The sequence below is a fragment of the Hyperolius riggenbachi genome, chromosome 4 (assembly GCF_040937935.1).
Source record: "Hyperolius riggenbachi isolate aHypRig1 chromosome 4, aHypRig1.pri, whole genome shotgun sequence".
Lineage (NCBI taxonomy): Eukaryota > Metazoa > Chordata > Amphibia > Anura > Hyperoliidae > Hyperolius > Hyperolius riggenbachi.
In genome coordinates, this window is record NC_090649.1 from 24,032,809 (window position 1) to 24,147,951 (window position 115,143).

General features: G+C 47.4%; 2 protein-coding genes and 11 non-coding genes across 15 annotated transcripts; 8 read left to right on the forward strand and 5 right to left on the reverse strand.

Moving 5' to 3' along the window:
* The first annotated feature begins 6,756 nt into the window (after nucleotides 1-6,756).
* Nucleotides 6,757-6,828, forward strand: TRNAE-UUC (transfer RNA glutamic acid (anticodon UUC)). The gene has a single exon. It is a non-coding gene; the product is annotated as a tRNA-Glu (tRNA).
* A 495-nt stretch (nucleotides 6,829-7,323) lies between these two features.
* Nucleotides 7,324-7,413, forward strand: TRNAY-GUA (transfer RNA tyrosine (anticodon GUA)). Its single transcript is given in 2 exon segments — nucleotides 7,324-7,360; nucleotides 7,378-7,413. It is a non-coding gene; the product is annotated as a tRNA-Tyr (tRNA).
* Nucleotides 7,414-7,796: 383 nt separating this feature from the next.
* Nucleotides 7,797-7,868, forward strand: TRNAE-UUC (transfer RNA glutamic acid (anticodon UUC)). The gene has a single exon. It is a non-coding gene; the product is annotated as a tRNA-Glu (tRNA).
* Nucleotides 7,869-8,825: 957 nt separating this feature from the next.
* TRNAD-GUC (transfer RNA aspartic acid (anticodon GUC)) lies at nucleotides 8,826-8,897 on the reverse strand. The gene has a single exon. It is a non-coding gene; the product is annotated as a tRNA-Asp (tRNA).
* A 2,903-nt stretch (nucleotides 8,898-11,800) lies between these two features.
* TRNAD-GUC (transfer RNA aspartic acid (anticodon GUC)) lies at nucleotides 11,801-11,872 on the reverse strand. The gene has a single exon. It is a non-coding gene; the product is annotated as a tRNA-Asp (tRNA).
* Nucleotides 11,873-17,694: 5,822 nt separating this feature from the next.
* On the reverse strand, nucleotides 17,695-17,766 carry TRNAD-GUC (transfer RNA aspartic acid (anticodon GUC)). Its single transcript has one exon. It is a non-coding gene; the product is annotated as a tRNA-Asp (tRNA).
* A 3,614-nt stretch (nucleotides 17,767-21,380) lies between these two features.
* TRNAD-GUC (transfer RNA aspartic acid (anticodon GUC)) lies at nucleotides 21,381-21,452 on the reverse strand. The gene has a single exon. It is a non-coding gene; the product is annotated as a tRNA-Asp (tRNA).
* A 5,033-nt stretch (nucleotides 21,453-26,485) lies between these two features.
* Nucleotides 26,486-26,557, reverse strand: TRNAD-GUC (transfer RNA aspartic acid (anticodon GUC)). Its single transcript has one exon. It is a non-coding gene; the product is annotated as a tRNA-Asp (tRNA).
* Nucleotides 26,558-30,447: 3,890 nt separating this feature from the next.
* LOC137571137 (uncharacterized) lies at nucleotides 30,448-60,923 on the forward strand. 3 transcript variants are annotated; one of them, XM_068279869.1, is made up of 3 exons: nucleotides 30,448-30,575; nucleotides 39,496-40,095; nucleotides 57,412-60,923. In XM_068279869.1, the coding sequence occupies exons 1-3, from the start codon at nucleotides 30,453-30,455 to the stop codon at nucleotides 58,258-58,260; spliced, it is 1,572 nt and encodes a 523-aa protein (XP_068135970.1). In that variant the 5' UTR covers nucleotides 30,448-30,452; the 3' UTR covers nucleotides 58,261-60,923. The 3 variants fall into 3 exon arrangements, with proteins under 3 accessions (XP_068135970.1, XP_068135973.1, XP_068135972.1); XM_068279872.1 differs by having other exon boundaries at nucleotides 30,498-30,589; XM_068279871.1 differs by lacking the exon at nucleotides 30,448-30,575 and adding an exon at nucleotides 30,672-30,698.
* TRNAY-GUA (transfer RNA tyrosine (anticodon GUA)) lies at nucleotides 34,589-34,678 on the forward strand. Its single transcript is given in 2 exon segments — nucleotides 34,589-34,625; nucleotides 34,643-34,678. It is a non-coding gene; the product is annotated as a tRNA-Tyr (tRNA).
* Nucleotides 35,136-35,207, forward strand: TRNAE-UUC (transfer RNA glutamic acid (anticodon UUC)). The gene has a single exon. It is a non-coding gene; the product is annotated as a tRNA-Glu (tRNA).
* A 17,670-nt stretch (nucleotides 60,924-78,593) lies between the features above and the next one.
* On the forward strand, nucleotides 78,594-78,665 carry TRNAE-UUC (transfer RNA glutamic acid (anticodon UUC)). The gene has a single exon. It is a non-coding gene; the product is annotated as a tRNA-Glu (tRNA).
* Nucleotides 78,666-81,042: 2,377 nt separating this feature from the next.
* On the forward strand, nucleotides 81,043-92,822 carry LOC137570315 (uncharacterized). The gene is made up of 2 exons (XM_068278954.1): nucleotides 81,043-81,629; nucleotides 91,865-92,822. Exons 1-2 carry the CDS (start codon nucleotides 81,072-81,074, stop codon nucleotides 92,711-92,713), a joined length of 1,407 nt encoding a protein of 468 aa, XP_068135055.1. The 5' UTR covers nucleotides 81,043-81,071; the 3' UTR covers nucleotides 92,714-92,822.
* The last annotated feature ends 22,321 nt before the right edge of the window (nucleotides 92,823-115,143 follow it).

Genomic DNA, 115,143 nt, shown 5'->3' on the forward strand with positions numbered 1-115,143 from the left:
TTCTGATCACCTGCTCTGCAGGTGCATGTCTCAAAGTATTACTGTTACACCAAACACTCACATACCTATAGGTGTCCAGAGGTTAGCAATATATCTGTATTATCGGTGATTCTGCAGATCATCAATAATCAGGTATATATCTGCATTCTTGGTGATACTGCAGATCACCAATAATCAGATTCTCTCTGCGTGCTGACACCAATCGTTACAATTTGGTTTCTAGACTACTCCTCACGGTTTAGGGCCCCTAAAATGCCAGGGCAGTATAGGAACCCCACAAGTGACCCCATTTTAGAAAGAAGACACCCCAAGGTATTCCGTTAGGTGTATGGTGAGTTCATAGAAGATTTTATTTTTTGTCACAAGTTAGTGGAAAATGACACTTTGTGGGAAAAAAAAAAAAAGCAATAAAAACCAATTTCCGCTAACTTGACAAAAAATAAAATCTTCTATGAACTCATCATACATTTAACGGAATACCTTGGGGTGTCCTTCTAAAATGGCGTAACTTGTGGGGTTCCTATACTGCCCTGGCATTTTAGGGGCCCAAAACTGTGAGGAGTAGTCTGGAAAGCAATTTTGATGACAGGTGGTCTATTGAGGGGCTGAATTTTTTGGAACCGGTCATAAGCAGGGTGGCCTCTTAGATGGAAGGTTGTATTAGCACTGAAGTGCAGGATGTTCTCAAACAGTGACCTGGACATGGCAGCAGAGAACATGGGCATGTGATGTATTGGGTGCGTAGACCAATAAGACCGCAATAAATTCTTTTTGACTAGACCCATGTTAAGGAGAAGGCCCCAAAAAATGTTACGTTCGGAAACTTTGGCGTGGCTTCCACCGAAAAGGCTGGGCGTAGTAGCTTCTTGGATTGGTGGTTGCGTATTGTGTGGCATAACGGTTGGTCGCAGCCACAATTAAGTCGTACCAGCAGTGATCAGAAACAAAAAATTCTGTCATTACGGTGGGGCGGGTGAGGGTTTGGCCGGGTGATCAGAAGCCCGCAGGGGGCAGATTAGGGCCTGATCTGATGGATAGGAGTGCTAGGGGGTGACAGGTGGTGATTGATGGGTGTCTTAGGGGGTGATTAGAGGGAAGAATAAATGCAATCAATGCACTGGGGAGGTGATCGGAAGGGGCTCTGAGGGGGATCTGAGGGTTTGGCCGAGTGATCAGGAGGCCACACAGAGCAAATTAGGGCCTGATCTGATGGGTAGGTGTGCTAGGGGGTGACAGGTGGTGATTGATGGGTGTCTCAGGGTGTGAATAGAGGGGGGAATAGATGCAAGCAATGCACTGTGGAGGTGATGGGAGGGGGGGGGGGTGTTTGAGGGCGATCTGAGGGAGTGGGCGGGTCATTGGGTGCCCGCAAGGGGCAGATGAGGGTCTGATATGATGGGTATGATGGGTAGCAGTGAGAGGTGGTGACAGGGGGTGATTGATGGGTGATCAGCGGGTGATTACAGGGGAAAATATATGCAAGCAATGCACTGGCGAGTTGATCAAAGGGGGTCTGGGGGGCTATTTGAGGGTGTGGGCTGGTGATTGGGTGCCCACAATGCGCAGATTAGGGTCTGATCTGATGGGTAGCAGTGACAGGTGGTGACGGGGTAATTGATGGGTGATCACTGGTGATCACTGGTCTGCAGGCAATCTGAGGGTGTGGGCGGGTGATCAGGTGGCCACAAGGGGCAGGTTAGGGTCTAATTTGATGGGTGGCAGTGACAGGTGGTGACAGGGGTTGATAGATGGGTGATTGACAGGTGATCAGTGGGTGATTACAGGGAATAGATGTATACAGTGCACGGGGGGGGGGGGGGGGGGATCTGGGGAGGATCTGAGGGTGTGGGGGTGATCAGGACCCCCAGGGGGCAGTTTAGGACCTACTCTACAAAATAGTGTTGACAGATAGTGACAGGGAGTGATTGATGGGTGAGTAGGGAGGGGATTGGGTGAAAACAGGGGTCTGGGGGGTGGGCAGATCAGTGTGTTTGTGTGCTTACCAGGAGGGCTGCCTCCTGCCCTGGTGGTCCCTCGATCACTGGGACCACCAGGGCCGGAGGCAGCCTGTATAATACACTTTGTATACATTACAAAGCGTATTATACGCTTTACATGCGGTAGATCGGGGGTTAACAACCCGCCGACGCTTTCGAACGGCCGTCGGGTTGACATCACGGGTGGGCGGAGCCTATTGCCGGCGGATGCGCGCGCATCCCAGTGCGCGATCCCCGGCCAGCTAGTGTCCCAGGAGCCACTGCCAATAGGCATTACGCGATCCTGGGCGTGCCACTTTGCTATGGGCGGTCGGCAAGTGGTTAAGGTGTAAAGACCGTGGAACGAGAACCAGTTAATGTATACTGCTGTAGAAAAGCAGATATCCTGTAAACACTAATCTCCTGTATATGAAGAAACAGATGTGGCCACTCTTAGCAGAACTGCTTCACTCATGGGGATTTTAAAGCAAATGAAGAAGCATGAACAGGAAAAAGCCTTGTGGTCAGTGGATCAGATATCTGATTGTGTATATAGGGTATAATTTTAATCATGACAAGCAAGATAATAGAATTTGGGGTGTTTGAGAGCTGAGGCATTCAATTTTCTTTTATGTCAAAGTGAAAACAAAACTGTAAAAAAAAAAATGTATTTTTCAAAGTTATGGTGCCATTTCAGCAAAACTGCATGAGTACAAATGTTACAAAATATATATAGTGGAGTAGGCCTGGGTCTCTAGTTTTCAGAATGGTGACATTTATGGCTTTTCTTGACTGTTCATATGCTCCATGGGTTTTGCTAAGAATGACTGAATTACTTTTGGTGCAATAAATGCCAGCAGTAAAAAAGTCACCATGTGATAAATGTCAGAACGTAAAGCAGGGAGAGAAAAGCTTTAACAATGGGCAAACACTGACTAAATCATTTATACATAATTATTGTAAAAATGAAGCACTTTTTTTATTACATTATTTTCACTGGAGTTCCTCTTTAAGTATGGGGTGCTCCATGGCTCAATCCTTTCTCCCCTGCTTTTCACAATTTACATGTTACCGCTTGTAAAACTAATCCAAAAACACGGCCTGACATACCACTGCTATGCTAACGACACCCAACTATATCTTTCCTTCAAGCCTGGTGTGGAAGTCCCAACTCCAACTATAAAAGCCTGCTTAGGCAAACCACAGCAATGGATGAGTGACAACTGGCTGAGGCTAAATGCAAATAAAACGTAAGTCCTTCTGATCGGAGGGCAGCTCATGACAACAACTTAACTTGCAGTCTTCACCACTGGGAATAGGAGGCACCAATCTACACAGCTTTGAGCTGGTGTCTGGGAGTTCTAATTGATGGGGATTTAAATTTCAGAACTCACATCTCTGCTGTGGTGAAGTCATCCTATTTTCACCTGAAGAACATCCCAAAAATCAAGCACCTCAACCCCCAGAAGATCTGCCAACCTTAGTTCATGCCTTCATTACATCCCGACTGGACTACTACAATGCTCTACACTGGCCTTCCAAAAAAGGACTTGTACCGCCTACAGCTGATACAGAATACTGCTGCCAGACTGTTAACCAACCATGTCACTGCCACATAACTAGAGATGTCCCGAATGGTTCGCACGCAAACTTATTTGCACGAACGCGCGTCTGCATCACATCGCAAACCTTATGTAAGTTCGACCCGCCCCCTATACTACATCATTGGGCTAAACTTAGACCCTCTACATCACAGTCAGCAGACACATGGCAGCCAATTAGGCTGCACTCCCTCCTGGAGCCCCCCCTTATATAAAAGGCAGCAGCGTCGGCCATGTTCTCACTCTGTGTGCTGCTGTATTAGTGAGAGAAGGGAGAGAGGTTGCTGCAGAGATAGGGAAAGCTTAGTTAGGCTCTTGTTAGCTTGCTCCTTGCTGATATTTGTTGCTGAAAAGCACCACCAAAACAGCTCTTTTGAGAGTGAATGTTCTTGTGATGTTTTTTTTTTTTTATGGCCCACTGACACTGCATATACAGCCCTGTCTCTGTCTATCGCAGCTGGCCCTTGCTAATTGCTATACTGTGCCAGGCCCACCACATTCAGTGCCTAGTGTGACTGCTGCACATTGTATTATAATACCAGTCACTGCATCAGTGTGACCGCATGCTGTTTTATATAGCAGTCATTGCATACATTTCACTGCATCTGTGTGACCGCATGCTGTTTTATATACTAGTAGACAGTGCATCCATTTTCACTACACCTGTGTGACTGCACATTGTTATACCAGCAGTCAGTGTATACCTTTCACTGCACCTGTGTGACTGCACATTAGTCAAGTCAGTGAATACCTTTCACTTCATCCCCCCAATATGGACAAAACAACAGGCAGAGGCAAAGCCAGAGGCAGACCACCAGGCAGGTCTGTTCGAGGTCGTGCTGTCGTCATTTCATGCGGCCCTCGGCCAAAGTACAGTGTTCAGAAGAAGGCACGTGCCATCAACCCCCAATATTGTCAGGACGTAGTTGACTATTTAAAACAGAACACCTCATCTTCCTCACGGAAGCGTGACATATCTTCCTCGTCCTGCTCTGATGCTGGTACCCCACTTAACACTCCGTCGGCAGCCATTACCAAAGTGCCATCATCCCAGGGCTCAGCGGTGTGGAAATGTTTTTGTGTGTCTGCCTCAGATGAAAGCAATGCCATCTGTACTCTCTGCCACCAAAAATGGAGCCGTGGAAAGACCAAGACCCACGTAGGGACAACTACCTTACAAAAGGCACATGATGAAAAAGCACAAACTGCAATGGGATGACAACCTGAGGAAAAGCAGCACACAAAAGCAAAGCCACACACCGCAGTGGAAGATACCAGGCCGCATTTTTTGCACAAAAAAGGCGATACCCAAACTGTACCGTGATGTTGAAAGGCAAGTGGTGTCATCTCTGGCACACAGCGGTGGGTCAAGGGTCCATCTGACCACGGATGCCTAGTCTGCAAAGCACAGTCAGGCCTGCACCAAGACTAAGTCGGTCCTCACACAGCATCTCTGCCTGCAGGCCGCTTGACTGCCTTCTCCGCCACCAACAACAGGGTCCAGGACTTCAGGTGGATCCCTGAATTTTTAAGGCCGCTGCTAGCAGTGGCCGCTATAATAATTTTTATGGTGCGTGTACATGCCTGCCTAATTTTTCTGGCTGCACTGCGGCTGCAACAACAAAACAAAAAGGCATGTACATGTGTCAATTCCCCATTGCGATTGTTACCTTGCCGCGGTGAAGGGGCTTGCGTATCACAATGAAGCAATGACCGGCTATATGAGTGTGTTGGGGGGCACACCTGACCTAAGATAATAAGGTCGTTGCTTCATTGTGGACAGACCAAATTCGATCAGCATGACACTCAGTCACTGTTGTTCTGTCATTGAGCTACCTCAGCCTGACCATATGGGCTTGAAAACCACCATCGCCTGCACTCTCGCTATGGTGCGCACCAGTCCAGCACGGTCATCACTACTCAAACAGCTGCGTTACACAGTGAGGTTGGTCTGTCAGTGTGAAGTAGTACACTAATTACACTACCTGATTGATGAATACACACACACAGTTTTCAAGCACTTTAGGCCTCCAATTTAGGAATGCAATGTGCTTTCTGCCCTTTAGGCATTATAACCCTGCTCTGCGTCAAATCCGTAATTTTCCCCGGGACTTTTGGCGTGTATCCAACCCCGCCATGTGTTAGACCACTTGAAACATCTTTTCCATCACTTTTGTGGCCAGAATTAGTGCTTGTAGTTTTGAAAGTTCTCCTGCCCATTGAAGTCTATTGCAGTTCGCATGATTCGCAAACTTTTTTGCAAGTTGGCGTTCGCGGTTTGCAAACAAAAATCCATGCGTTAGCGACATCCCTACACAACACCAGCCCTGAACACCCTTCACTGGCTACCTATAAAATGAAGGGTCCTATTCAAGAACGGCCTACTGACATTTAAATCACTACATAATCTGGGCCCTGGATACATGAAAGAAATATTACAACTGCATAGCAATCCCTGCAAACTCAGATCCACTGGATCTAATAATCTAGTCATACCCAGAGTCCACCTGGAAACTTTTGGTCACAGAGCCTTCTGTCATGCTGCCCCTACATTATGGAAATCATTACCTCAGCAGATCAGGACAGCTCCATCTCAGGACATGTTTAAATGCAGACTGAAAACCCACCTGTTCAGTTTGGCATTTGCAGAAATATAACTTGTTGTGTGAATACTTCATCCTACTTCCAACTACTGAATCTGAGAGAGCCTAAGTGCTTTGAGTCAATGGGAGAAAAGCGCTATGGAAATGTTATTGTTAAATGGTCTACCACTTCCCAAGTGACAGTAGTACCTTTAAAAGGTGGTAAGTCAACTACAAAGTCCATGGAGAGATCTGTTCAATGCGTATTTGGAATTGGCAATTGTAAAATGACCCACTAGCTGCAGACCAGAGTACTGAGAGAGAACCTCCCCCATGCCAGGCTCAGAAGCATCAACCTCCATAACAAAGGAACTTTTGACATCAGGATGAATGAGAACAGGAGCTGAACAAAAGGCTTCCTTTCCAAACTCTGAAGGTCTGAGAAGCCTGTACATTCTGTGATGTTGATGGTGGAAGTCTATTGATTGCACTAGATAGCATCTGTTTCACACAATGACAATCTTCCAGTGTGTACATGATACTTCCACACATCTCCCTGTGACAATCGCCTCTAGACGTTTCTGCTGAACTCGTGTCTCCCATATGGTCTAGCGGTTAGGATTCCTGGTTTTCACCCAGGCGGCCCGGGTTCGACTCCCGGTATGGGAACAATTGCTTTTATTTTTACAAGACCATTTTATCATTAATATAACTGTTTATTATTATTATTACAACTACTTTATATGGCACAATAGGATGGTTATGTTGACTGAGTGACTTAAAGGGAGATGGATTGGCGGAGTACTTCTTGTCAAAATATTTTTTGTGTTTTGTTTTTTTTAACCATAGCCCTCTTACCAGCTCAGCCCTTTTTAGCCTTATACATTATGCACAAGTACAGGCCCGCAGGGCTCAAGAGTTAATTCCTCAGGTGACAGTCCAGGGCACAGCGCTGTTTAGACAGCATAATTAGGGGGGAGGGGGAGAGAGGAATGTTTGGCATCCAGTTGGTGGAGTAAGGAGCAGAAATATGTGCTGGGGGCAAGGTTCAGCTCCTAATAGCTGCATTTAACCCAGCATGTGTATAACTTTTACCAGGCACTCACAGTGCATCAGGCACTAAAGCAATCTAATTAGCTCACTGCAAACTTCACTTGCAGAAATCCTTCGATAGCTCAGATGGTAGAGCGGAGGACTGTAGAGGAACATCTAACAGAGATCCTTAGGTCACTGGTTCGATTCCGGTTCGAAGGATGTTTTTCCTCAATTCCTGAGTAATACTGCTGGGATTTGTTACTTGACATCCTGATTCAATTATTAGTATTATTTTTATTTTTTTTGTCCTCCTGTAATGGAAAGATGTGCTTAGCACTATTGCTATTTATTTTTGCAATATCAGCACATGCGCTTGAGTACTTTTAGGATAGCTCTGGTTATTCTACCATTGTTGGTAAAACAAGTGCAAGTTTGGCAGACCATGACCTGAGACTTTGTCCTCCTAGTCTTCACCCTGTATCTGCATACAGCTCCATGCTAGAGGAAGGCTCAGTTTTTCTGTGCCTGGTAATTATGGAGTGTTCGAATGTACATGTGCGTGTGACGTCTGGCTTGTGCCTTCTTTGATGCACACTCATGTCTCCCATATGGTCTAGCGGTTAGGATTCCTGGTTTTCACCCAGGCGGCCCGGGTTCGACTCCCGGTATGGGAATGACTCTCTTTTCTTAGAAATAACACCATACACAAGTTTATTTTACAGTAAACAAATCTTCAAAGCCTCCTTCATTGGCTGTGAATGTAAAAAGACTAAAAATAAGTGAAGTTCAGACTTTTTTTTTTTACACTCACATCTGTAAGTCAAAGTAATATTGCCATTAGTAATATTTTTCTTGTTCTGCAATTTGGTTTCTAAACTGTACAGTTAAGATTTAGGTACTTGTGTATTATGCCGTCTAGCAGAATGGCTCGACAGCTAGACAGGCTGAAAAAGTCTGCACTCTGTTACCTGATCAGCTGATTCACCACAGATCAGCTGATTCACCACAGATCAGCTGCTGCTCCCTTCCCCACAGCTTTCCTCAGGGAGCGGTGTTTTAGCCACTCCCGAAGTTACTGCCCAGCCATTCTGCTAGACGGGCTAATAACACAGCTTTCCTCATGACAGCGGGGCGGCCCGGGCGCTTTCATGTCTCCGTCGTTTGAGGGGGATTTGGCGTTTTGGTGTTCTCAGTTCTCAGTGTGGGGGGGAAAAAAAAGGATCAAAAAGCCATCTGACAGAAGAATGGTAATGTGGCAACATTGGGGCCCATTGTTTACTGAAGCCCATTGAGAGGAGGGAGGAGGACAGACTTCAGAGCCTTCGTGTCAAAGGAACTGCTTTCTCGCTAAGTGGCTAATTAAGATGTGATAGAAATTCACGGACACCCTCTACTTTCAGCTCCTTAAGTCATTAGGCGTGCAGAACAGAGCAGCTGATCTGTGATGAATCAGCTGCTAAAGAAACACAGTGCAGACTTTTTAACCCTGTCTAACGGATGAGCTGTCCTGCTAGACGGGATAATACACAAGTACCAAGATTTTATTTAAAATAATAATGCCCATATTACAGTCCACTCTGAAAACTAAAAAACAACTGTTCAGCATGAACTTTGAGAATAAAAGATAATCACTCCCCGTCGGGGAATTGAACCCCGGTCTCCCGCGTGACAGGCGGGGATACTCACCACTATACTAACGAGGAGTACACTGACTGCAGCTGCTATATACCCATCCACAGTGATACACTAGACCATACCAAATACTCAACATGATTGTAACAGAAATCATGCTGTACACACTGCAACATACAGTGCTAGCTGTGAAGAGCACAGCTCTAAACTCCCCTTGCAACGCATGGCTTTCATTCACAGACATGTTTATTCAAAATCTCATGCTCTGTCATTTACCTGCATGCAATATTTTTTTTTCCAAGATCACAAAGCTTTTCATACATGCGTAAGGCTACGTTTCAACTGTACTGTGAATTTTTTGCTTTCCAAGACCCCCCCCCCCCCCCCCCCCCAGTCAAAAAAAAAGGTACGCAATTAGGCGTTAGGCTATCGGGAAGGGGTTAAAACAAAGTATTTGCGATAATTCAGGTTGGAGTGAGCTCCAAGATGACTCCCAGTGCATCACTGCTGAATATATGCTAATTATCCATTGTTGTCCCTGAAAGCTAAACACGCCTCCAGATACGCTGGAATGCAATGATGTGTCAGCCCCTGTGGCTCTAATATTAACAAGCTGACACATCATTGCATTCCAGCGGATCTGGAGGTGTGTTTAGCTATCAGGGACAACAATGGTTAATTTGCATATATTCAGCAGCGATGCACTGGGAGACATCTCAGAGCTCACTCCAACCTGAATTATCGCAAATACTTTCTGTTTTAAAAGGACAACTGAAATGAGAGGTGCATGCAGGCTACCATATTTATTTCCTTTTAAAGCGGATCCGAGGCGAAAAACTATCTATAACAAATAACTTGTCTTTATTATTTCTTATCTAAAGTTTAGATGGTTTACGCAGTAAATCTAGCTACAAACAGCTTCAACAGTACATGATTATTTCTTCCCGAGATACAATGAGAGCACCATAATCTTTACACAGGTAATCAACTGTGCATCTCCACCCCTCAGCCTGTGAAAACTCCACTCCCTTCCCCTCTCCTCCGAAATCCCATGCATGCTCAGTGCGACTGTTCTCACATACTATGCAGTATAATCACACCTAATATCACAGCAGCTGACTGCAGCCAAATAGATCAGCAGGGCTGCCAGGCAAGTGGTATTGGTTAAAAGGAAATAAATATGGCAGCCTCCATACTCTTCTCACTTCAGTTTTAAGAAAGAAAGCTTTTGTTTCCCACAACAATCACCACCTTGACAACAAGCTTACATCACGGTGTAAACCTACATAAAGCTCCATCTCCCTCCCAAGCCTCAGACCACACATTTCTACAAAAAAAAGACAACCCCCTCCCCAAACCCAGGTAGCTCCATAATTTCAGCTATTTGCACATTGGTGGCCAGTTTTATATGTGCCCACTGACAGGTGGCCATATGTTCAACCTGTGTGGCTACAGTTTGAGCGTGAGGTAGAAGAAGCAGCCATTAATGTATTGACATCGCTCGACCAGCTCTGCAATCACCGGGAGAAGGAGACGGAAGGTAGCCAGAGACGCCTGCATTGCCGTCCCCACTCCCGTCACAAATCCACCATTGCTTTCTGCTTTACAGATCTCCCCGCGTCAGCGCTAACACACATGCATGAGCTTCATATGTGTCTTATGGCAGGTGTCCGTACAGTAACTGCTTAGAGCTGTATACCATCGCAGATACAATTCTGACATAGCTGTTAATCAATCAAGGAGTTATGCAGGCAAAAGTCAAACTTTACATGTACATATTTTGTTATACTGCCTCTGCTTGCCCTGAATCTGCTCTGAATCTGTCTATTAAGCTAGCCATACACTGGCCCGATTCGCCGCCGTTTCGACAGCAGATTCGATCACTGGGATCGAATCTGCTGCCAATCGTTCGCGCTACACGCCGAATTTCGATCCTGTCGATCGCTCCGTGTGGAAAATTAGCGTCGATCACCCGCGGGTAGGGAGCGCGTCGCTAGCGGCGTTCGAGTACCCGACGACCGACGCAATAGAGCCGCATACATTACCTGCTCCGCCGGCCCGACTGCCCCCGCTGTCACCGCTGCTTCTTCTCCGCTCTGGTCTCCGGCATGCTTCAGTTCCTCCTGCTTGGCAGGAAGTTTAAACAGTAGAGGGCGCTCTACTGTTTAAACATCCTGCCGGGCAGGAAGAAGTAAAGCATGCCGGGGCCGGAGACCAGAGCGGAGACGGAGCAGCGGTGACCTGGGGACTGGAGTCGCGCCGGCGGAGCAGGTAATGTATGCGGGCGGGGGGAGCGGCGGCAGCAGCACCACCACCACCACAACAGATTGTGAACGGTTTCAGGCTGAAATCTGTTCACAATCTGTTTGCCGTAAAGGTAGCCATACGATCCCTCTCTGATCAGATTTGTCAGTTGGTCGAATCTGATGGCAAATCGACCAGTGTATGGCTACCTTTCTTAACATTCTATTTAATAGCCTCAGAGTAGAAGAACTTCAAGAAACTTTATGAATTGACTCCTAGGTGAGCAAGAAAGACCTTCCACAATACATCACTGCTGACTATGCAAATCATCTCAGTATCCCTGACAAATCCAAACCCACCGGAGTGCACAGTGTTCCTGCACTGTGTATACATTTTACAGAGCTATACTGACCCAACACATACAAAGCTCTATCACCATCTGCTCCTCAGCCATGCAAAGCATAGATTCCCAGCAGATGGCACCTCTCCCCGGCCGCCATCTACAGTGTGTACAAGACTTTACACTATGAACCAAATATACACATTGCCTCCCCACAACAATACATTTCATGCACAGGTGATTCCCTCTCATAGGACAACACTGCTTCCCACTCAGCTCATTCTTCCCCTTGTTTTACACTTACTATATTGCGAAAAGGTTTTTTTTTTTCTCATTTTTTTTTTAAATCACAACTAAATGAAAATACGGGAAAAAAAAAAAAATAAAGACCTCCCCGTCGGGGAATTGAACCCCGGTCTCCCGCGTGACAGGCGGGGATACTCACCACTATACTAACGAGGACAAGCCTTCTGCTAACACACTATGGCATGAGGCCAAGGGCAATGTGGAGGAGTCATGCAAGCAAAGTGCAAACACCCCCTCTATACATTCACACAGAACAACCTGAAATAGAGTCTGAAGCGAGAATAAATCTCGCTTCAGACCTCAGATAGCAGGGGCATGTGTGCCCCTGCTAAAACGCCGCTATCCCGCAGCTTAACGGGGGTCCCCGATCCCCCAAATCCCCTCCGTACAGCCGGGGAGCGCTTCCGCATTGGGGCAGGGCTAACTGCCGCAGCCCTGAACCACGCGCGTCTGTCAGCGCGTACCTCCACCTCTCCCCCGCCCCTCTGTCTTCCTTCACTGAGAGGGGCGGGGGAGAGGCGGCGATGTGCCGCTGATAGACGCGACTGGAGGCAGGGCTGCAGCCGTTAGCCCTGCCTCCAGGAAGAAAAAAATTCACGACCAAGCTTGCGACCAAGGTTTGCGGGGGTGGGTTTGGGGGTGAAGGGACCCCCGTTTAGCGGTGAAACCAGCTACGGTAATGTATGCAGTAATAGCGCCGACAGGAAGTAAACAGGTCATTTCCTGTACAGGGTGGTGCTGTTGCTGGTAGCTACCGTAGCTGCTTTCACTGCAAGTCACTGCTAATCTGCGGTGTGCATTATTCCAGGCATAATCAACAGAGGGTTCCGGACTTTAAGGAGGGGGCCAGGAACGAGAGCAGGGAAAGTTAAAGGGAGCGGGCGGGGAGCAGGTCTGCTACTAGGTCTTATATTAGGGGGAGGTCTTATATTTCAAGCATAGTGTATGTAGGTAGATCCCCCTCTAGTTCCCCCCCCCCTTGCTGCCACTGGTACCAGCTTGGATTCCTGGTCCCCTCCTCCAGAAGGTCCTGATCCCCTTTGCCACCTTGATGTGCAGTGAGCTGCTGTGAAGAGGCAACTAGTGTTGCTCAATAACAGCGGGCCTGCAACAGGAAGTGACATTATTTCTAGCGGCCGCCCTTACTGGGCAAATCTCGCTGCCACTTCACAGCAGCTTATCGGAGGGCAATGCAGCAAGAGGGCATTGGGACTTACTAAAGGAGGGGGCCGGGAGCCGAGCAGGTACCAGTGGCAGCACTGGGAAGACCGCAGCTTTGATAATCACGCGATTGTCTTGCCGCAAATCGTGATTTCAGTTTAAAACCAATAAATTGTTCAGCCCTACCCCTGATCTTCAAGTACAACCGGCTAAATGCATGAGTACCAGGCAGGGAAGGGCCCTAAGCAATACAGTCCTGGCCAAAAGTTTTGAGACTGTCAAAAATATTAGTTTTCACAAAGTTTGCTGCTAAACTGCTTTTAGATCTTTGTTTCAGTTGTTTATGTGATGTACTGAAATATAATTGTAAGAACTTCATATGTTTCAAAAGCTTTTATTGACAATTACAGCCGTATTTACAGCTCAGGAGCCTATAGGCACAGAAGTTCTGGCGCCCTAAGCCCCTCCCACCTACACAGACCACACCCCAAGTCAAGCCCCCTTACATAAAGTAATATAGATATTGCCAGTGACATGCAGATTTTTACCAAACATTACCGACAACAAGCAGATAATACAAATCACAAGGAAGTAATACTAACAACACAAAAATTGTGAAAGGTAATTTCTAATTACAGGCAGGTACTAATAAGTAAATGTTTGTGATTTATAGATTCTAGTGACAGGAAGGTGGTGGTAGGCAATATGGATGGTGAGTTGATGCAAATTTGATTGCAATTAATCTGCAGGTTAAAAGTGAGCCCAATCAAAATCAGCTGCACTCTGATCAGACTCCATGGCCTGTATAGTGCCAGTATAGAGTGCTATAAAGCGCTCAGCCGGTGCAGTACAATATCCCCTCGATTCTAGCGTCAGGCCGGTAGTGATCGGTCGATTCTAGCGGCAGGCCGGTAGTGATCGGTCGATTCTAGCGGCAGGCCGGTAGTGATCGGTCGATTCTAGCGGCAGGCCGGTAGTGATCGGTCGATTCTAGCGGCAGGCCGGTAGTGATCGGTCGATTCTAGCGGCAGGCCGGTAGTGATCGGTCGATTCTAGCGTCAGGCCGGTAGTGATCGGTCGATTCTAGCGTCAGGCCGGTAGTGATCGGTCGATTCTAGCGTCAGGCCGGTAGTGATCGGTCGATTCTAGCGTCCGGCCGGTAGTGATCGGTCGATTCTAGTGTCCGGCCGGTAGTGATCGGTCGATTCTAGCGTCAGGCCGGTAGTGATCGGTCGATTCTAGCGTCAGGCCGGTAGTGATCGGTCGATTCTAGCGTCAGGCCGGTAGTGATCGGTCGATTCTAGCGTCAGGCCGGTAGTGATCGGTCGATTCTAGCGTCAGGCCGGTAGTGATCGGTCGATTCTAGCGTCAGGCCGGTAGTGATCGGTCGATTCTAGCGTCAGGCCGGTAGTGATCGGTCGATTCTAGCGTCCAGCCGGTAGTGATCGGTCGATTCTAGTGTCCGGCAGACAGTAATTGGTTGATTGTATTGACAGTCAGGAAGTACGCTGGTGCATTATTTCCCTCCTCCCAGCCAGTGGGAAGCTTCTTTATTGTGCATCCTCCCCACTCCATAGAAACAGCACACTGTTCAGGTATACCCAAGTGATGTTGCGCTAAGGATTAAAGGAATGAGCTTACAGATGCCTCATGAGTCCTTAAAGTGTACCTGATATATAAGAAAATAAAAGTTTTATACATACCTGGGTCTCCCTCCAGCCTGTCCACGCAGATCGCTCCCTCCGCCTCCTTGTTTGCTTGGTAGAAGCCTCATTCACTTGGCAAGTCAGGGCCAGGCGGCCCAGTGCAGCGGGAGCACAGTGGGGCGCACGCAGGCGGCTGGGCCACGCATATGCAGTATGCCCTGACTGACCAAGCTACCGGGGCTTTTACCGAGGAAATGAGGAGACAAAAGAAGATGGTGAGGGAGTGATCTGCGCAGAGGAACTGGAGGAAGACCCAGGTATGTATAAAACTCTTATTTTCTTACATCTCTGGTACACTTTAACCCTAACTGATCTCCCCACTTTTCTGAACCGTGTCCCTTGCTAAGGCAATCTTATTATGCTTCCCTTTAGTCTTTCAAATGGTTCCCCTCCCTATTTGACACCTATGACCTGGCTTCCATCAGTGTTTCCTAGGAGGACACTACAGCACTGACCATCTGTCACCTGACCTGATCAGAGCAGCAAATACATCTGATCAGGTCAGGTGACAGCTGGACAGAGCTGAGGTTTCACTCTACGGAGAAACTGGGCAGCATGACAGGATTGCCTGAACAGGGGACACAGTTGTGGGGGGGGGGGGGGGTATTATAGTCTCTGCTAGGAAAAGGAGGGGGGAGGATCAATTAGGGTCCCAAGTCTCTGCATTAGCAATGGTTCACTTACTTATCAATGTAGCTGGCTGCAGAGCTCTCTGTACAAGGCAACACTTCTGTGTAACTGAAAAGCTGGCTGTGAAAAGTACAATAAGTGGAGCATGGCCAGCACTGTCATCTACTAAATACCCGGACTCAGGCTGCACCAATAGGAGGGGGGCAGAGCTGTAGCCCACACGCTGTGCAGTGAAACTCCTGAGACTACCTGTCACAGCGTTATGTGCTTCCCCCTCATCGCCGCCTGTCACTGTACACTCTGCCCACTTTGAAAAGGGAGGGGGCTGACGGAGCTTCTTGTAGTTAACAAACTCCGCTCACTCCTCTGCCCCGCTGCCCTCCACAGCCTTTGAACTAACTCTCTCCCCTAAGATCCCCGCGGCCAGAGACAGCGCAATACTAAACAAAGCCAGGAGGACCGTTCACGCCGCTCCCCCATGCCTACCCTGCAGCAACCTGAAGGAAAGAACCTCCTGAAGACGTGCAGAGCAGCGTTATGACTCCCTACAGGCGGAAAGGAATACAGCGGTAGGCGGGGACAGTCTCTGAGCGGCTATCAATTGCAGGAGACAGGACAACCGGCATACGCTGCAGGTGGGCGCGCGGGCTGGTGATATCTCTGCCGCTCTTTTTAATCATGAATGGGAACAGTCTAGCCCCGCCCCTGTCCTATAATGCGCCTGTAGGCACGTGCCTATAGTGCCTTATGGCAAATCCGGCCCTGGGTTTATGCAAAGAGTCAGTATTTGCAGTGTTGGACCTTCTTTTTCAGAACCTCTGCAATTCGACTGGGCATTCTGTCAATCAACTTCTGGGGCAAATCCTGACTGATAGCAACCCATTCTTTCATAATCACTTCTTTGAGTTTCTCAGAATTAGTTGGTTTTTGTTTGTCCACCCGCCACTTGAGGAATGACCACAAGTTCTCAATGGGATTAAGATCTGAGGAGTTTCCAGGCCATGGACCCAAAATTTCAACATTTTGGTCCCCGAGCCACTTTTGCCTTTTGACACGGTGCTCCATCTGGCTGGAAAATACATGGTTCTTCACCAAACTGTTGCCGGCTTGTTGGAAGAAGTTGCTGTTGGAGGGTGTTTTGGTACCATTCTTTATTCATGGTTGTGTTTTTTGGCAAAATTGTGAGTGAGCCCACTCCCCCAGTCCTCAAGTAGTCCATTCACCATACTTTCTGCAGAAAATCAATCTGGCCCTGATGTTTTTTTGGGAGAGAAGTGGCTTCTTTGCTGTCCTTAACACCAGGCCATCTTCCAAAGGTCTTCGCCTCACTGTGCGTGCAGATGCGCTCACACCTACCTGCTGCCGCCATTCCTGAGCAACCTCTGCACTGGTTGCACTCCGATCCCGCAGCTGAATCCTCTTTAGGAGACGATCCTGGTGCTTGCTGGACTTTCTTGGATGCCCTGAAGCCTTCTTAACAAGAATTGAACCTCTTTCCTTGAAGTTCTTGATGATCCTATAAATTGTTGATTTAGGTGCAATCTTAGTAGCCACAATATCCTTGCCTGTGAAGCCATTTTTATGCAAAGCAATGATGGCTGCATGCATTTCTTTGCTGGTCACCATGGTTAACAAAAGGAAGATCAATAATTTCAAGAATCACCCTCCTTTTAACATGTCAAGTCTGCCATTCTAACCTAATCAGCCTGACATAAGGATCTCCAGCCTTGTGCTCGTCAACATTCTCACCTGAGTTAACAAGACGATTACTGAAATGATTTACTGAAATTACTGAAAGGGGTTTTTTTGGGATTCAGTTAATTTTCATGGCAAAGAAGGAATATGCAATTCATCTGAACGCTCTTCATAACATTCTGGAGTATATTCCAATTGCTATTATAAAAACTTAAGCACCAACTTTTCTCATTTCCAATATTTTTGACAGTCTCAAAACTTTTGGCCACGACGGTAGACCCTAGGCTACTGCCCAAGTTGCCCTGTGTATTATCCAGCAGACCAGGTCAACACAGCCTTTGGGTCTGACTTCCAGTTAGGCCTGACGCAAACTACATCACCAGACTAATAACATCCCCTGCACACTATCATCATATGGAAGAAGCTCATGGTGGGCAGGGCCCTGCTCTATGGGCGTGTCTTGTACTCTCCTCCCTAAAGGGGCCCTAATTCATGTTCAGAATCAGATTTATTTGCCAAGTTCAAAGGGGGTTGTACCTGGAATTGGTTGTGACCCGGCTGCCATCTACAGCGTGTACAAGGCACTAAAAAACAAATATACACATTGCCTCCCCACAGCAATAATACATTTCATGCACAGGTGATTACGTCTCATAGGATAACACTGCTTCCCATGCAGCTCATTCTTCCCCTTGCTTTACAAAAAACGTTGTTTTTTTGGGGGGGGGTTTTTTACCACAGCCAGTGAAAGTGCAGAAGTAAAAAAAAAAAAAAAATAATAAAGACCTCCCCGTCGGGGAATTGAACCCCGGTCTCCCGCGTGACAGGCGGGGATACTCACCACTATACTAACGAGGACAAGCCTTCTGCTAACACACTATGGCAGGAGGCCAAGGGCAATGTGGAGGAGTCATGCAACCAAAGAGCAAACTCCCCCTCTATACGCTCACACAGAACAACCTGAAGCAAGAGATATGGAGGCTGCCATATTTATTTCCTTTTAAACAATACTAGTTACCTGCAGGGCTGTGAAGTCAAAGTCGAGGAGTCGGAGTCAGAGCAATTTTGGGTACCTGGAGTCGGTGGTTTCAGAAACTGAGGAGTCGGATGATTTTTGTACCAACTTCACAGCCCTGGTTACCTGGCAGCCCTGCTGATATATTTGGCTGCAGTAGTGTCTGAATAACTCCAGAAGCAAGCATGCAGCTAATCTTGCCAGATCTGACAATGTCAGAAACGCCTGATCTGCTGCATGCTTGTTCAGGGTCTATGGCTAAAAGTATAAGACGCATAGGAACAGCAGGATAACCAGGCAACTGGTATTGCTTAAAGAGAACCCGAGGTGGGTTTGAAGAATATTATCTGCATACAGAGGCTGGATCTGCCAATACAGCCCAGCCTCTGTTGCTATCCCAAACCCCCCTAAGGTCCCCCTGCACTCTGCAATCCCTCATAAATCACAGCCACGCTGCTGATAAACAGCTTGTCAGAGCTGGCTGTGTTTATCTCTATAGTGTCAGTCTGCTGCTCTCCCCGCCTCCTGCAGAACTCCGGTCCCCGCCTGCATCCCTTCCCTCCCTGCTGATTGGAGGGAAGGGACGGGGGCAGGGACCGGAGCTATGCAGGAGGCGGGGGAGCAGCTGAGACTGACACTACAGATGTAAACACAGCCTCACAGCTCGGCTGTGATTTATGGGGGATTGCAGAGTGCAAGGGGACCTTAGTGGGGTTTGGGATAGCAACAGAGGCTGGGCTGTATAGGCAGATCCAGCCTCTGTATGCAGATAATATTCTTCAAACCCACCTCGGGTTCTCTTTAAAATAAATATGTCAGACTTCATATCCCTCTCGCTTCTGGTGTCCTGTAAACTTTGGTCCAGTTCACACTGGACAGACCAAACAATGATCTGTGTAAAAACTGGCATCAGATCTGTTCCGTTAGCCTGTGGCCAATGTGACCAGTCCGCCGCTCTGGATGCATCACAGCCCACCCAAACTTGCAGGATCCATTCTAACGGAGCAATGTGAATGGATCTCATCGATTAACATAGGATCTGTTCACCTCTGTCAGGATCCGGTCCGTTTAGCGGAACCAATGTGAACCGGGCCTTAGGCGATGCAGTAAATATTTTGTGTAGACAGCAAGACAATTTTTTTTTTTTTTAACAAACTCCACAGCCCTGGTTGCTGTCACTGAATATAGCAGAGGGGTAGAGCTGGAAATACTGCAGGAACGTATTGCTACTACAAGTCTATGAATGATATATGAAGATAGGCCCACCAAACTCACAATGTAAGCACTAATGTGCAGTCTGCAAAATGACAAAACAAATGAAGTCTGAATACAAATATCCAAAAATGAAGGCAAGACCCAAGAAATATACATAAAGCTTCAGTACAATATAGATTATGGAAAGAAGATTGCTCAACTCACAGACGTTGTCCCGGTATGATGACATCCCTCCTGGGTGACATCATAAGGGCTCCTGAGTGACGTCCACAGAGCCGCCATATTCTCCAGATGCCAGCAACCAGAAGAGAATAGATTCATTCAAAGCATCCCACGTAATTCACAACGTTCCAAGATTCTGGATTACCGGTCTGTAGGCATCAGAAACACTTGTCAAGCAGGGAAATCCAGGAGGAAAGTTATACAAATCAGCCATTATACTCAGAGGTGTTCAAACTACAGCCTGCAGGTGGGATGAGGACCACAGAGCCTTTATAGGAGTCCCCAGAGATCTCTTTTCACAATGTTACTGGCAGCCCACAGGCCAATACTACGCATTAGTGTTCAGCGGTGCCTGCAAACATGTACTATAGAGCAAGACTCATTGTCCTGGGCAGCAATAGCACCCATCCTCCCATGCACTTCATGCAATATCAAGTTTTTGGAGAGGCACACCTTGCCGTGTATGTTCGGGTGCACAGCCTAGATGCAAAAAGCCACGCCAATCCAGTTACAAAGATCTATGTTTGGCTGGCACACCGATGCAAATAGTCAAAGATGTTTTATTCCATCATCATATGCACAAAAATATGACAAATGTTTCGGGGCCATGGAGGATCCCCTTCATCAGATATAGTGCAGATATAGATCTGCACTATATCTGGTGAAGGGGACCCTCCGAGACCCCGAAACAATTGTCATATTTTTGTGCATATGATGATGGAATAAAACATCTTTGACTATTTGCCCTTGCACTTCATGGTCTGATCTATGTGAAGATGATGATGGGTGATGCTGCTGGTCCTGTATCCACCTGCCAGCACAGGTCCAAGGCGTATTGGTACGGGGCTGGCTGTATCACCCCTGATCTTCATGTAGAACCAGCTAAATGCATGCGTACCAGGCAGGGAAGGGCCCTAAGCAATAGGCCCTAGGCACCTGCTCAAGATGCCATGTGGATGATCCGGCACTGGGATCAGGTCAATATCCCCTGCACATGGAAGATGCCCATGGTGGGCAGGCACTATGCTCCATGGTAGCACTGGGCAAACTAGGGCGCTGGACAAGCTAGAACCTGCCCCAACCCCTCCCCCCACAGTGCGATAAGTTAAAACTCACCTGATCACAGATTCCAACTTCGCATCCTCATGGCAACAGGGTGTCATATGACGCAGTGTCAGGAGGTGTCAGGATGTGGCTCGACCTTACGGTGTGTCATGTGACGCGTGTCACGTGACGCCCTGTGGCCATGGAGACCCAACGCAACGCAGGAAGCTGCAAGCAGGTGAGTGTTAAAGTGGACCTGAACTCAGAACTCCTCTCTGCTCTAAAACATACACAGCAGCATAATAACCTTTAAACAAAAACATTTGTTACAGCTGATACAAATCCTAAAATAAATCTGCACAGTTTCTACTTCCTGATTCATGGAAGCTGACATATTGTTTACAGCCTGTGCCTTAAATGGGCTTACCGGCTTATCTGCCCTAGGCAGTCATGTGACACAGGGGAGAGATTAAATTACACTTGTGATAAGACACAGATGAGGGTGAATTAGACAGCCTAAACTCACTGAATACATACAGGGTGTATTTCTCTCGGTTTTCCTTCTGTCCTGTGCAAGAGTTCAGGTCCTCTTTAACCCTCTATTTTCTTTTGCTTGCGACTCTGCTGGGAGAGAGGGAGGAGGGGAGAAGTTTTAGTAATGCGGCCCTCTGGGCATTCATCTTGTTCTCTCCTCCCTAAACGGGCCCCATACATTAATTCACAATCAGATTTATTTGCCAAGTACCTGTTGTACCTGGAATTGGTTGTGTCCCCGCTGCTATCTACAGCGTGTACAAGGCTTTACACTATGAACCAAATATACACATTGCCTCCCCACAGCAATAACACATTTCATGCACAGGTGATTATGTCTCATAGGACAACACTGCTTCCCAGGCAGCTCAATATTCCCCTTGCTTTACACTTACAATAGCCACAGCTAATGAAAGTGCGGGAGGAAAAAAAAAACAACATCCTCCCCGTCGGGGAATTGAACCCCGGTCTCCCGCGTGACAGGCGGGGATACTCACCACTATACTAACGAGGACAAGGCTGCCACTGACACACTATGGCAGGAGGCCAAAGGCAATGTGGAGGAGTCATGGAAGCAAAGGGCAAACTCCCCCTCTATATGCACACACACACAGAACAACCTGAAGCAAGAGATATGGAGGATGCCATATTTATTTCCTTTTAAAGTGAATGGGAACCGCATTTTTTTAAAAATGAAGCAAATACTTACCTAAGGGCCCTTTCACACCAGAGGGATTTTTTGGCGTTTTAACGCCACGGCCGAAGTTGGCGTTTTGCTAGGTAAAAGAAAGTCCATAGACTTTCATTTTACCTTTCACATCTAACTCAGCGTTTTGGAGCGTTGCGTTTCAACGCTCCTAGGAGCTTTTTCAGGGCTGTTTACAGCTGAAGTTGGCTGTTGGCGTTTCAATGATAGTCAATGGAAAACGCCAACTTCAGCGTTTTCAAAGCGTTTTACAGCTAACTTGTTCACTTATTTTTATAGAAGAAAAAAAAAAAAGGACGTTTTCATATGAGCTGTAAAACTCTTTCAAAAGGCTTTGAAAACGCTATGTATTGGCGTTAAGCAAAAGGCTGACTTTCAGCCTTTTCTACCGCAGCCTCTAGTGTGAAAGAGCCCTAAGGAGAGGGAAGGCTCTGGGTTGTATAGAGCCTTCTGTCTCCTCTCTCAGTGCTCTCTATCCTGTGCTGGCTCCACCGCCCCCACCCCCCCGTTTCAATCCCCCACCGAAAGGGTATTTGGAAGTCTTCGGGAGCCGTGTTCCCAAAGACGTGCGTCTCCATACTGCACAGGCGTGAGCATGTAAGAGAGCGTGCTTGCGCAGGCGCAGTACAGGGCCGCCCTTCTTCAGGAGCACTCGGGCTCCCTGAAGCCTCCTGAAGCCTCCTTCGGCCGGGTAAAGCAGTATTTGACTAAATTAGTGAAATACTGCTCCCGGGCGAGCCAGCACCGGAGTGAGGGGACCAGGAGAGGAGCCGGAAGGCTCTATAGGACCCAGAGCCTTCCCTCTCCTTGGGTAAGTATCTGTCTCATTTTTTTAAATGTGGTTCCCATTCACTTTAAACAATACCAGTTGCCTGGCAGCCCTGCTGGTCTATTTGGTTGCAGTAGTGTCTGAATCACACCAGAAACAAGCATGCAGCTAATCTTGTCAGATCTGAGATTAATGTCACAAACACCTGATCTGCTGCATGCTTGTTCAGGGGCTATAGCTAAAAGTATTAGACACAGAGGATCAACAGGGCTGCCAGGCAACTGGTATTGCCTAAAATGAAATCAATATGGCAGCCTCCGTATACCTCTTACTTCAGGTGTGCTTTAAGCTTAGGCCCAGTTCACACTAGACAGATCCAAAAAATGATCATTGTAAAGACTCATCAGCTTTTGATCCATTCCGTAAACCAATGTGAGCCGTCTGCCACTCAGGATTTATCCCAGCCTCCCGAAACTTGCGGGATCCGTTCTAATGGAGCAATGTGAACGGATCATAAGATCCATTCACCTCCGTAATGCCTGGTACACACAATGCAATTTTCTGTCAGATTGACGTCAAATTAATTATTTCCGACAGGTCCAATCTGATTTCCGATCGATTTTGTATAGAGGTGATCAGAAAATCAAGTAGATATCAGATCAGACCTGTTGGAAAAAATGTATTCAACCATCAATCTGATGGAAAATTGCATTGTGTGTGCCAGGCATTAGGATCCTATCCGTGTACCGGAGCCAATGTGAACCGAGCCTTAAGCCTTGTACACACTATCAATTATAATTGACCAATTTTACCACTTCCATGTAGTAGGCAGGGCTGTGGAGTCGGTTCAAAAATCTTCCGACTCCAACTCCGACTCCTCAGTTTATGAAACCACGACTCCGACTCCAAGTCCGACTCCGGGTGCCCAAAATTGCCCCGACTCAGACTCCTCGACTCAGACTCCAAATCCACAGCCCTGGTAGTAGGAGAGCCAAAAGATTTTGAATACTATGAGCAGACTGTGCAGGTAAGCTCCCATACTACAAGGAGGTGGTAAAATTGGCTAATCATAATTGATAGTGTGTACAAGGCTTTAGGTGATACACAGTAAATATTTAGTGTAAACAGCAAACCAATATGCTCCTATCCCCCCCCCCCCCCCCCATAATAGGTGGTATCGCCTCCAGCCCCTTCCAGGCTAATCGCTCCCACACCATTCTCCTGCACTACCTGGATCCTCCACAACTGGCCCTGGAAAGTTGCCCGGGGTGTACTGCACATGCACAGCCCAGCCAGACACGTGCCCATCATGCTCCTGTCATTGGGAGCATTCTGCGCCTGTGCAGAACTCTCCCGTCAGGAGCGCAACCAGACTGTGCCTATAGCGACTGGAGGACTTTACAGGGCCAACTGTGCACAATCCAGGCAGTGGAGGAGGATAGCGAGGGAGCCATCAGGCTGGAGGAAGCCCCATGTTTTTTTTTCTCCTTTGCCCTCTCAGGTGCACTTTTAAAGGGTTCTGGTTGGGGGAGGGTTTAAAAATAAAAACGGACACTTATCTGGGGCTTCTACCAGCCCCCTGCAGCTGTAATGTCCTGCGTCGTCCTCCAACGATCCGCCGTTCCCGGTCCAATCCGGTATTTGATCCAACTGCGGCTGCGCAGCCATGGCCACACACGTGCTCGCTCATCGGGAGCTTATTGCGCAGACGCAGTACAAGAAATCTTTGTATTGCACCTCTGCTGTGCAATACGAAGGTGCAGAGTAAGCATTATTCGTCTTGTTAAAGGAATATCAGACCAAGAACGGCAGCGGGGAACTGAGGATCGTAGGAGGACATTACAGCTGCAGGGGGTTGATAGAAGCCCCAAGTGGCCATTTTTATTTTCAACACCCCCCCAACACAGAACCCCTTTAAAGTGCTAAAAATGATTTTTACACATATGATGAAAAAACATTACTTGGGAGGAGACTAAAAAAAAATAAAAAAAAAAAAAGAATAACTGAATCAGGGCCGTCGCCATCACTGAATATAGCAGAGAGGTAGAGCTGGAAATACTGCGGCAACGAATTGCTGCTACAACTCTGTGAATGATATATGAAAATAAGCCCGCCACACACGCAATGGGCTCTATTCTCAAAGACTTCCTGCATGCGGTAAAGTACATGCGGGAAGTTTGCGACCAAAATACAGTCAAGTTGACATTCTCAAAATGTTCCGCATGTTTTTTCCGCCTGCGGAAAAAGTGCGGGATTCATGCGGAAAGATTTCTGCAAAAGTCGGTATTTTCCGCAATAAAAAAAAATCAATTCTCAAAAATGTTCAGGCGCATCATTTCGTCGTTATTTACCGATTTTTTATCACCTACAAGTAGTAGGTGATATATTCCGCATCCCATTGACTTTAATGAAGTGTGGAGGCTTAAGAGCTGTGCTTGCTGGACTTACATAGTTACATAGTTACATAGTTATTTTGGTTGAAAAAAGACATACGTCCATCGAGTTCAACCAGTACAAAGTACAACTCCAGCCTGCTCCCTCACATATCCCTGTTGATCCAGAGGAAGGCGAAAAAACCCTTACAAGGCATGGTCCAATTAGCCCCTAAAGGGAAAAATTCCTTCCCGACTCCAGATGGCAATCAGATAAAATCCCTGGATCAACATCATTAGGCATTACCTAGTAATTGTAGCCATGGATGTCTTTCAACGCAAGGAAAGCATCTAAGCCCCCTTTAAATGCAGGTATAGAGTTTGCCACAACGACTTCCTGTGACAATGCATTCCACATCTTAATCACTCTTACTGTAAAGAACCCTTTCCTAAATAAATGGCTAAAACATTTTTCCTCCATGCGCAGATCATGTCCTCTAGTCCTTTGAGAAGGCCTAGGGACAAAAAGCTCATCCGCCAAGCTATTATATTGCCCTCTGATGTATTTATACATGTTAATTAGATCCTCTCTAAGGCGTCTTTTCTCTAGACTAAATAAACCCAGTTTATCTAACCTTTCTTGGTAAGCGAGACCTTCCATCCCACGTATCAATTTTGTTGCTCGTCTCTGCACCTGCTCTAAAACTGCAATATCTTTTTTTGTAATGTGGTGCCCAGAACTGAATTCCATATTCCAGATGTGGCCTTACTAGAGAGTTAAACAGGGGCAATATTATGCTCGCATCTCTTTAATTTTTTCTTTTAATCACTTTTTCATGCGACCTTTTTACCGCATGATTCCCGCATGAATAATGGCAGTTTCCGCATCTTTTTCCCCGCATGCGGAAAACATGCGGAAAATATTAGTGAATGTGGAAAAAATGCGGGGTTTACCGCTGGCGGGAATATAGCGGTAAAATTTTGCGGAACTTTTGGCTCTTTGAGAATAGAGCCCAATGTGAGCACGAATGTACACTCTTCAAAATGACCAAACAAATGAAGTCTGACATAAATATCAGCCAGAAAGGAATGCAAGACCCCCAAGAAATATACACGAGCTTCAGTTCAAGACGGATCATGGAAAGAAGATTGCTCAACTCACAGACGTTGTCCCGGTATAACGACATCCTTCCTGGGTGACATCATAAGGGGTCCTGAGTGACGTCCACAGAGCCGCCATATTCTCCAGATGCCAGCAACCAGAAGAGAATAGATTCATTCAAAGCAACCTGCATCATTCATGAACTGTACAAAATTCTGGAATACCAAAATCTAGTGTAAAGCCGGAGAGGCGATTACATCTCATAGGACAGTGTATAGGCAAACTTGGCTCTCCAGCTGTTAAGGAACTACAAGTCCCATAATGCATTTTCCTTTATGAATCATGACTGTGGCTGCCAAACTCCTGCAATGCATTATGGGACTTGTAGTTCCTTCACAGCTGGAAAGCCAAGTTTGCCTATCACTGTCATAGGACAACACTGGTTCCCCTTCAGCTCATTCTTCTCCTTGCTTTACACTTATGGCAAAAAATGGCTCTTGCATGTGTTTTTTTCCATTAGCATTTTTTACTACAGCTAATTAAAGTGCAGGAAAAAATAAAGAAAAGGAAAGATTAAAAAAAAAAAAAAAAAAAAAGCCTCCCCGTCGGGGAATTGAACCCCGGTCTCCCGCGTGACAGGCGGGGATACTCACCACTATACTAACGAGGACAAGGCTGCTATTGACAGACTATAGCAGGAGGCCAAAGGCAGTGTGCAGTCATACAAGAAAAGGGCAAGCTTACCCTCTAAATGCACACGCCCACCACCCTGGGAAGCTGACATACTTATTTGCTTTTTAAACAATACTAGTTGCCTGGCAGCCTTAATCTATTTGGCTGCAATAATGTTTGAATCACACCAGAAACGAGCATGCAGCTAATCTTGTCAGATTTGGCAAAACTGCCACACCTGATCTACTGCATGCATGTTCAGGGTGTATGGCTAAAAGCATTCTAGGCAAAGGATCAGCAGGATGACAGGCAACTGGTATTGCTTCAAGGGAACCTAAACAGAGAGGGATATGGATGTTTCCTTTTAAACAATACCAGTTGCCTGGCAGTCCTGTTGATCTCATTGGATGCAGTAGTAGCTGAATTACACACCCAAAACAAGCATGCAGCTAATCCAGTCTGACTTCAGTCAGAGCACCTGATCTGCATGCTTGTTGAGGGGCGGTGGCTAAAAGTATTAGAGATACAGGATCAGCAGGAGAGGCAACTGGTATTATTAGAAGAGGAAAAATCCATATCCTTCTCAGTTTAGGTTGCCTTTAAAGGAATTGTCAGGCAATGTAACAAACAAAAAAAAAAAAAGCTTTACTCACCTGGGGCTCTCTCCAGCCCCTTGCAGCCGACTGTCCCACGCCATCCTCTCCGGCACCGTCCTGGTCTCTGCGCACTGTATTCAAGCTGACCACGAGGTCGTCCCTACTGCGCCTGAGCGAACCACCGCTGTCAATCAAGCCCACGTTGTACGCGGCTTACTGCGCAGGGCAGAACCAGTAATCCGCATACAACATGGGTTTGATTGACAGCGGCGCTTCGCTCAGGCGCAGGGACGACCTCGGGGTCGGCCTGAATACCATGCGCGGAGAGCAGAGCGGTCGGCGTGGGACAGTCTGCTGCAAGGGGCTGGAGAAAGCCCCAGGTGAGTAAAGCTTTTTTTTTCACATTGCCTGACAATTCCTTTAAAAGGAAATATGGCAGCCTCCATATCCCTCTCACTAAAGTTGTCATCTAAACTTAGCCACCTATTTACACAGATCCATAAAACAAGGTTTGATCAGTTCCGTTCCTGTCTTTCAGTAAGGCCTCCTTTCCACAAACTGTTGATAGGCAGTGAAATGCCTCTCAAACTCTGACAACTGCTCACTGCTGCCTGGTAACTGCTCACTGCTGCCTGGTAACTGATTGCCGAGCACACAGCTCAACAGTTCGTGGAAAGGAGGCCTTAGGCCTGACACTTTGGCCTCTATTCATAGCTGGAGATGGAGACAGAAAGACACAGTAGGGACTAGGAAACACACCTGCTGCTGCAGAGATGGGCATGTTTATTTTCCTTATTGCTGTAGTGGAACCAGTGCTGGTAAATGCTCATGGTTACAGCAATGGATCAGTTTGCAAAATCAAATCACCCCCCCCCCCCCCCACCTTTCTTGATATGATCTCACCCTCCACCAACGTTTCCAGCAATACACAAGTGCTGCCACCATTACATTACCTGGTGTGAAGTTTCCAACTTCCAGCATCCCTCCCCAGAGTGACAGCAGCAGGGCCTGCAGCCTAGGCCAGATCTCCCCAGCCCCCACACTATACAGCAGGGGGCAGCTTTACCCACAGAAGGGTGAGAAGAACACAATCTGGGTGTGTAAGGTCCCAGCAACCCCCCCCCCCCCCCCCCAGTGAGAGCAGCAGGGCCTGCAGCCTAGGACAGATCTCCCCAGCCCCCACACCACACAGCAGGGGGCAGCTTTACCCACACAAGGGTGAGGATATACAATCAGGGTATGACAGGTCCCAGCACTCCTTCCTCTCCACAGAGTGACAGCAGCAGGGCCTGCAGCCTAGGACAGATCTCCCCAGCCCCCACACCACACAGCAGGGGGCAGCTTTACCCACACAAGGGTGAGGATATACAATCAGGGTATGACAGGTCCCAGCACTCCTTCCTCTCCACAGAGTGACAGCAGCAGGGCCTGCAGCCTAGGACAGATCTCCCCAGCCCCCACACCACACAGCAGGGGGCAGCTTTACCCACACAAGGGTGAGGATATACAATCAGGGTATGACAGGTCCCAGCACTCCTTCCTCTCCACAGAGTGACAGCAGCAGGGCCTGCAGCCTAGGACAGATCTCCCCAGCCCCCACACCACACAGCAGGGGGCAGCTTTACCCACACAAGGGTGAGGATATACAATCAGGGTATGACAGGTCCCAGCACTCCTTCCTCTCCACAGAGTGACAGCAGCAGGGCCTGCAGCCTAGGACAGATCTCCCCAGCCCCCACACCACACAGCAGGGGGCAGCTTTACCCACACAAGGGTGAGGATATACAATCAGGGTATGACAGGTCCCAGCACTCCTTCCTCTCCACAGAGTGACAGCAGCAGGGCCTGCAGCCTAGGACAGATCTCCCCAGCCCCCACACCACACAGCAGGGGGCAGCTTTACCCACACAAGGGTGAGGATATACAATCAGGGTATGACAGGTCCCAGCACTCCTTCCTCTCCACAGAGTGACAGCAGCAGGGCCTGCAGCCTAGGACAGATCTCCCCAGCCCCCACACCACACAGCAGGGGGCAGCTTTACCCACACAAGGGTGAGGATATACAATCAGGGTATGACAGGTCCCAGCACTCCTTCCTCTCCACAGAGTGACAGCAGCAGGGCCTGCAGCCTAGGACAGATCTCCCCAGCCCCCACACCACACAGCAGGGGGCAGCTTTACCCACACAAGGGTGAGGATATACAATCAGGGTATGACAGGTCCCAGCACTCCTTCCTCTCCACAGAGTGACAGCAGCAGGGCCTGCAGCCTAGGACAGATCTCCCCAGCCCCCACACCACACAGCAGGGGGCAGCTTTACCCACACAAGGGTGAGGATATACAATCAGGGTATGACAGGTCCCAGCACTCCTTCCTCTCCACAGAGTGACAGCAGCAGGGCCTGCAGCCTAGGACAGATCTCCCCAGCCCCCACACCACACAGCAGGGGGCAGCTTTACCCACACAAGGGTGAGGATATACAATCAGGGTATGACAGGTCCCAGCACTCCTTCCTCTCCACAGAGTGACAGCAGCAGGGCCTGCAGCCTAGGACAGATCTCCCCAGCCCCCACACCACACAGCAGGGGGCAGCTTTACCCACACAAGGGTGAGGATATACAATCAGGGTATGACAGGTCCCAGCACTCCTTCCTCTCCACAGAGTGACAGCAGCAGGGCCTGCAGCCTAGGACAGATCTCCCCAGCCCCCACACCACACAGCAGGGGGCAGCTTTACCCACACAAGGGTGAGGATATACAATCAGGGTATGACAGGTCCCAGCACTCCTTCCTCTCCACAGAGTGACAGCAGCAGGGCCTGCAGCCTAGGACAGATCTCCCCAGCCCCCACACCACACAGCAGGGGGCAGCTTTACCCACACAAGGGTGAGGATATACAATCAGGGTATGACAGGTCCCAGCACTCCTTCCTCTCCACAGAGTGACAGCAGCAGGGCCTGCAGCCTAGGACAAATCTCCCCAGCCCCCACACCACACAGCAGGGGGCAGCTTTACCCACACAAGGGAGAGAAATCCACAGCCAGCCTCCACATATTACTGATGAAAGCAGGATTCTCTGCCCTGGACATGTGCTGTGAGTCAGGACCAGTGCTCTACACTGACTCCCCTCTCTCCTGTGCGCGGCTTACATGATCACCAGACACGTGTGCAAATCTCTGCACTGAGCAGGAGGCGCCTTCCCGCCTTCAGGTCCCTACTTCCGGCGCGTGCGGCCTGCACTTCCGGCGCCTAGTCTACCTCAGTGCTCTCCAGGTGCAGGTGGGAGGGGCAAACGTGATGAGCACAGTTCCCGCCTCCAGGCTGCACTTCCGGTGCGGTGCAGTCCTCTCCTCAGTGCTCCTCCAGCTGCTGCACGTGACCGGGGGGAGGAGCTCCCGCCTCGCAGAGCTGCCCTGTATGGTGTGTAGCAGCAGGTATAATGGCTGCCTCTCAGGCTGGTTCATGGAGGGAGGGATGAGTACTCTGTATGATGATGTGACTGGAGGGAGAGGTGTGATGGCTCATTGTGCTAACATGTGGCCTGTCAGCACTCATTACATCCTTACATGTCTGTTTAATGCTCAATGTATGTCACACATGGGGAGCTAATAATGTCCAATGCTGGCTCTGCATGTCACACATGGGGAGCTAATAATGTCCAATGCTGGCTCTGTATGTCACACATGGGGAGCTAATAATGTCCAATGCTGGCTCTGTATGTCACACATGGGGAGCTAATAATGTCCAATGCTGGCTCTGTATGTCACACATGGGGAGCTAATAATGTCCAATGCTGGCTCTGTATGTCACACATGGGGAGCTAATAATGTCCAATGCTGGCTCTGTATGTCACATATGGGGAGCTAATAATGTTTACTGGCTGAGGTGACCTGGGGGATAGGGGGAAAAAAAAAAATATATATATATATATATATATATATATATAATATACCTTGGGTTTCCTCCAGCTGCCTGCATCCTCTGCTAGGCGGCCCGGTAATTCCAGTTGAGGTGTACTCCGCATGTGCGGCCTAGCCGTCAGGAGCATTGTGCGCAGCACGCTTCCAGTGATGGGAGCACACAGCCGGACTGCACATGCTCCGACTGAGGGAATGGCCCAGCCCAATAGCTAGAGGATGGCAAGGGAGCGTTCAGCATGAAGGGGGCTGGAGGAAGCCCCAGGTAAGTATGTATGTGTGTGTGTATGTATATATATATGTATATATAATTTTTTTTTTTGGTACTTACCCATTAGCGGGGCGCATCCGGCAGGTGGTGCTGTTGTTGCTAATTTCAATCACAAAACTGTGAATGTAAACGCCGGATGCGCCCGGCTAAACTGTATGTAATGCGCCCGGCTAACTGAATGTAAACGCCGTAGGTGGTAACAATATGTAGAAGAGAGTTAATTAACCTCCCTGGCGGTAAGCCCGTGCTGAGCACGGGCTATGCCGCCGGGAGGCACCGCTCGGGCCCCGCTGGGCCGATTTGCATAATTTTTTTTTTTCTGCACGCAGCTAGCACTTTGCTAGCTGCGTGCAGTGCCCGACCGCCGCCACTACCCGCCGATCCGCCGCTGTACGCGTCGCCGCAGCCGCCCCAAAGACCCCGTGCGCTGCCTGGCCAATCAGTGCCAGGCAGCGCTGTGGAGTGGATCGGAGTCCCCTATGACTTCGGTGACGTCATCCCGCCCCGTCGCCATGGTGACGGGGGAAGCCCTCCAGGAGATCCCATTCTTTGAGGCTGGGGGGATGCCGCTGAGCAGCGGCTATCGAATAAAAAAAAAAACAAACATATTTGCGGCCCCCTGGCAGCAGGACTCTACCATACCTCTCAAACCGGTGTTGTGTCTGATTGCGCTGCCTGTTTAATTTGCGCTGCCCCGCATGCGCAGTAGGAGACTTTGCGGCCACATTTTGTATTGAATTATGCTGCCGGTGGTAAAATACTAAATATCTCTGCTACACATCCTACACTCCCCAAATTTTCAGGGTATGGAGGGGACCACCCAAACTACCTCTTTGCCAAATTGTGGCCCCTTGAACCACGCTGGTTCCCCAGATAGGTTTCTGTAATGTCTCCTGAACCAGCAGGGCTTGGGGGCTGCAATTTGGCATATAAGTCGTTCGGGGGTCTCCTCCCTACCCTTAAAATTTGGTGAGTGTAGGATGCGTGGAAGCGCAGATATTTAGTATTTTACCACCAGCAGCATAATTAACTTCACACTGTGCATGCGTGCTACTCAGTGTGGAAGGGAGCTTCTGGGCAGCGCAATCAGACATTACATCAACAGTCACTGGCACATTGAGACGGGAGGTATGTGAGTATCTGGTGAAGAGTGGGACGGGAGTTCATGCTTACAATGTACATAGGCTCTTATGTACATTGGATCTTGTCAGCACTCAGTCTTTTGAAGATTGCGTGGGTGGAAATGGTTTGGATGGGGTTCATGCTCATAAAGTACATAGGATGTAATTGGTCAGCACAAGATTCACAGGATTTTTCTTATGGAAGCTTCGTGGCTGATGGAAGTCTGAGGAGGATGGGGTCTGTGCTCCGGAAATACATAGGATGTGACTTGTCAGCACTTACATAGTACGTAGGATTTGTCTTAGGCCTGGTACACACCATGCAATTTCCTGTTAGATTGACAGGTGGAATTGATAGCTTAGGACAGGTGTGATCAGCTCCCGATTGTTACCGGGATACATTTTCCCATCACTACTGCACTGAATCAGTCCTGTTGTTGATCGGACCTGTCGTACATTGATTTGACCTGTTGATCTGACAGGATATTTTTAAGGTGCCCATACACTAAATTTTCCCAAAAAATTACTCATCGTGTCGGATGGAAGATGAGCTCGAAAAGGGGTCCTCTTGGAGCTCTTCTGGGGCATCTGCAGCGTACCCACGGCAATACATATTGTTTTGGTGCTGCTCAGTTCTAGTGATGGTCAAGTAGATGCAAATAACTTCGAGTTGAAGCAAATGTATGCAGCGTGAAAATGAACCAATCAAATTCTGCTGAGGTAAAATTGGATCGGTTCATTTTCAAGATGCATGAATTTGCATAAAAATTTGCATTAACTCAGTTATTTGCATCTACTTGGCCATCATTACTCAGTTTTGCGCGGGGAGAGCCAAATGTCTGTTTTCCCTGCTGCCGCTAAACTCAGTGGCGGCGTTAAATACTATTATCCCTCCACGTTGTCACAACTCGGAGGGAGATGTAATTTGCCGGGCCATGCGCGCGCTCCCGCCGCGTTTGTCGCATGGAGCGTTCAGAACGTGGGAACGAGACGGGAGAGCGCATGCGCGGGCTGATGGATTTTTGGGGGCCGGTACAGAGAGGAAGAAGAGGACGCCATGGTAGCGATCAGGCCGGAGGGGGCTGGAGGAAGTCCCATGCTTGTATATTTTATCGGGAATGGTTTGTCTCCGGTACCCTTTAATGTACCCCTGAATCGGGGGGGGGGGGGGGAGAACTATTGATAGAAGCCCACGGTGGGCTAGATTCTTTGACCTCGACATCCCCCCCCTGTATTTGATCCCTTTATCTCCACAGCTGCCCGGAAGTTCTTTCGAGCAATGCAGAGCAATTGTGAACTGTGCAAGTTTCAAAGTGCACCTGTGCTCACAGATTTAGCTGTGCTTTCGCAATTCTTAACCTCCCTAGTGGTATCCAGTTTCAGAGGCTGCGTCCGCGGAAGTATTTTTTTGGATAAAATTTGATTTAAATTAAGCTAGCACTTTGCTAGCTAAATATGCCCCCCAAGTCCCCCGGCACCGCTCTGTCCCCCCGATCGCCCCCGGCAATATTTACCCGTCCGCGATCCTGCGAGAGCCGCAGCTTAACTATTTAGCTTCAGTCGTCGCTATGGCGACGATCGAAACATGACGTCATGCGCAGTCCCGATCCTCCCTAATACGAAGCCTGGAGCTGATTGGGAGGCTGCACCATCGCGGGATCCCCGGGTGGTTCGGAGATCGGGGGAGAGCGGAGGGACTTGGGGGACATACTTAGCTAGCAGAGTGCTAGCTTAAGCATTTAAATCAAGTTTTATTTAAACAAAAATCCTCTGGGGGCCATGTGATCCTCTCCGGTGGCTAGCCCGAGCGTAGGTCGGGCTTACCGCCAGGGAGGTTAATTGTGACGGCCCAGTTCTCAATTGCACAGTGCCGCTTGGGGAAAGGGTATTAGAATGAAGGATCCTTTGGAACATGAAGAAGAGGGACTGGGAGGGGTAATCCTGAAGATAAGGAGCAGCCAGCAGCAGCACACTACAGTGCACCAAAACAACTTTCTAAATAGGCCCCATGGATTTAGAAAGTTGTTTTGGTGCACTGTAGTATACCCTCAGCTTTTCTTACAGTGAAACATGTTGTCCCATATGGCTCAGGCCAGGCAAGAGTGTCAATTGGTTTGTACCACTCCTTCGATAGCTCAGATGGTAGAGCGGAGGACTGTAGAGGCATATCTAACAGAGATCCTTAGGTCACTGGTTCGATTCCGGTTCGAAGGAAGTATTTTTTATTTTTGGACAAGAGTAGTTAGGGACATATAGTTTGGTTGTTTTCAGTGTGCTTTTAATGTGTTTTGAACTACTTACAGTTTATACGATACTGTAACATTCAACAACAAAAATATGGCATAACAAGACCAGTATTGTATATTTTATATGTGAAGACTGCTTTGTTTGTGTCTCTGAAGCATTGCAACTCAAATCGCTTGTAAATAGGGTACTGTGCGGATTTATGTTGTGCTTTAGCATACCATATACAGTTAAACCTCATTTATAATTAGATCGCGCTCCATACCAGTGGAGATAGACATATGCAGTGGCAGTTATAGATGTGCTGATCTCTGCTTGCTCCGTATTTGTGAGCATGTTATACACTCTGATCGGCTGTTCAGTTGAATGTTTGTCACACTAGTGAGTCTTCAGTTATGTGGACTTACGTTTAGATGATATGTATGGCTCCCATATGGTCTAGCGGTTAGGATTCCTGGTTTTCACCCAGGCGGCCCGGGTTCGACTCCCGGTATGGGAACACCAAATGTTTTGTATTTTTTTTTCTTGTTATGTGTGCACCTTCTTGCAGTAAAGGAATATCTATATAGGGTTTTTACATAAATACAATTTGCTACCGAAGTGATGTTTCTATCGTTGCTGCTGTTTTATCCTTTCTGTTGATAAATAGAAGGGGATAATAAGAGCTGGCTTTCAGCTGGAGGGCCCCCTAGTGGTGGTAGAGTCTCTCGGATCCTCTGCTGCTTGAAGGAAGTCCCTTACTCTAGAAACCTGTGTGACCAGACAGCGATGGAAGCAGTGGGTGCTGCTGTTTGGCTTTCAGGCCGAAGAATGAACATGAAAAGACATACGTTCTGGATAGTGTAGATTGGAGTTGGCATGTCCAGGATTCCTGCTGCTGCTTTTTGTACCCAGTTATACGGATCTCCCTCACTTTCTGTCCGCTGGATGATTGTATGGCATTTTCCCATTTTAAAGGGGTTCTGTGGTTCTTTTAAAAAAGCAAAAACTGACACTTACCTGGGGTAGCTACCGGCCCCCTGCAGCTGTCCTGTCCCGCGCCGTCCTCTACGATTCTCCGTTCCCCGCCGAGTACCGTCGAATTATTCATCTAACTAGACGAATGCAGCTGTGCCTGCGCGTGTTCTCGCTCGTGCCTCCGGGAGCCTCCTGCGCAGTATGAAGTTTTCTCGTACTGCGACTGCGTAGTAAGCTCTCGGAGACACGAGCGGGAGCTAGGACGTGCGTGGCCGTGCAGGCACAGTTGCATTAGTCTAGTTAGACGAATAATTCGACGGTAAGAGCTGGTCCACACTAGGTCTGGAAACGTATCCGTGGCTGCGTTTTTTTAAACCTGATGAAAAACGGAGTCCCGGATACTAATGTTGAAAATAGCAGCCAGCCTCACCCAAGTCAAAAAACGGATCCGTCTGCGTTTGCGGGGATCCGTTTTCAAAACCTGAACGGAAGGTCCGGACCTGCTGCATTTTCACGCAACGGATCAGGACCACGGATACACGCAGGGGGTAGTGAAAGCAATGAGAAAACGCATCTCCAGCTCCACAGGCAAAAAACAGATGTTAAAACGGATAGCCTGAGCTTTATGATTGGCCCAAAAAAATCCTCCCACTCCTTCCTAATGATGGAGACGTTTTCTGTCAGGGAAAAACCTGAACGGAAACTGATGCAAAACTGATGCACTTTCATCAGTTTGCAGTACGGTGGGTACTTCCCCTGATCCGGACTGCAGTGTCCGTCCTGCAACTGTGTCTAGTGTGGACCAGCTCTAACCGGCGGTAGGGAACGGAGCATTGTAAGAGGACGGCGCGGAACATGACAGCTGCAGGGGTCCGATAGAAGCCCCAGGTAAGTTTTTTTTGTTTTTTAAAGATAACTGGTAACAACAAAAAGTTTCCCTGGGGGGTACTCCCCTCGGTAGAGGGAAGCCTGCGGATCCTATTGCGGCTTCCCCTGTCCTCCTGTGTCCCACAGCGGTGGAGATAAAGCTCCCGGAACAGCGGGGATGTAAATATTTACCTTCCCGGCTCCAGCGCAGGCGCAGTATCGGCTCTCCACTCGGAGATAGGCGGAAATAGCCAATCGCTGTTTGGCCGCTCTACTGCGCAGGCGCAAGTCTCCTGCACCTGCGCAGTAGAGCGGACCCTACAGAGATCGGCTATTTTCGCCCATCTCCGTGCTGAGAGCCGCAATAGCGCCCCCGCTGGAGTCAGGGAAGGTAAATATAGCAAGCCTTGTCAGGCTTGCCAAGCGTGGATTGCAGACTTCGGGGGAGCCAGCGCTGGATTGCCTGCGGCTACAGGGATGGGGAAAGCCGAGGTCAGTACTCCCCTAGGGGAACTTTTTTTGTTACAGAGTCTCTTTAAAAGAACCACAGAACCCCTTTTAAAAAGATGCCTTAGCTCTCGAAGTGAGAGGGATATGGATGATTCCATATGTATTTCCTTGTAAGCAATGCCGGTTGCCTGGCTGTTCTTCTGATCTTCTGGCATAGAGTCTGAGTCAAAACCCTGGAATAAGCATATGGCTAATCCAGTCTAGTCAGAGTACCTAATCTGCTGCATGCTTGTTCAGGGTCTATGGCTAAAAGTATTACAGGCAGAGGATCAGCAGGACAGCCAGGTAACATGCATTGTTTAAAAGGAAATAAATATGACAGCCTCCATATCCCTCTCTCCCCGGGTTCCCTCTAAAATATCTGTGTGGGTGTGATTGACTTTTAAACTACTTGTAATGACATTTGAGCGATGTCGCTGGCTGGTGTGCGCAGACTTTAATCTCTAGTGTGTATGGAACGTGTGTGGGTGGGTTGGGTTAGGCTTGCAATGTGGGGGAGGGCTGCAGGGTAAAAGGGGATTCTTGGTTCTGAATAGACACAGCTGAATACAGGTTTCCAGCTGTTCTCTGCATCTTTGTTTTCCCCATTGAGATGCAGATTGCCCAGCAAGCTCATGGTGAAGCAGAACTCCCAGGAGTGTGTAAGGGGACTGAAAGGGATCAAAAAGCCTCCTTACTAAGATGCTATCCAAAGCAGAATGTTGCCTCCAACCTGAAGAATCGCAAATACTTTCTGCTTTAAGACTGCTAAATTCCATTGAAATGCAAACAGGACTTAAAGGGCCCATTCTCACTTGGAATAGCAAAATGTTAGCGATTAGCGCTGATGATATTACCGCAGTTAGCACGGTAATATCACTGTGTGCTTGCGATCAGTGCTTTGTAGCATTCAAATCGAATTCGCTGTAAAATGCTGCATGTAGAGTGTTTTGTGATTGCCGCAAATCGCCAGCGATCTGCGCCAATCGTGGCAGTGAGATCACTGCCATATGCTCAATATTGGGCTAGCACTTTAAAAAGCCCTAGCGATCGCTGGTGATTAGCGTTAATCGTGCGCTAATTGCCCCAGTGAGAACGGCCCTTATGCTGGGAACACGCGGTACGTTTTGCCGTTCGATTAATAAATTCCGTCATGTCCGATATTCCTCTCGATCTCTCATAGAAGTGAATGGAGAAACGAGCAGAAGAAAAGAGGATTGAGCGGAAAAAAACGATCAGCGGAGGATTGAACGGGACAAACGTATCAAGTGTTCCCATCATTAAACATAGCTCTGAGCTGAAGCCTCTGGGCATGAGTTTGTTATTGATATAATTGGGGGCTGATCTATGCATACTGCTACACAGAAACTACAGTAGATATAATGCCTAGTACACACTATGCAATTTTCTGTTAGCTTGACGGTCAAATCAATAATTTCTATCAGGTCTGATCTGAGAAATGCTTTAGTTGTCCACCTATTTGTTTCTCTCTTCTCTGTATCTTTACTTGTCTCGCCAAAGATATTTATCTGATGTGTGTAGCTAGCTGTACCTTGTTGCCACTTCTATAAACATGACATGGTCCCCGGAAACCTGTTGTTACTTGTGCAGGAAGTATGGCGCTTCTCTGGCAGTCTGCAAATTGCCACCTTTATAAATAGATCTAATGATCACATACCCTGCCAGCTTGATGAAGCTTTCAGTTAAAGGATACCCGAACTGACGTGTGACATGATGAGATAGACATGTGTATGTACAATGCCTAGCACACAAATAACTATACTGTGTTCCTTTTTTTCTTTCTCTGCCTGAAAGAGTTTAATATCAGGTATAGGTATATAAGTGGCTGACTCAGTCCCGACTCAGACAGGAAGTGACTACAGTGTGACCCTCACTGATAAGAAATTCCTCTTTTTACCTCATTCTTGCTCTCAGAAGCCATTTTCTGCTAGGAAAGTGTTCTATAGTTGGAATTTCTTATCAGTAAGGGTCACACTGTAGTCACTTCCTGTCTGAGTCAGGACTGAGTCAGCCACTTACATACCTGATATTTAACTCTTTCAGGCAGAGAAAGAAAAAAAAGGAACACAGCATAGTTATATGTGTGCTAGGCAATGTACATACACATGTCTATCTCATCTTGTCACATGTCAGTTTGGGTATCCTTTAATTAATTAGTTGGTTTCTGAGTGCAAAGTACTTATTTGGTTTCTGCTAATGCCAGTTGCCTGCAGGGTAACAAATATCCACCAATATCCTCGTAAACTGATCTGTGTGTATTGTGGAATCTTTAGCTTTGGCTTGGTTGCTTGCTGAGGGCGAGGGACACGTCTGGTGACCAATGCTTCCTTTGTAATATGTGAATAGTGCTTGCAGCAGTGTACATGAAGGAGTTAAACTGGTAAGCCCAGCCTGAAATTTGAAACAGCCCAGCCCTAACCGCCCTCCCCCTTTCTCTCCATCTACATTCACAGACCTGCAAGAAAGCATTGTCAGCCTGCATTTCAGCAGGCAACATGGAGCCTTCAGAGGAAGTGATGTCAGCCACTGCTTCTCCTCTCACTCTGCTCCCTGGTCAAATGGTGTCTCATTCCTATCTCATAGAACGCTTGAAAGCCGAGTCCAGCGGGAGTTATGTGGCTAAGAGGAGAGCTCGGGCTGCCCTGGCCATAGCCATGGTCAACTGCTACAAGAAGCTGAAGAAGCACAAAAGGCACCGAGCCTTCTGGACGAAGGATTACCTGCAGACCAGGGATTCCATGCCACAGACGCAGATCCTGCCGGTGATCCGGGAGAACGACCCCAACGACTTCAGGAACATGATGAAGATGTCGGATGAGAACTTCAACTTCCTACTGCAGAAGGTGACCCCGCTCATCCAGAAGCAGGACACCTGCATGAGGAAGTCCATCTCAGCCGAGCAGAGGCTGGTGGCCACCCTGCGTTACCTGGCCACTGGGAGTTCTCTGGAGGAACTCAAATTCATGACGGCTATCTCACCACAGGCTCTGGGGGTCTTAATTCCTGAAACCTGCCACGCCATTGTGCAAGTGCTGAAGGGAAAATACTTTCGGGTACGTTTGGATTTCAGTGTAATCTGTGAGTACTGACATAGAGACTAGGCTGTCACCATGTGGTACGTGTACCCCTGGAGGTACTGGAGTTGGTTTTAGGGGGTATTTGAACTGGTCATAGTCCAGGCATTGAGTTTTGGGGTTTCAAAAAATGAATGGTTTATATGGCATTACATGCAATATGGTATGTTTCACGAAAATGGACCACCCCAAATATGCTGTGTGTATGTGTGTTTATCAAGGCAAAGCAATGTTCTTATCAAATACAGTCTATCATTAAAGCTCACCAAGTTAGAGAGATTTGGAGGCTGACATAATACACCCCTTTTTAAAGGGAACCTAAACTGAGAGGCAGGGAACACACTTGACTGTTTTGTGCGCGTTTTCTGCACAGATAAACTGAGAACTCATGTTAATCAATGTGCTAGTACACACTTACTGTGTTGTTCGCGCGCAGAAAAAAAAACTGACATTCTGCATCATGACTCTGCACATTTTGGCAGTTTTCTCTATCAATTACATCAGCTGCTGTGAAAAACGCATGTGTTTTCCTGCATAGAGACACACTTGGTGTGCAGAAAAAGTATGCAGAAAAACGCGCGCGGAAAACTGAAAGTTAAGTGTGTTCCCTGCCAGAAGGATGTGAATTTTTCTTTTTAAAACCATACCAGTTGCCTGACTCTCCTGCTGATCCTGTGTCTCTAATACTTTCAGCTACAGCCCCTGAACAAGCATGCAGCAGATCAGGTGCTCTGACTGAAATCAGACCGGATTAGCTGCATGCGTGTTTTATGTGTGTGATTCAGCCAATACTGCAGCCAAAGAGATCAGCAGGGCTGCCAGGCAACTGGTATTGTTTAAAAGGAAACATCCATATCCCTCTGACTGTCCTGATCTTTTGCCTCTTAATACTTTAAAGGTGGCCATACACTGATAGATTTGCATTCGATTTGACCATCAGATTTCTGTCAGATGCCTGTCAGGTCGAATGATGTGTACCATATACTAGGAATAGATTTCAGAATGAAATCTATTAAAAATTGATCTAAAGGCATTACTGCACCATTAGATCCAATGCAAAACTATGAGCAGCAGATCGACCTAGATCTTCCATCCTGTCAGATCAAATCAATCGGCAATCTATTTCCAATCGCTCGATGGCTGAAATCGACCAGTGTATGAGCCCCTTAAGCCATAGACCCTGAACTAGAATGCAGATCAGGTGTTTCTGAAGCCTTAGGCCATGTCCACAATACCAACGCAGATGGCTGTGCGATCGGAACCGCAACGCATACGAATGCACGCCATCTGCATTTGCATGCGTTGCTTGGCTGATTCCCATTCACTGTAGTGAATGGACAGCCATGCGTTTCGTCAAAAAATGCATGCAGCATGCGTTCCCAGACCGCACTGGTCCACAACACATGCAGTGTGAACATCAGACAGTGCAGTCTATACACTCCTGATGTTTGTGCGTTTATGTCTCCTGCACTCGTTCCCGAAATACGGACGGCAACGTGTGTAATGTAAACGAGGCCTTACAGGGTTAGCTGCATGCTTGTTTGCTAAAGGTGGTCACATATCAGGAGACTTGGCGGCCGACCAACCATCCGATTCGATTATTATAATCCGGTCGGATGAAAAGCGGTGCTGCTAAGAGCATGCCCGATCAACAATGCGACCAATTTCAGTCTGAAATTGGTTGTATGTATTGAATCGGCTGCAAGATGTAGGGCCGACATGTTCGATCTGATGCATGTCGGTAATGGGGTGCGATCTCGGGAAGATCAGTGAAACCCCCGATGCTGCCCTCCCTAGTGGTGGAATGTGCCCGTGCAGCATACTTTACCTGTCTATGTCTGCCGCTGGCTCCGTCCACACATGCGCCCCACGTGGTTGCTGGCGTATACATGGGCACGTGTTTGATGTCACACATACGCCCATGTTACAATAGCAACCATGTGGGGTATGTGGATGGAGGACGGAGCCAGCAGCAGACACTGACAGCTAAAGTATACTGCGCGGGGCACACTTCATCACTAGGGGGGAAGCGCTAAGGCCCCTTTCACACTGACGCTGTGCTTACCCTGTTTTGCCAAAGGATAACACTAAACCAATGTAAGTCTATGGGGCATTTCAAACCTGATGCAATTCAATGCACCGAAAGTCGCAGGTTTGGCGCACGAGCAACAACGCGTTGTCAGGCAACATGCGCTGCGACCAGAAGTCGTGTAAGTCTCTGGCAACGCAGAGATTTAAAAATGTTTGGCGTTGCGGCGCGCATGTGCGGAAGCGTTTTTATTTATTTTTTTTAAACACTTTAGTGTAATTCAAGTTTTGGCCACAGGAAGTGAGCGCTAGAGAGCCTCACTTCCTGCTTGGCCTGCAGCCAGACGGGCGATTACTGTGCAATGTAGCGGTAATCCCTAAAGGCTTATTTTAGCGTTGCGATGTTTGTTAGCACCGCAACGCTCCCATAACGCAGGTTGCTAGTGTGAAACCAGCCTGAGTGTTTGATTCAGACACTACTGCAGCCAAAGAGATTAGCAGGATGCCAGGCATCTGGTATTGTGCAAAAGGCAATAAATGTGGCAGACTCCATCATGGCTGTGGAGTGTGTGCAAAATTTGGGTACCTGGAGTCAAGAAAAAATGCGCTGACTCAGACTCCTAATGACTTAAACTGTAATTTAAAAGAGAAAATATTTATATAATAGTACAGTATATAACATCTCTTTTGCAAGAATAATGCCTGATGTGTAGTGGTGTCACTAAGGGCCCTTTTCCACTAGCGGCGTTTGCGATGCTGAATCGCAAAATCGCAAACCGCTAGTGATTTTGAAATCGCTACGGTTTGCTTTTTAACATAGGAATCGCGGTAGGTAATTTCCACTACCGCGATTCGTTTTTGACTCAAACGCGATCGCACCGCGGAGCGATCTTTGCCGCGATTTTGCTATGCAGTGCATTGCATAGCAAAATCGTGGACGCAATCGCCGGGAAGTTTCCAGCACTTGCGATTCAGCAATCGCTAGCGTTTAGCGCGAACGCTAGCGATTGCTAGTGGAAAAGGGCCCTAATAGGGAGGAGAAGCAAATAATTTAGTGTTGATGCAGGTTCAGGGCTGAAACCCACAAGGGCGATTTTCAGAGCATTTTTGAAGCATTTGAAAACGCTAGCATTTTGTAAAAACGATCAGCTACTGTTAATGAATGGGGCAACTTCAACTGGAGCGATTGTCAATCAAAAAATCGCAAGCGCAGGACATGCAGCATTTTGTTAGCGTTAGCGCTTCAATGTAAAGTATATCATCGCTGGCGTAATCGCTCATCAAAACCTGCACGGAGCGATTTTTTTTTTTTTTTTTTTTTTTTTTTTTTTTTTGCTAGCGTTTTCAAGTTACTGCACACTGTAACAAAATTAAAATTAATTGAAAGGGCCAATCAGACTTTAAAACACTAATCGCTACACAACCGCTGGCAAATTGATACACTTTTTAAAATGGCTCCCTAAAACGTTCATTAACCCTCCTGGCGGTAAGCCCGAGCTGAGCTCGGGGTAAGCCGCCGGAAAGCACCGCTCAGGCCCCGCTGGGCCGATTTGCATAATTTTTTTTTTTTGCTGCACGCAGCTAGCACTTTGCTAGCTGCGTGCAGTGCCCGATCGCCGCCGATCCGCCGCTATCCGTCGAGCCGCAGCTGCCCCCCCCAGACCCCGTGCGCTGCCTGGCCAATCAGTGCCAGGCAGCTCTATGGGGTGGATCGGAATCCCCTTTGACGTCGATGACGTCGGTGACGTCATCCCGCCCCGTCGCCATGGCGACGGGGGAAGCCCTCCGGGAGATCCCGTTCTTTGAACGGGATCTCCGGATCTCCGATCGCCGGCGGCGATCGGAGGGGCTGGGGGGATGCCGCTGAGCAGCGGCTATCATGTAGCGAGACTTTGTCTCGCTACATGAAAAAAAAAATAAATAAATAAAAAAAAAAAGATTTGCTGCCCCCTGGCGATTTTTTTAGCAAACCGCCAGGAGGGTTAAACCGCTCATACAAAATGCTAGCGCTTGCGATTAGCGATTGTGTTTTGCAGTGGGTTCCAGGCCTTATGCAGATTTTGTATGCACATTTGTGCTATCTCTTTGCGCATGAAATCAATTAATTTAATATGTTTAAAATCGGGGTTGGTGACTACAAATTAACCACTTCGGGACCACAGTCTTTTCGCCCCTTAAGGACCAGAGCCTTTTTCTCCATTCAGACCACTGCAGCTTTCACGGTTTATTGCTCGGTCATAAAACCTACCACCTAAATGAATTTTACCTCCTTTTCTTGTCACTAATACAGCTTTCTTTTGATGCTATTTGATTGCTGCTGCGAGTTTTACTTTTTATTATATTCATCAAAAAAGACATGAATTTTGTCAAAAAAATGACTTTTTTAACTTTCTGTGCTGACATTTTTCAAATAAAGTAAAATTTCCTATACATTTGAGCGCGAAAGTTATTCTGCTACATGTCTTTGATAAAAAAAAAAACATTCAGTGTATATTTATTGGATTGGGTAAAAGTTATAGCGTTTACAAACTATGGTGCCAAAAGTGAATTTTCCCCTTTTCAAGCATCTCTGACTTTTCTGCGCACCTGTCATGTTTCATGAGGGGCTAAAATTCCAGGATAGTACAAATACCCCCCAAATGACCCCATTTTGGAAAGAAGACATCCCAAAGTATTCAGTGAGAGGCATGGTGAGTTCATAGAAGATTTTATTTTTTGTCACAAGTTAGCGGAAAATGACAGTTTGTGACAAAAAAAAAAAAAAAAAAAAGTTTCCATTTCTTCTAACTTGCGACAAAAAAAAATGAAATCTGCCACGGACTCACTATGCTCCTCTCTGAATACCTTGAAGTGTCTACTTTCCAGAATGGGGTCATTTGTGGGGTGTGTTTACTGTCCTGGCATTTGGGGGGTGCCTAATTGTAAGCACCCCTGTAAAGCCTAAAGATGCTCATTGGACTTTGGGCCCCTTAGCGCAGTTAGGCCGCAAAAAAGTGCCACACATGTGGTATTGCCGTACTCAGGAAAAGTAGTATAATGTGTTTTGGGGTGTATTTTTACACATACACATGCTGGGTGGGAGAAATATCTCCGTAAATGACAATTTTTTTATTTTTTTTACACACAATTGTCTATTTATAGAGATATTTCTCCCACTCAGCATGGGTATGTGGAAAAATACACCCCAAAACACATTATACTACTTCTCCTGAGTACGGCGATACCACATGTGTGGCACTTTTTTGCACCCTAACTGCGCTAAGGGGCCCAAAGTCCAATGAGTACCTTTAGGATTTCACAGGTCATTTTGAGAAATTTCGTTTCAAGACTACTCCTCACGGTTTAGGGCCCCTAAAATGCCAGGACAGTATAGGAACCCCACAAATTACCCCATTTTAGAAAGAAGACACCCCAAGGTATTCCGTTAGATGTATGGTGAGTTCATAGAAGATTTTTTTTTTTTGTCACAAGTTAGCGGAAATTGATTGTAATTGTTTTTTTTCACAAAGTGTCATTTTCCGCTAACTTGTGACAAAAAATAAAATCTTCTATGAACTCGCCATTCTCCTAACGGAATACCTTGGGGTGTCTTCTTTCTAAAATGGAGTCATTTGTGGGGTTCCTATACTGCCCTGGCATTTTAGGGGCCCTAAACCGTGAGGAGTAGTCTTGAAACCAAATGTGGCAAAATGACCTGTGAAATCCTAAAGGTACTCATTGGACTTTGGGCCCCTTAGCGCACTTAGGGTGCAAAAAAGTGCCACACATGTGGTACCGCCGTACTCAGGAGAAGTAGTATAATGTGTTTTGGGGTGTATTTTTACACATACCCATGCTGGGTGGGAGAAATATCTCTGTAAATGACAATTATTTGATTTTTTTTACACACAATTGTCCATTTACAGAGAGATTTCTCCCACCCAGCATGGGTATGTATAAAAATACACCCCAAAACACATTATACTACTTCTTCTGAGTACGGCGATACCACATGTGTGACACTTTTTTGCAACCTAGGTGCGCTAAGGGGCCTAACGTCCTATTCACAGGTCATTTTGAGGCATTTGGATTCTAGACTACTCCTCACGGTTTAGGGCCCCTAAAATGCCAGGGCAGTATAGGAACCCCACAAGTGACCCCATTTTAGAAAGAAGACACCCCAAGGTATTCTGTTAGGAGTATGGTGAGTTCATAGAAGATTTTTTTTTTGTCACAAGTTAGCGGAAAATGACACTTTGTGAAAAAAAAACAATACATATCAATTTCCGCTAACTTGTGACAAAAAATAAAATCTTCTATGAACTCATCATACACCTAAAAGAATACCTTGGGGTGTCTTCTTTCTAAAATGGGGTCACTTGTGGGGTTCCTATACTGCCCTGGCATTTTAGGGGCCCTAAACCGTGAGGAGTAGTCTTGAACCCAAATGTCTCAAAATGACCTGTGAAATCCTAAAGGTACTCATTGGACTTTGGGCCCCTTAGCACAGTTAGGCTGCAAAAAAGTGTCACACATGTGGTATCGCCGTACTCAGAAGAAGTAGTATAATGTGTTTTGTGGTGTATTTTTACATATAACCATGCTGGGTGGGAGAAATATCTCTGTAAATGACACATTTTTGATTTTTTTTACACACAATTGTCCATTTACAGAGAGATTTCTCCCACCCAGCATGGGTATGTGTAAAAATACACCACAAAACACATTATACTACTTCTCCTGAGTATGGCGATACCACATGTGTGACACTTTTTTGCAGCCTAGGTGCGCTAAGGGGCCCAACGTCCTATTCACAGGTCATTTTGAGGCATTTGTTTTCTAGACTACTCCTCACGGTTTAGGGCCCCTAAAATGCCAGGGCAGTATAGGAACCCCACAAGTGACCCCATTTTAGAAAGAAGACACCCCAAGGTATTCCGTTAGGGGTATGGTGAGTTCATAGAAGATTTTATTTTTTCTCACAAGTTAGTGAAAAATGACACTTTGTGAAAAAAACAATAACAATCCAATTTCCGCTAACTTTTGACAAAAAATAAAATATTCTATGAACTCATCATACACCTAACAGAATACCTTGGGGTGTCTTCTTTCTAAAATGGGGTCACTTGTGGGGTTCCTATACTGCCCTGGCATTTTACGGGCCCAAAACTGTGAGTAGTCTGGAAACCAAATTTCTCAAAATGACTGTTCAGGGGTATAAGCATCTGCAAATTTTGATGACAGGTGGTCTATGAGGGGGCAAATTTTGTGGAATCGGTCATAAGCAGGGTGGCCTCTTAGATGACAGGATGTATTGGGCCTGATCTGATGGATAGGAGTGCTAGGGGGGTGACAGGAGGTGATTGATGGGTGTCTCAGGGGGCGGTTAGAGGGGAAAATAGATGCAATCAATGCACTGGGGAGGTGATCGGAAGGGGGTCTGAGGGGGATCTGAGGGTTTGGCCGAGTGATCAGGAGCCCACACGGGGCAAATTAGGGCCTGATCTGATGGGTAGGTGTGCTAGGGGGTCACAGGAGGTGATTGATGGGTGTCTCAAGGTGTGATTAGAGGGGGGAAATAGATGCAAGCAATGCACTGGCGAGGTGATCAGGGCTGGGGTCTGAGGGCGTTCTGAGGTGTGGGCGGGTGATTGGGTGCCCGCAAGGGGCAGATTAGGGTCTAATCTGATGGGTAACAGTGACAGGTGGTGATAGGGGGTGATTGATGGGTAATTAGTGGGTGTTTAGAGGAGAGAATAGATGTAAACAATGGATTTGGGAGGTGATCTGATGTCGGATCTGCGGGCGATCTATTGGTGTGGGTGGGTGATCAGATTGCCCGCAAGGGGCAGGTTAGGGGCTGATTGATGGGTGGCAGTGACAGGGGGTGATTGATGGGTGGCAGTGACAGGGGGTGATTGATGGGTGATTGACAGGTAATCAGTGGGTTATTACAGGGGAGAACAGATGTAAATATTGCACGGGCGAATTGATAAGGGGGGGGTCTGAGGGCAATCTGAGCGTGTGGGCAGGTGATTGGGTGCCCGCAAGGGGCAGATTAGGGTCTAATCTGATGGGTAACAGTGACAGGTGGTGATAGGGGGTGATTGATGGGTAATTAGTGGGTGTTTAGAGGAGAGAATAGATGTAAACAATGGATTTGGGAGGTGATCTGATGTCGGATCTGCGGGCGATCTATTGGTGTGGGTGGGTGATCAGATTGCCCGCAAGGGGCAGGTTAGGGGCTGATTGATGGGTGGCAGTGACAGGGGGTGATTGATGGGTGGCAGTGACAGGGGGTGATTGATGGGTGATTGACAGGTAATCAGTGGGTTATTACAGGGGAGAACAGATGTAAATATTGCACGGGCGAATTGATAAGGGGGGGGTCTGAGGGCAATCTGAGCGTGTGGGCAGGTGATTGGGTGCCCGCAAGGGGCAGATTAGGGTCTAATCTGATGGGTAACAGTGACAGGTGGTGATAGGGGGTGATTGATGGGTAATTAGTGGGTGTTTAGAGGAGAGAATAGATGTAAACAATGGATTTGGGAGGTGATCTGATGTCGGATCTGCGGGCGATCTATTGGTGTGGGGGGGTGATCAGATTGCCCGCAAGGGGCAGATCAGGGGCTGATTGATGGGTGGCAGTGACAGGGGGTGATTGACGGGTGATTGACGGGTGATTGACAGGTGATTGACAGGTGATTGACAGGTGATTGACAGGTGATTGACAGGTGATCAGGGGGGATAGATGCATACAGTACACGGGGGGGGGGGGGGGTCTGGGGGGGGTCTGGGGAGAATCTGAGGGGTGGGGGGGTGATCAGGAGGGAGTAGGGGGCAGATTAGGGACTTAAAAAAAAAATAGCGTTGACAGATAGTGACAGGGAGTGATTGATGGGTGATTAGGAGGGTGACTGGGTGCAAACAGTGGTCTGGGGGGTGGGCAGGGGGGGGTCTGAGGGGTGCTGTGGGCGATCAGGGGGCAGGGGGGGGGGAAATCAGTGTGCTTGGGTGCAGACTAGGGTGGCTGCAGCCTGCCCTGGTGGTCCCTCGGACACTGGGACCACCAGGGCAGGAGGCAGCCAGTATAATAGGCTTTGTATACATTACAAAGCCTATTATACACTGTTGCAGCGGCGATCCGGATGCCAGTAACCCGCCGGCGCTTCCGAACGGCCGGCGGGTTACGGCGAACGGGGGGCGGAGCCAGTCCCCGGCGGCTGATCGCGTCACGAATGACGCGATCGCCGCATAGCCACTCCCGCAGCCGCCCCCGCCGATGGGCGTATTGCGGTCGTTTGGGCCCAGACTTTGCCGCCGCCCATCGGCTGGGGGCGGTCGTTATGTGGTTAAGTCACACAGTAGTACTATAATTTACATATGCACTCCCCACAGAGCTGCAGGGAATCCACTGAGAATGTTGTGCACATTGAACACAGAGGTGTTGTCTATCACCCATAAACCTGGTTCAGATTGTGCATGAAGAATGTGTAATAGAGGAAGAATCCCCTCATTGTCCTGCAGAGTACCTGCACATCACTCTTACATGTACCCACAGTTACATTGCTTAGGCCCCAATCGCTGAAGCAGGTGCTTTTGGCACATGGCGCCGGGCACCAAAACCAGGCACCCAAGGCAGCAATTTAAAGTGAACCGAGCATAATTTTTAACTCCCAGGGCAGCTCTATAGCAAATTAAAATGTGGTTTATTATTAAAAAAAACAACAACTTTAATTTCACCTCTCTTTTTTTTAATTTAAGGGTTAAAATAGGCAGTAACCTTCTACCTCTTTGGTCCAACTTGTGGTTGGAGGAGCAACAGATGATGGAAGGCAGATAAGAAATCACCTAATTAAACTTAATTGACCACAAACAAACCCTGAGCCTTCCCCATTGTACTTAAAACAGAAAACATTAGTCTCACTTGAAGAATTTCACACCTAGCCTGGATAATGGCAGTGAAAAAAGTAGCAGGGGGTGAAAGTCTCAAACATGGCAGCCCTTTCAGCTATGTGAAGCCAGGTGCTGCTTAGATTCCTTTTAGGCTACTTACACACCAGGACGTTGCATTTAGGGGACGTTATAGGGCACATAACGTGCCCCTAACGCAACGCCTTGTGCTCTCTGATGTGGACGTCAGTGAGCCGTGTTGTGCAGCTCACTCTGGCGTCCGTGATGCGTACTCTTGGACGCATGCGGCATCACGTGGTCCCGCCGGGCCAATCGCCGCACAGAGCGGCAGCTCCAGGAAGTAAACACTGCACGTCACACCGTGCAGTGAATATTAATTAGCCATGTGCCTGGCCGCTCCCCACTCCTCTCCAACACTACTGAGCATGTGCACACATTCTAACGTGGCTTAGCCGCGCATAACGCACAGCATGCAGCACTCTCAACGGATGTGCTGCGTTACAATGTAAGGCAACGTGTGCAGTGTGAATGGGCTGATTGATTTTTCATTACTGTGCGTTGGGTCTGCGTTACAGGCTGCACTAACATGCGCCTGTAACGTCTTAGTGTGTAAGCAGTCTAAATGTTGCACAGGTAATTCGGGGCTTTGGTAGTTGCCGAACCCCTAATTATATCTCCCTCCCAGTTGCGACAACTCAGGCGGAATAGTATTTAACACCACTGGGGAGCAGTCATTCAGCTCGCCTTGCGCCCAACTCACCAGCGACTCCTACATATGTACGCCCGATCGAGGTTGACCCAGAAACACACATCTCAGCAGCATGTCCCTCCAAAAATTCACTTACTTTGGCAGATTTTCCCTTAAAACCTGCACGAGGCAATGTTTCCCCACAAAATGCACATGTCTTCCCCCCCCCCCCCCCCCCCCAAGCTGCATTTTTAGCTAAGCTCTACCCATCAAATTAAATCCCTGATGCTGTGCAGAGCATGATGGGATTTCCTATGTTGTTGTTCACGTTGCCTAGCAACTGGGAGAGGTGCTCAGCACACAGGACAGTTGGAACTGTGTATCATGCTCCCTGTCACCTCCTTTCAACCAAAAAGATTGCTGCCCTCGTGAAATCACAAACATTTGCCTGTTCTTTTAAAACTGGGTGGGTAAAAGATTATATTACCTATCTATTTTAATTAACATAACTAATGTAACTTAATGACAGTATGTTTGTTTAGGCTGATGTTCCTCTTTAAGAAACCTCCAACTCCAGGTACCCAAAATTACTCAGATTCCTTAGTCTAATGCTTATCAGGACTGTGGAGTTTGTACAAAAATCATCCGACTCCTCAGTTTATTGAGACCTCCGACTCCAGGTACCCAAAATTGCTCCGATTCCTCGACTCCACAGGCCTGGCCCCTGGCAGCCCTCTAACCGCGCCCCCACCACACCCCACGGCATGGATATCACAAACTATTAAGAAGCAAAATGTGTCATTTTATCATTCAAACCACACTGGTCCTTTCACTCTCCATTAGTTTTTCCTTCATTTTAACATTTGAAAATAAGAAATATATTTAAATCATGGGAATAAAGTTTAGAGTCTCATATGCATTTTTTGATAGTAAATACCAGGGCTGTGGAGTCGTCACATCAATCGTCCGACTCCAGGTACCCAAAAATGACTCTTTAGTCGGATGATTGGTACACACGTTACGTTTTTGTTTTTTTTGTGCGATTTTCCGACCCGATCGAATTTCCCGCACGATTCCGCATTCAATTCTGCGCTCTATTCTCTTATCTTCATTCGTTTTTCTTATCGTTTTCCATTCACTGCTATGAGAAATCGAGCGCGGAAACTATTGGGAGCAATATCGGACATGACAGATTTTTTCTGATCCATCTATTGCAAAAAAAAATGTAACTTGTGTACCCAGTGTAATACTTACCAGGGCAGTGGATTTGGTACAAAAATCATCTGACTCAGTTTATGAAACCTCCGACTTCAGGCACCCAAAAATGCTTCGACTCCGACTCCACAGCCTTGATAAATACATATACAGGATCTTCTCAAAAAATTAGCATATTGTGATAAAGTTCATTATTTTCTGTAATGTACTGATAAACATTAAACTTTCATATATTTTAGATTCAAATACACACAACTGAAGTAGTTCAAGCCTTTTATTGTTTTAACCTGCTGAGCGGTCTGGACGAGCTCAGCTCGTCCAACACCGCCAGAGGCTGCCGCTCAGGCCCTGCTGGGCCGATTTCCACCAAATAAAAAGCAGCACACGCAGCCGGCACTTTGCCAGCCGCGTGTGCTGCCTGATCGCCGCTGCAGCGCGGCGATCCGCCGCGTGCAGCGGTGAAAGAGGGTCCCCCCCAGCCGCCCGAGCCCAGCGTAGCCGGAACAAACAGTTCCGGCCAGCGCTAAGGGCTGGATCGGAGGCGGCTGACGTCAGGACGTCGGCTGACGTCCATGACGTCACTCCGCTCGTCGCCATGGCGACGAGGGAAGCGAAACACGGAGGGCCGCTCATTGCGGCCTTCCGTGTTATTTCTTGCCGCCGGAGGCGATCGGAAGATCGCCTCAGGAGCGCCCTCTAGTGGGCTTTCATGCAGCCAACTTTCAGTTGGCTGCATGAAATAGTTTTTTTTTTATTTAAAAAAAACCCTCCCGCAGCCACCCTGGCGATTTAATCAGAACGCCAGGGTGGTTAATATTGATGATTTTGGCATACAGCTCATGAAAACCCAAATTTCCTATTTTAAAAAATTAGCATATTTCATCCGACCAATAAAAGAAAAGTCTTTTTAAATCAAAAAAAGTCAACCTTCAAATAATTATGTTCAGTTATGCACTCAATACTTGGTCGGGAATCCTTTTACAGAAATGACTGCTTCAATGCGGCGTGGCATGGAGGCAATCAGCCTGTGGCACTGCTCAGGTGTTATGGAGGCCCAGGATGCTTCGATAGCGGCCTTAAGCTCATCCAGAGTGTTGGGTCTTGTGTCTCTCAACCTTCTCTTCACAATATCCCACAGATTCTCTATGGGGTTCAGGTCAGGAGAGTTGGCAGGCCAATTGAGCACAGTAATACCATGGTCAGTAAACCATTTACCACTGGTATTGGCACTGTGAGCAGGTGCTAGGTTGTGCTGAAAAATGAAATCTTCATCTCCATAAAGCTTTTCAGCAGATGGAAGCATGAACCCACTTTTGAACCAGAAACAGCGGCAGAAGCGCCTGACCTGGGCTACAGAGAAGCAGCACTGGACTGTTGCTCAGTGGTCCAACGTACTTTTTTCGGATGAAAGCAACTTTTACATGTCATTCGGAAATCAAGGTGCCAGAGTCTGGAGGAAGACTGGGGTGAGGGAAATGCCAAAATGCCTGAAGTCCAGTGTCAAGTACCCACAGTCAGTGATGGTCTGGGGTGCCATGTCAGCTGCTGGTGTTGGTCCACTGTGTTTTATCAAGGGCAGGGTCAATGCAGCTAGCTATCAGGAGATTTTGGAGCACTTCATGCTTCCATCTGCTGAAAAGCTTTATGGAGATGAAGATTTAATTTTTCAGCACGACCTGGCACCTGCTCACAGTGCCCAAACCACTGGTAAATGGTTTACTGACCATGGTATTACTGTGCTCAATTGGCCTGCCAACTCTCCTGACCTGAACCCCATAGAGAATGTGTGGGATATTGTGAAGAGAAAGTTGAGAGACGCAAGACCCAACACTCTGGATGAGCTTAAGGCCGCTATGGAAGCATCCTGGGCCTCCATAACACCTGAGCAGTGCCACAGGCTGATTGCCTCCATGCCACGCCGCATTAAAGCAGTCATTTCTGCAAAAGGATTCCCGACCGAGTATTGCATGCATAACTGAACATAATTATTTGAAGGTTGACTTTTTTTTTGTTTCAAAAACACTTCTCCTTTTATTGGTCGGATGAAATATGCTAATTTTTTGAGATAGGAAAATTGGGTTTTCATGAGCTGTATGCCAAAATCCATAAAAGAAAGAACTTCTGATGAAGATGACAAAAGTATGCAAGACAACCAGTGCCTATAAATCAAATATAATTTTTATTGAAGACATCTACAAAAAACATTAAAAACACTAAAACCAATATGGCGTGGCAAAATGGGGAATAAATACAAAATAAGACCCCTGAATCTAAACGTCTGCCACCACAACATCAATCACCAAGCGGCAACATAATGACAAAATACAATATAATGCTCTATATAAACACTGAACATCAATGGCTGTCAACTATATTACTAAAGATAAATATGATGTTAATAAATCATATATAGGCCTACAATCCCAGAATTCTAGTAATTATAATGCACAAAGACCTCCAAGGGTAAATAAAACAATTGCTACAAGAAAGAGGCTGAAATAATTGCTGACACCGCCATGAAAGAAGTGAAGGAAGATGAAAGAAACAATAGGATCACATTACCTGCCGTTTGGGAGATGCGTGTGACGTGGCCCCCTATGCTCTGTCCCTCCACGCATATCGCGGAAAACCGCTTTCTCAAGAGGTAGCCTTTCATAAAGATGTGCCCCATTATATAGCTAAGGTGGAAGTGAACGCTAGACGCCGAACGCCGAGTGCACAAGGCGGGATTACGTCATGCGTGGCCACGCATGTACGCGATGACGCGGACCGCTCTGACGGAGCAGCCCACCCCATCCCGTAGTTGTAGTAGCGATAAGCGGTGCCATGAAGATAGAAAAAAGGGGGGCGGTGGTTGTCAGCTGTTAGAGAAACACATCGAACATAACTACTCATAACAATTAAATATCATAATAATAAACTTGGGAATTCAAACCAACAAATGATTAAAGAGTTCAAATATACAAACTTTACAAATATATACTTGGTTAATATACATATCGTAAATAGTGAGGAAACAACTCACACATATTCCTGCACATTGCTGCCACCTAGTGGCCATAGTTCATAGATAAAAAAACCCCACTGAGCTTGGAGCTGCACTTAAGATGAAACAACCTGGACTGTAAATGCAATGATATTTACAAACTATGTAAAAAAGAAAAAGAATATGCGTATATATACAATTGTATACACATATATATACACTGATCTCTCTGCTGAAGGATTAAATGTCATGAATGGTGTCTAAAGCTATATGTATATATATTTTAGTGCATTTAGTGCATAATTTTTATGCATTACACTATTAGTCGTGTGATGGTATGGCCTTGGTGAGTGGCCTCTTGTGATTAGGCACTTAGCGCTACTACAACTACGGGATGGGGTGGGCTGCTCCGTCAGAGCGGTCCGCGTCATCGCGTACATGCGTGGCCACGCATGACGTAATCCCGCCTTGTGCACTCGGCGTTCGGCGTCTAGCGTTCACTTCCACCTTAGCTATATAATGGGGCACATCTTTATGAAAGGCTACCTCTTGAGAAAGCGGTTTTCCGCGATATGCGTGGAGGGACAGAGCATAGGGGGCCACGTCACACGCATCTCCCAAACGGCAGGTAATGTGATCCTATTGTTTCTTTCATCTTCCTTCACTTCTTTCATGGCGGTGTCAGCAATTATTTCAGCCTCTTTCTTGTAGCAATTGTATTATTTACCCTTGGAGGTCTTTGTGCATTATAATTACTAGAATTCTGGGATTGTAGGCCTATATATGATTTATTAACATCATATTTATCTTTAGTAATATAGTTGACAGCCATTGATGTTCAGTGTTTATATAGAGCATTATAACAACAATAACAATAATATTTATATAGCGCTTTTCTCCCTGGGGACTCAAAGCGCTGTGACCCTGCATTATGCAGTCTCAAAGGCTAGGGAAAAGAGGTGAGTTTTTAGCCTTTTTTTAAAGCTGTCCAGAGAGGGAGCCTCGTACTGATTGTGGAAGTGAGTTCCATAGAGCAGGGGCTGCATAGGAAAATTATATTGTATTTTGTCATTATGTTGCCGCTTGGTGACTGATGTTGTGGTGGCAGACCTTTAGATTCAGGGGTCTTATTGTGTATTTATTCCCCATTTTGCCACGCCATATTGGTTTTAGTGTTTTTAATGTTTTTTGTAGATGTCTTCAATAAAAATTATATTTGATTAATAGGCACTGGTTGTCTTGCATACTTTTGTCATCTTCATCAGAAGTTCTTTCTTTTATGTACTTTAGCTTATACTCACTTCTGTGAAGCACTTATCATGGTGTTCTTTATATTAGACCCAAATTGTGAGGTTTAACATACTGTATGCCAAAATCATCAATATTAAAACAATGAAAGGCTTGAACTACTTCAGTTGTGTGTATTTGAATCTAAAATATATGAAAGTCTAATGTTTATCAGTACATCACAAACACTGGTCCACATGACAGCCCAGGGCCCCAGGTCTCTCTCACTCACTGGGGCCCCCAAACCACCATGCGACACCTAGAGGGAAGTGCGGGCAAGCCCTGGACCTCTCACCTCCAGGGAACTCACCCCACCACCTCTAAACTGAATGCCAACTGCAACAAACACAATTGCTAACTGGGGTTTGGGGGCCCCAGTGAGTGAGAGAGACCTGGGGCCCCTGGGCTGTCATGTGGACCAGTGTTTGTGATTTTAAATTTTATTTTTTGCAGCTTCTACGATGCGGTTGACAGGTGAGTGGTTAGGGAGGGGACCGTGTGGGAGATGTGCCTACACGGGGCGTCCCTGTTAAACGACGCAATTCACGATTGCGTCCAACCGAAGCCTCCCACCTGAATGCTAATCTATGTAATTCCTGCTGGGTATGGTGCAGCAGGCAAAGGGTGTATGACAGTGCACCTGATTGGCTGACGAGCGTCTGCTGGCCAGATAGAGGCAGGATATTGCTCTGACTGGAAGTTAGCAATTGTTTGTTGCAGTTGGTTTATCAGTACATTACAGAAAATAATGAACTTTATCAAAATATGCTAATTTTTTGAGAAAATCCTGTATTTACACAGATCTGTACATGAGTCCTGAAAGGGGGACAAATGAGGAAAACAGACTGATTGGTTCTCAAAGAGGAACTGTTGGGAGCTATGTATGGTTAAGCAGCTTAAAATGTGACAGGACACAGAATAGACATACGTGTGTCTATTCTGGTACCACACGCACGCATGTACGTACGTACGTTCTTACCCCTAACCTTATCTCACCTGTTGCTTCATTCCAGTAGCCCCCAGCCCTCTGCACCCCCAATGATGTAGCATCCCAGTACCTCTCAGTGAGCCAACACTGCTGATTACAAGAGAGCTATAAAGTTGAAATATGAATTATTTCTTTTAGTTGGCAACTAAAAGCATTCAATTGCCTGTCGAAACAGTATTCCTTATTTGTGTGTTTGATTTTGTCTTGCAGTTTCCCATGAGCTCTGAAGACTGGAGTCAGATTGCCACCCAGTTTGATGAACTGTGCAATTTTTCGAACTGCGGCGGAGCGTTAGACGGGAGGCACGTCCGCATCAACCCGCCCCATAAAAGCGGATCCCTGTACTACAATTACAAGGGATTTTTCAGCATCATCGTCATAGCCCTCATAAATGCCGACCTGGAGTTCATAATGGTCGATGTGGGGAAAAACGGCAAGTTTTCAGATGGCTCGGTCCTCAGGCAAACTCATTTTTATGAAAAGCTGAGAGAAAACCAGCTGAAATTACCTGAGGCTAACGAAAACAAAGAGGGCCTCAATTTTGTCTTCCTGGCAGACGGGGCCTTCTCCTTAGATGACCACATCTTGAGACCATACGTCAAAGAAACTCCTTCAAAAGAGAAACAAATCTTCAACTACCGCCTGTATAGAGCCAGGCGGGTGGCAGAAAACGCCTTCGGTCTGCTTTCAAACCGTTTCAGGATCTTCCGCACAACCATAAACTTATCACCTCACAAAATCGAGCTTATAGTCATGGCCTGCTGTTTACTTCATAACTTCCTGAGGCGGAGCAACACCGCAGAATACGCCCCGGAAAGCATGCTGGACCTGGAGGACATAGATGAGGCGAGGATCATCCCTGGAGAGTGGCGGAACGAGAACCCGGGACTCGTACCGCTGCAGTTCATGGAGCCAGGAAAGCCTGAAGCCAGTGCCAAGCTCAACAGGAAGAACTATAAGACATACTTCAATGGGCCTGGTGCTGTAGAATGGCAGGACACCATGTTGGCCAGTGGTGTTTTGGAGTTTGAGGAGCAAACATCAATGATTGTAGAGTGAATGTAGAAACCTGCATATGCCATGTTTGAGTATATAACTAGAACTTAAAGAGATTGTATAGTTTGTGTGTTTTGTTTCTGGTTTAGTTTTTTCCATACTTTGTTTAAAAGTGAGATCCGTGGTTAAAAAAAACCCAAAAAATCTACTTACCCGGGGCTTCCTCCAGCCCCTTGAATGCCGATATGTCCCTCGCTGCAGCCCCGCTCCCAGCTGGTGGACCGTGGTCTCCTCCGTTGCAGATGCCGACTTTGTCTTCTGCGCCTGTGTGAGCGAGCGGCTCATGATCGTGCTCACATGGTCAGGAGCGTTGCAGAATGCTTCAAGCAACGTGAGCAAGATCCCAAGTAGCGCGACCGCTCACCATCTGCAACAGAGGGGACCCCGGGCCAATGGCAGGGGGTGGAGCTGCGACGAGGGACATATCGGCTGTCAGGGGGCTGGAGGAAGCTCGGGTAAGTAGAACTTTAATTTTTATTTTTAACTCTGATCTTCCCTTTAAGGAAATGCATAGAGTAGTGAGGGGTATATGGAGGAAGCAGAATGCCAGTTATCCTGCTGTCACAATGATCTTTCAGCATCAGTAACATTTGAGGCCACGTACATAAATCTAATTACGATTGGCTGATGGTGTCTGAGGGGGCGTATACAAATCCAGTTACAACTGGCTAATTGTATCTGAGGGGGCGTATACAAATCCAGTTACAACTTGCTAATAGTGTCTGAGGGGGCGTATACAAATCCAATTACCATTGGGTAATAGTGTCTGAGGGGCGTATACAAATCCAATTACCATTGGGTAATAGTGTCTGAGGGGGCGTACACACATCCAGTTATGATTGTCTCTTATGCTAGGAATACACGGGTCGATAGGGCGGCCGATTAGCCGCCGGATCGACCTCTTCCGCGCGTGGATCGATTGCCGCTCGTCTCCGCCTGCGCTTCCTTATCAGCGCTCTATTCCCTGCCATTGTCAGCTGGCGGGGATCGAGTTGGCGGGGGTCGAGCGGCTTGATCGGGCCAGCTGAATATTATCAGCTGGCCAGATCAGCTGGTCGATACACGGTACAGAAACGTACCGTGTATCCCCAGCATTATGCTAGGTACACACGATACAATTTTCTGACAGTTTTGCTGTCAGATTGATTATTTCCAATAGTTCAGATCGCTTTTCCAATCACTTCTATGAAAAATCGATCAGAAATAAGATCGGACCTGTCAGAAATAATCGATCTGACAGAAAATTGTATCGTCTGTAACTTGCATATGAGATTTACTTACAGGCTGTTGAAAGTATTCATTCTGTCAGCGCTCAGGGCTATTTCACACCAAGTGTGTTCTGATGCGATTTTCTGCAGTTTTCACAATCGCAAGGCAGCTTATTTTTATTTGGTAACTGTGATTACGCATTCACACTGTATGTATTATGATTTTATTTTTTTTCCCCCAAAAGGCAATTGTTGAGTTTGCTGCATTTTTTTCCTGCGTTTTGCTTGAAGCCAACCGACAAACCATCACAAATTCACATTGTAAAATAGAAGTTGCAATTGGATGTGTGTAAGAAGAAATCCACAGAGTATCTAAACCACACAAGTATTCTAGCTCTTTAACAGGAACCTGAAGTGAGATGGACATGGAGGCTGCTATATTTATTTCCTTTTTAAAGAGACACTGAAGCGAAAAAAAATTATGATATAATGAATTGGTTGTGTAGTACAGCAAGTATTAGAGAATGATGCAATGTTAAAAAAAAAAAAAAAAAAAAAGCTGTATAACTGAAAATAAAAATATGAGAATTTTTTTTTTTTTGCTACTAATGTTCTAGTAATTATCCGTACTACACAACCAATTCATAATATCATATTTTTTTTTTTTCACTTCAGTGTCTCTTTAAGCAAGACCAGTTGTCTGGCAGCCCTGCTGATCATCTGCCTCTAATACTTTCAGCCATAGCCCCTGAACAAGCATGCAGCAGATCAGGTGTTTCTGACATTATTGTCAGATCTGACAGGATTAGCTGCATGCTTGTTCCTGGTGTGATACAGACTCTACTGCAGCCAAACAGATCAGCAGGAATGCCAGGCAACTGGTATTGTTTAACAGGAAACAAATATGGCAGCCTTCAATTTCCCTCTCACTTCAGCTGTCCTTTTAACCTTCCCTGGAACACCACAGTGTGAAACAATGCATTATTATTATGGATTTATAAAGTGGCAGCATATTCCGTGGCGCTGTACAAAGTAAGAAACAAAAATGGGGTACATAATAATAGACGATGGTTTACATGACCGCAGCATTGGGTGTGTGTATGCGCCCTGAAGGGGATTTGATTCATCTACTGGGAATCGATCTGTTAACTGTCCAACTGGTCAGAAGAATGGATCAGACAGGATCGAAAATGTAGGTTAATCTGGGTGAGACAGAAGTGGCAATACATTGATATACATAGCATTGCATGCTGCTGTCTGATTTTATTTTCAATCCATTCCCTTTTGGAATATATTAAAAAACGGATGTGCTCTGTGTGTGTGGTAGGAATCCGATTTATTTTTGAATTGATTGCTGTCAAAGAGGAATCAATTGTTTTGCCACATCTGTTGGTGATCTATAAGTGTATGGCCACACTTAGAAAAAACATGCTACCATAGAGCTGGTCTTAAAGAGAACCTGTACTGAGTAAAATTATTTAAAATAAACACATGAGGTAACTTCAAATGAACATTGCATAGTTACCTTGCCATCAGTTCCTCTCAGAAGCTCGCCATTTTCTTCTAACAACAATCCTTTCCAGTTCTGACAATATTTTGTCAGATCTGAAATCTATAAGTTCCTGTCAATAAAATATCAGTTGCTGTCAATAAAATCTCAGTTATAGCTGAGAGGAAAACTGATGTACCAGGTAATGTCCATGTTTCCCTATGGCTCAAGTGGGTGATGTTACAGTTTAACTGTGCTGACCAGAAAGCTGTTATGGTGTAATGGCCATTTTCAAAATGGAGGACGGAAAATTCCCCTGATCACAGTGAACAAACAGGATGCGGGACAGGAGAAAGACACGGAGGAGTAGACTACATGGAAGGTAAGTATGACCTGTGTATGCTTATTTTGACTTTTAATTTTCAGTTTAGGTTTTCTTTAAGGTGACCATTAACGGTACAATTTTTTTTCACCAAATGCGATTTTTACGATCACATTGTATAGAAAATTAACTATTTATGAAGGCAATCAATAAGGAACATTCTTTGGTCGATTGCTAAATAGGATAACATTAATCTGAAAGTTCAATTTTATGATTGAATTTGAAGAAAGAATCGTTCAGTAAATGTGAACAATCGATAATTGCCTTCCAATTAGTTATGATCATTCAAATTGCATCGAAAGATCGCATTTAGGGAAAAATGTACTGGTAATGGGCACCTTAAGAGCCCTTTTCCACTAGCAAGCGCGATCACAAGCGCAAATCACCTGCGCTTGCGATCACGCAGGCTCCTTTTTCCACTGTCGGCGTTCTGCTGTACCGGCGCCGGGAGTGTAACGCAATTGCGTCGAATCGCGCAGGCTGGGCGATCGCGTTTCGGCAAACGAATCGCGATCAAAGCACTGTAGTGGAAAAAGAGCACTGCAATTTTATATGTTATCGTGGTGCTCTAGCGATAAGAAAAACGGCTGCGATGTGCTTTTTAAATCGCATCGCAGCCAGTGGAAAAGGGCCCTAAGCCATGCTAATTCATGCAGATTTAAAGCAAACCTGTAACTCTGGGAAAGGAAAAAGTTAGATACTTACCTTAGTAGAGGGAAGCTGCTGGATTGGCGTGCGCAGTACTAAGGAGCCGCCGCTCTGGCTCAGTGGAAGAATACAGCTAGTTTCAGCTTTCCGTCTGTGCAGTGCAGCCGGGCTCCATTGACAAGCCCTTGTCGGTGAGCTCTGGGGGTCAGTGAAACTGCTCTCTACAAGGATCCTGGAAGCATCTGGACCAGCCAGTAGTTTCTAACTACTGAGATAAGTATCTAACATTTTTTTTCCCCTCACTTCAGTCACTTAGAAGTGGACCCAAATTTAACCACTTTACCCCCGCGCCAGGGACGGAGAAACACGTACTTTCGCGTTCCCGACGCTGCCCGCGCTCCCGCTCGTAAACACGCCGCCCGCCGCTAGTAAACTCGCCGCCGCCCGCTCGCCCAGAGATCAATGAACGGGAAAATCCATTCCCGTTCGTTGATCTAAGCCCCGCAATGATCAGCTGCTCTCCTATGGGCAGCGCGATCATTGTGAGAAAAAACTCACGTGTCCAGCCTCCTTATACTTCCTCCAAGCTTCCGGAAGGAAGCTTGGAGGTCGCATTAAAACAAAGTTACTGTGGCCATCTTGTGGCCAAATGGTAAACTACACCCTACACATTTTTCACATACAAATAAATGACTTTTACACATAAAATTAACTCATTACCTCCCACACTCCCCATTTTTTTTTTTTTTTTGTAATTTACAATTAAAAAAAATACATAAATAGTTAACTTAGGGACTGAACTTTTTAAATATTTATGTCAAGAGGGTATAACACTGTTACTTTATAAACTATGGGCTTGTAATTAGGGATGGACGCAAAAATGAAAAAAATGCACCTTTATTTCCAAATAAAATATTGGCGCCAAACATTGTGATAGGGACATAATTTAAATGGTTTTATAACCGGGACAAAAGGGCAAATACGTTTCATGGGTTTTAATTACAGTAGCATGCATTATTTAAAAACTATAATGGCCGAAAACTGAAAAATAATTATTTTTTTCCCCACATTTTTCCTATTTTCCCATTAAAACACATTTAGAAAAAAATAATTCTTGGCATAATGTCCCACCTAAAGAAAGCCTAATTGGTGGCGGAAAAAACAAGATATAGTTCATTTCATTGCGATAAGTAATGATAAAGTTATAGACGAATGAATGGAAGGAGCGCTGAAAGGTGAAAATTGCTCTGGTGCTCAGGGGGTAAAACCCCCTCAGTGGTGAAGTGGTTAAAATACAAGATTTCAGAAATAAAATCTATTTTCTAAATTATAATAATAAATGGCAGCCTTTGTTCAGCTGCATGATGACAAATATAAAATATTTTATATTTATTGGAGGAACCCCTCCCTTCCTTTCATACTGCCGGGAATTTTCGGCAAACTGATGGAGGAGATAAAAAAAAAAAAACAGGCTGCTACTGATGATGTCACAGGGGAGGTGATCTCAGCTTGTGTGAGATTTCACATAGACGAAACGCCCCTGTGAGGGAGGGTAGCTGATGACAAACACACCCATTATCTAAAACCTCCTACCAAGCTCAGAAGTAATGGCTGCCACCTGTATAACCCTAGTTATGAACAGAGAAGGGTGAAAAGCATGCACTGAAATGCTCATAGGCTTGAAGGAGTGTTTATTTATCTCTGCATGTGTCAGAGTGCTGCAACTAAATATTTTGAATTAAGAAACATGTTTGGTTTGGGTCCGCTTTAAAGTACTAAGAGAATAAGCCCAACATTTGTCAGCTAGCATTATTTAAACTAAAATAAATGTCAGCTTCTCTCCTGTTTCTCCCTCTTACATCTGTCCTACTAAAAAATTATATTTTTTCAAGTGCTAATGTCTTACCTCTACTGTTCTTCTATTGCAGTCCCTGCAGTGGGGCTGTTCTCGCTTATTCTCCCCCCCCCCCCCTTCTCTTGTCATACAACAGAAGAGGTGTGCTGAGCAGTGTGTCTGTACAGCCATTGTTGCCACAAAGCATTAGCTGAATTACCATAAGGCCTCTCTTCCATGGACGTCTCAACTGCTCGTTTGTCGAGCAGTACAGTCTGCATCCTCTGCTGCCATTTGGGTGCATTTATAACACTGAATGTGTCACTAGCGGAAAACAGTTTCCTGTCGCCTGCAACTCCTTGGTGGAGCTGCCTGCCACCCGTGCCAAGTGCTAGTAAGCGCCCAGCCGGTGGACTGGAGTAGCTGAGAGGCAGTGACAGATGCTAGTGGAAAAGAGGCCGTATTTAAAAATGTATGTGTAACTTAAAGTGTACCAGAGACCAAATAAAATTTGTTTTTATACATACCTGGGGCTTCCTCCAGCCCCATGCACACAGACTGCTCCTCCGCTGCCCGCAGCTCCGGTATCGGGTCCCGTAACTTCCTTCAGTCGCGGCCAGTCTGCGCAAGAGGAAGTGCGCTTTCTACATATCTCTCTGGCGGCCGCAAGAGAGACATACAGGGCACACTTTCTCTTGCATAAAATGGTGGCGACTGGCAGAACTAACAGGACCTGATACCGGAGCTGCATGCAGCAGAAGATGGCAGCGTGGGATTTATTAATTGGTCTGTGGTTTCCTTTAAAAGAAACCTAAACTAAACCATTAAAAAAAAGTTTCACTTACCCTGGGGCTTCTACCACCCCTCTGCAGCTGCCCTGTGCCTTCCTAGAACGATCCTCGGATCCCCTGCAGCAACTTCAGTGACGAAGCCAGTCGCCGGCCACTGTGCAGCCAGAGCCACGTAGGCACAGTGGTCATCGACTGGGCCAGTCGGCAAAAATGAATTTCAGCCGCTGCGGGGGACCGGAGGATCGTTCCAGGACATCGAGGGCACAGACGGCTGCAGGGGGCTGGTATAAGCCCCAGGTAAGTGAAACCTTTTTTTTTTTTTTTTGTTTAGGTTCCCTTTAACTCTATGACTGCCACTAGTGAAGACTGCACACATCACTGATGCCCATTGCTGAGATGCTTATTGTCAAGGATATGAGCAGGTTAAAACAAGCTCATAGTGCTCTGGTAACACTTTAACCTCTCTGACGATATGAGTTATTTCTAGATTTTAGGGACTAAAAGCAGTGCCATTTTTTTGCACCTTTTCAGACCATAAAACCGGGAAAAAAAATCACAGTGCAGAAAGCCTGCAGCAGCCCCTGCACTTACATCTCTGGGATACAGCGCTGCAGTTTTCCCTCTGTCCTCTAGGTGGTGCTGTAACCCTATAGTGAGGTCACCGGCTGTTGTCAATGACAGACGACGATCTCACCAAAGGGATCCAGAGCCTCCAAGGACAGGAAGGAGTATGGCTGCCGGCGTCTGGATCGCGGGTGAACCGATTTTTAAAATTCCTGCTGCACTTAGAACCGAAGCTTGGGTACAAAATCAGATACTTACCTAAAGAGGGTGAAGCCTCAGGATCCTATTAAGGCTTCTCTCGGGGGTCTGCTGTACCCTATCGCTGAGCACAGCCCCTCCCCCTCGAAGATTAGTGACAATGCATTGCCGCTAATTCTATTGGGGCGGCCCGGCTCCTCTCCCGCATTCATGGCCACGCAATAGCCGACTGAACCCGCATGTGCTGTAGCATGGAGCCACAGCCGCTTGTAGTTAATACGCTGCCTAAAATTGCTGCGGCATAGTTTTAACACTGACCGCACAGGACACAATGGCTTGTCCCCCGCCAGCTTGAAACTCCGGTGTCTAATTACAGCTGAGCGCCTTAACTGTCAGGAGCCATTTTCATTGATTCCTAACCTCCTGATCACTGTGAGTCAATCACAGTAATCAGGAATTGTAAAAATAAAAAAAAGCCTGTGGTCCTCAATGAGTTAAAGTATCACGTGATCAACATGTGCTTCTCCATGAGTTCTTGTAAACAGAGTAATTCTGCTGACTTGCCTGGACCACAATGCTGGTTCCTGTCCTGTTTTTCTGAGGCTCGGTTCCTACTTGTGAAAGATCATGTGCTGCTAGCGGGACCAGTTTGCTGCACTACAACCATAGGCTATATATAATGAACGCATCTGCTCCTCTTTCCAGGACTATAGCGGACTGCACAGAAGCACGTCCCACTTATGGATCCCTTGCAAACTGACAAGTGTGAATGTCACCTGTATGTAAAATAGGATCCTTTCACTGTCAGTTTTGCGATGAGTGGAGAGCGGACAAAAAATGTCTGTTCTCAGCTCAACTAAGGAACACAGCCTCGCAGTGTATGCCCTGCAGGTAAGCTATAGGCAAACCCACTATTTTATTTAGCGGCCTCATGTTTAGGAATTTTGCACCACTCAAAAGAGGAGACAGTCTGGTTGCTCAAACACTGTTCCCTACCAATTTAGTATACCAGATAGTCTTCATGTGCTTAAATTTGTTTAATTTCAACTTGCAAAATTGTCATACAAAAGGTGAATCACAAACACATTTAAAACACATTAAAGACCAGCACTGGAACTGCTTCTTACTTAAATCCCACTGTCAGGGCCAGTGCACACCAAAAACCGCTAGCAGATCCGCAAAATGCTAGCAGATTTTGAAACGCTTTTTCTTATTTTTCTGCAGCGTTTCAGCTAGCGTTTTGCGGTTTTGTCTAGCGGTTTTGGTGTAGTAGATTTCCTGTATTGTTACAGTAAAGCTGTTACTGAACAGCTACTGTAACAAAAAACGCCTGGCAAACCACTCTGAAGTGCCGTTTTTCAGAGCGGTTTGCGTTTTTCCTATACTTAACATTGAGGCAGAAACGCATCCACAATCCAAAAAATGCCTCACCCAGGCATTTTTCATTTCTGCAAAACGCCTCCCGCTCTGGTGTGCACCACCCCATTGAGATACCTTGACCAAGCAGATCCGCAGCCGCAAGCGGATCTGAAAACGCCCAAAAAGCCGCTCGGTGTGCACCAGCCCTCACTGTGAAAATATAATACCAAATTGGCCGCCCAGCCTCAGCCTATGCATGCCAATCGGTTATTGAATCACATTGTGACAATAGTGGGCCCACCACCAGGCGCACACCTGAGGCCTCAACATGCACCCTCCCAACTGCCACTTGGCCTGGCTATGAGCATACAAATCTTCCGCCTTCTAGGGTTGCCAATGGCAACCCTAGAAGGCGGAAAATTTGTATGCTCATAGCCAGGCCAAGTGGCAGTTGGGACAGGTTCTAACGAAAAGGGTAGCGACACAACAGGTAATGAAGAAAAAGTCCATCTGTTTAAGTGAGGAGAAGGATATTACAATTGCGCTATACCCCCATTACTGTGTACCTAACGGTTTGACAGCAAGTGGAAACACTACATGTCATGAGAGACTTGCCGGCCAATATTGAGCAACGGTGTGCTGCAGCAGGAGGGTGCATGTTGAGGCCTCAGGTGTGCGCCTGGTGGTGGGCCCACTATTGTCACAATGTGATTCAATAACCGATTGGCATGCATAGGCTGAGGCTGGGCGCCCAATTTGGTATTATATTTTCACAGTGACAGTGGGATTTAAGTAAGAAGCAGTTCCAGTGCTAGTCTTTAATGTTTTAAATGTGTTTGTGATTCACCTTTTGTATGACAATTTTGCAAGTTGAAATTAAACAAATTTAAGCACATGAAGACTATCTGGTATACTAAGCTATAGGCAAAGATGGGTTAATTGCTGCCAGTACTGTCAATGGGATGAGTGGAGCATTAGCCCTTGCCTCAAGTCTTTCATCTGCACAGGAAGTGATGTCAGTAATGAGCTCTGCACACAATCCTGTAGTAGTAGTATGCTCAACACAAACTTGTGCCACTCTACTTTCCTGGGGCTTTCTCCAGCCCCTAGCAGCTGCTCTGTCCCACGCCGCATCTACACTCGCAGTCGCCGGCCTGGGGTCCCCGCCGGTGCAAAGGTTGACCTTTAATGCACCTGCGCGAGCGCCGCTGTTAATCATCTCCACGTGGTCCTCATTGTACTACGCAGGCGCAGTAACCTCTACACCAGCGGGGGACCACAGGCCAGCTGCGGCGTGGGAGATAGGGACTGGAGGAAGCTCCGGGTAAGTAGAGCGAGGGTAGGATAGTCTGATTCTAAGCAAAGCTGAGATTGCGGAACGAGGACTATTACTTACCTGGGCCTTTTCCCAGCCCCTGTAGTATATTAGCTGCCGCACTGTCCTCCCAATCGTAGCTGTTATGATGCTGCAGACAGAGTATGCCACCCAGGGGCTACTGTGCATGCACTATTCTGGGCCACACGCCGAATTATCCCGTGGCCAGGAGCAATCTGTGTGTGCAGTTAAAGGATAACCGAAGTGACGTGAGATAGACGTGTATGTACAGTGCCTAGCGCACAAATAACTATGCTGTGTTCCTTTTTTTCTTTCTCTGCCTGAAAGAGTTAAATATTAGGTATGTAAGTGGCTGACAGGAGTGACTACAGTGTGACCCTCAGGCCCCATTCACACTAGAGCGTTTTGCCGCGACTTCGGCCAAACGCTATCGCTTTTTAAAAGCGCTAGCGTAATGAAACTCTATGGGCCCGTTCTTACTTGGGCAATTTGCGCATATCGCCCAAAAACGCAAACGTGTAGCTTGCACCATTTCCAGGCGATCGCGTTTCAGTGCTATAGAAGCGCAAAACGTGATCGTGCCAAAATCGCCACAGTGTTCAGTGATTTTTCCGCATGAAATCGCGGAAAAATCACTCCTGCAAAACGCCAGCAAAAATTGCCGGCGTTTTGAAAATGCAGGTGTGAATAGAGGCTTAATGATAAGAAATTCGTCTTTTTATCTCTTTCTTGCTCTCAGAAGACATTTTCTGCTACGAAAGTGTTTTATGGTTGGAATTTCTTATCAGTGAGGGTCACACTGTAGTCACTTCCTGTCTGAATCAGCCAATTACATACCTTAATATTTAACTCTTTCAGGCAGAGAAAGGAAAAAAAGGAACAGCATAGTTATTTGTGTGCTAGGCACTGTACATACCCATGTCTATCTCATCATGTCACTTTGGGTATCCTTTAAGTCATGTGCAGAGAGTTCCTGGTCTTGACACTGAGGGAGCTGACAGACTATGGGGGGCTGGATGAAGCACCAGATAAATAAAAAAAATCCTCTTGTTCTCATCTTGGTGTATAGAGTGTGATGCTGCTTGTCTTGAGGGGAGTGTTTGGGGGGGTAATTGTGCTCTATATTGGTCTATTTCTGTTTAAATATAGCAAGATGGTCTTTATAAGGTATGCAAAAGCATTTGAGACGCACACCCAACACTCTACCTCCACATGGCCCAGCCTTTGCCAATGACTTTCATCTTCCCTGATGTGTGTGTTGTATTCCTGTTGGTTGTATTTTATTGAGTCATTAAAAGTTAGTTCTTTTCTATCAGGGACTGCGTGTTCTTAGATTTCATATCTGCACTGGCAGTGAGTTTGGCTCGTGTATGTGAATTAACCCAAAGCAGATCTCTATGAGACCTGGAACCCACTACAAATCGCAATTCACTAGCACAATCGCGTTTTTAATTATCGTTTTGTAAGCGATTACGAGAATTTTCCGGCAATTTTGGTAGCGATTTTAAAAGTGTAAGCTTTTTGCCAGTGATTGTGATAGCGATTTGCGATAATCGATTTTAATTCTGTTTGGTCCTTTCAATTTATTTTATTTTGTACAGTGCAGTAATTTAAAATCGCACACAAATCACTATGGCCTCGATTCATAAACAGCAGTGCAATAAAAAAATCTTGTCGGGAAAATACTGCACTCGGTATTTTCCCGGTCTGTGTGCTAATTCATAAAGATTTCCCCAGCTGCCCTTGGAGGTCGGTAAATTACCGCAGCCCATTGAGCGGTAGAGTAGAGCAGTGTCTCGATCCTCTCTTTGCCCTGCAGAAATGAATCACACATGGCTCTCTGGCTCTCTCCACTGATGACTTAGACAGATGAGTCACAGTCTTTTTCCCTGCCTGCAGAAATGACTCACACAGACGGCTCTTTCCACTGGTGACTCAGACTCTTTCCCTGCCTGCTCAAATGATTCACACAGAGGGCTCTCTGGCTCTCTCCACTGATGACTCAAACAGACTTCGACTCTCTGCACTTTTGCATTCATCAGAGCTGTCGGTAACTTGTTAACGCCTCACTAGAGGTGTCGGTAACTACCGCCAGGCTTACCGCTTGTTGAAGGCTTTATGAATTGACATTTGCTGACAATTTACTGACATGTATTGTCGGTAACTGCAGCCAAGTCGGTAATTTATTTCCCTGGTCGGTAATGTCAGCTTTTCATGCGGTAACAGACTTTGTGAATTGACATTTTGCTAAATGGTCGGTAAAGTCTGCTGTTTTCAGCATTACCGCATGAGGTAATGCTTTATGAATCGAGGCCTATGTGTATGAGCGATTGGACAGCGCTTTAATACTTTACATTGAAACGCAAACGCTCCCAAAATGCTGCATGTCCTGCAATTGCGATTTTGCTAATCACAATCGCTACTGTGGAATTTGTTACATTCATTTGCATTGGCAGAGCGTTTAGGGAAATTGCTAGCGCTCCCTAAACTCTCAAAAAAGCACTCCGGGGGGTTCCAGGCCTTATACACATTGCATGCTGAAATTCAGCACTTGACCTCATACTAAGCTTGGTCTCTCCAGATCTTATAAGATGACCAGAAAAATCTCCATCTCCACCAACCTGGATGTGCAAGCAGCGGCTGGCAAATCAAAGCTACTGCAGACAAGTCAGCCATCAGTTGTGCTGAGTAATGATCTGCCTGCAAACTGATCAGCGGCTAGCACCTTTTCTTTGCCTACAGCCACTTCCAATTCCTGGGTAATGGAGGAAGAGAACTCTCTGCTTATGGTGATAGACTAAAGTTAGCATTTCGCCAAACGCTAAATTTCAGCATGCTAAATGCGCTTGGGTAGACTAAAAATTGCGCTTTCAACTTATGTAAAGGCATTGCAGAGGTTTGAAAATTGGCTTGGTCCTTAACCACTTTATCCACCACTATCGTATATCTATGTCCTCTGTGACTTCAATTAAGCCACAAGTCAGTAGATATACGTCTTGTAGCAGAAGCAGTGCTGTGCAGGATTGGGCTTGCTCCTGTGCACATTTCTGGCACTATCTGATGCAGCATTAATTGGTGAACGGGAATATATGTTTCCTGAGCTAATGAGATTAATTTTTACCATTAAAAATACATTTATTTTCTCAGTTCATAGTGAAAAATAATCTGTAGCATTATTTCAGAATCAAATATCTTCACCATAAATTGTGACAGGAACATAATCTAAGTTTTGTGATAGGCAGTAAGAATAGCCAAACAAAATTTGTATTTTTTATCTACAGTAGCACTTTTTATTTTTAAACTGGAATTGGTAAAACTGTGTTATCTATTTTTTTCCTTGTTCTCCCATTAAAATTCATAGGAAAAAATGGCATACAATGAAAGCCTAGTTTGTCTTGAAAAATAAAAAAACAATATATATTTCATTTCTGTGTCATAAGTAGGGATAAAGTTTTTTTCTGATTAAGGCTACTTACACACCGGGATGTTGCGTTATAGGGGACGTTATGGTCGCATAACGTCCCCTAACGCAATGCCTGCTGGTGCGGGAGAGGACGTTAGAGTGAGCCGCGTTAGGCGGCTCTATCCGCATAAGGTCTCCCAGAGTGGTGCTGATTGGCCGGCGGGACCACGTGATGCGGAGCGAGACACTCCTCATCACGTGGTCCCGCCGGCCAATCAGCGGCCGCCAGTGCAGTGCATATTAAGTAGCCATGTGCGCGGCTACTGTAGCGGCATCTCCCCGCCTCCTCTCCGCCCCTCCCACTGAGCATGTGCAAACAGTCTAACGTGGCTAAAGCCGCGTAGAACGCACAGCTTGCTGCACTTTCACTACAACATGCAGCGATACATGTAACGCAACGTGGGCAGTGTGAACAGCCCACTTGTGTTACATTGCTGTGCGTTGGGGGAGCGTTACAGGCTGCACTAACGTGCACCTGTAACGTCCCACTGTGAAAGCAGCCTAAATAAGGACATAGCTAAACTGTCAAAACTGCTCTGGTCCATAAGTGGGAAACAAGGTCTGGATGCAAAGTGGTTAAAGGGACTCAGAGCTGAATGTAATAAAAAGATGTATACATACCTGAGGCTTCCTCCAGCCCCATCCGCTAGGATCGCTCCCACGCCGCTGTCCTCCTCTGTCCGCAGCTCCGGTACCGCGCCCCGCACTTCCGTCAGTCGGCTCCAGTCTGACATAAGAGAAGTGCGCTCTTTGCGCGTCTCTCCAGCAGCTGCTGGAGAGATACGTAGAGGGAGCACTTCTGCGTAGACTGGCTCCGACTGGCGGAAGTGCCAGGAAAATCTTAATATTACATACAGCTCTGGTACACTTTAAGTGGGACACCTGGCCCCATATGCAATTACATTTTTCACCTGAGTTATCAACTAGGTCAGAGATCTGCAAACTTGGCTCCAGCTGTTAAGGAACTACAAGTTCCACAGTGCGTTGCAGGAGTCTAACAGCCACAGTCATGATTCATAAGAAACTACAAGTCCCACAATGCATTTGCCTTTATGAATCATGACTGTGGCTGCCAGACACCTGCATTGCATTGTGGGACTTGTAGTTTCTTAACAGCTGGAGGGCCAAGTCTGATCTAGGTGATAGTTTTACAACTTGTAAATAAAATGCCATTTAAACCACCAGCAAGCAAGAAAATACTGAAAAAGGTACCTGTTCACCTACTTTTGGGTACTTTTTCAATTGCAAAGTGCAGAAAATTATTTTAAATACAAGACGAAAATTATCTCCTAGGAGAAAACTCAGGAGAAAAAGTTAACTGCATATGTCCCTAAAGTGAGAGCAGGCTGCTATATTTATTTCATTTTAAACAGTGTACATTGCCTGGCTGTCCTGCTGATCCTCTGCCTCCTATGCCTTTAGCTATAGACCCTGAACAAGCATGCAGATCAGGTGCTCTGACTGAAGTGTGACTGGATTAGCTGCATGCTTGTTTCAGGTGTGTGATTCAGACACTACTGCAGCCAAAGAGATCATCAGGACAGCCAGGCAACTGGTATTGTTTACTATGGCATCCTCCATGTCCCTCTTAAGGTCCGTACACACGCCGGACTGCAGGAAGCGACGGGTCCGTCGTCACCTCCCGCTGGGCGGGCGTTCCAGAGACAGTCCGGCATGTGTACAGTCTGTCTGCAGACTGATACGCCCAGCGGATCACTCAGAGACAGCCGTATCAGTATGCCGACAGACTGTACACACGCCGGACTGTCTGCTGAAAACACGCCCAGCAGGAGGTGACGACGGACCCGTCGCTTCCTGCAGTCCGGCGTGTGTACGGACCTTTACTTCGATTGTCCTTTAAAGGAGACATCTTTGTCACCTAGATTACTTTACATAAGCAAGCCAAGCCTGTATGTGCAAAAGAGACTAATTTATAGGCCTAAAGGCGTGTACTGGCACCTGACTGCGCCAGCCGATAGACGTGTGCACAGCAGCCACCAACCCGTGAGCGATTGGCCCGGCAGATCAGCTCGCCCGCGATGACCGACCGCATTATCTGCGCTGTGACGTCACGCACACGCCACTCCGTCACACCTCCGCCCCCACCTCCATTTAGCATGAGAGCTTATGTACAATCCCTTCATAGTATTCAAAATCCGTTAGCCTCAACTTTGTGTTACTTATTTATCTTCTCAAGGTACCTGAGAGCCCAACCCAGACCTTGCAATGACTGTAATACCCGTGCCCCAACTGTCTCTGCCAACCTAGACCTTGCCCTGACTGTCTCTAATACCCCTGCCCCAAATGTCTCTGCCAACCTAGACCTTGCCCTGACTGTCTCTAATACCCCTGCCCCCAACTGTCTCTGCCAACCTAGACCTTGCCCTGACTGTCTCTAATACCCCTGCCCCAACTGTCTCTGCCAACCTAGAACTTGCCCTGACTGTCTCTAATACCCCTGCTGTTTCTGCCAACCTAGACCTTGCCCTGACTGTCTCTAATACCCCTGCCCCAACTGTCTCTGCCAACCTAGACCTTGCCCTGACTGTCTCTAATACCCCTGCCCAGACTGTCTCTGCCAACCTAGACCTTGCCCTGACTGTCTCTAATACCCCTGCCCAGACTGTCTCTGCCAACCTAGACCTTGCCCTGACTGCCTCTAATACCCCTGCCCCAACTGTCTCTGCCAAGCTAGACCTTTCCCTGACTGCCTCTAATACCCCTGTTGTTTCTGCTAACCTAGACCTTGATCAGACTGCCTCTAATACCCCTGCCCAGACTGTCTCTGCCAACCTAGACCTTGGCCTAACTGTCTCTAATACCCCTGCCCAGACTGTCTCTGCCAACCTAGACCTTGCCCTGACTGTCTCTAATACCCCTGCCCCAAATGTCTCTGCCAACCTAGACCTTGCCCTGACTGTCTCTAATACCCCTGCCCCCAACTGTCTCTGCCAACCTAGACCTTGCCCTGACTGTCTCTAATACCCCTGCCCCAACTGTCTCTGCCAACCTAGAACTTGCCCTGACTGTCTCTAATACCCCTGCTGTTTCTGCCAACCTAGACCTTGCCCTGACTGTCTCTAATACCCCTGCCCCAACTGTCTCTGCCAACCTAGACCTTGCCCTGACTGTCTCTAATACCCCTGCCCAGACTGTCTCTGCCAACCTAGACCTTGCCCTGACTGTCTCTAATACCCCTGCCCAGACTGTCTCTGCCAACCTAGACCTTGCCCTGACTGCCTCTAATACCCCTGCCCCAACTGTCTCTGCCAAGCTAGACCTTTCCCTGACTGCCTCTAATACCCCTGTTGTTTCTGCTAACCTAGACCTTGATCAGACTGCCTCTAATACCCCTGCCCAGACTGTCTCTGCCAACCTAGACCTTGGCCTAACTGTCTCTAATACCCCTGCCCAGACTGTCTCTGCCAACCTAGACCTTGCCCTGACTGTCTCTAATACCCCTGCCCCAAATGTCTCTGCCAACCTAGACCTTGCCCTGACTGTCTCTAATACCCCTGCCCCCAACTGTCTCTGCCAACCTAGACCTTGCCCTGACTGTCTCTAATACCCCTGCCCCAACTGTCTCTGCCAACCTAGAACTTGCCCTGACTGTCTCTAATACCCCTGCTGTTTCTGCCAACCTAGACCTTGCCCTGACTGTCTCTAATACCCCTGCCCCAACTGTCTCTGCCAACCTAGACCTTGCCCTGACTGTCTCTAATACCCCTGCCCAGACTGTCTCTGCCAACCTAGACCTTGCCCTGACTGTCTCTAATACCCCTGCCCAGACTGTCTCTGCCAACCTAGACCTTGCCCTGACTGCCTCTAATACCCCTGCCCCAACTGTCTCTGCCAAGCTAGACCTTTCCCTGACTGCCTCTAATACCCCTGTTGTTTCTGCTAACCTAGACCTTGATCAGACTGCCTCTAATACCCCTGCCCAGACTGTCTCTGCCAACCTAGACCTTGGCCTAACTGTCTCTAATACCCCTGCCCAGACTGTCTCTGCCAACCTAGACCTTGCTCTGACTGCTTAATACCCCTGCCCAGACTGTCTCTAATACCCCTGCCCCCAACTGTCTCTGCCAACCTAGACCTTGCCCTGACTGTCTCTAACACCCCTGCCCAGACTGTCTCTGCCAACCTAGACCTTTCCCTTGTGATTTTATTGCCATGTCTGTGGATTGTTCAAATAAACTATAGCCCTTTTTTACTTCAACCTGGTCTGGTCTGCTGATCCTCCTTTTCTGTTCATTCATCTTCTATGGCTTGGCTTACCTGATCCTGCACTGACTGGTATGAGGCCTGGGGGTTTTGAGCGTTTATGAACTCTCTTTTGTTGCTAGACCCTGACTGCCTCTAATGGCCCATACTCACGGGCAAATTTTTGGGCCTGTCGCCAGCACACGTGAGCGTGTGGGCGACAGGCCGGCGACAGCTCCTCGCCAGGTCCCTCCGCATACACACGCGGAAGAGGGACCAGCTGTCGCCGACGTTCCTCCTCCCCCCCGCCGGAAGCTCCGTATTCCTCAATGGAGGTTGCTGTCGCTAGTCCGCGTACTCACGCGGACTAGCGACAGTTGCGGCGGAGTTGCGGCGGCAACTGTTGCCAGGCGATTGAGCAGTTCAATCGCCTGGCGACATCAGCGACGAGCGACAGTTCGGGGTGTGCGCCCGTGCAACGGCGCATACTCACGGGCGACCTGTCGCCGCAACACGCACGCACCGCGTGTTGCGGCGACAATTGTAGCCCGTGAGTATGGGCCATAATACCCCTGTTGTTTCTGCCAACCTAGACCTAACCCTGACTGCCTCCAATACCCCTGCCCAGACTGTCTCTGCCAACCTAGACCTCCCCCTGACTGCCTCTAATACCCCTGCCCAGACTGTCTCTGCCAACCTAGACTTTACCCTGACTTCCTCTAATACCCAGACTGTCTCTGCCAACCTAGACCTTGCCCTGGCTGTCTCTAATACCCGTGCCCCAACTGTTTCTGCCAACCTAGACCTTGCCCTGACTGTCTCTAATACCCCTGCCCTAACTGTCTCTGCCAACCTAGACCTTGCCCTGGCTGTCTCTAATACCCCTGCCCAGACTGCCTCTAATACCCCTGCCCAGACTGTCTTTGCCAACCTAGACCTTGCCCTAACTGTCTTTAATACCTCTACCCAGACTGTCTCTGCCAACATAGACCTTGCCCTAACTGTCTTTAATACCCCTACCCAGACTGTCTCTGCCAACCTAGACTTTGCCCTGATTTCCTCTAATGTCCATACCCAGACTGTCTCTGCCAACCTAGACCTTGCCCTGACTGTCTCTAGTACTCCTTCCCAGACTGTCTCTGCCAACCTAGACCTTGTCCTGACTGTCTCTAATACTCCTTCCCAGACTGTCTCTGCCAACCTAGACCTTGCCCTGACTTCCTCTAATACCCATACCCAGACTGTCTCTGCCAACCTAGACCTTGCCCTGACTGTCTCTAATACCCCTGCCCAGACTGTCTCTGCCAACCTAGACCTTGCCCTGACTTCCTCTAATACCCATACCCAGACTGTCTCTGCCAACCTAGACCTTGCCCTGACTGTCTCTAATACCCCTGCCCAGACTGTCTCTGCCAACCTAGACCTTGCCCTGACTTCCTCTAATACCCATACCCAGACTGTCTCTGCCAACCTAGACCTTGCCCTAACTGTCTCTAATACCCCTGCTCCGACTGTCTCTGCCAACCTAGACCTTGCCCTGACTGTCTCTAATACCCCTGCTTTCTCTGCCAATCCAGAACTTGCTCTGACTGCCTCTAATACCCTTGCCCAGACTGTATCTGCCAACCTAGACCTTGCCCTGACTGTCTCTAATACCCCTGCTGTCTCTGCCAATCCAGAACTTGCTCTGACTGTCTCTTACATCTCTTCTCCGACTGTCTCTGCAAAGCCAGACCTTGCCCTGACTGTCTTTAATACCCCTGCCCCAAATGTCTCTAATACCCTACCGTGTGATTCCTGTAAGTAATATGAACATGTCCTTTAAAAGGATGCTGGCTCAGTTCATGGCATTTCCACACCCAATTTTATTTTAATTTTTGGAAGCTTTGCGTACCACAGGGGTGGGTGTCGGTAAAAAAAAAAATAATTGTTTGTCAGTAAATGTTTTGGTCTTTGTCAGCAAGAAATGATTATTGAAAAGGTTGGCATCATTGACCTGAAGGACTACAGGGGCTGGAAGAAGCCCCAGGTAAACCTGTTTGTGGACAGTCGTGTCAGGCCTGGAACCCACTGCAAATCGCTAGCATTTTTTAATTAGTGTTTCCTAAGCGATTTTATGAGCAGTTTCTGGCAATTTTGGTAGCAATTTTTAAAAGTGTAATCTTTTTGCCAGCGATTGTGTAGCGATTTGCGATTTTACTTCTGATTGGTCCTTTCAATCTATTATAATTTATTTTACGGTTGGCAGTAATTTAAAATCGTGCACAAATCGCTATGTGTAGCAATTCATGAGCGATTTGCCATACCTTACATTGAAGCGCCAACACTCCCAAAATGCTGCATGTCCGGCAAGTGCGATTTTGTTAATTGCAATCGCAACTGGGGAATTTGTGACATGTATTCACATTGGGGAAATCGGTAGCGATTTGAAGCGCTGTAGTGGGCTCCAGGCCTCACACACATAGGAGTGCCATCGCAAGCAGGGGGACAGGACTTTATCTCATGAGCAACAATTCGGAGGCAATTTTGTCCAAACGAGTCTTGTTATGGTGAGGGGGGAAGGAGCGCAGCAATGTGCTTCAAGTTGGTTGGACTTCGCTAAATATAAAGCGTGCCAGATCTGTAGGCGACGTCGGGGGAGGGGCTTCTGTACACACACTAGTTTCTCACCCCCCAAGTATTCCTTTGCAGATACAACCCAAAGCTGAAAGATAATATTTAATGGAATTCAGTTACAAAAGACATGATATACAATTTATAGCTTTTCGTATTAGATTGGCAAATAATAGTTATAATCTTATTACATATCGGATTATAAGATTACATATACAGTATGATATAGTGTGCAGGCATTGCATGTCTCCCATATGGTCTAGCGGTTAGGATTCCTGGTTTTCACCCAGGCGGCCCGGGTTCGACTCCCGGTATGGGAACACAGCTCTTTTATTATGTTACATTGTTTTAATATATTCACACAGTAAGGAGCCCCATAACAATCATTTGTAAAGTCAACAATAACAGATTTACAGAGAAGATAAAATCTTTGACTAGTTTTGGCCTTTAAAGGGATGTTAGCACCTCGTTTTCCATATATATAAAAGAACCTTCAAGACTACATGGGGCTGAAAAAAGCTCCTGGTAAGTAAAAGCCAACTTTTTCACCCCACCACCTAGAATGAAGCATACAATCGATGAAAAGTATGCTTCACTGCCATGGTCAGTGCACACGTTATGCGGTAACACACTGGGGATACTGTAGTCCGTTGGATCTCGACGCACTAAAGATTTTTACACACGTAAGACATTCAAAATGAATGACTGAACGACCAATTAACGTTCATGAAAATGAAAGCAAACAACTGAAAAAAGACAACTATAGAGGCCGTCTCTGGAGGCTAGTTTCACAGTGTGATGGTGCGTTGTAATGCGACGCCTCTGTAGTCACAACGCAGCATTACAACGCAACGCATAGAAAAGGTAACACATTAATGTTAAGTTACCATCGCATAATGAATCTACTAGTGGAGCATACAGGCAATAAAAGTATTCTTTCCTGTACCTGGTAACGTCTGCGTTTAGCGGTAACGCACTGCAGCAGTGCCTTACCATAACGCAGCATTTACAACGCGACTTTAACGTCGCCTAGGCTTAACATTGCAGTGCGTTACCATAACGCAACATTTACAGTGCGACTTTAACATCGCCTAGGCTTAACATTGCAGTGCGTTAACTTTATAATGACTTTATTACGCAGGACAATAACATCCCACTGTAAGCGTAGCCTTAGGCTGAGTACCCGCGGGCAGATGGATCGGGGAACTCCGCTGTTGAACGATCATTCCCTGACCCATCTGCAAGCGTATTTTAGGGCGTCATAAACGAACAATCATTTACATTATCGCGGCAAAACCCGCAAAAGTAATGAGGATTAGGACGATCCACCGCGATTCCATCTAACATGGCGATTGCTCAAAAACGAACGATTGCTGCGCCGTGAAACATATTTTCATGAATTTTAATTTCACGATGTTGCACGATATCACAAAAAAAAATTGTTTGACAAAAAATATTTGCAAAAATCGTGTATGGATATGGGGTGTAGCGTTTTGTTCCTTGTAAAAATAGGATTGCAAGAGACGCCTGCGGTGAGGCATACACCACATGCAAAGTATGCTTTACAGCATCTGTCAACACGCACGTAATGCAGTACTGGTACCGTACTGCATGCATTGCGTTATGCTAATGGATCCATCCCACCGCAGTGCTAATGCGTTGAGGATAACGTGCCATTACATTGGGCTCTATTCACAATCATTTTCCACATCAGGAAATGCACTTGCCATAAATTCCCGACTGAAATACGACCATCTTGACATTCACAAAATTTTACGCAGGGTTATTTACCGTAAAATTGTAGGCATTGTTTTCCCGCATGTGTAAAAAGTGCGGTAGAAGTCCGCAAAAGTCGGTAATTCCTGCGAAAAATCCAAATTCACAAAGAAAAAGGGGCGCCTTATTTTTGACTTAACTACCGATTGTATATCACCTACAAGTACTTGGTGATATATTTTGCTTCCCATTGACTTAAATGGAGTCTGGAGCATTGAGCGCTGTGTTTGCTGCACTTTAATTTTTTTATTTATTTATTTATTTTTGACAATTTTCTTTATGTCACTTTTTATGCATGGTTTCCGCATGTTTAGTAAATAATTATGCATGTTTCCCCCAATTTTTTTAAGCATTGTTAAATTTTTAGTGACTGTAATATAGCGGTAAAAAATCTCTTACCGCATGTGTGATTGTGAATAGAGCCCAATGGATTTGCGCAAATATATTGTCCAACGCAATGCCCTAGTGTGAATATAACCATAGTCATTAATAAATTGAGAAATAGTTTGATAGTTTTTGCCAGACGGATACGCTCTTGCTGTCATTGAAATTGTATTAGCACCAATATCACAAAGCATTGGTCATTGGTACAAGTATAGACAATGCCTGAAACCAATACAATAGGAGCGTTTTGGGTCTTTGTATCAGGCACAATGCAATCACAATGAATGGTGACTCCCCTGAGTTGTCTGAAATGCTTCTCTTTGTTATCCCTGGTAGACAATAAGTTATCATTAACACTGTTCGCTTTTTCCTGTTGGCGATAACTGCCTTTTACTGAAATCACTCAATTGTATGCAGAGTAGAAGTCAACAAGGAGTTAAATCAAGAAGCAGCAGCCTGAAATTGGAAGAAGCCCAGCCCTATCCACCCTCCTCCTTTTCTCTCTATCTACATACTCAGTCTCAGACCTGCAAGAGCCATTCTCAGTCTGCAGTTCAGCAGTCAGCATGGAGCCTTCAGAGGAAGTGATGTCAGCCACTGCTTCTCCTCTCACTCTGCTCCCTGGTCAAATGGTGTCCCACTCCTATCTCATAGAGTGTTTGAAAGCAGAGACCAGGATGAGTTATGTTGCTAAGAGGAGAGCTCGGGCTGCCCTGGCCATAGCCATGGTCAACTGCTACAGGAAGCTGAAGAAGCACAAAAGACACCGAGCCTTCTGGACGAAGGATTACCTGCAGACCCGGGATTCCATGCCACAGACGCAGATCCTGCCGGAGGTCCGAGATAATGACCCCAACGACTTCAGGAACCTGATGAAGATGTCTGATGAGAACTTCAACTACCTACTGCAGAAGGTGACCCCGCTCATCCAGAAGCAGGACACCTGCATGAGGAAGTCCATCTCAGCCGAGCAGAGGCTGGTGGCCACCCTGCGTTACCTGGCCACTGGGAGTTCTCTGGAGGAACTCAAATTCATGACGGCTATCTCACCACAGGCTCTGGGGGTCTTAATTCCTGAAACGTGCCATGCCATCATTCAAGTGCTGAAAGGAAAATATTTTCGGGTACGTTTTTGGTTTAATCTCTATTTTCTTAAGGCTTGAATGCTGCTTCTAGCAAACAGAATTTTTACATCAGCCTTAAGCTGACCTACATCATAATATGCTGTGTTGTCAATGTGTTTCATAGCATAAAGACAGCCCATATCAATATCTATATTAATGACGTGTTGTGAAATCTCAGTAGGCAGTTTCTCTTGTACCAAATAAGGGGCTGTCTCCCTGTGGTTGGACAAGGATATTGCACAAGCAGAAGTCTAATGATTGATACCTGTCAGCTTGGTTGATCAGTTATTTAGACCATAGGTTCTCAACATGTGGCACACGTACCCCAGGGGGTACTTCTGATGGTTCCAGGGGGTACTCAGGCTTGATATACTTAAAGGGAAGGTTTGCGCAGACTATAAAAAACAAACTGCACTTACCTGGGGCTTCTTCCAGCTCCTGGCAGTCGACTGGTGCCCTCGCCACAGCTCCTCTCCCTCCCGGCATCCAGCGGTGAAGAAGCCGACCTCTCCAGGTCGGCTTGTTTGCGCTCCACGGCGGGGGGTCACGTGGTGTTGGGACATCATCGGGTCTCTACTGAGAACTAGAATTACTGCACCTGCGAAGAAGAGACCAGATGATGTCCCTACACCACGTGACCTGCGCCGTGGAGCGCACACGAAGCCGACCTGGCGAGGTCGGCTTCTTTACCGCTGGACGCCGGGAGGGAGAGGAGCTGCGGCGAGGGCACCGATCGACTGCCAGGAGCTGGAAGAAGCCCCAGGTAAGTGCAGTTTGTTTTTTATAGTCTTCCCTTTAACCAAGAATAACAAATTTAGAGTCTTAGAAAATGATATATAAACAACACCAAATTAGTGTTTTAGCTAATTAAAAGCAATAGTAAAAGCTTGGAAATTGTTTAGACACTCGGACACTTGAGCCGAACGCAATGTGAACAAGGTCTCAGAGTGGATACTGAACTCTCTGCTCCAGGTAGCTATTGTAGGCGTACATATTAAATCACCCCTACTTGTATTAAGTGTAAAACCGATACTTAGAATATCAATAATGTTGAATTACCACTGTTTTTTGATAGACCACACCTACACCTATTCTCACCCTAACCCCCACCCTAGTGCCTAACCATAACCCCACCTACTGATGCCTATTGGTCTATTTCCACTGGGTGCTGCATCTGTTTCCCAATCTGACTGAAAGCGAAGTAGCTGCTCGACTCGATGAAGATTAGTATCCGATCGACTACTCAAACTACCCCCATCTTTGTTATTACGAATAGCTTAATGGTCAAAGGACAACGGAAGTGAGACTATGGAAACTGCCATATTCATTTCCTGTTAAACAATACCAGTTGCCTGGCATCCCTGCTGATCTATTTTGCTACAGAAGTGTCTGAATCACACCAAAAACAAGCATGCAGCTAATCTTGTCAGATCTGACAAAAATGTCAGAAACACCTGATCTGCTGCATGCTTGTTCAGGGGCTATGGCTGAAAGTATTAGAGGCAGAGGAAATAAATATGGCAGCCTCCAAATCCCTCTCTCTTCAGTTGTCCTTTAACTACTATCATGCGCAGTGTTCCCAAATCAGCAAGAGGTCAACACACCTCCCACCTGCTGAGATGGAAAACAGGTTGTCCATGATATGGTAGCATTATCTCCATTGGCAAAACAAGGCTAGCAGATAAATGCACCACTTTCAAAAAGTACTGTAGTCAGTTGAAATGATTTAGATCTTATTGAACCTATAGGCTGGGGGAACAAAAGGTTAGATACCTGCCTTTTGTAGAGGCTTCCCAAATTCTCCTTGACTATCTGAACCAGAAATCGGGCCCTAGGCAAGATAGCAGTTTTTGCCCACTGCTGATCGTCACCTGTTTTTTTTTTTTTTTTCTTTTAGTAAGATTTATTAGGGGCTAGCATCCACCAGGCCCCTAGACATTCTCCGGGCCCTAGGCAGCTGGCTAGGTTTGCATGTGGCTCATCCAGCTCTGCTCTGAACATATCTGACAAGAGCTTGTTGGATATATTCTTGCGGCTGTGCTACCCCTCGTGGGCAAGCATGGCCGTACTGCGTCTGTGTGAGTGCAGCTGCACCTGTGCAGTAGCACACAACCGCTCATGGATGAGCATGTTCAGCTTACTGCGCACGATACGGCCACGCTCGTTCACAAACGGGAACACGGCCGCTCATTCAGAGCGCACCGGCCAACGGCAGTGGTGTGGAGCAGTGATCACCGGATGAGATCCGAATAGGTTTTATTTGGATTTCATCCAGGTAATTAAATCACCTGTGTGTATGTGTGTGAGGGGGGTTTAATCTTACCCATTAGACGTCTACTTTGATCCGTCCCTCGGCGCCTCCCATGATGTGTTCCAAGCGCGTCACATGACTACAAATACTTCCTCTTTCAACCCGGAAGGAGGAAGTGACCGCGGCTTGGAACCCAGCGTGGGAGGCGCCGAGGGATGGATCACAGTAGACGTCTGATGGATAAGATTAACCCCCCGCCCACCCGCACAGGTGATTTAAATAGCGGGATGAAATCTGAATAAACCTATTCGGATTTCATCCGAATAGGGTTTTTTGAGCATCCCTGATGTGGAGGAGGACATGAAAATCCTCTGGAATATCCACAGGCCCCCATCTACCTAGGTAAGTATCTAAATTACCAGAGATTACCGATTTGTGTTATTTATTAAGTTAATAAGCACTTTTATTTGCTCAGATCTTTATGCAAAGTTAAAAAGTTGAGCGTGGGCAAGGAATGGGGAAGAGGAATTAGGCTTCCAAGGAGGGACTATTGAGGCTAGCTGCTGCACAAAGGCCCACAGCTGCGCTTAGGCTCTCTAGCGGAAAGGAGAACAAGGAGTAAGGCGAACAACTGTCTGATTTGATCGAGGAGGAGGAGGAGAAGAAAAACAGTGATTGGGCAATGTTTACTGAACTGTTTGACCTTCCAGCTCCATAAAGCAGCACTATTGAGACAGCAGGCCAACTACATCTGCAATGAAAGTCTATGGGCTGCATAGTAAATTGCATCTCTTTGCAATTCGGAATGCACATTAAGGACACTTTCACATCTAAAAGCTCAAAACGCTATCTTATCGCTAGCGTTTTGCGCAAGTTATTATATGGTAAAATCACTGGAGACTTCCGCAATTCCTAGCGGTTGCGGTAAGTGCTTTATTAAAGAGACACTGAAGCGAAAAAAAAAATGATGATATTATGATTTGTATGTGTAGTACAGCTAAGAAATAAACCATTAAGATCAGATACATCAGTGTAATTGTTTCCAGTACAGGAAGAGTTGAGAAACTCCAGTTGTTATCTCTATGCAAACAAGCCATTAAGCTCTCCGACTAAGTTAGTTGTGGAGAGGGCTGTTATTATCTCAACTGTTCCTGTAATATTTACTTTTCCTCTGCTAGAGGAGAGGTCATTACTTCACAGACTGCTCTGAAAGACTCATTTTGAATGCTGAGTGTTGTGTAATGTGCACATATTATAGAATGATGCAATGTTAGAAAAAACACTATATACCTGAAAATAAAAGTGTGAGAATATTTTCTTTGCTGCTAATCTTCTAGTAATTATTCATAGTACACAACCAATTCACTATATCATATATATTTTTTTCGCTTCAGTGTCTCTTTAAGCACTGTACCGCGATTGCTCCAGAATCGCAGCAAAATGCTGCAGTTAACGCGTTTTGCGATTGGTGCTAATCGCAAAACGCCTGCGATCGGCACCAATCGCGGCAGTGAGAACACTGCCATAGCAAAACCCACTAATCGCTCAGGTGTAAATGGGCCCTTAACCTTCCTGGCGGTAAGCCCGAACTGAGCTCGTGCTATGCCGCGCAGGAGGATATCTCAGCCCCTGGTGGGGCGATTTGCCCCATTTAAAGTGCTGTGCACGCAGCTAGCACTTTGCTAGCCGCGCGCACAGCTTGATCGCCGCCGCTCTGCGGCGATCGCCCGCACGCAGCGGCGGAAGAGGGCCCCCCTGTCCCCGCATGAGCCCTGCGCTGCCCGGACCAATGAGTTCCAGGCAGCGCTATGGGCTGGATCGGAGGCGTCTGACGTCAGGACGTCGGCTGACGTCCATGAAGTCATTCCGATCGTCGCCATGGCGACAGGAGAAGCCAAACGGGAACGCGTTATATACGTGTTCCCCTGTTTGCTATTGATGCCGGCGACGATCGTACTAGAGGGACACATGCGCCCTCTAGTGGTGTTTCATGTAGCTACCACCTGTTTCAGGTAGCTTTACATGAAACAAAGAAAAAAATAAATTACAAAAAAAAATGGATTTCTGCCTATGTGGCAGAAAAAATTTACCGCCAGGAGGGTTAAAGGCCATAAAGCATGTTGCATATTACCCAATACCATACGTGAGTCACTAACAATGATTTCCTATGAAGCCACAAAAACATGCATTTTTTTCCCCCTCTTCTTGATAAGGCAGATAACTGATACACGCAAATGCATGAAACAAAAACGCAGAAATACACGACAGATAACACGTTTTTCTGCACTGCCAAGTGTGCTCCCAGCCTTAAATTCAGGCTCTGAATTCAGTGTAATTATGTTATTGATGTCGGTAGACAGTAGGAGTGAGGAAGAACATGTACAGCAAATACTGCTTCCTGGCGGTCTGCACTGTTCTGTACTCCGTAATTAACCTTGTTGGGACTGCTGATGGTAAATCCTACGCCGCACTTCTGGCTGTTCTAGCCTGATGCGGTGTAGGATTTACGCCACCTGCCATTTCCGCTCCCGACGTGATCATACGCACCCAAGAGGGGAGATTAAGCTGTCATATGAGCTTAATCTCCCCTCAGTGATCTGGAGCCAACGCGATTGGCTCTTGATCATGTGATCACTACTACCGATCGTGGGCGGATCATAGTGATCACTATTGGCAGCAGCGGTCTGACGGCAATCATCACTCCCCTCCGCTCTGCCCAGCATCCCCGCTCGCTCTGCCTTAAGTGGAACTTAGCAGCAGTACGAGTCGGGATGCCGGCCAGAGCAGAGGGGGCTAGAGCTGCTCATCGCAGGACCCAGAGAGGTGAGTAAAGGCTGCTGGCAATACGGGGGACACCTGGCTACACTGGGGACGCCTAGCTAACTATACTGGGGATCTGGCTGCCTAACACATGCATGTAAAATTAAAATGGCCTGATCCTTAAAGGGAAGATCCGCGCATTATATAAAAAACAAACGGCACTTACCTGGGGCTTCTTCCAGCTCCTGGTAGTTGATCGGTGCCCTCGCCGCAGCTCCTCTCCCTCCCGGCGTCCAGCGGTGAAGAAGCCGACCTTGCCAGGTTGGCTTCCAGGTCGGCTTCTGTGCGCTCCATGGCGGGGGGGTCATGTGGTGTAGGGACGTCATCGGGTCTCTACTCCTGCGCAGTAGAGACCCGATGACAACCCAACACCATGTGACGCCCCCCCCCCCCCCCATGTAGCGCAGGGAAGTCGGCTTCTTCACCGCTGGACGCCGTGAGGGAGAGGAGCTGCGGCGAGGGCACCGATCGACTGCCAGGAGCTGGAAGAAGCCCCAGGTAAGTGCCGTTTGTTTTTTTTATAGTCTGCGTAATCCTTCCCTTTAAGGGGGGTTAAGCAGCCGGTAGATGGCTCGATAGATAATTTCCAACATGCCCGATCGTTTCCGCGCTCGATTCTGCATGGAGTACAATGGGATTTCGATGGATTTGATCTGACAGGATGGAGGATCTAGGTCGATCTGCTGCTGGTAACAGATCCATGGCCCATAGAGTTGCATTGGATCTAATGGTCCAATAATGCATTTTTAGAAATCTGTTCCTAGTGTGTTGCACACATCACATAGATTCCTGTCAGATTTGTCCTGACCGGCATCTGACAGAAATGTATCTGATGGTCAAATCTGCTTCAAATCTATAAGTGTATGGCCACCTTAACCCAAAATGTAACAGAAAAATCTAACATAAAAATCAAAAACAGAAAATTGTATGGTGTGTACTAGGCATTAATGCAGACTCTAGTTCTGTGTTAGGCCTCTATCAGATGGGCAGCTGGCATTGTGTTGTTACAAACACTGCTGTTCCGCTGCATTTTAAATGCACCCAAATGGTGGTAGTGGGCAACAGACGGGACGCTGAACTGGCCGGCAAGTGTGCAGTTCAGACATCCAGCGGGAAGAGGCCTTTCTGCAACATGCACTGATAAAGTGATTAGTCTCAGGTACGGCAGCAGTAATTGTGCCTGCTATGGGGCCTGTAGGCAAGGGAGGGGCAGTGGTCTTGCTCAGCAATAAAGGGGTCTGCTGTGGGCCTCATGGAGACCCTCTGAATTGTATATTAGTGAGCGGAGCTTGGAGAGCATTAACATAGTTATACACTTTAGGGGACTAAACTAGCTCCCTATACTTGATGGGGGGGGGGGGGGGCTAATCTGGCTAACTATACTGGGGATACATCTAGCTACTCATACTGTGGCTATCTAAGTGGGGTAAGCAACCTAATACTGGGGGAGGATCTCTAGCTCTGTATGCTGGGGGGCTACCTGAGGCACAAAGCTACCTTGTAATGTTTTGGGGAGGCATTTAAAATTTTGCCATGGGCCCCCATCATTTCTGGCTATGCCACTGCAGAAGACCTAGATCACTCCTAGCTGAAAAAAGGAGCCTCGAGGCAGGACCGCGCCTGGCGGGTGCATTGCACCCAGGCGCCTGTCTCTGACCGGCGCCGCCCGGCCGCCGCTCACCCCCTCTGGCCGCCGCTCCTCGCCGTTCGGGTTCCCCTGCTTTGCCTGTCACCGGCTCATACGTATGATGCCCTCTAGTGGCGAGGCGCCACTGCATAGCGACATAGATGTGAGCCGGTGACAGGCAAAGCAGGGAACCCGAACAGCGAGTGAAAGCTTCTCTGATAATAGAGCCTGTATGTGCAGGAGGGGGATGGACACGCTGCCGGTAAACAACTACTCTGCTCTGCCAGTCTGCCGGGAGATGTTTGAAAACTCAAAAGGGGGGGGGGGGAGAACGAGGAGAGGGGGCGGGACATTAACACATCAGCTCACTGAGCTGAGATTGTGTCAGCACGATTCTGCACGGCATTTGGCAGAGGGGGCAATCTGGGGTCAGGGTTGGACTCGAAATATGGCTGGGTCACTCAGGAGGGGGGGGGGGGGAGAGCTGTCCAGGCTGCTATGGATCTCATGGCTGGAGCAGCAGATGAGTCAGTGGAGCTGTGAGAAGCTACATGCACAGCTTGATGATACTGACATGCTGTCGTAGCAATGTATTTAGAATAAGATGTCATCAATGCTGTGTGCATACCTGAACCACAGATATACCAATGCAGTGTTCTCCCCAGAATCAAACAGGTGGGTGGCCCTGGTAAAATCAATTACCGCCTGGCGGGCTGCGTTCCCAGAGCTGCTATCACCGTGTGGCCAGCTATCGCGCACGCTGCTCCTGAATCTGCACAGCTCTGTGCACAAGATCTCGCGCTTCCCGGAAAGCTCGTGCAGTCATTGGCTCAGCGGTAGTAAGAGGTGAGACCAGCGCCCGAGGCTAAGCCGACAGTCTGCAGAGGCACGCATAGAGGCTGTCATAGTGCACGGACACTACTGTCAAGCCTGTAAGTATCCGCATCCGCTGCCACCCCCCTAATGTGCAATGTGCCCCCCGCCCCTATACTTTACCTGTCCGTGTGCACCGCTAGCTCCGGGCTGCGTCCATCATTCATACACATGCCCCACGTGGTTGCCAGCGTACACATGGGTGCATGTGTGGGACATAATTAGTGCATATTTAATTTTCCACACCGCCAAATTTCCCCGTGTCGCTCCACCCAGCAACTTTTTCATGCCACCCGGCAAGAAAAAAATCCTGGGGAGAACACTGGGGTCTCTGTAACTCACTGCCTAAAGGGGGTCCCTGTCACTCACTGCCTAAAGGGGCTCCCTGTCACTCACTGCCTAAAGGGGCTCCCTGTCACTCACTGCCTAAAGGGGCTCCCTGTCGCTCACTGCCTAAAGGGCTCCCTGTCACTCACTGCCTAAAGGGGCTCCCAGTCACTCACTGCCTAAAGGGGCTCCCTGTCACTCACTGTCTAAAGGGGCTCCCTGTCACTCACTGTCTAAAGGGGCTCCCTGTCACTCACTGCCTAAAGGGGCTCCCTGTCACTCTCTGCCTAAAGGGCTCCCTGTCACTCACTGCCTAAAGGGCTCCCTGTCACTCACTGCCTAAAGGGCTCCCTGTCACTCACTGCCTAAAGGGCTCCCTGTCACTCACTGCCTAAAGGGGCTCCCTGTCACTCACTGCCTAAAGGGGCTCCCTGTCACTCACTGCCTAAAGGGGCTCCCTGTCGCTCACTGCCTAAAGGGGCTCCCTGTCGCTCACTGCCTAAAGGGGCTCCCTGTCGCTCACTGCCTAAAGGGGCTCCCTGTCGCTCACTGCCTAAAGGGGCTCCCTGTCGCTCACTGCCTAAAGGGGCTCCCTGTCGCTCACTGCCTAAAGGGGCTCCCTGTCGCTCACTGCCTAAAGGGGCTCCCTGTCGCTCACTGCCTAAAGGGGCTCCCTGTCGCTCACTGCCTAAAGGGGCTCCCTGTCGCTCACTGCCTAAAGGGGCTCCCTGTCGCTCACTGCCTAAAGGGGCTCCCTGTCGCTCACTGCCTAAAGGGGCTCCCTGTCGCTCACTGCCTAAAGGGGCTCCCTGTCGCTCACTGCCTAAAGGGGCTCCCTGTCGCTCACTGCCTAAAGGGGCTCCCTGTCGCTCACTGCCTAAAGGGGCTCCCTGTCGCTCACTGCCTAAAGGGGCTCCCTGTCGCTCACTGCCTAAAGGGGCTCCCTGTCGCTCACTGCCTAAAGGGGCTCCCTGTCGCTCACTGCCTAAAGGGGCTCCCTGTCGCTCACTGCCTAAAGGGCTCCCTGTCGCTCACTGCCTAAAGGGCTCCCTGTCGCTCACTGCCTAAAGGGCTCCCTGTCGCTCTCTGCCTAAAGGGCTCCCTGTCGCTCTCTGCCTAAAGGGCTCCCTGTCGCTCTCTGCCTAAAGGGCTCCCTGTCGCTCTCTGCCTAAAGGGCTCCCTGTCGCTCTCTGCCTAAAGGGCTCCCTGTCGCTCTCTGCCTAAAGGGCTCCCTGTCGCTCTCTGCCTAAAGGGCTCCCTGTCGCTCTCTGCCTAAAGGGCTCCCTGTCGCTCTCTGCCTAAAGGGCTCCCTGTCGCTCTCTGCCTAAAGGGCTCCCTGTCGCTCTCTGCCTAAAGGGCTCCCTGTCGCTCTCTGCCTAAAGGGCTCCCTGTCGCTCTCTGCCTAAAGGGCTCCCTGTCGCTCTCTGCCTAAAGGGCTCCCTGTCGCTCTCTGCCTAAAGGGCTCCCTGTCGCTCTCTGCCTAAAGGGTTCCCTGTCACTCTCTGCCTAAAGGGTTCCCTGTCACTCTCTGCCTAAAGGGGTCCCTGTCACTCTCTGCCTAAAGGGGTCCCTGTCACTCACTGCCTAAAGGGGGTCCAGGCTGGCTACATATACTGGGGACACTGGCTGTTTGTCATTATGTGCATTTACTGGTGAAAAGCTGTCTCTTATTATGTGTATTTGCTGGTGAAAAGCTGTCTCTTATTATGCGCATTTACTGGTGAAAAGCAGTTTCTTATTATGTGCATTTACTGGTGAAAAGCAGTTTCTTATTATGTGCATTTACTGGTGAAAAGCAGTTTCTTATTATGTGCATTTGCTGGTGAAAAGCTGTCTCTTATTATGTGCATTTGCTGGTGAAAAGCTGTATCTTATTATGTGCATTTACTGGTGAAAAGCGGTCTCTTATTATGTGCATTTACTGGGGAAACGCTGTCTCTTATGTGCATTTACTGATGAAAGGCTCTCAGCCTGAGTCAGTCCAGAGACTAGCAGACTCGCAGACAGCCAAAGCCAGCCAGGAGCAAGCCCATGGAAGAGGGGTAGGAATGGGGTATCACATGCATGCGGAAAGAGGTGGTAGGTGTGGGTGTGATTAGGCAGGACATGGGTGTGGTTATGTGGTTGGGCGCGGTTAATTTAACCACTCCCATAGGCGCCAGAGAAAATCTTGCACCCAGGTGCCAAGCACCCCAGGCTCACCCCTGCCTCGAGGTCATTTATTTATTTTTTTCTTTACTGCCCTATTCACCAAAATTTCAGCATTTCTGAATCAGAACACAGATGTTCTTATAAAATGTTTCATTTCTTTTTTTTTTTTTTGTTTTTGTTTTACAGTTCCCCACAACCTCTGAAGACTGGAATCAGATTGCCAGCCAATTTGAAGAATTGTGGAATTTTCCCAACTGTGGCGGAGCGTTAGACGGAAGACACGTCCGAATCAACCCGCCACATCACAGCGGGTCCCTGTATTATAATTACAAAGGGTTTTTCAGTATAATCGTCATGGCCCTCGTCAATGCCAACTGCGAGTTTATTATGGTTGACGTGGGCAAAAATGGCAAGTTTTCCGATGGCTCAGTCATCGAGCAAACTCATTTTTATGAAAAGTTGAGAGAAAACCAGCTGAGATTACCCGGTATCGATGAAACACTAGAGGGGCTTAACTTTGTCTTTGTGGCAGATGAGGCCTTCTCCTTAGATGACCACATCTTGAGACCTTTCTCCCAGAACTCCTATTCAAAGGAAAAAAAGGTGTTCAATTACCGCCTGTCTAGAGCCAGACGGGTGGCAGAAAACGCCTTTGGCCTTCTTTCAAACCGCTTTAGGATCTTCCGCACAACCATAAACATATCTCCACACAAAATTGAACTTGTTGTCATGGCCTGCTGTTTACTCCATAATTTCTTGATGAGGAGCAACACCTCCGACTACGCCCCTGAAAGCATGCTGGACCGCGAGAGCACCGATGACGCTACCTTTATTCCTGGGGAATGGCGCTGCGAGAGTGCCGGACTGGTACCGCTGCAGTACATGGAGGCACAAAAGCCTGAAGCTAATGCAAAGCTCCATAGGGACAAGTATATGGCGTATTTCAATGGACGTGGTGCTGTGCCGTGGCAAGACGCCATGGTCTTGAGCGGCATCATAGAGTTTGAGCAGCAAGCTTCTTCCCCACAAGCTTAGAGCCTGCATGAACCATACCAAAGGAATTATGAGTATTTAAAAGGAATGTATTGTGACTTTATTTCACTTTTATAATTTATTTATTTATTATGCTTATTACTTTTTTTTATTGGGAAAATAATAAATGTCAAATGTAAATGTGGTGTGTGTTTAAAGAGCGTACTTACATTAGAGGTGAAAGGAAAACAGGGTACCAGGTTATACCGCAAGTAGAATAGTAGTATCTCATGATAACCTTCCCCCATCTATGCTAAATGCTATCTTCCACCTACTCCTAACATTAACCAACCCCTATCTATACTAAACACTGACCTCCACCCCTCCTTCTCCTAACACTGACCTCCCCCACCTACTCCTAACACTAATACTCCCCTATCTATGCCTAGCAATAACCTCCCCCCACCTACTCCCAACACTAATCCTCCCCTATCTATGCCTAGCACTAACCTCCCCCCACCTACTCCCAATACGAATCCTCACCTATGTATGTCTAGCACTAACCTCCCCTCACCTTCTCCCAACACTAATCCTCCCCTATCTATGCCTGCCACTAACCTCCCTCACCTACTCCCAACGCTAATCCTCCCCTGTCTATGCCTAGCACTAACCTCCACCCCACCTACTCCGACCACTAATCCTCCCCTATCTATGCCTAGCACTAGCCTCCCCCCACCTACTCCGACCACTAATGCTCTCCTATCTATGCCTAGCACTAACCTCCCAACACTAATCCTTCCCTATCTATGCCTAGCACTAGCCTCCCCCCACCTACTCCCAACACTAATCCTCCCCTATCTATGCCTAGCACTAACCTCCCCCACCTACTCCCAACACTAATCCTCCCCTATCTATGCCTAGCACTAACCTCCCCCCACCTACTCCCAACACTAATCCTCCCCTATCTCTGCCTAGCACTAGCCTCCCCCCACCTACTCTGACCATTAATCCTCCCATATCTATGCCTAGCACTAACCTCCCCCCACCTACTCCCAACACTAATCCTCCCCTAGCTATGCCTAGCACTAGCCTCCCCTCACCTACTCCTAATACTAATCCTCCCCTGTCTATGCCTAGCACTAACCTCCCCCCAGCTACTCCCAACACTAATCCTCCCCTGTCTATGCCTAGCACTAACCTCCCAACACTAATCCTCCCCTGTCTATGCCTAGCACTAACCTCCCAACACTAATCCTCCCCTGTCTATGCCTAGCACTAACCTCCCAACACTAATCCTCCCCTGTCTATGCCTAGCACTAACCTCCCAACACTAATCCTCCCCTGTCTATGCCTAGCACTAACCTCCCAACACTAATCCTCCCCTGTCTATGCCTAGCACTAACCTCCCAACACTAATCCTCCCCTGTCTATGCCTAGCACTAACCTCCAAACACTAATCCTCCCCTGTCTATGCCTAGCACTAACCTCCCAACACTAATCCTCCCCTATCTATGCCTAGCACTAACCTCCCAACACTAATCCTTCCCTATCTATGCCTAACACTAGCCTCCACCCACCTACTTCCAACACTAATCCTCCCCTATCTATGCCTAGCACTAACCTCCCCCCACCTACTCCTAACACTGACCTCCACCCCTCCTACTCCTAACACTGACCTCCACCCCTCCTACTCCTAATACTGACCTCCACCCCTCCTACTCCTAACACTGACCTCCCCACCTACTCCTAACACTAATCCTCCCCTATCTATGCCTAGCACTAACCTCCCCCTACCTACTCCCAACACTAATCCTCCCCTATCTATGCCTAGCACTAACCTCCCCCTACCTACTCCCAACACTAATCCTCCCCTATCTATGCCTAGCACTAACCTCCCCCCACCTACTCCCAACACTAATCCTCCCCTATCTATGCCTAGCACTAACCTCCACCCCTCCTACTCCTAACACTGACCTCCACCCCTCCTACTCCTAACACTGACCTCCACCCCTCCTACTCCTAACACTGACCTCCCCCACCTACTCCTAACACAAATACTCCCCTATCTATGCCTAGCAATAACCTCCCCCCACCTACTCCCAATACGAATCCTCACCTATGTATGTCTAGCACTAACCTCCCCTCACCTTCTCCCAACACTAATCCTCCCCTATCTATGCCTGCCACTAACCTCCCTCACCTACTCCCAACGCTAATCCTCCCCTGTCTATGCCTAGCACTAACCTCCACCCCACCTACTCCGACCACTAATCCTCCCCTATCTATGCCTAGCACTAGCCTCCCCCCACCTACTCCGACCACTAATCCTCCCCTATCTATGCCTAGCACTAGCCTCCCCCCACCTACTCCGACCACTAATCCTCTCCTATCTATGCCTAGCACTAACCTCCCAACACTAATCCTTCCCTATCTATGCCTAGCACTAGCCTCCCCCCACCTACTCCCAACACTAATCCTCCCCTATCTATGCCTAGCACTAACCTCCCCCTACCTACTCCCAACACTAATCCTCCCATATCTATGCCTAGCACTAACCTCCCCCCACCTACTCCCAACACTAATCCTCCCCTATCTATGCCTAGCACTAGCCTCCCCCCACCTACTCTGACCATTAATCCTTCCTTATCTATGCCTAGCACTAACCTCCCCCATCTACTCCCAACACTAATCCTCCCCTATCTATGCCTAGCCCTACCCCCCCCCCCCCCTTACTACTCCTAACACTTATCCTCCCGTATCTATGCCTAGCACTAACCTCCCCCCACCTACTCCTAATACTAATCCTCCCCTGTCTATGCCTAGCACTAACCTCCCCCCAGCTACTCCCAACACTAATCCTCCCCTGTCTATGCCTAGCACTAACCTCCCAACACTAATCCTCCCCTGTCTATGCCTAGCACTGACCTCCCAACACGAATCCTCCCCTGTCTATGCCTAGCACTAACCTCCCAACACTAATCCTCCCCTATCTATGCCTAGCACTAACCTCCCAACACTAATCCTTCCCTATCTATGCCTAACACTAGCCTCCACCCACCTACTCCCAACACTAATCCTCCCCTGTCTATGCCTAGCACTAACCTCCCCCATCTACTCCCAACACGTATCCTCCCCTATCTATGCCTAGCACTAACCTCCCCCCACCTACCCTAAACACTTATCCTCCCGTATCTATGCCTAGCACTAGCCTCCCCCCACCTACTCTGACCATTAATCCTCCCATATCTATGCCTAGCACTAACCTCCCCCCACCTACTCCCAACACTAATCCTCCCCTAGCTATGCCTAGCACTAGCCTCCCCTCACCTACTCCTAATACTAATCCTCCCCTGTCTATGCCTAGCACTAACCTCCCCCCAGCTACTCCCAACACTAATCCTCCCCTGTCTATGCCTAGCACTAACCTCCCAACACTAATCCTCCCCTGTCTATGCCTAGCACTAACCTCCCAACACTAATCCTCCCCTGTCTATGCCTAGCACTAACCTCCCAACACTAATCCTCCCCTGTCTATGCCTAGCACTAACCTCCCAACACTAATCCTCCCCTGTCTATGCCTAGCACTAACCTCCCAACACTAATCCTCCCCTATCTATGCCTAGCACTAACCTCCCAACACTAATCCTTCCCTATCTATGCCTAACACTAGCCTCCACCCACCTACTTCCAACACTAATCCTCCCCTATCTATGCCTAGCACTAACCTCCCCCTACCTACTTCCAACACTAATCCTCCCCTATCTATGCCTAGCACTAACCTCCCCCCACCTACTCCCAACACTAATCCTCCCCTATCTATGCCTAGCACTAACCTCCCCCTACCTACTCCCAACACTAATCCTCCCCTATCTATGCCTAGCACTAACCTCCCAACACTAATCCTCCCCTATCTATGCCTAGCACTAACCTCCCAACACTAATCCTTCCCTATCTATGCCTAACACTAGCCTCCACCCACCTACTTCCAACACTAATCCTCCCCTATCTATGCCTTGCACTAACCTCCCCCCACCTACTCCCAACACTAATCCTCCCCTATCTATGCCTAGCACTAACCTCCCCCCTCCTACTCCTAACACTGACCTCCACCCCTCCTACTCCTAACACTGACCTCCACCCCTCCTACTCCTAATACTGACCTCCACCCCTCCTACTCCTAACACTGACCTCCCCACCTACTCCTAACACTAATCCTCCCCTATCTATGCCTAGCACTAACCTCCCCCTACCTACTCCCAACACTAATCCTCCCCTATCTATGCCTAGCACTAACCTCCCCCCACCTACTCCCAACACTAATCCTCCCCTATCTATGCCTAGCACTAACCTCCCCCTACCTACTCCCAACACTAATCCTCCCCTATCTATGCCTAGCACTAACCTCCCCCCACCTACTCCTAACACTAATCCTCCCCTATCTATGCCTAGCACTAACCTCCACCCCTCCTACTCCTAACACTGACCTCCACCCCTCCTACTCCTAACACTGACCTCCACCCCTCCTACTCCTAACACTGACCTCCCCCACCTACTCCTAACACTAATACTCCCCTATCTATGCCTAGCAATAACCTCCCCCCACCTACTCCCAATACGAATCCTCACCTATGTATGTCTAGCACTAACCTCCCCTCACCTTCTCCCAACACTAATCCTCCCCTATCTATGCCTGCCACTAACCTCCCTCACCTACTCCCAACGCTAATCCTCCCCTGTCTATGCCTAGCACTAACCTCCACCCCACCTACTCCGACCACTAATCCTCCCCTATCTATGCCTAGCACTAGCCTCCCCCCACCTACTCCGACCACTAATCCTCCCCTATCTATGCCTAGCACTAGCCTCCCCCCACCTACTCCGACCACTAATCCTCTCCTATCTATGCCTAGCACTAACCTCCCAACACTAATCCTTCCCTATCTATGCCTAGCACTAGCCTCCCCCCACCTACTCCCAACACTAATCCTCCCCTATCTATGCCTAGCACTAACCTCCCCCTACCTACTCCCAACACTAATCCTCCCATATCTATGCCTAGCACTAACCTCCCCCCACCTACTCCCAACACTAATCCTCCCCTATCTATGCCTAGCACTAGCCTCCCCCCACCTACTCTGACCATTAATCCTTCCTTATCTATGCCTAGCACTAACCTCCCCCATCTACTCCCAACACTAATCCTCCCCTATCTATGCCTAGCCCTACACCCCCCCCCCTTACTACTCCTAACACTTATCCTCCCGTATCTATGCCTAGCACTAACCTCCCCCCACCTACTCCTAATACTAATCCTCCCCTGTCTATGCCTAGCACTAACCTCCCCCCAGCTACTCCCAACACTAATCCTCCCCTGTCTATGCCTAGCACTAACCTCCCAACACTAATCCTCCCCTGTCTATGCCTAGCACTGACCTCCCAACACGAATCCTCCCCTGTCTATGCCTAGCACTAACCTCCCAACACTAATCCTCCCCTATCTATGCCTAGCACTAACCTCCCCCCACCTACTCCTAATACTAATCCTCCCCTGTCTATGCCTAACACTAGCCTCCACCCACCTACTCCCAACACTAATCCTCCCCTGTCTATGCCTAGCACTAACCTCCCCCATCTACTCCCAACACGTATCCTCCCCTATCTATGCCTAGCACTAACCTCCCCCCACCTACCCTAAACACTTATCCTCCCGTATCTATGCCTAGCACTAACCTCCCCCCACCCACTCCCAACACTTATCCTCCCCTATCTATGCCTAGCCCTAACCTCCCCCCACCTACTCCCAACACTTATCCTCCCCTATCTATGCCTAGCCCTAACCTCCCCCCCCCCCCCACCCACTCCCAACACTAATCCTCCCCTATCTATGCCTATCCCTAACCTCCCCCCACCTACTCTGACCATTAATCCTCCCCATCTATGCCTAGCACTAACCTCCCCCCACCTACTCCCAACACTAATCCTCCCCTATCTATGCCTAGCACTAACCTCCCCCCTCCTACTCCCAACACTAATCCTCCCCTATCTATGCCTAGCACTAACCTCCCCCCACCTACTCCCAACATTATTCCTCCCCTATCTATGCCTAGCACTAACCTCCCCCCTCCTACTCCCAACACTAATCCTCCCCTATCTATGCCTAGCACTAACCTCCCCCTACCTACTCCCAACACTAATCCTCCCCTATCTATGCCTAGCACTAACCTCCCCCTACCTACTCCCAACACTAATCCTCCCCTATCTATGCCTAGCACTAACCTCCTCCTACCTACTCTAAACACTAATCCTCCCCTATCTATGCCTAGCACTAATTTCCCCCATCTACTCCCAACACTAATCCTCCCCTATCTATGCCTAGCACTAACCTCCCCCTACCTACTCCCAACACTAATCCTCCCCTATCTATCTCTGACACTAACCAACCCCACCTACCTCTAACATTAACCCCATAACAGTAATCAGATGTGATCCATGCCATTATTAGGTTTAAAAAAACATAACCAATCTAATAATTTAAGATCGTATTGAACCACTGAATGGATCAACAAACCAATCAAACTACGGTCATTTGTCGTTGATTGCCAACGTCTACACCCTCTGATGTCAATCAATCCAATCGCAATTATCAGATCGGAAAGTCGATCACTTACTAAAATTGTACCGTTAATGGGCACCTTTAACATTAAACTTGAAGGATACCCGAAGTGAGAGGTATATGAAGGCTGCCAGATTGAATTCCTTTTAAACAATACCAGTTGCCTGGCAGTCCTGACCCTGTGTCTCTAATACTTTTACCCATATATCCTGAACAGGTATGCAGCAGATCAGGTACTCTGGTTTTACTGGATTAGCCATAAGCTTGTAGGGTTTTGACTCAGACACTACTTTATGCCCGAAGATCAACAGGGCTACCAGGCAACTGGCATTGTTTAAAAGGAAGTAAATATGGCAGCCTCCATATCACTCTCACCTTTAAAAAGCTCTGCGTTTGGCTACAGTGTAGCTTAACCTCCCTGGCGGTAAGCCCATGCTGAGCACGGGCTGTGCCGCGCAGGGGGATTTCTCAGGCCCTGCTGGGCCGATTTTGATAATTTTTTTTCTTTGCAGCACGCAGCTAGCACTTTGCTAGCTGCGTGTGCCCTCTGATCGCCGCCGCGCCGTGCCGCGCCCCCCCCCCCCCCAGACCCCGTGCGCTGCCTGGCCAATCAGTGCCAGGCAGCGCTGAGGGGTAGATCGGGTCTCCCAATGACGTCGGTGACGTCATGCCGCCCGTCGCCATGTCGACGGGGGAAGCCCTCCAGGAAATCCCGTTCTTTGAACGGGATTTCCTGATCGGAGATCGCCAGAGGCGATCGAAGAGGGCGGGGGGATGCCGCTGCACAGCGGCTATAATGTAGCGAGCCCTGGGCTCGCTACATGATTTTAAAAAAAAAACTGCTCTGCTGCCCCCTGGCGGTTTTTAATAGACCGCCAGGGGGTTAAAGGACAACTGAAGCTAGAAGGATATGGAGGCTGACATATTTATTTCTTTTTAAAGCGATCCGAGATGAAAAACTAACTATAACAAGTAACTTGTCTATATATCTTATCTAAACTTTAGATAGTTTATACAGCAAATATAGCTGCAAACAGCTTTAATAGAAAATGATTATTTCTTCCTGTGATAAAATGACAGCAGCCATGTTGTTTGTAAACATTACACAGAGGCAAGCTTATCTGTATCTTGAGCACTCAGCCTGTGAAAAAAAAACCAATCCCCCCTCCTCCCCTCTGCCTCTGAAATCAATGGCTAGTAACACCCCCCCCCCCTCCTCCTGCCCAGACTGAGCTCCCATGAGCCCTTGCTACTGCCAAGGCTCTCTGAAAACCTGTGGGCTTGGTTTATTTAGTTTATAGGGAATTAGAGTATTAAAACAAAAACAAAAAAGTATTTGGCTTGAGGAATGCCCTATAAACAATAGGAAAGGAACACAATTATGCAATGAGTAAAAGTTCACCTCGGATCCACTTTAAGCAAATACCAGCTGCCTGGTTATCCTGCTGATCCACTAATACTTTTAGCCAGAGACCCTGAACAAGCATGCAGCAGATTAGCTGCATGCTTGTTTCTGGTGTGATTCAGACAATACTGCAGCCAAATAGACCAGTAGGGCTGCCAGGCAACTGGCATTGCGAAATAAATATGGCAGCCTCCTTGTACTTCTCGCTATAGTTGTCCTTTAACTCCAGTGCACTACTGCTCCCAGCAAGTGGCTATATAGCCACTCAAAATGATACGCCCGCCACAATTCTGCAGCATGGTAGCAGAACTTCACCGCTGCTATTTTGCTTGCACATCTCCGACGCCCCAATTTTTTGCGGGAGGGGCGTCTATGGCACCCAAATTTCTAACTATAGCTGGTACTTGGTGCATATAACATTGGGGCCTACGGCAATGCCCAAATTTACCCAATGCTTATGGTGCCCAAATTTACCCAATGCTTATGGTGCCCAAATTTACCCAATGCTTATGGTGCCCAAATTTTCCATTCTCGTTTAATGCTCCACCTTATAGTTTCTCTTGATAACTTTCCATGATGGATATGGTTTTGCTACTAAATGCGAAATAGCTAAAGTTATTTTAAATGGAGGATTAAAAAAAAAAAAAAAAAAACTCCTGGTAGAAAGCTTAGGAGAAAAAAAGTGAATTGGATCGGGCCAATGACTTAATTATCAGTCACTAAATCGGAGGACCTAAAGTTGCCTACACACATCCAATTTGGATTGGCTGATTATCTCCCAATTTATCCCATGTAGTATGAGACATTACTTACTTGTACTTTGTTCTCTGGTTGAACTTGATGGACCTATGTCCTTTTTCAACCCAAATAACTATGTAACTACTCAATTTGCTCATAGTATTCAATATCTGCTGGCCCTCATGCTACATGGAAGTGATAAAATTGGCCAAGCAAAATTGGATGTGTATGCACCGTAATGGTGGCCACTAATGATTCAATCTTTTTTGCCCAATCTTTCCATTTCTTTTTTATATATTCTTTATTTATCAAATTTATTATCACATACAAAAACATATTATATTCCATATTCCACCTTTAAATATCTTAGTTTATCCTTTACATTCCAACAATTACACATCAATCATCTCACCCCCATTGCCCTCCCCCATCCCGCCCCCCCACCCCGTTCCCACAACGCCCCCACTCCAGCCCCCATCAGGTGGCTATCAATTTCCCCTCCGAAGGTTGTTCCGAGTATCTTTTCCCTTATTTCCCCTCCAATTATTCATCAATTTCCTAATTCCTACAGGGTTCCTCCTAGTTCCTACAGGGCACCTCTTTACTCCGGTATATATAAAGTCAATTTCTTGAAAAACGCATAATTTCTATGCCCCTTTAGAGTTCTTTTCTGTTTGCAGCAAAAGATAAGAGAAATAAGAAGGGAAGGGGAAGGAGAGAGAGAAAAAAAAAAAAGGGGGGGAGGAGGGAAGAGGGATATTCATTCTCATTCACACCCATTTTCTATCACCTTTCACTCCTCACTCACTCCTGTCTGTCCATCCATTCAGAGTGTCCCTGTTGACGTTGGGATAGGGGTCTGATAGTCCGGGGGGGGGGGGGGGGGGAAGAGTCCAATTCCATCTCAGTTGTCCCCTCCTGTATCGGCCTCCTTTATAATTTAATTTCCTCCACTCAGCATTTCTTTATATTTTTCTGTGTCAATGAAATTATTCCATTTTGCCCATATCGCCTCCCCCAGATCTTCTGTTCTATGTAAAACATGTGTCAATGATTCCATCCTATATATACAGGCTATTTCTCTCAGCCATTCTACCACCGAGGGAGGACTCGTTGATTTCCAATGTCTCTGTAAGGCTTGGTGGTGTATTCTCCACAGTCAGCATGCAACGCATGAGCTGGCGTGGAGGAGGTACACACACTAGCACAAGGAAACAGGCTATCCCTAGTATAGTGGAGGGGAGGACTGACTCCAATAGGAGATTGTGGCGCACAGAGCCGGTGCAGATCTGACAGCCACAAACAATGCTTTCGTTTGTTATAACGTCTCAGCGCAAAGTAGCGCTGAGCGCATAAACCAGAACTGAGGAGATCAGGACAGGTAGACAGAATGAACGCTTGCTAGCTAGCGGCTACTTAGCGACAGCAAGCGTCCAAAACCAGACAGACTGGAATGAGGCAGCCAATGCGATGCGGCGATGGCGTGCCTCACAAAGACAGGACAGGATAGTCAGAAAACAGCAGGATTAAGATAGATGAACGTAACACAGATAAATATACAATAAGTATGTATTCCTAGCGTATTACAATTACAGCTATCAATGAAACTATTTGTAACGTCTGACTAACATATGTATATATCGGCAATGAACCGATATATGACATAAGCAGGAACGCTGACTAGGAATGGAGTAATACAGGGAACAGGACTCAGAAGGATTCGCTATCTCTTCGCAGAGATGAACGCAATCCACAAACGGTAACAGAACAGGATTCAGAAGGATTCGTTATCTCTTCGCAGAGATGAACGCAATCCACAAACAGTAACAGAACAGGATTCAGAAGGATTCGTTATCTCTTCGCAGAGATGAACGCAATCCACAAACAGAACCAGGAGCAGGGTAACTACCTCAGCACGGGTGGTCACGGTACGCGCAACCTACCAAAACGTGCTGGAAAGCTGACTAACTGCACACAGGATATAAACAGTTCGTGTACGTATACATCAGCGACACTGATGTATTAACGTAACACAAATACAAGGAAAATAATAAACGTGCTGGTATGCATATATATTGGCAATGAACCAATATATGATGCAAAACCAGCAAAGTATCTTTATAACAATAAACACGATCGGGGGCTAAAGCGACAGCAAGGCAGGCTTAAGCTGAAGCTATGAAAACCCAAGGAAACCCTGCAGGAAGCAGATCTTTATACTGAGGTCATCCAATGGGAGCAGACATGCAGATTCCCACACAGGTGAATGATAATCAGTCACAAGCTGACAGCAGGGAAAAACAGACAAAGCTATACAGCTTGCATGGAAATAGATCAGAACTGCCTGAGCTGCAGCACTACTTCCAGCAATAGCTGCTGCAGCAGCGATCATTACAGTCTCCCTATTAGTACTCTTGCTGCAGCTATCAAGTGGCGCATCAAGGATCTCTTATATTCTCTAACGCCAAAGTCATTACAGTGCAGTAGAAAAAAACTTGGGTCGTCTGGGGGCTCATATTCCACCAGCTCTATCATAGTCTTTTTAACTTCTACCCAGAATGGTCTAATACTCTGACAGCTCCAGAATATGTGACTCAATGTTCCTATTTCCGTCTGACACCTCCAACAAGTCTTATCTGCTCCTTGGAACATCCTCCCTATTCTTTCTGGTGTATAGTACCATCTCGTTAGTATTTAAAAGCCTGTTTCTTGTATTCTCGCTGATATAGATGATTTATGGGCCCAAATCATTATCCTCTCCTATTGAGCATCCGTGAAGTCCTTCTGCAATTCCCTCTGCCAGTTATTCCTAATTATCAAGGTGAGATCTCATTTACAAATTAATAAATTATATATCTGGGACAAACTACCCTTCTGGCTAGCCTCCCCTCCACATAGGTCCTCGAACCGGGTCCTCTTCCTTGATAATTCCGTCTTTGTACCCTGAGTACTCAAAAATGATCTGAATTGTACCAATGTCCAATAGTCCAAATTACTCTTCTGTAAGTCCCCCTCTATCTCCATCAGAGTCTTCCATTTCCCACTCTCTATTAACATCTGTGCCTGTATACCTCTTGGTCCTCTCCATTGTTGATTTGCCTTTTTCTGCATTCCTGGTTGAAATCTTGGATTGTCCAATAATGGCATTAAAGGGGAGGGGTGTACGACGAGCTCCACCCTTTTATTAAATTTATACCAGATTTTCAAAGTGTTTCTCATTAAGTCACTGGCTGGGTGAGCAGATTTATAGGGTCCCCCCAGCCATGGGATGTTCTTCAGTGGTATATTTTCTAACCTCTGTTCGAGTTCTACCCATCTCTTAGTCTGCGATGACCTATGCTAGTCTTCTTTGAACGCAAACTGCGCCAGCCCCAATTAGCAGACAATGGATATACCACAGTGATAATATATAAGCTTTTTGGATCACTTGATTGAATACATAGGAATTAAAATATTAATACTAAATAAATGGAAAGTCTTTTTCCTGAGTGTTTGCTACCACAAAGCCTCAATGTCAATCAATATATATGTGTGACAGCGCTCCTCTTCAAAACCTACAAACAGAACACAGATAAAAATTGCACATAGTGCATTACTTTTTTTCCAGATCATAAAATTCACATGCGCCCAGAAACGTGCAGAAGTGATAACAATGTGCTCCACTCGTGATGAACAGCAACCCCCTCACACCAGCAGCTCACCAGATGGACACCACCTCACAATCCAGGTGGGTCTAGCGCTGAGCCTTAGAGCGGCCAACTTCAAATACCAGCCTCCACAATGCGTATATCCACAACAGGATCAGATCCTCTTTAATGTGCAGTTCCACTTGTAAAAATACATAAAAACATACATAGCATGATACATTTCGGATAGTCAGCAAGGCCTGCGCAGTGTCAGCGCACTCACGTGATTATGAAGATATCAGGCATCTCGGGCCTCATAGCCCAACAGTATCTAGCTCCTGTTAGCGGTGCCGGCGTCCCGATGCTCCGCTCCCTGTAGCTGCTATTTCCTCGGTGTGTGCGCCTCTTCCCCGCTGCCCAGTGCTCTGGGCGTGACCTAGCGGATCTAGCGTAATATTAAAATCTCCTCCCAGGATCACTGATCCTTCTGCAAAATTCTCCATCTCCTCGAGGAATTTTTCCAAAAAACTAATCTGTTTTATATTTGGTGCGTAGATTACACCCAAGGTAAGCCTCTGTTCATTAAATTGTCCCTTCACCAGCAAGTATCTTCCTCCTGGATCCCTCTGTACACTAATGTTTTCAGTACTAACCTCTCTAGACAAAATAATAGCAACTCCTTTTCTTTTCGAGTCCTCCACAGAACTATAGTAAGCCTGCGGGAATCTCCAATTAGTCAATTTAGGATGAGAGGGCCCTTTAAAATGTGTCTCTTGTATAAAAGCTATCTGAGTCCTCTGGGAGTGTAACTCTCTCAATAAATTTGTCCTTTTTTCTGGTATATTGAGGCCTCTTACATTTAGGGACATACATTTAAACTGTCTCATCTATCTTAAGGTCCCCCCCTCCGCTCCCCCGCCAGGCCCCCCTCCTCATGCGCGCACAGACAACATCCCTCTGCACCATTCATAACATCCATATATACCATCTATTCCCAATCATATTCCCTCATATCTTTTTGTGGCTCCTGTCCACCGAACCTTACCTCTAGGTTCATTGGGATTACGAGTTCCCTACCCAGGTCAATTTTTAATTTGACCCACTGTATGGTATTTCTACCCTTAAGGATAAAGTACCGTCCCGACCAAAGGAGCTGCTTCCTCTCCCGGTCCATTCCCCTATCCCCTATTTCTACCAATTCTCTATTTAAGAAAGAAAGGTTACTCTCACTACAGGCAAGAGAGGGGGGGGGGGGAAGAGAAAAGGGAAAAAAAAAAAGGGGGGGGGGGAGGAAGAGGGGGGCGCCCGGGGAGTCAATCTTGGCACAAAGTGACGCTAGGATCCTAGATCAAGGGGTTCCACCCTCATAGCTTTCCCTTCTGTGGTCGGGCCTCCTCTTTTACTATCTTTCGTCCATCCATACATATTCATTTATCCCACTACTCAAGGGATATGATATCTTGGAATCACCTTCTCTTTACTATGTCTCTACTTTTCTTCATACTGCCATAGGTATATGTCCAACTTCCATTTTATTATTTCTACCAAAATAAATCATATACCCTCTATTGGGGTAGTTTCACCTCAAGAATGTCAGACTATATCTCTGGATATCATTAGAAATCCTTCACCTTCCCCCTCCCCCCCTCACTCATACCTTATTTTCATCTGACTTCCTTGAGGTTCCACCAGTCCATTTATATCTCACATCCCTTTAATCCCCATATATTTTGTAACAACCAATTTTCCCATCCAAACTTCTCCTATCTATAATTACCCTAGTAAGTTTCACCTCAGTGACATCAAATATTCCTCTATTCATTAATCCTTGTTACCTATCCCCTCCACCCCAACCCAGTTCCTCCCCTCTTCTCCTCTTTTAATATTTATCGTCAGTGAGGCTCCACCTTTAACAAACTCCACTACTCCCCTATACTTCCTCTATGTGATATTCATTGTGTCATTTACATTTTTCATTCTTGTGTATTTTATTCTCTTTACCATACAAATAGTGCCTCTTTGTAACGATCGGGGAAGCACAGAGAGGATCTGATTACCGGTGATCTGCAGTATCACTGGGAATACAGATATATACCAGATTATAAGTGATCTGCAGTATCACCGATAATCCGATATACCAGCTAACCTCTGTACACCTGAGTAGAGTGTAGTGTTTTGGTGTAACAGTAAGAGGACTAGGCCTCAGAGCAGTAAGGAGTACTGCACGGATTCCTTCCGAAGGCCTGAACTCTCCTAGGAGGGAGGAGTCAGGCTGAGAGTAGGAAGGCTTATCTGAGAGTGACACCCAGGAGGAGGTGTCACTAACAGGACCGGGAACCGCCTCTAATAGTAAGGTCGGTTCTCGAGGTCGGACAAGCCAGATCGTAACCACACGGACAGATAAAGTACAGAATCAAAAGGCGGAGGCGGAGTCTAAGGTACAGGCAGGGTTCGGCAACAGGGTATCAGATATATCGAGGTACAAAATCAGTAGGCAGAAGTGGAGTCTAAGAACGAGCCGGAGTTCGACAACAGAGTATCAGAATGGCAAGGTACAGGTTCAGAGTTCAGAAGAATGGTCAGGCAGGCAAGAGGTCATAACAGATAATCACAATCAAACTAGTACTTTAAGCTATTAACAGAATCTAGCTAAGTGTAGGATTACAGCTCCAGCTGGTCCCGGCACACTTAAGGATCTGACTAAGGGTCTGAGTGCTCCCACGTTGTGATCGCAACGCCAGACATCCAGCAACTGAACAGCCTGCAGTATATATACAGAAGCATCTCTCCAGCACCTCCCTAAGTGCTGGACCAATGAAACGTGGAGCCAGTGTCAGCTGACTCACTTCTGGCTGCCATATAATCCCTGCCTTAGTGCGCGCGCGTCACTCTAAATCTAGAGGGACTACGTGTCCCAGCCATACTAGCACCGCCCTGCGGTGTATCAGAATTAGGGCCATGCGCGCTGACCGCCGCATCCAACGCGGCGGTCTCTCTGCGCTCCTCCATGCCCTGCACGGAAGCAGCCGCCTCGCGCTGGGTAGAGGCGGCTGCTCCGCTGCGCTCCTCAAAGCTCTTTACGGAAGCAGCCGCCTCACGCTGAGAAGAGGCGGCTGCTTCCCCGCGCTGCCTTACAGTACCCCCCTCCCCCCCCCCCCCCCGAGGAGTGGACTCCGGACAGCTCCTTCTAGGTTTCTCTGGATGTAACGTGTGAAACTCTCTCTTCAAAACATCAGCATGCATGCGGCCCTCGGGTACCCACATTCTTTCCTCAATACCATACCCCTTCCAGTGCACTAGATACTGTACCGAGTTCTGCACTATGCGTGAGTCCAAAATTTTCTCTACTTCAAACTCAGGTTGACTATCCACTATGACAGGAGGAGGAGGAGTAGGACCCACATGGACTGCTGGTTTGAGCAGGGGTACGTGAAAGGACCTTACCCCACGCATGCTGGCGGGAAGATCAACGGTATAAGTAACGTTGTTGATCTTTTTCGCTACCGGGAACGGACCGACAAACTTGGGGCCCAATTTGTCTGAAGGTTGTTTTAGAGTCAAGTGACGTGTGGATACCCAAACCAAGTCTCCTGGTTGGAATCTCCACTCCAAAGAGCGTCTCTTGTCAGCTTGACCCTTCTGACTTCGGAACGCCTTTTCCAAACCATCTCTCACCATCCACCAAATGTCTTTCAAGGACCTTTGCCAGGCCTCCAGAGCTGGAAACGGAGTGGTGGCTACTGGCAATGGTGAGAATTTGGGCATTCTTCCAGACACTACCTGGAACGGAGAGAACCCAGTGGAAGAACTTTTTAGATTATTTTGTGCAAATTCTGCGAAAGGCAAAAATTTGACCCAGTTGTTCTGTGCTTCTGCAACGTAGCACCTCAAAAATTGCTCCAAAGACTGATTGATCCTCTCCGTTTGACCATTGGTCTGTGGGTGGTAGCCTGATGGAAACGACAGCTTCATGCCCATTTGGTGGCAGAATGCCCTCCAGAATCTAGAAACGAATTGGACTCCCCGATCCGACACTATGTTCTCCGGAATGCCGTGCAGCCGGAACACGTGTGATAAACAAGTCGGCCAATTCCTGGGCCGAGGGGAGTCCTTTCAAGGGCACAAAATGGGCCATTTTACTGAAGCGGTCGACCACCACCCAAATGACCGACATGCCCTCTGACCTGGGAAGCTCACCCACAAAATCCATGGACAAATGGGTCCATGGCTCACTCGGGGTGGGTAAAGGCTGCAAGGTACCCACAGGTGCCAGCCGGGAGTGTTTACTTTTTGCGTACACTGCACACTCCCTAACGAACTCCTTGCAGTCTGCCGCTAAAGAAGGCCACCAAGCACACCTGGACACAAGATCTTGCGTTCTAGATGCCCCAGGGTGTCCCGCATTTTTGTGAGAATGGAACATCTGCAAAATGCGGAGACGAAAGGGCAAAGGCACAAACACAACCCCTTCAGGTTTCCCTTCGGGGACATCCTGCTGAAAGGGGCTCAGGGTCTCTGTCCAGTCTTCCTAAGTCTCTGTCACAGCTAACACCAGTCTCTGTGGGATAATGGACTCTGGGGCATGGGGCTGGGCTGTCTCCGGCTCAAAGCATCTGGACAGGGCATCTGCCTTAATGTTCTTGCTGCCCGGGGTGTACGTAATAATGAACCTGAACCTCGAAAAGAATAATGACCATCGAGCCTGACGGGGACTTAACCTCTTAGCCCCCTCGATGTATTCCAGGTTTTTGTGATCAGTGTATACTGTAATCTGTAACGATTGTGGAACTTTCTCCGTGATCAGCGCACAACGCGTGCGCTGACACGGCGGAAATCCTCCACAAGCGTATAATTTGCAGGAACCCAGCAAAAGGTGCTACGCACCCGTAGAGGGAAATTCCTGTCAGCAGATGGCGCTGGGGAGTACAGAGGAACCAATCCTCTGTACCTCCACAGATGCCAGACAGGAATTGTACGAAGCGCAGAACGCAATCGCAAGAGAAGCGATTGCGAATGAGAACGAGCAAAGGGACAGGTTGTATGTGTGTGCGCCAACCTAGTCGCCACCCCGCGACAGTGCACACACAACAGCAGATATGAAACAGGAACGCGATCGCGAGAGGTGCGATCGCCAGACGTGACACAAGGCAGATCAGAACAGAATACGAGGTTAGCAAAGGCACAGCAAATAATACAATGAGGAGATACGGAAAATAACAAACGCTAGCTAACCGCGAACACCGCACTCATTCGCAACAGTGCACACGGTTATGCGCGGTCTCCACGTGATAAGCACAATAGAGACAAGCACGCCTAACTAACCATTGACAGACAAACATGAAACAGAGGACGCGAGCGCTTGCTTAACGGTTACCTCACCGAGCCTCCAGCAAGCGTTCGTAGCAGACAAGACAGACACACGAAAACAGGGACAAGCGAGAGATAGGATCCACAGCACTAGCGAAAGTGGCTAGCGCGATCCCAGGAGACAGAACAGAAGGATCCACAGCGCTAGCGGAAAGTGGCTAGCGCGATCCAAGGAGACAGAACAGAAGGATCCACAGCGCTAGCGAAAAGTGGCTAGCGCGATCCAAGGAGACAGAACAGAAGGATCCACAGCGCTAGCGAAAAGTGGCTAGCGCGATCCAAGTGAGACAGATCAGAAGAGATAGCTGGTAGCAACCGCTGCACCAGCTATGGATACAGGAGGAATGGAGTCCGCACACCCGCAGGTAAGGTCCAAGGGTTTTTATTCAATGCAATTCACAAAGGCAGTAAAATGGCTGACATGTTTCGGATCATATCCTTATAGCCTAAACATACTGAAATCAAGGTGGTCCATATATACTACCCCGGCTCCGCCCCTAGGTGTATACACATAAGAGGCCAAAGGAACTTAAAGTCGCAGGACTGAAAACCTGCATGGAAGTATATATATGGAAAAACCACCATCACAAAATTCCAAATACACTAATTAAAATACAAGTACAAAATACAAAAATACAAAGGTGCAAAAAGTCAAAGATAAAACGATATCAGTATATAAAATTAATATCCCACCTAGTATTAAGGCCATTCGGTTCCCTGGTGCCCATCTGTAGGATCCAGAATGCCTCCCGTGTACGTAATTTCGTATATAGATCACATTGTCTAAAAGGGGCAGTAACCCTCTCAATCCCCTGAAATGAAAAACCCTCCATATTGCAACCATGCCTCTCCCTGTAATGCCTCGCAACATTGCTAATGTTATCTGTGTTCCAAGAGGCTGCATTAAAATGCTCAGAGATCCTTTGTCTCAAGCACCAAGTGGTGCAACCCACATATTGTAGGTTGCAAATAGTGCATGTGACCACATAGACAACAGATTTTGTACCGCAGTTAATAAATTGTCGTATAGGAAAAGTTTTTTGGTTAGCAACCGAGGAGACACCACGTGAAGAACGATGGTAAATGCAATAATTACAGGAGGAAAGTCCACATCTATGTGACCCAAAAAGGGACAACCATGTGGACCGCTGAGGTGCAACATTGGATTGAAACAAACTGGGAGAAAGGGAAGATGACAGGGAGGGAGCCCTTTTGTAGGCAAATCTGCATCCCGGCTCAAGTATTTCATGCAGCTTCTCATCAGCATACAGTACAGGGATGTACTTCTTAATTACCCCTATAACCTGATTATACTGTTGGCTATAGGTGGTGGTGAAATTTAAAGGGGCAGGTAACAGAGGTTGAGCGATCTCATCTACTACATTCGCTGCACCAGCTATACTCCAAGAACAGAGATCAGAACCATTTCCTGTCGACCACCGTTGGGACAGGACAATGGCAACAGAACAAACAAACAGATAAGCAATCCTAACTGCACTAAGGAAACCTGCCTAGTGCAGTTTTCCAGGAATTACTCTGAACTGATCTTCAAACAGAGAGTAAGGCTGACACTCCTCCGGGAGTGTTACATAGGACAAAATCCTTATGACCAGCGAAGCATTGTGGGAAACACATAGTACTTATAGTACACGCCTCCAATGAATGTGGCCAGGCAATTTGCATGACAACGTATGCAAATTCCTCTGCAAGCACAAGCTGCAAAACTGACAGAAGCTCTTCTTTCCAGAGTCCTGCAGCATGCAAACCTAAACAATGGTCAAAAAGCTGCCTGCCTGCACAGGCAGCCGAGCAGATCATCACAGTACCCCCCCCTCCAGGGTCGAATTCCAGACGACCCTCAAAACTGCTATTAGCAAAAAACTCCAACCGAAGACTCATGAAGGTCGGGACAGCCCGACAAGGTCCAATTCCAGAGTCAGTCCACCCGAAACCGACCTCATCGGAAACAGAAGCCACCGAAACATGCCCATCAGCACTACAAGTCTCAGCATAACGCCCATCAGGACTGTGAACACCAGAGAAGAAGCCATCGACACCCTCCAGACAATACCCACCACCTTCCAAGGAGCGTCCAAAAATACCAAACTTGCCACAATACCTGTTTGAAGTGTCCCTTACAACACAAAAGCCACCGTTGATCTTATCCAGGGTACCAAGCAAAATTTATCCCGGAATCTCCCAGAACCTTTTGAAGCTCCACAGAGATCCCAAGAGGGCAGAACAATCACCAGGCTCACATGGAGAATTCAGAGGCGTAGCTAGGGTTTTCAGCGCCCGGGGACAAAGACTATTAATGCGCCCCCCAAAGTCAAGGTTGCGGCGCACGTAGTGCGCCGCGCCAAAAAGGGGCGTGGTCACATAATAAATGTGGGCGTGGTTATGGGTGGAGTCAAATGTATATGGAGGTTAGCAGGCTCACGCTCACCCACCCTCCCTCATTATGTACCTTCCAGCATGTTCCAAGACAAATTCAGCAATCATGAGCCCCCCCCATCAAGACAAATTCAGCAATCATGAGACCCCCAACATAACCAACTCAGCAATCATGAGGCCCCCAACAAGACAAATTTAGCAATCATGAGGCCCCCAACAAGACAAATTCAGCAATCATGAGGCCCCCAACAAGACAAATTCAGCGATCTTGAGGCCCCCAACAAATCATGAGGCCCCCAACAAGACAAATTCAGTAACCATGAGGCCCCCAACAAGACAAATTCAGCAGTCATGAGTCACATAAATAGACAGCATTTCACATAAATAGGTAGAATGCCCCCTTAATATGGTAGACACCTCTCACCTGGCAGCAGTTCTCCAAAATACACTCAATCTGACGTGGTTCCCCAAAAATAGGTAGCCCCAGGTCTATAGTTGTCCCCAGAATAGGTGGCCAGCAGTATAGATGTCCCCAGAATAGGTGGCCAGCGGTATAGATGTCCCCAGAATAGGTGGCCAGCGGTATAGATGTCCCCAGAACAGGTAGCCAGGGGTAGAGATGTCCACAGAACAGGTAGCCAGGGGTATATGTGCCCAGTATATGTAGGCAGGGATATGTGTGCCCAGTATATGTAGCCAGAGGTATATGTGCCCAGTATATGTAGCCAGGGGTATATATGCCCAGTATATGTAGCCAGGAGAATAATATGTGCCCAGTATATATAGTCAGGCGTATATGTGCCCAGTATATGTAGCCAGGGGTATATATGCCCAGTATATGTAGCCAGGGGGTATATATGCCCAGTATATGTAGCCAGGGGGTATATATGCCCAGTATATGTAGCCAGGGGGTATATATGCCCAGTATATGTAGCCAGGGGGTATATATGCCCAGTATATGTAGCCAGGGGTATATATGCCCAGAGTAGGTAGCCAGGGGTATATATGCCCAGTATATGTAGCCAGGGGGTATATATGCCCAGTCCATGTAGCCAGGGGGTATATATGCCCAGTATATGTAGCCAGGGGTATATATGCCCAGTATATGTAGCCAGGGGGTATATATGCCCAGTATATGTAGCCAGGGGGTATATATGCCCAGTATATGTAGCCAGGGGTATATATGCCCAGTATATGTAGCCAGGGGGTATATATGCCCAGTCCATGTAGCCAGGGGGTATATATGCCCAGTATATGTAGCCAGGGGTATATATGCCCAGTATATGTAGCCAGGGGGTATATATGCCCAGTCCATGTAGCCAGGGGGTATATATGCCCAGTATATGTAGCCAGGGGTATATATGCCCAGTATATGTAGCCAGGGGTATATATGCCCAGAGTAGGTAGCCAGGGGTATATATGCCCAGTATATGTAGCCAGGGGGTATATATGCCCAGTCCATGTAGCCAGGGGGTATATATGCCCAGTCCATGTAGCCAGGGGGTATATATGCCCAGTAAATGTAGCCAGGGGTATATATGCCCAGTATATGTAGCCAGGGGGTATATATGCCCAGTCCATGTAGCCAGGGGGTATATATGCCCAGTCCATGTAGCCAGGGGGTATATATGCCCAGTATATGTAGCCAGGGGGTATATATGCCCAGTATATGTAGCCAGGGGGTATATATGCCCAGTAGATGTAGCCAGGGGGTATATATGCCCAGTAGATGTAGCCAGGGGGTATATATGCCCAGTAGATGTAGCCAGGGGTATATATGCCCAGTAGATGTAGCCAGGGGTATATATGCCCAGTAGATGTAGCCAGGGGTATATATGCCCAGTAGATGTAGCCAGGGGGTATATATGCCCAGTAGATGTAGCCAGGGGTATATATGCCCAGTAGATGTAGCCAGGGGTATATATGCCCAGTAGATGTAGCCAGGGGTATATATGCCCAGTAGATGTAGCCAGGGGTATATATGCCCAGTAGATGTAGCCAGGGGTATATATGCCCAGTAGATGTAGCCAGGGGTATATATGCCCAGTAGATGTAGCCAGGGGGTATATATGCCCAGTATATGTAGCCAGGGGTATATATGCCCAGTAGATGTAGCCAGGGGTATATATGCCCAGTAGATGTAGCCAGGGGTATATATGCCCAGTAGATGTAGCCAGGGGTATATGTGCCCAGTAGATGTAGCCAGGGGTATATGTGCCCAGTAGATGTAGCCAGGGGTATATATGCCCAGTAGATGTAGCCAGGGGTATATATGCCCAGTAGATGTAGCCACGGGGTATATATGCCCAGTAGATGTAGCCAGGGGTATATATGCCCAGAGTAGGTAGCC

Bases quoted from the DNA above. Each gene is read 5' to 3' on its own strand.
- LOC137571137 (XM_068279869.1), top strand. From the start codon at position 30,453: ATGAGCACAGTTCCCGCCTCCAGGCTGCACTTCCGGTGCGGTGCAGTC. The intron at 30,576-39,495 runs GTGTGTAGCAGC...CTACATTCACAG, and splicing joins TCGCAGAGCTGCCCTGTATG to ACCTGCAAGAAAGCATTGTC. The intron at 40,096-57,411 runs GTACGTTTGGAT...TTTGTCTTGCAG, and splicing joins TGAAGGGAAAATACTTTCGG to TTTCCCATGAGCTCTGAAGA.
- LOC137570315 (XM_068278954.1), top strand. From the start codon at position 81,072: ATGGAGCCTTCAGAGGAAGTGATGTCAGCCACTGCTTCTCCTCTCACT. The intron at 81,630-91,864 runs GTACGTTTTTGG...TTTGTTTTACAG, and splicing joins TGAAAGGAAAATATTTTCGG to TTCCCCACAACCTCTGAAGA.